At 46.2% G+C, this 119,616-nt stretch overlaps 9 protein-coding genes and 1 pseudogene across 11 annotated transcripts; 5 read left to right on the top strand and 5 right to left on the bottom strand.

Annotated features, from left to right (window-relative positions):
* The first annotated feature begins 15,864 nt into the window (after positions 1–15,864).
* ATP5MF (ATP synthase membrane subunit f) lies at positions 15,865–17,698 on the top strand. Its single transcript, XM_032989018.2, has 4 exons — positions 15,865–15,953; positions 16,033–16,140; positions 17,050–17,166; positions 17,527–17,698. Exons 1-4 carry the CDS (start codon positions 15,938–15,940, stop codon positions 17,553–17,555), a joined length of 270 nt encoding a protein of 89 aa, XP_032844909.1. The 5' UTR covers positions 15,865–15,937; the 3' UTR covers positions 17,556–17,698.
* Positions 17,699–18,841: 1,143 nt separating this feature from the next.
* Positions 18,842–25,834, bottom strand: CPSF4 (cleavage and polyadenylation specific factor 4). Its single transcript, XM_032989016.2, has 8 exons — positions 25,572–25,834; positions 24,627–24,677; positions 23,955–24,107; positions 23,071–23,166; positions 22,825–22,918; positions 22,310–22,382; positions 21,350–21,442; positions 18,842–20,006 (listed from the first exon to the last, which is right to left on the bottom strand). Exons 1-8 carry the CDS (start codon positions 25,672–25,674, stop codon positions 19,938–19,940), a joined length of 732 nt encoding a protein of 243 aa, XP_032844907.1. The 5' UTR covers positions 25,675–25,834; the 3' UTR covers positions 18,842–19,937.
* A 141-nt stretch (positions 25,835–25,975) lies between these two features.
* On the top strand, positions 25,976–26,688 carry LOC122153966 (pentatricopeptide repeat-containing protein 1, mitochondrial-like). Its single transcript, XM_042798500.1, has 2 exons — positions 25,976–26,453; positions 26,550–26,688. Exons 1-2 carry the CDS (start codon positions 26,073–26,075, stop codon positions 26,568–26,570), a joined length of 402 nt encoding a protein of 133 aa, XP_042654434.1. The 5' UTR covers positions 25,976–26,072; the 3' UTR covers positions 26,571–26,688.
* Positions 26,689–26,732: 44 nt separating this feature from the next.
* On the top strand, positions 26,733–30,388 carry LOC104355679 (pentatricopeptide repeat-containing protein 1, mitochondrial). Its single transcript, XM_042798894.1, has 7 exons — positions 26,733–26,840; positions 27,034–27,252; positions 27,878–27,979; positions 28,349–29,113; positions 29,355–29,471; positions 29,811–29,993; positions 30,209–30,388. The coding sequence occupies exons 1-7, from the start codon at positions 26,733–26,735 to the stop codon at positions 30,386–30,388; spliced, it is 1,674 nt and encodes a 557-aa protein (XP_042654828.1).
* Positions 30,389–31,056: 668 nt separating this feature from the next.
* BUD31 (BUD31 homolog) lies at positions 31,057–33,494 on the bottom strand. The gene is made up of 5 exons (XM_042798499.1): positions 33,364–33,494; positions 32,732–32,912; positions 32,068–32,190; positions 31,665–31,831; positions 31,057–31,321 (listed from the first exon to the last, which is right to left on the bottom strand). The coding sequence occupies exons 2-5, from the start codon at positions 32,823–32,825 to the stop codon at positions 31,271–31,273; spliced, it is 435 nt and encodes a 144-aa protein (XP_042654433.1). The 5' UTR covers positions 32,826–32,912; positions 33,364–33,494; the 3' UTR covers positions 31,057–31,270.
* A 172-nt stretch (positions 33,495–33,666) lies between these two features.
* PDAP1 (PDGFA associated protein 1) lies at positions 33,667–42,809 on the top strand. Its single transcript, XM_032989019.2, has 6 exons — positions 33,667–33,754; positions 37,513–37,604; positions 39,567–39,674; positions 40,084–40,205; positions 41,119–41,270; positions 41,976–42,809. The coding sequence occupies exons 1-6, from the start codon at positions 33,742–33,744 to the stop codon at positions 42,032–42,034; spliced, it is 546 nt and encodes a 181-aa protein (XP_032844910.1). The 5' UTR covers positions 33,667–33,741; the 3' UTR covers positions 42,035–42,809.
* A 1,504-nt stretch (positions 42,810–44,313) lies between these two features.
* Positions 44,314–51,999, bottom strand: ARPC1B (actin related protein 2/3 complex subunit 1B). Its single transcript, XM_042798505.1, has 10 exons — positions 51,876–51,999; positions 49,339–49,412; positions 48,473–48,577; positions 47,647–47,869; positions 46,851–46,958; positions 46,289–46,495; positions 45,990–46,065; positions 45,705–45,901; positions 45,037–45,127; positions 44,314–44,597 (listed from the first exon to the last, which is right to left on the bottom strand). The coding sequence occupies exons 2-10, from the start codon at positions 49,400–49,402 to the stop codon at positions 44,559–44,561; spliced, it is 1,110 nt and encodes a 369-aa protein (XP_042654439.1). The 5' UTR covers positions 49,403–49,412; positions 51,876–51,999; the 3' UTR covers positions 44,314–44,558.
* A 137-nt stretch (positions 52,000–52,136) lies between these two features.
* Positions 52,137–55,776, top strand: LOC116960738. Of its 2 annotated transcripts, none has more exons than XR_006165834.1 (2): positions 52,137–53,439; positions 54,701–55,776. XR_006165834.1 is itself a non-coding variant. In XM_042798504.1 (2 exons), exons 1-2 carry the CDS (start codon positions 52,137–52,139, stop codon positions 53,247–53,249), a joined length of 951 nt encoding a protein of 316 aa, XP_042654438.1. In that variant the 3' UTR covers positions 53,250–54,181. The 2 variants fall into 2 exon arrangements, 1 of the variants encoding a protein (XP_042654438.1); XM_042798504.1 differs by lacking the exon at positions 54,701–55,776 and having other exon boundaries at positions 52,137–52,824; positions 52,987–54,181.
* Positions 55,777–55,883: 107 nt separating this feature from the next.
* Positions 55,884–71,534, bottom strand: ARPC1A (actin related protein 2/3 complex subunit 1A). Of its 2 annotated transcripts, none has more exons than XM_042798503.1 (10): positions 71,380–71,534; positions 68,133–68,237; positions 67,439–67,543; positions 64,957–65,179; positions 63,157–63,264; positions 59,561–59,773; positions 58,343–58,418; positions 57,950–58,143; positions 57,150–57,240; positions 55,884–56,268 (listed from the first exon to the last, which is right to left on the bottom strand). In XM_042798503.1, the coding sequence occupies exons 2-10, from the start codon at positions 68,194–68,196 to the stop codon at positions 56,230–56,232; spliced, it is 1,113 nt and encodes a 370-aa protein (XP_042654437.1). In that variant the 5' UTR covers positions 68,197–68,237; positions 71,380–71,534; the 3' UTR covers positions 55,884–56,229. The 2 variants fall into 2 exon arrangements, with proteins under 2 accessions (XP_042654437.1, XP_042654435.1); XM_042798501.1 differs by having other exon boundaries at positions 68,133–68,214; positions 71,380–71,533.
* Positions 71,535–78,969: 7,435 nt separating this feature from the next.
* Positions 78,970–110,481, bottom strand: LOC122153993 (annotated as a pseudogene).
* Between the last annotated feature and the right edge of the window lie 9,135 nt (positions 110,482–119,616).

Raw genomic sequence — 119,616 nt, forward strand, 5'->3', positions numbered from 1 at the left:
CCAGGTCACCCCGACATTTCCTACGGCTAGCTGGTACTTGGTTGTAGAAAGTGGAGCTAGTATACATGTAGGATCAGGAGACGGCACATTTCCCTCTGAAGAAATACTAAATATTGGATAAATATCTCAACACAGTGGTGGATGTCTGCTGAGTGATAGCAGATGTTCAGGGACAGGCAAGCCTGACCCTTGTGGAGGAGAAATCACTGATGTGGGTGTCAACACGATTCTGTGTGTACAGTGCTCAGTCACAGACCTCCATCCTTCCTGGTACAGCAGCAATCAGTGTGCCAAGCAATCTCTCTCCCAATGATCTCAACTCGGCATAATACACCCTTTCACTGGAGCTCTGGCTCAAGAACTGACTCTGTTCAGAGATGATGGGGCAAATCTCACAGTTTGCATAGATCCTCTGCCCTCTAACCTGGCCAAGCACAACTCAAATGGAAAAAGCTTTCTCAGATCTGAGCTTCAGGTCTAAACCAAGCTGGAAGAGCCCGGGGCAGCAGCCCCCAACTCCTGTAACTTGTCACTACAGGATGAGGGGACCCCATGCTGTTCTAGGTGCCATCTTGGAAGGGAGGCTCTCACCACATCTAAGCTAATGATCAGCCCTACTGTATCTTGTAAGAAACAGGAACTCTGAGAGTTGGCCAGTTCCCAAACTGAAGAACAATGTTCTGACAATCTAAACTGCTGTAGTTTTAACCCCAGAAGACATTGCTCACAGTTTCTCCTGATCAAGTGTGGAAGACAGGACTGTTTCTGCAGAAAGCACATCTACAAGTGCCGGGTGAATAATCTCAACAGGCATGTGATATGCCTCTCAAAAGAAAGGATGTCCTTGACTAATGGTTTTGCTATGGTGTTCTTGTGATTCCTTCTTCTGAGACTTTCAGGCCAGCAAGCCACCACTTTCTAAATACTCTTGGCCAGAAACTCACTCAAATGCATGGACAGCTGCAAACAGTACGATGCACCACAGGCAGCATCAGAAGGGGTCTCTCTGTCACATATCTCCAAACCCCTGGAAACCAGGGGAACAAAAGAGGTTATCCCCAAATAATGATCCCTCAGCTAAGTGAAACCCATCTTTGGAGATCAGGGATGGCATATGAGCTTCTCTCTGCAGCCTCACCAACATTCTAACAGCCATCTGCATCTCTGGATTCAGTCCCGTCTTTGGCCAGCTCAGTTTAGAAAAGGTTTTGTTTTTCTTGGGCTGGTTTTGTTTACAGCTGCTTGACCGAGGCAGAGAGTTCACCAGCAGCCAAATACAACCCAGGCTCTCCCAAGTGTAAGCTCTCCAGTAAAACATCTGGTTACAAGGCAAGGTCAAACAGGCCTGAAATGGGAGAGGGCCACAGGCTCTCTCCACAGAGATGCAGCCAGCTGGGAAAAGAACAAGCTTTTCTGAGTATACTTGAGCATTTGGCTGGGAAAAGGAAAAAGAAAAAGAGACAAAGAAACAGATACTGCAAAAAAATCCAGGGATCAAGATGCTAGTTCTTTTATTGGTTAAAAATCAAGACCACCCTGGTTGCCACATGAATTGCTGAGTCTTATTTAGCAGGAATTCTAGTTATTCCCAAATAGACAGAAGGTCTCTTCAAGTCCTTCTTTTATACATATTTACCAGTGTATATATTTGAATTTCTCTGTTCCCCACTATCACACTATCTATTCCCCACTGGGACACCCACTATCCTGGAATTACCTCAGATACACATCCCAGGCAGAAGACCTTCTTCCCACTCTCTTCCTTCTATTGTCTGCTCACAATTGCACTAGAGCTTGAAGGATAAAGATGGACCTGACCTGCAGCACACTGCAAACCTTGATCTCATAAGTTCCTTAGGACAAATACCACCCAGTTGCTCTGTGTTTGTACAGCACCTAGCATCACTGGTGCACAAGTCAATGTCTGGTTGCAATAACAACACAAATAACAACATTGTTCATGAATGGCGCCGAGAGTTGCTGAGAACTAAAGGAACCATTCAGGAAGCCTAAAGAATTAATCTTTCCATGCAGCCCCAGGGAATGTTAGCAGCAATCTAACATTTAGGATTTCTTTGTTTTTAAAAACAGCCTCATTCCTCAGAACAAGAATCAGGAAAAACACCATGTGAACAGTATGACCAACCAAGCACACCGATCATCTACCAAGAGAGAAATCTTATCATGGAGACACAGTGGGAACTGTTTGGTGAACTGGGATTGATTCATGGAGTACCAAAAAATAGTGGAAAAGACTAAATTCATATTATGGCGTTTCTACGGCAGAAGCTGACCAGCTGCAATAACACTAATCTTTAGTACATGATTATCAGAGAGAAACAAGTGATGAATAATTGTCTGAGCATGGAAACAAACACTATGTCTAAGTTCTGATGCTTCCTCCTTCAGGAACCTTCACTAAATCTCTCAACCTTTTTGTGCTTGAGCATCCTTCCCTAAAAGGATAAGGACAATAGCAGTCACTCACCTACTTCACCGGGTAATGAATGATTCAGATAGCTCTCATCGACCTCTTCAAGTCCTATACACAATATCCAATGTGTCATGCAGCAGTTCACATCAGCCAGAAAGCTATCGTCTCTTAATGGGACTGAGTTCCAAGGGTGATGGACAGGGCAAAGCCTGTGGAAGGACCTGGCCTGTGAAACTTTTTCCTCTGGCATCTCTGTCCAAGCTGGGACTGGTTTGCAGAAGGATCCACTTTCCTGTGGAGGGAAGTACAGAGGGAGGGGGAACAGCTTGCACTGAGTGTGTGACTGTCATTGCACCTGGTTATGCTGGAATCCGGACGTCAGGGGCAGAAGCATCTTTTGAGGCACAGCACATCAGCTGCTGCCTTCATGCACCAGAAATAAAGGACTCCAAATCCAAACCTGGAAGACAACCAAAATACCAAAAGACCGTCATGGTTGGCATGTGCATAATCTGATGCCTAATTTGCATGCATCACTTGTGTATCTTAATCCCATCTTTCCAGAGGATGCTGTCCCACCCCTGATCCCATCAGCAGATGGACTACATCTGCCCAAATGAAAGCCAGAGTTTCACCCTACTCAGATTTTTCCCACCAGACTGCTAAATGCAGCTGTTACCCTGGCCCCTGCTTTATTGTAGTCTTTGGTCTGAAGGCAGAGATTTTCTTTCAGAAGCTCGTTAACATTTCAATCACCCTTCAGGATGCCTGGACATGAGCAAGCTCTGATCTGGAGTCACTGTGCTGCAGTGAACACAATCAGCACTTCTGAGCACACAGTACTGGCTAATGCTTGCTTGGCTTGGAGCACAGATCCTGTGCAAAAACCCACATAGACTAGCCAGTTTTTTAAAACAGTCTGTAAGGGGCACATCTGGATCTGGACTTTACTCAGACGTTTACGAATGCAAATGCAGGCCACTGCTCACTGGAATACAAACCTCACCTTCAAAAACTTCTTTGCAATCTTATTGCAACCATGTGGCTTTGCAACTTTCTGCACCCCTCATCCTGTAGGTAGGATCCAATGAAAAGAGATGTTTGCTCTGACCCTCTGGGTATCTGCAAATAGTACTGGAGGGATAAAATGGAACCTGGTTCCATGCTTTTCCCAGAAACTCTGGAGGACAACCCAAGACATATTCCATCCCCTGAAGAACAAGCAATAGCAAGAACACAAGAGTCCTGAATTAGTGTCTCCCAAAATGAAGACAGTGGCATTAGGAAAAGGTGTATTTGCAAACCCACAGACTTAGATTTGCTAGGATAAACTGAATAGTTTAAGGGTAGGTAAACCCAATTTAGAGCACTAAGTATGCAAATGTTAGAACCCATTGTAGAAACTGGGCTTGGGAACCACCACAGTAAAATGTTGATTCATCCTCATCCCTTTCCTTCTCTTCAGTCTTTTACCTCACAATAAGGAGAGTCTCTTTAGAAAATCTCATCTTGTGTCTTTCAGTTATGATAAAATAATCTTCCAGTTGCCTACTCCAAACTTATATGTGAGTGCATTAAGAATGGAGTTTTGTCATAACTTAAAGGGACAAATAGTTCCCCCCTCCCTCTACTTGGGAGGCGGATTCAGGTCATTCCCATCCTCTACAGGCAAAAGGGCTTATTGCTCGTTGAAGTTGTACCAAAGTAACCAGTAAAGTTTGGTGAGGCATCCCCTCTCTCTGTTGCCAAGAGGGAGTGAACCACACTGACAGAAACTGTCTAGGACTTGGGCATTTTTCTTCCTTTTTCTTCAAGCAGAAGAGTTTTGATTAAATTAGTAAAACTGTTCATTTTCTCTGGCACTCCTTAGCTTTATTTTTGTTACTTCTAGCCAGCTTGAAACATCCTTTCCTGGATAGCATTCACTACACTTGCTTCAGAAGTCAAACCTGCCGCCTCCCTGCACCCAAGACACAGAGACACTCCTGTGCAGCCGGATTTGGCATCGGCTGGCGAGCAGCAACAAACCCATCCATCCCCACTTCTCTGCAAAGAGCTCCTGCTGCCCTCTGGTCCTGGGAGGGGACGTCCTCCAGCACTGCATCCCAGCTGGGAAAGGTCCCTGCCCCACTCCCCGTGGCTCCCATCTAGGAAACACCATCTGTGAGCTGAGAACAGGGAGTCCTGCGGGTATACCTCCATCGCCTCCCCGTAGCAATGGTTTAAGGGTGCTGCCTGAAAGCATCCGCTGTGGCTGAGCAGCTGCCCAAGCACGTTGAATGCAAGCTCAGTTCCACTTCCACGGGCTAGGATCACACTCCTGGATCACCAACTCTGAGCTTGCACTGGGCAAAATCCTGAACCAGAGAAATGGTCCTTAATGCTTGTTCCCTCTCTAGTTATTCACAGCAGGGATAAGTGAGGCCTCATCTATAATCACCTAAAAACATCACATGATTCATGCTCTCACAGTACAACAGCTGAGCACGCTGCAGGATACACAGCAACATACATTGGTGATGCACCATTACACACTTTCCCATTGCAAGTCCTGTTCAAATGCTGCCATCAAATTATTTCAACTGATCAACGTAGGAAAAAAAATAGAATATTAAAGCCCCAGATAACAAATTAATAAGAATAAAAGCATGTAGGTGAGAATTAAGAAGGCATTAACATTCTGATGGCATCTGCTGCCTAAATTAAACTACAGGGAAAAAAATGAGTTCAGCTGACGCTCAGGATCAGGACAAATAGTTCTCAAATGGAAATTACAGTTTTGAAAATTATGCACCAAAAAAGGATCCAATTTAGGACATTTCTGATTTGTGAAGTTCTTTCTCCAGGTGGGGATCTCAGGCTTGACTGGAGGGCTGGCAACATGATTGGCAAGATGCTGGAGTTGCTTGGTTCCTGCATCCCACAGCAGGACCAAACTGGCCCATAGGCCAGCTGGGCCAGTGTCTTGTCACCTCTCCAGCCCTTCTGGGGCTCTGTCCCCTTTTGGAATTGCACCATATGGATATGGTGTGTAAAGTGTGTTTCATTCATGCAGACACCAACATGGAAAAGAAGGAGGAATTGGGCCTGGATTTTCAAAGGACCTCAGTGTTAAATTATGTGGATAACTGCATCTGTAATTTACATGAGCAGTTACTGTGACAACTAATAGTGAACGTCATAAGTAGCCAGCTGAGCATGTAATGACCTGAGTTATATGCACCATCATGTCTCTTTGGCACACCAAATTAGGTGTGCATACACATTTTGCATGCCCCAAAGGACTTCTACCTCAGCAAAGAGCCTTAATTTCACAGCACAAGCCTGATCTCAGCACCCTAGCACAGCACAGACAGTTTATGCCATGCAAAGAGCTGGCACAAACTCCATGGCCCGGGTCGGAATGGATCCTCAGACAGCTAATTAATTTTTACTGCTCCTTTGTGAACTGTAAATTACCCTTCATTTCCTAGATTTCTGTCCCATTTTTCGCCTGACTTTCTCTAGTGAAGCAGTAAAAAGGGAAAAGTGCCAATAATGGGTTCTCATTGTGATAAAAGCAGCCACGACACACTCACACTTTGAACAATGCTCTGCTTATGACCAGAATACAAAGGCAAATGGGTTTCAAGAAACTGTCCAGAGATAATGACTTCTCCTGGAGGTGGGAGGATACGAGGTATATTTTTTAAAAAGAGGGGCAGGGAGGAGTGTCTGGTTTTGCAGACAAACACAACCAAGTTCCTCTCTTACTGAAGGTTAAAAACAAGATAAATAATCTTCACTTAGAGACCAAGTTCATCAGTATTGCCTGCACAAGAGCAGAGGGAAACTGCTTACGACGCTGAACCGCTAACAGCCTCCCCTTCTCACTCAGACAGGAAAGAAGAGCCTCTCTCCGTGAAAGAGTGACCTTCAGACCACACACACACACCCCAGAGTGTTTAGAGAGCAGCCCCTGAGCAGATGGTGCTGGAGCAAAGATGGGCGGCTTTTTTTTCAATACTGCCACAACTCTGTTCAAAGATTAAAGCTGCTGATTCTGTTCGATCCAGATAGCAACACCCTGCCAAGGAAAGACCTACTAGCAGATACAAACCTGCCAAGGCACGGTTCCAGTGTATGTTCTTTGCTGATGCCACTGTTATCTAAACCTGTTACCTTCAGCCACACACCTATCAGAGGCAGAAGCAGCTGTAGGGAAGAGATCATATCACACCTGAGATGAACTTTGCACAGGCTCTGCTGAAATTCAGGACAGCTTCAGCATGGTGAGAATCACTTCACCCTTTTGTCAGGACACTAGTATTTGTATTAAATCTGCGAATAACAAAAAGGTATTACCGGAATTTTCGTGTGGTTGCATCCGCCAAATGCCCCTCGAAAGGCCATGGCCACAAGAACATATGGAAGATCTCCAGGTCCATGCTGTTGGGATGCTGCAGGAACGAGAACACAGCATTGCTGGGGTGCGTTTATGGGGCCTTCTGTATATTAGATACTTATATTGCAAAATACCACATTCCTCAGCTCTGACGGAGCCTCTTTTATCTCAGCTGCAGATTCCTGAGTCAAAATCGCTGCCAGATGACTGTGCACAGTGAGTTAATGGCCACAGAACCTGAGCTTCTCTTGCCTCAAGCCATTTACCCATAGCATCAATGACATTATCATGTTCAGCCCATATTTACTACAGCTACGAACTGATTCAGAGAAACCTGGAGTACAGGATTAATCATTACTCTTGGGATGTTGAAAATGGATACCAGAACGGACTTCCAAATTAGGTATCTAAAAGTCCTGCATCTCCCAGGAGAGCCCCATTACATCTCCCTGCTCGTTCTAATGGAATCTATAGTATGTGAGCATGGCTTTGCCTCCCACAAGCTCTCCCTGCATAATGAGCCCCGGCTCAGATTGCTGCTTTTTGTAATGGCTGGAGAACCACTTTCTTCAGGATACTGAGATATAAAGAGGAAATGTTTATTGCAAAATGCAAGTCAACCACAGCCAGTGGGTCTGGGCCATGGTGGAGGGATACAGAAATGGCTTCTTCTTCTTTTTTTTGCCTCAGAAATAGAACTCACTAAAAATAGCAGTTCCTCAGGAACAAGACTGCCTGAAAATAGCTGTTTCTCAGGAGCAGGGCTGGCTGCTTCTGAAAGAAGTAGCTATTAATGTATAATTGTCCCTGAGGCTGGTTTCTGAGAAAATGCTGTACATACAGGGGCTGTAAAGAGATATGTTCACAGGCAGGAAACATAGGCACCCCTCTCTTGTCAGAGGTCCTGTAAACTCCAACAGCTCATATAAGTGCATCTGATTCCCTAATCTTAAGCACAGTTAGATCCATCACAACACTGGGAAGTATTTTCCTCTGTACTGGTTAAAGCAGTGCTCTGGGATGCTAGATAGACAAGTAAATGACAAAGCCTCCATAAGCTCTAACCAAACCTACACTGGTTCTTTGCCCAGGACTAGAAAGCCATAAAAGCTAGAGCCAGCTTTGAAACTCCAGCACTCTCTTTCCACAGAAGGTCCAAGAACTTTGTTGAATTGCAGGTTGTGCAATCTACTTCCAATTTCCTGCTCTACTCAGCACTTAGTTTTCTCACGCAGATGTTCCAGGGCAATAAATCTTCTGAAGAATGGCCCTACATTTCTCCCACTATGGTGTTGCCTTATAATAAGGAAAGACAAATTGCTTGTGAGATCGGTTGATTGGTTGGTTATTCCCTAAAATGTCTCACTCATCCCTCTCATATCACCATGGGTTCAACAGCTCATTTCTTGTGCCTTATTTTTCCTTCCCAGCACAGTCAGCCAGTATCTATCTGCACAGAGGCCATTCTCCTCCTCTTCTTCTCCCCTTAAGGAAAACTCCAGCTGATCAAAAGAAGCAGAGATTATAAAAGGTCCAGAAAAGGCAAATTTTGCAAAGCAGCAGCTTTAAGGAAACAGTAGTGCAGATGAAGTACAAGGGGCTCTGACTGATTGCTGCCACCATTTCAGTCCCACACCACCAGTGCCAGAAACTACAGTAGCCTCTGCTGAGAGCATCCTTGGATCCCAGAGGCTGGGGTAGGACTGGGCTGTGTCATCTCTGGATGGAAATCTATAGACTGCTTCTTCCAGGCTCTGCTTTAAGTGCTTCTTTAAGTCATATCTCTCCTCTATTTACTGGTGATCTGACGCTTCAGCATTCCGGTAACAGCCGACGCATCTTTCTGGAGGAAGTGTAAGGCTGAAGTTCTAGCTACTGAGTAGCCCAAGGCAGGTCTTTTAACTCAAGATATTACTCTCTTTTTTCCTGACCGAATTCTAGCAAAAGAAATGGCACTCTGCGTGCAATTACAGCAGGCTGCAATTTTCGTTCTGGAAACTACCTTTAGCTCTGTGGGTAGGCTTACACTGCGGTGCACAACAAAGACAGACATCCTCAGACTTCCTTTTAACCTCTTTTGCTTAGGAGGGAATACCAGAGAAGCTGCAGCCAGGCTGATTTCACATACCCACAGCTGTGGGAAACTTGTAAACCACAAAACATATGGTGCTAGAACTCTGGTGCCTGGCATGGCCAGACAAACCTGGAGCAGGTATACATATCCCTGCCATATAGCCATGACACCTAGCCACACTGTTACATGATTTTTCCCTTCCCTATTGCTAAGTGGTATTGTTATGTAATCTAAACTGCATACATAAAGGGAAAAATCTATAAAATACAGATATATACATATACTCCTTGCCTTTTTATTTCATTAAAGTTTAAAAAAATGCCTTGGGACCTTCAAATCAAACAGCCCATGAAAGACAGAGTGCTTGGTGACATTTCTGTCTGATAGCAGCAGGGTTAGGATTTTTTTCAGCTCAGATCGGTTTGATTAAACAAGCATTTTGTTGCAGCCGTCATACAGTGCTCATTAAAAAATACTCTACATTTGTGTAGCATTTATCATCCAAGAATCTCATCGTGTTTTACAAAATTTAATTAATTAAACTTTACAGCTCCCCTCGGAGAGGGATAAGGAAAATGGAGAGTTGCCTTAATCCATCACCGAACTGCAGCAGACACTGGGTTCGAGGAAAGCAGCTGTTCAACAGCACGCAGCAGCACTACAAGAAGAAGAGAAGATCTCTGGGCAAAGTCACCCAGGGAATGTATCACACACCTCGTGTTTGCCTTAACTGTGCACTTCCACTATAGGTTAAATCCCTATTCTTGCAGGTAAGAGGGTGATTTTTCTCCCCTACCTCGCACCCCTGGTGTATAACTGAGACACCTGGCAGTACGATATCCCATCTATTGCATCCTCAGCAGTGCTAAAGACCAGGGGCAGCCACAACCCTGACCAGAACCGAGGGAAGCAGAAGATAGAAAGCCATACAGCCACAAATTGCATCTCACAGTGCTGGAATGCTGTGCAAGCTGGTGCTTAAAGTGGAGGGAGGGTAAAGTCCCCTTAATCCCTTGCTTACTTCCCTCTCCCTTCCCCATCTGTAAATCCACACCTGTTAAAGGTCACCCTGAAATGAAATACATGTGAATTCTTCCTGCTTCAGCTTGGCTCCCCTGTCCCAGTTCCCTGCAGTCCCCCCGGTTCACACTCCAGAGAGGAGAGGGAAGGGGGGTGCCCATGTGCCCTGTTTGCATGTCAGAGTCGCATGGCTGAAATCCCACCCGACTCTTAGCTGATCTTTAGAGAGGAATTTCTTTCTCACCCTGGCTTTAAGCTCCTTTCTTGCCGAGCACATAGGATAACATGGCCATGGGGCAAGCCTGATTAAACAGATCTGTTATGCCACTTTCACTAACTTGCAAAAAGCTAGAATTTGATCTGGTGCAAGTTGGGGAGGGGGTGCAAAGCATCACTCATTTGTGAGCGAAGCATGATAACAAAACCACAGAGGTAGGTGCAGGGGGGGAGAATGATGCAAAGCAACACGTGTGCATCCATGCTGCACCACAGAGAAGCACTGAGGAAAGGGAGAACAGATGGAAGAGCAGGTATCTTACCCACTCACCAACTAATCAAACCCAGCAGTGAATCCTGTACTGGTGACTGCATCTACTGATTGGAGAAAGAGGCATGGTCTAACTCTCTGCATGTGCAATCACTAACCTGGAAGGCCTGGGCCACATACATAGTGAAAGACAATTTGCTGGTGGGGGCTGAGCTGTGGCTCTCCCACTGCAGCTCTACAAATCTCCCAATGTCTTTGTGTCTTCTAAGAAGATGCTTAGCTCACCTAGTGGTGAAAAAATAACGGAGTCTAAATGAAGCAGTAGTGCTTCTTGGCTCCTAAGCACTTACTTCAATCTCATGTCTTCTTGTTATCACAGGTTAAGTGACTGCAGCCATCAGGAAGAAAGAAAAACCCTGGGATACAAGCCCTTCCAGAAGTGCTCAGTGGGGAGATGCACTGGGTTGAACTGGAGACTGGCTGTGGTCTGAGATCTGCAGGAAGCAACATCAACGGGCATCTCCACAGAGCTGTGGAAGCAATAATGTCCCAAACCCACCAGTGTCTTTTGTCTGAATAAGACTCACGTCAGCAGCTGAGCTTCTTCCAAGACACAAGGTAGCAGAGAGAGAATAGCCATCGACTGCTTCAGCTGGGAAGGTCAGAGAGACAATTTCCACGGAAAGCTATGAAAGCGCTGCGTATTTTCATCAGATGTAAATGTGGGAAGAGATGAAAAGTAAAAGGATTGTGCTGGAGGAACTGACATTGGATTCAAATATGGTAACAAGGTGATTTTTTTTAAGCCTCTGTCACACTAATTAGCCTCCAAATCTTCTCCCAGCAATATGAGGCCCATTTGTACAACCCTCCTGCTGGGCCACTCACACTTTGCCAGACACGGTGATAAGATGGGGTTCATCACACCAATCTTCCCCATGCTCATGAAGGCAGATCTGCTTCCACAGACAGAAAATGTGTTCAGCCCTGCCCTTCTGGATTGATACCACCATGGTTTTCCCAGTGGGTACATCTTTCTCATTTTTATCATGAAGAAACCGTTATTCACTAGTCCCTGGTTTTATTTTCATGTTTGTCTATGGGAAGCAAGCAGTCTCAGATACAGCTGTTGCTGCAGCAGGCTTATCTTAGTGAAAATTCCTGCTTTGGTTTTGCAAGTGTTTTAATTAACGTAAATTATTTTACTACACTTTACTACTGATAGCATGTAATTATCTCCCCACAGGTATATATTTAGCTAACCAGCAGGCTGATCAAAGACCTACAAAATAAGATACTTTTGCAACTGACACTAGATACAAGCAAAGGCCAGCAAGATGGAACCAAAGGAGGAGGGACGAACTCCCCCTCTGCAATCCTAAAAACAGGGTTCAAATTTCTCCACTTGAAAAGATAATCATAACATTAACTTACACGTTTTATCAGAGGAGCATGAAGATGCACCGATACTCAAGTGCTGTGAAGGAGGAAAGATCTATGTACATGCTAAACTATTAATCACTGTTAAGTGATCTCCTTTGTAAAGTGTTTTGAGGTTGACTAAGGAAAATGGCTCTGTAATAACACAGAACAAGCAATCCCCTTACAATCATAGGTTAATTCTCTCAGCTTCTTTTGCTGGGTCAATCCCTAGGTATTATTATCTATGCAAGGCAATCACCATTTTCCTGAGGAAGTCTGGCCATGGAAGAGATTCCAAACTCCACACCCTTTTCTCATCCCATTCAACGTGGGAGTCTGGTTTCCACTGTAAGCACAATTTTAGATGAATGAGGTTGAGACCTATGCTGAGCAGCTGCCCTGCCCAAACTGTTCATACAATTAAAAAATAACAGACTGGATCAAGCTACCTGGGACCACAACTTTTCTACAAATTACTGATTGATAAAACATGTGTCTCTCTATTGTGTCTCTCCTGAAAGTGCTGGTAGCCCATGATTTCTCTTTCCTCTTGATGGCTGCAGCCGCTTAATCTGTGCTGGTGGGAAGACATCAAACTGAAATAAGTGTTTAGGAGCCAAGAAGCATCCTATGGCAAACTGCATGTTTCGGAACCGTTATCTGTCCATTTGTGTAGGTTTGATCCTTTACTAAAAGCACTGAGTGCTTTGTCATCACTTTCAGTGGGCACAGGATCAGTTAGGTAAATCCTTGTCTCTTGACCTTGAAGGCCACTCTGTGCTACTTTACACACCTGTGGACACTGTGTCTGCATATTACTATAGTATCGCTGGCCACCAGGCCCAGGTGAGACCCTGAGTTTTCAAAGGGTGACACAGAGAACAGAAAAAACAATCTCAGCCTATAAGATCTTACAGTCTGAGGGGGGTTATGTTATGCTTTTTACTTCTCTTTTTCAGCAGCTTTAGTGAAAAGTGTTACTTAACTTTTCAGGCCACAACTGAATCTTTGGACTGAAAGCTGCAATAGTATGTGTTATGGTTGCTACCAGAAAGAGGAAACCTCTTTCGTATCTATTGACGTCCTTTGCAAAACACTCGGGGTTTTTTGAATTACGTACTCCCTATTATTTCTATGCCATTACTTATAAACTTCACAGCATTTTCTAGAAGGGTCTTCGGTAAGATGAAAACCTCAGGGCAACACTCCATTAGGCTTTTATTTTTATAGATTGGGTTAAACCTTCTTGAAACTGGTAGGTTTAACTGCGTTCCTTTATTTAGGGTAGCTGAAGGAGACATTAAGTCTATTTCCACCCACAATGCAAGATTGCTCAAGTACCTGAAGGCTCTGGGTGGACAGTTTTGGATAGGATACTAAAAGGAAAGAAGGTTATGTGTGGATGGACAATACAGTTTAGGTGGAGGCGGAGACAGAAAGACAGCAGATTGAAACAGGCAGGGAACGGAAACTTCAAAGAGCCTGAACAATCATTGATATAAAACCTGGACTGAATACAAGAAACAGAGGAATTTGGGGTTACATTGCTGCCTGGAGCATGTCTGAAGCAAGGAAACCGGCTCTCAATTGTGTGATTTCTTCTGTGTTCAGGAAAGAAGAGCTGTGAGCATTCCTGTAAGCAAACAGGAATACATCAGAAATACCTTTCTTCATCACTCCTCCTCCCATCTGGATCAAACAACAAGACCCTGAATTTTGGCCAGCACCATGGGTCAAAGGGAGGAAACGTGTGCTGCAAAACCTCCTGTATATCTGCACCATTTAATTCTTCCTGCTTGGTTTTAAGATGGCATAAAGACAAGAGCAGTATTCCTCTCTTACTCTACCAGAGCGGGCAGTTCAGGCCAAGGTTTAGATCACTGCTGTTCCTAATTGCACCAGAGATGTATCCTTGTTATGGACTTCCATTCCTACCTTAACAAACCAAATTTCCCCAGACCTTGCTCTAAGGAGTTTGAGCAACTCTATGCACTCTTCTGCTCTTCAGGGAACTTCTTAAAATGAGGCACCTGCTATTGTGGTTTTTTTTTTTTCCTGTAGGTGAATTAATGTGCCTTGCATGAGTAATCCTATTTAAAACAATAGGTTGCCTTGCAAGAATGAGGGAAGCAAGTATGAAGCATACTTTTATGCAAGAACTGTAAAAAGGCCACATAGTAGTTCATCAGGGGACACTTTGGCAATAAGATGACAGTTACCAGTAAAGTCCAATAATAAAATAAAGGATAATTTAATAAGGGGTCTTTTAACCCAGTTAACAGGGTCTAAATTTGGAACCCTTTCTTCAAGCAATCAGGCACAGTGTACTTTCCTAATCCTACTTTCTGTTAATAAGTAAAAGAAAAAATTAGGCAGTAATCTATTCCTTCTGCTTTTTATTTTATGGGAGAGCACTACTGGATGTAAATAAATTAATTTTAGTAAAATAGAGGCTGAAGCTAGACATGTAGACCAGCCTTTGAGTAAAATGAGTTATAGAGTACCACACCTCAACTCATCTAATACCAAGTAACACAAACCCTACAGACTATAACGCAAGGATCCTGCCATGGTAGGAGGGAGGCAAGTGAAATAAGACTCTGCAACCTAAGAGAAGTTAAAGCTGCAGAGATTAGTAGCTCAGTGTCTATGTGGGAGCCCTGTGGGCCCTCTTCAGTGTCCTTAATTTAGTCTTCATCATCTCTGATCCACTCCAACAGTCCTCTGTGGGATGGAGATTTAACATCTAGGAAATCCAGGGTCCGGGCTGACCTGTCAGAAACAGCAGTGGATGGCTGCTCCCTGTTCACTGCTGTATCGCTTTGCTTTTCAGATTCAGCACGATAAACAACAACAAAACCTGACACTATTTTATGAATCTGAATGATACCGATTTAAAGCCTCTAGAGGTCAGGCTCATGGAGAGCATCTTCCCGGTCGCTGCATTCTGCTAACTGCGAGTGACACCTGCTGGAGTCTTCTCCCTGCTAACCTACCCCTGTCCCACCACCGCCACCTCTGCATGTGCCTCACCTGCCCAGGGTGGACCTTCTGGGGGCCTGTTTGCACTAAATCCCCCAGAAAGACACTTGGGAACATGAAATGGCTCTTTCTTATTTGCAGGAAGGTGAAAGTTGTCTTTATCCGCACATTACCTCTTCCACCACTGGTTATGCAGATTTACTGCCACCTCATACCGAGGACAGGCCTCTCCTTTTGCCTTTGACATCTTTCCAGAGGAGCTGTAGTAAAATGCAGCATATTCCCACAGGGAAAAGTCCTGAGTGGGCACTGAAATGGAACCACACAATACATTATTAATCTGTCACCTAATCCCTGTGAAAAATACAGTCTAACATTTCTCCTCCTGCCTTGCAACCACCTAAGAAGACTGCAGGAGATGGTAGGTGACCCCTGGAAGGTGTCTGAGGAGCCCTCACTTCTTACATGACAACATATGAATCCAAATTTAAAGGTATGTCGCAGTATATACTATCTGTGAAGGCACATTTACAGTGTTAAGAGTTGCAACTTCCTCAGAACGCACTGAAAAAGGTTAATTTGTGGGACATAAGCAGCCCCCAAAAGACTGCTCATGAAGTCTTGTGACGATGCTGACGAAGACTTGTGAATTTTTCCCTCTCTGCTATTTTCTCACAATCTGCAGCGCTGGCGAGTGCTGGCACCCAACACCCCACAACGTTAAGGCGGGGGCAGTGGAAAGCGCTGGCCTGCCCTGGGGACACCCTGCACAGGGCCAACGTCCCCTGCAAAGGGACTCAGCCCCTGAGGGGATGTGCTGGAGCGAGACAAGGAGGGAAAACCCCTCAGGCTGTGCCCCCCGAACCGTGACAGGCCACCATGGTGGCAGGAGTGCGCACACCTCAATGCAGTGCCTGCGGTAACTGAGGCAGCGTGTGCAGAACCGTTGGGGACCCGAGCCCCCTAGGGTGAGGCGATGGGACGGGGACAAGGCGACACCCTCCTCGGCCGGACACGCCCAACATGGCGCCAGTTCTTCACCACCCGCCCCAACATCCGGGTTCCCGCCTGCCCTTCCTCCCATGAGCCTCAGCGGCCCGCCCCTTCCCGCCTCCCCACAGCAGCAGCGGCAAGATGGCGCAGCCGCCGGGTGAGTGCGACCAAGGTGACCGCGGCTCCCTCCCTCCCCCTCTTCCCCTCTGACCGGGCTGTCTCTCTCTGTGCCGCAGTTCCCCTCAAGGACATGAAGCTGCTGGACGTGAAGCTGGGCCAGCTGCCCACCTGGCTGGCCATGAGAGACTTCACCCCCGGGGGCATCTTGGGGGCCGTGCGAAGAGGTGAGGGGGGGGGGCCCGCGGCGGGGCTGCCCATCCTGCGCACACAGCTCCGCGCCCTTCTTGTCCGGCGAAGACCTGGAGGGTGCGAACCTCTGATCTGCACTGATCTGCCCGAATCTCCGGGAGGGAGCCGGGGCAGATCAGTGCATCAGCATCTCTGGCAGCTGCAGGGGATGTTGGCTGTGGCACGGGGGAGCCGGCACTGGAGGGGCGATTTTTGCTTACCCAAAACGGGACCTTCTATAGCGTCTCGTTCCCCCAGATGTAAATATTGCCTCACATGGGCTTTATCCACCAGAGGTTTGTTTTCAGTATTCCTTCTCGTATAAACAGGAAAAATGGTGACCTGACTCCTGAACCTAGTTGCTGAAAGTCTTGAGGTTTCCCAGCATCCCAAGTAAATTTAAAAAAACAAACAAACAAACAAACAAACAAACAAACAAAACAATTGATCCTTAAAGGTGGTAAGAAAGGATGAAGGGCTTGTATAGATCACTTGGCAAAAGTTTTGACTGATGCCCTTTGGTATAGATACAGATACGGCATTCAGGTAGATTCAAACACAAAATATCAAATGCAAGTGTCTACATCATGAATATATACTAGTATGAAAGAATCAGATAATTCCAAAGCACCTTGAGCTCATGAAAGAATAATGTTTAGGGAAAAATGATAAATGGGGGCGGGGGAGGGTGTTCCTTTTTTTTTTTTTTCCAAAAGCTTAGCGCTATTAACTTGAGTTCAACTTGCTTAGCTAACACACAGGTTGCCTTCTCTCCGACTTACTCAGAGACCCTCAGATGTTTCATCAGAAACAATTTCCTGAAGTTCTGTGAAACTGGGCTGCTGCTTCTGAGAGAAAAATACACAACTCATCTGGCTGCTATGAAAACTTTTTCTCCTACACAGGTTACGACAGATACTACAATAAATATATCAATGTCAAGAAAGGGGGGCTTGGTGGTGTCTCCATGCTGATTGCCAGTTACGTTGTTGTCAGCTACATCTGGAGCTACAGTCACCTGAGTAAGTAAAAGCAGTATGGCCGAGTGTCTATAGTGCAGCTTGGAAGATTGCATGGGGCAGTAAAAACAATCTGCTGCTGCTTTTAAAAATAAAGACTGCTAACCATTGCTGCTTGAGTCTGAGGCTGTGGGCAAGCAAACTTTTTAGCCACATAAAACTCAAATGTTTACTTAGCAAGTTATCAGATGGCTGATATTTTCTTGGCAGTGAAGAAAACTTAAATCTTGTTGCCTGTCTGACCTGACAATACTTAGAAACTACAAACTTGGATTTAAGAGCGCTTGCTTTCTTGTAATTTCAAGTGTGTTTTTTTTCTGGTGACTTCAGTAAAATTAACTTGCTTTACTTTCAATGGTACAGAGCATGACCGCCACAGGAAGTACCACTGAAATGTGTATTTCAGAAAGTGAAGGTACAGCTCTTGAAAAGACTTGGCTACTGGAACAGTTATCCTGACAGAAGACATCAAGACTACTCATATTAAAATCTGTACTATTATGACCAATAATAAAGTGCATACACTTTACACTTACTGAGCTGAAACTCTCATAACTGACTTGTTAATTGTACTCTGCGAGTTTGTTGTCTTAGAGTTTCACCCCTCAAGGATAAGTTCAGAGATTATTGGGAAAGCAGCTGCTACTTAGGTTGTACTACGAACTGGGGAAACTTACAACTAATTACTATTTAACTGATAAAAGTAAAAAGGATTGGATTGCTTCTTAATGGCTATTATGTGCACGTTGGACAATTAGCTGAAAGGACATATTTTGATTTAAAAGAACAGTATCTGAGCTGGAGGTAGCTGCTTGGTACCGCCACGTGTTTCTGATTCTCAGTCACACTCACCCGGGGACTGTAGTTATTTGGGCAGTTTTCCACCATCGCAAAGCATGGTCTGAGATGAGATCAGTGTAGCTATAAGGAGGTCTGCAACTCATTCTGTCACTGGGATTGTAATGCTTCTTGCCTCTGCTAACCCAGATTTTCTACCATTGAACATTCATTGCTAAAAGAAGCTGGAAGGTTATTCTGAATGGGTATAAGCTTAAAAGACCTTTCATGTAACATGAAGTTAAACTGAAGGAAAGCTTTGCTTCTTGACTCAAATGTTTAACAGGAGACAGTATGTGCACAAGTGCAGCTTAAAGGAGCATCTGTGGGTCTGGCCCCAGCCCATGACCTTCCTCACGCACCCCACTCAGCAAGTGCATCCCACTGTCACAACACGACCAGCAGCACTTGTAACCACAGCTGGGCACTGCAGGTAAATAGGATACCTGCGGTATCCTTTTCAGAACAGGAGGGAGAGTAAACACCACTTCTTAAGGGATATGAAGAATTCAGTGGTAACAGGAAGGCTTTCAGTTTTGGAAAACATCTGTTCAGGTAGCCAGACACCAAAGTATTTCAGTTCCCTTTCCATGTGCCTAGTCAGATGCAGATAGCACGTCTCACAGTTTGGCCCCTGCTCAGCCTCTGGAGGCACAATCTGTTAAAAAAGCGTCTGATGGCCTGTCATACCATCATCACTTAGACTTGAAACTTAGATTTTCACTGACTAACTCTCCACAGTAAAATAACAGCAGTCATTCAAACCAGCACAGGCTCTGGTCACTTCTCTTAATCTAGTCATATCACCTCGTTCTTAAAAAAAGGAAAATTCACAGCCAGCTTTTTCCATCAGTACATTTCAATAAAAACAGAAGTATAAAGGCAGTCAGCAAATGAAAGATGGGTTAGAATCAATAAGGCTCACATTGTAGGTGCAATTTTTTTTTTTTTAATTCACATTTTATCATTGGCCCTTTTGAAATAGTCTTCTCACAAAATGAATGGGAGGTTTGGCTTTCAAAAACTTTCAGAAGAATGCTCTACCACTTTTAAAAGCAGTGTTCCGTAAGAATATACATCTCCACTTCTTGGTCTTCTCTAGGCTATGGAAATACCTGCTCAGTGTGAGCTGGACGATGCGGGGGCTGAGACAAGGCTCTTCTATTCCTACTCTTCAGGCCGTGTTCATTTCCCTCCTAGCTTTTTGCAGATTGAAAATGAGCACAGATGCAGCTTTCCTACAATCGCTGTTCCTCATTGTTTGACTAACCACAGAGATGCCAATTTATTCTCCCCTTGATCGGTTCTCACCCAGAAGATTAATTTCTAACCTTCAGTTTAGCAAGAAGCACAGAAACAAAGCAAGTGGACGAGAGCTTTACAGCCTGGTGTATGTGACAGGTTAAGTCAGCCACCAGGACAAGCTTACCAACTACAACAGGCTGGACCTGGGAACAAGACTTTGCTTTTTAAGAGCTACAGGACAGCAGAATCCCTGCTCCCTCACTGAAGGGAAGGCATTTCAAGTATTAGTTTTCCCAGTCAGTCTTCCTGCTTCCACAGGGAGGGCTGAAATGCTGCAGGTTCTCCAAAGAGAGGTGGCAGAAGGAAAACACTTTAAAGAAACACTGGCGTAAAGATGTGTTTACGTAGAGTGCTGCACCGGTGAGGGGTTTGCATATCTACTGACTTTATGATCTACCTTTCACAGCAGGGCTCAATGAAAATAGGCAGAGGCCAAAATCTATTTTAAAAAGGTTAAAACATAAAAAAAGTTGTGGACAATTACAAAAATGTTGCTTAGCAGCAGCCAGCCTCTGACCAGTTCTTTCAGTAATGGCATTAAAAAACAACCTGATTAATAGTTCAAGACATAGTGCTAGGCAGAAACCTTTTCTCAGTGTTAATAGCTCCCTTGCACTCTTCGTTCTGCTCTTTCACTGCCCACTGAGAAAGGCCAGATGTCCTTTGGTGCATCTGTTGGCATAATGACCTTTTTCACCGCACTAAAAGAGAAAGAGAGAGCAGAATTATTACACAGTTACAGCTTTTCACCTCTAGCTGCCTTTATTGAGGTAGCCAGCAACTGTTCCGATTCGGAAGCTTTCCCGTGTATGGAAGATGCAGCATTCAGCAGATGAAGTGAAACACGGTGTCACGAAGGACACAATTTATGGACTGTTGCCACTCCTTGGAGCAAAAGCTGCTTCTGTGCTGGAAGCAACCTGATGCCATGTTATTATAACACACTACAAAGGAGAAGGCTCTCAGCACACAACTGTGAACACTGGAGGGCTGTAACACACAAGGAGAATTTCAACATTAGAGGCTCCCAAGACCACTCCATCTGATGTGCACTACCTCAGAGAGCTGTGGGGACCGTCCTGATGGGCTATCCTGAATTAGACCAAGAAAAGTGCAGCTGAACGAGAGATTCATGACTTTACACCTTGAAGATGTTCCAAAACCAGAGAGAAATGCCAGTATCTGGTGCAACAGCATACTCCAGATACAAGATTTACTTGCAGCTATTAAAGGTTTTCAGTGAAACGGGTTCAGCTACTTAATATCCCTGTCCAATCTCAGTAATTCTTATCCAAACAGGCACCTAAGGCACAGCAGCTGCCATGTACAGAGATTTAACTGTCCAAGCTGATGGGGGACAGGAATATTCTCTGCCCTTTTCGACTGGTTTTAGTTGGGGCTTTTGTGGAAAAATAAATGGAGATGGAAACACAATTGTGTCAAAGTTTTACTGGTGCTCCTCACTAAGCAATCAAAGTGAATAGCTTATTCCTTGGTTTGACAGCAACAGGGTGCTTTTGCAGCTGAAATACTGAACAGTTTTTGCCTATTCAATTCTGTTACTTGCAAGGACCTTCCAGGCTAACAGGGGAAAAGAAAATCTTTCTACAGTCGCAAAGTGTGGGCAAATGAACTCATGAGACAAAACTAATATTAACTCTTACTTTGAAAGGTACAGTTCGGCAGCCTCCTTTAACTGTCATTGTGAGGGTTTCCAGTTAATTACTGACAGGCAAAGTCTGTCTTAATTGTCACAGCAAGTCCATGAGCTAGCAAACCTAGAGGTCTCAGGACTCAATGCTAATTCCCACAGCTGTACCCACGCACCAAAACACAATGTATATTGAGCAGAGAGCACAATTCCTGAACCTGTGAAAAAAAACTTTTTGCAGGACCAACACCCCACATCACAACAATCTGCTGCTTTGCTTGTGACAAGCAACCAGCAGTAAAGCAGCATGATGTAACCCAGGTGATATGCACACTGTGCTTCTTAAATCTAGCACCCTCTGCCTTCCCTCCTCATCCCTCCCCTCTGAATTACCTTGTAGCAGGTGACCTGTTCCAATGGCCGGGGTCCTCTGTTCCCAGTGTTGTTATTTTGAGACTGCATGACTCCGATGACTTGGGGTGTCCTCTGTTGGTTAGGAGAAGAGTTCTGACTCGTTAAGTGCATCGAGGATAAAGACCTTTATGGTTGTTGGTTTGTTAAGAAGGAAAAAAGAGCACCCCATATACCAAATTATCAATTTTCCTCCAAATCTGGGGGGGGTGCTCTGCCAGATGGAGCACTAGAGAGAAGAAATCAAGCACTAAGGCTTACAAAGTCCAGAGATTCTGCTTTTCTCTAGAAAGCAGATTTAGAGAACAGGTTTAGGCTGCTAAAATGTAGTTGCCATCACTGAGAGACGTCACGCAGATTACAAAAACTGGCAGACTGCTGCACGACCACATATGATGTGCTTCTATGTAACGTGGAAGTGTTCTGTGACTAGGTCTCCAGGTGAAGTTGGAGGAACTGCAGGGCTTTCATCACTATGGTACTCAGGGTTCCTCACCCCTTCATAGCACCCTCCCTTCCGTGCAGCACCCCAGGCAACCAAACTGCCACTGCTGCCCTCCGAGCCGGAGGACAGTACGAACGACTGAGGGGGTTAACCAAGGCGAGGGGAGAGACAGAACAAAATAAAACACCAAGGTCCCAGGACAAAGGCAGCAGTCCGTTGTGATCAGATGGTGGACACTGGAGGGCTGGGAGGAGGGGAGAGAAGGGACAGCGCTTTGCTGTTTATTAGGGCTTGTCTCCAAGTTCTTAATTACAAAAGGATATCACACCCTGTTGTAAAATAGGAATGGTTTTCCCTCATTCATTCTCCAAGGCTTTCCACCAAGCCAGATATAAGAGCCCAGGTGTCCAGTTTTGACCAACAGTATACCCTCTTTTAAAGCCCTGCAGGAAATGCTTTGAGGGTGGGTGTGGAGGGGAGGCAGGGGAATTGTGTACCTTTTGCTGTGTTTGTGTTGGTTGAGGCAGTGGTGGTTGCTCTGTGGTTCCCATTGGCAGTTCAAAACGAGGGCTGGTTTGGATGGAAACAAGAAAATGGATTCTCAAATCATATGCCAACATTTTACCATCAGATCACTCGAGTAACTCCAAACATCTAAAGAAACAATCAGCCCATTAAATTTAGTTCATGGGAAATAGGTCTCCCCCTCCCCACTTCTCTTCGCATTCTGATGTTCAGCAATTACGTACACAAAAATGACAATCCAGTATGGAATATATCCCTCTACTTCTGAAGTCTTCTGGAATATAAACCCCATGTGATCCTGCTGCACCGATGGCATCTGATCACCACTCCAAAGTCTTATTGGCAACTCCCTGAAGAGACCCTGCCCCATATCCTCAAATGGGTACAACAAACTAAACACTGGGGAGCACTGGAGCACCCTCATTTGGCACACATCAGATTACAAGGGAAACACAAGATTACAGGACAAGCCTGGAAGCATACTTACTGCATGAATTTACAGGTAGGCCCCTCTGGACAGAATCCTACTAGGTAATTCACGCAAATGACTCTTCGAGTGTGTCGGTGTCTGCAGAGGGGACCTGCAACACAAAGCTCAGCAGTTCACATTCCACATATACATACCCCAGCACTCAGTAGTAGCAGGTACACAAGCAGATCATGCAAAGAAATGATAGCAACACCCTACCCTTGATTTATAGCCACAGAAGCAGTAACCATGCAACATACATACCATGTTTACAGAAGCCTCTGTCATACCAGGGACAGTCTTTGATCTTAGACTCCGGGTCAATGTGCAAGAACGGACATTCTTTGTTACTGCATTCCCCTGTACCAAAGGCAAACACACTTTTTAGTCAACTGTGCAGGTTCGAGATGAAACGATTCTCAAAATATTACCTGGATCATGTAGCTCCCACAAAGCTGTTACCAACATCTACAAGTTTGGGCAGAACAGTCTTGCTGCCTGCCTTAACCTAGATGAAGAACACCAAGGACTCACCCCTGGTGAGTCAAGTTCTATCAGACTGGAATATTCATGTGTGCTTTTAAAAAAAAAATGCGGAAACTAAATTTGAAAGAGCAGTCATGATAACAAAACCAAACATTTAGTGCACCAGAAGTGTGGAGAAACTACAAATTGCGCACTAACCTCAATCCAAGAAAACCTACAAGACTGTAGGTTTCTGACAGCAAGTTGCCTCATTATGTCCAGATCTCCAGAGCTGGAAAGCAAGTGCATAAAAGTTTTGCACCCCCATGCCCTCTGCTTCTCATCAACTCCCCAAAATAAGAGTCATGCAAAGACCAACTGCTCAGCCTACTCATCTCATACCCAAAATGAACATAAGGCATAAAACCCAGTAAAAACTTGAACTTCCCCCCTCTTCCCCTAAGGGACAAGCTCTTGAGAGAGAAGACATCTACAATATGTCACAAATTTAGGGGGATAAGATGAAGGACTAAGCAGATCTGAAAAATTACAATCTAACAACATCATCAGACGCAGAAGAACTGTAATGCTCCAAAGGTGGATCAGAGGGATGTACCAGGATCCTCTTCACCAGACTCCCACACCAGGAAGGAACTCTGAGTAGGAGCTACAACTTCCCTTACCAAATTTGGAGTAGAAGTAACACTCAGGCATCTTGGTCATGTCGTACTCATGCAGAAATTCGCATTGGTCTCCCTTTTTGCACAGTCCTCGTAGCCAGTGTTTGCAAACAACTGTCTTTTCCCCACTGATGTGTCGGAACGGGCACATACCACCTGCAGAAGGATGGGGCAAGGAGAAGGATAAAAAGAGCAATTAAAATATGCAGCACAAGAAGGCACAGGGCAACAGCAACACTTTGTTCCCCTCTGCAAGAAGTGTTTCAGAAGACATCGTTTTTTTTTTTTTAATGAATTTAGTCTTTAGTGGCAATAGGAAAACAGGGAGTTCCAGACAAGTCTTATGTTAGCCTCTAACGAGCTAAGCAATATAGTCTCCAGCTCTTAACCCTGGCAACCATGAACCACAGCAACTAAAACAGTCACATTCTCAGCAAGGTCTGTGGTAAGTTCAAGCTTTCTTTTACCAGTAGTTTTGCTTATTCACCCCCCAACTTCTTAAAAAAATACTATTTCACAATTGCTGCAGTTACTCCAACATCCTTCAGTTTTTATTCTTTATCTAGGTCATCCTCTCATCTCTACAAAAAATAAAGAGTACTGTAGACAGTGCTAGCAAATTTAGTTTTCCGCCTCCACCTCCATGAGTATAATTGTATTGGAACTATTACTTGCCTTTTCCACAGGCTGCTTTTAAAAAAAATTCACAGACAGCTGCTCCTGATTCTGTAAACAGAACAGAGAAACATAATCAACAAAGCTTCGTGACAACTTTTAAAATATTTCCCTTCCCAGAAAGACAACTTGGTCCTCAACATCAAAAGAAAAGCGGTGCTTTGGTTTGGGGAAATCACTACCCCACATAAGTTCCTTGTTCAAGTCTGGCCCTCACAAATACCAGTTTTCATCTTGGGGGACACCAAAGGGAATTTGCAGAGGTTTGGTGGTGCTTGTTTTGCTTTTCAGATATTTAGGTTTTATTGACTGGATTTTCCTCTGCTGTTACAACAATCATGTCAGCGAACCCTGTATTTTCAGTCCTGGCAACGACTTATATTTTTTTGACCAGAACAGCCTGAAACAACCCTTATTGTGTTATCCCTTGCTGATTCCGACCAACAGCAACCACGTTCAAGGGAGTTAAAACTCAAGTTTGAGAGCTCAGCCAGAATATTTCAGCAAACTACAAGTCTCCTAAGATTACTTGCATCTGAGGAAAAAGTTTAGAGACCAGGCCACAGATATACTGAAAGATGAAGTCTCCCTGCCATCTAAACAGCTCATCAATCAAAAGGGAATTAAAAAAAATAATAAAGTACCGTGCAGGAAGGTATGTTTATTCATGATGCTACCCCAACTTTCATTTTCCAGCCTGGCTGGGTACTAACTACAGCTTTCATTAAGTAGGAAAGAAAAACATCCAGATTAAGACAGAAACCTCGCAGGGAAAGCAGAAGTTGGGCGGGTAAGGCCTGAACGAGGCGCTCAAGCCTCCGGCAAACCACCCAAACACACTACACACCCTCCCCGACAGAGCCCCCCCAGCCCCACGGACAGGGGACGAGAGCAATCCCCGGGGGGGAGGAGAGATCCGCGCAGACGCCCGGTGCCCGCACGCACTGTCCATGCCGGGGAAAGGCAACGGCTGCGCCCCCAGCTGCTGCTCCACAGCCAGCTCCAGGTCGAACTTGATGTGGTCCACGCTGGCGATGAGCTCCTGCATGGTGGCGGCTGGGGGGCGGCGGCAGCGGGAGGGAAGCGGCGGTATGGTGGCGGTGGTGGAGGAAAAGGAGGAAGAGGATGAGGAGGAGGAGGGGAGGGGGGGGCCAGCGGGCGGCCGGGCCCGGGGTGGCCCGGCCCGGCCCGCTCCGCTCCGCGCCGGCAGCGCCTGAGGAGAGCGGAGGCGGCGGCGGCAGCTCCCGCCGCCCCGCGCCGCCCGCCCGCGGAATGCCGGGAGCCACCCCTCACCCCGGCCGCCCGGCCCGGCTCTGCCAATCACAGCGCGGCGGGCACGCCCCTTCCGCCCGCGCAGGCGCGCGGCTGAGGGGGGGGGGCCGTGACACACAGCACACACACCCCCCCCCTTTCACTGGTCCCGGTACCCTTCCCGGTAGCCACGGTATGAGATTCATGCGGCTCCTCGCCCCGCTGTGCCGCTGGGCAGCCCCCGGGAAGGCGCCCCGCCTGCTCCCGCCCCCGCAGCCGGGCTGGAGGCCGTCCCGCTCGTTCTGCAAGCTGCCCGCGAGCGACCCGGGGGAGGCCGGTGCTGGCAGCAGCGCTGAAGCTGTTGGTGAGGAGGACGAAGATGAAGGCGTGGAGTTCGGGACGCTGTCTAGTAAATTTTCTTCTAGAAAATACTATCACAAAACCACATCGCGCTTTCATAATTTGATGCTTCAAGAAGAGGGAAGGGAAGAACCAGAAAGAAAACCTCCACGTGGCCCTAAGAACACCCCGTACTGGTACTTCTTAAAATGCAAGGCCCTCATTAAAGATGACAAGGTTTGTTCCCAGCTCTTTGCTTATTTGTTTTATAATAGCATTGATGAAAGATGCAGCTCTGCAACTCTGTCCCATCTGTATTATCTTATCCCTTAGTATCTTTACAGAAAGAAGTAAGGTAAGAATCTGTGAGGAATCTTGTGCTCTGTAGGACTTCTACCACAACCTGCCCACAGCTGTATATATTCATATCCATTGTAAGTGATTCTCTTGCTGCTTCATCGTGGATTTTCCTCTTCGCTGTAGCTGGCAGAGGCTCTGGAGCTGTTTGAGGTGCAGATGCTGAAAGAAGAGCGTGTGCAGCCAGAAGAAAGCAATTATACTGTTCTAATTGGCGGCTGCGGCAGGGTTGGCTACGTGAAAAAGGCATTCAGGCTCTACAATGACGTAGGTTTACATTCTCCTCTCTCAAACCTTCGTTATGTTTTCTAAGCTAAAACTGTTTAAGCATTTGATCACATTACTTTGTCTCCAAAACACCTTTGAGTTAGTGTTTGCACCTTCTTAGCCTGAAGCACTTAAGAAGTTGTAGAAGTCCTTTCCTAAAAAGCCAGTTCAAATAATTCTTCTCTTCCCTTAGATGAAAAAACGAGGCTTAACTCCCACCGAGGCCACTTACACAGCCCTGTTCAATGCCTGTGCCGAATCGCCATGGAAAGACTCGGGCCTGCAGAGCGCTCTCAAATTACGACAGCAGCTCAAGAGCAAAAATGAGGAGCTGAACCTGATCACCTACCACGCGCTGCTGAAGGTTTGTGCCCTGTGCTCGGATCTCAGGATGTGCTTTGATGTACTGAAGGTAAATACCTGACTTTTCTCATATTAAGTGTAGTCTGCTCTGGTCGAAGCTTCTGGAAGTTGCCATGCTGCAATTCTGATTTCATGTCCAGCAGACATAGTTACAGATCGCATGTTTAGATTTCATTGATCCTTGGCTTCATAAAATGAAATCGTCTTGGTATGTACCAAACATTAAGCTTAAAGTACATAAAAGGAGACAGCTGCAGATGTTGGCTTTAAAACTGGTCAGGTGTGTTAAAGACTTCCTGAACAAAATATTTTGGTGTTCACTGGTACTATGTCTGTCTCCATTCCTTGTTTTGAAGAGCTACATGTTAATACCTAGCTCCTCCAAGAGCTCTTACTGCAGCTTTTCTCAGAAGGGCCAGTCTGGGACTAGCTAAAAGGGTTGCTGTTCCTGCCACCACATTTCCTGTAGCTCCCGTCATGGGGAAGCTAGGATCTATGCAGGTGTTTCAGGGCTCTCTTTCTCCTGGAGTGATCATTCTCCTCGCATCACTGGGATTTCATGCTATGCTTTGTTGCTGCTGGATCTCCAGAAGACAACAGCAATATCTGAGCTTCATAGCCAGCTGCTACTGTTTGGGTAACTGGGAAGTTTAATGTTCTCTCTGCTCTTTTAGGAAATTGTGCACAAGGGCCATGTTCTCACAGCAGAGACCTTCAGCTTCCTTCTCATGGGCTGCATAAAGGACAGTGAAAATGGCTTCCGATATGCCTTACAGGTTTGTCTTCATATTCTGAGTGGGGAGGAACAAGCACCTCTATAGTAACTCATCACTTGAATGCACAGAAGGCAGCACGTTGCTCAGAGCTGATGAAGTAGGAGTAGTTCAGCTCCTCCTAGGAGAAATTCTGTAAACTAGACTTCCATCAGGATGTCTTGTACCCTGGTGAACTGCCCTGGATGATCTCACAGGACTGTACTAGCTTGAGGTGGCTGTTCGCTGTCCAGTGGCATCTCACCTTGCAATGCTGTGAACTCCCTCCTTTTCTGCAAGCAGATACCATTAACAGATATGCTTACAATTCACTAGAAACACTCGCTGTTGTTTAATATCACGTATGTTTGGCATTTATCTTCCCCTCTCCAGGTTTGGAAACAAATGACTAAACTTGGAATAAAGGCTGACAGCCACGTTTACAATTTGATGCTGCGTGCTGCGAGAGACTGTGGAATAGGTGATCCAGCCGTGGCTTCTGAGCTCCTGCTCAGACCCACCAATGAGATCTCATCTCAGCTAAGGCTGGCACCTGGGAGGCAGAAGGAAAAGGTGAAGAAGCTGATGAAGAAGGGATCAGAGAGTGCAGCTGCTGTCCAGCTGGATGTGGAAGCTATGGAAAAGCAATTATTTTGGGAGAGTTCGGTGCAGCCTGAAGAACTGATCTGGAAACAGAATAAAGCTGTGGATCGGGCTGAAACAGAACAAGCTGATCTCGACAGCCCAAGCATAGCTCACAGCAGGACTGGAGCATTGATGAGGAGAGACCAGGAGGGGATGGAGCAGGAAGAAGCACACCTAAGCCAGAAGCAGCATTTCTACAACCTGCCCAACTTGCTGGATTCTGGGATGTCTGACAGAGCCTGGGGGACAGTTTCCCTGGGGAAAGTGGCCTCACCGTCTGATCGACTGGCTTTGATGGGGGACGTGGAAGGCTTCTTGAATAAAATGAAGGAGGACAATGCAGAACCCAGCATTAAAACGTTTACATTACTGGCTGAGCTGGTAGAACCCCAAAGCCCCTCGGAGACCTCTTTGCTGGCACTCCTAGATGAGCATAAAGTGAAAGTAGATGTGACCTTCTTTAACACTTTAATAAGGAAGAAAAGTAAACAGAGAGACCTGCAAGGAGCAATGGTGAGAAAAAACTCAGAACCATCCCTGTCACCACCTCCATGTTTCAGGCCTCCAGTGTTACCTGTGTTTTGCTGTGAGACCTGTTTCTCCACAAAACTGGGGATCTCCCACTGTTTTCCACAAGCCAGTGCTTCTGTTAATTTTTAAGTATTTATGGATTCTGTTTTAGCACATTCTGCTCTCTGCCTGGAAGGCTACGGTGAGACTTTTTGGAAATTGATGTCAAAATTGTCTTTTGCAGAGCATACTGCCAGCTCTAGTGAAGAGGGGGCTGTCGCCTAACCTCCAGACCTTTTGTAACTTGGCAATCGCTTGCCACCAAGCGAAGGATGGACTGCAGTTACTCTCAGATTTGAAGGTAATGAACTCTGCTGCTTGGGGTTTGAGCTGTAGGAAGAGGCGGAGTGAAGCATTAATGCTTCTAAAAAGACGTGCTGAGGTTTCTGTGGCGAGTTGTTGTGTCCTCACTCCAAAAACATACAACTCTAAAGTAGGTGCCAGCTCAGGTGGCCTGTCCTATACCTGGGATAGGAGAGGGCTCACGGGAAGGTGTGCTGACACCGTAGAAGCTGCTACACACGTCCCAGAGTGACAGCTTTGTCCTTTGTCTGAGAAGTGCCTGCATGCCTCTTCCTTCTAGGAGTCCTGTGCTAGTCAGCAGATAAACAAGTTTAACTGCAGCTTTTGTTGTTTCCAGAGGTCTGGAGTAACTCCCAACAAGTATATCTACAGCACCCTCATTACTGCTGCTGTGAGGCAGCTGGATTACACTTACCTCACAGCGATCCTGCAAGACATGAGGAAAAACCAGGTGCCTCCCAATGAAGTTATCATACGCCAGCTGGAGTTCGCAGCACAGTACCCTCCGAAATTTGACAGGGTAAGTAGCCACGACCGGTCACAGTGTGAAGGCATCAGGACACCAAAAAAGGAGGGGAAACATATGTCTGCCTACGCCTTTTTTCCTTTGGGTCTATCTCTTCTGGCTGACAGTTGATAGCTGTTTCTCTAGTAGCAGCTCGTAGCTATTGCATGCTGGTATTGAAGTGAGCTCTCTTCTAATAGAAACTTGTTTTGTTGGGTTTCTGTTTGCAGTATAAGTCAAAGAACCCATACCTGGAGAAAATTGATGGTTTCCGCGGCTACTACTATCGGTGGTTAAAAGTAATGGCAGGAGAGGAGACCCCCCACCCCTGGGAAAAATACAGAACAGTGAAACGTGCGGTAGAGGACAATAAGGACAAGGCTGTGCAGGAGCAGCCAGAGCAGAAGTAGCAGTGAGCAGGATACTGAAGTCCTGCATCTTCCTGGTGTTGTAAGAACTTGCTCCCATAAAATGTCCTGTGCTAAAGCTGCTTTGTATTCCCATGAACCCAAGTTCTCACAGTAACTACATAATAAAACGCTTGTTCTTTGTTTTGAGGAGAAGCAAATACATTTTCAGGGCATTTTCTTAAACGCAGAGGATGAGATTGGCTGTAGTTTAACAAGCCCTGTGCTAAATAAGGAAGAACCACACTCAGCTTTGACAGTGGTGGAACTCTGCTGGTTTTGTCTCCTTCCTATGTTCTGTGCATAACTGGGCACTTAACGTGTGACCTGTAAGTCTGTATAGGCTGCTGCCATCCCTGAATTGATTTATGTACAAATTCCAGGTTACAAACCTTAGCAGGGAGTTGCAGTGAAATTTAGATTCCTTCTGCACAAGATCAGGGGAGAGCTTGAATCAGACTGGATGTTTGAGATCTGTATTATTTCCTTTCCACGCAGCCTTTTAAATTCAGTTAGTTAAGAAGGAGGGATAAGAGTTGGTTGAAAAACAGCTTGCATTTAGAACTCCTCACAGTATATAGAACAACCTTCAAACAGACAAACAAACCAAAACATATTTAAGAGGAGAAGAGGCGCACAGAAGGGTTTTGCCAGAAGATCGTACCACACTCTCAGGAGGCAGACTTTATTTTAAAATAGATGGCTACACAGCAACGTACTCCAAAACAACCACCATTGTATATATTATCCAGAAGAATATGTTGCCATTTTAATTGCTATACAGAAATATCCAATCACACAGAAGGTGGCTAGAACTGCACTAATAGTCCATTGTGTAGGATAATATCCCTCAGAGTTCAGAAAGCAGTCTTATGGCTAAAGGCTTCATCCAGAACAGCCTCTGCATCCGCAGTGAGTGCATTCAATGATTCTTCCCTGGAAAAGAAACACAAGGAGGGTATTTCAGCCAAGCTACGTGAGCAGACAGACCAGCAGGCTCGGGCCTCAAGGCACAGAACGGGTCTGTGTGAGCAGGGTTTCTACCAGACCATTTTCTGTTGTTTTCCATACTTTAATGACTTTAAATGACTGCATGCCAAAGCTGAAAGTAACTTTAGAACCCGCTAGATACCAACTCTGCCAGCAAAGACAGAAAACGTTAGAACTAGAGGAAATTATCAGGAGGAGCAGCACTGCCTCCTCTGCAGTCCCTGACCTGGGAGAAGTTGACCGAGTGCTGCAAGGGTCCAGACACACAGAGGAAGCTGAAACCTCTTACCACTTCCAGCTTGCTTTTGGGGACCCTGCAGATGCAGTTGGTTCCAAAGTTGGTGTCCCGTGTCTGGATACACCGCAGGCAGCAGAGGTTCTCGTAACCCTGTTTCTTCCACTTTGCAATCAGGTTTTTGTCAGCGTATCCTTCCTTGATGCAGTACTCGTAGAGCTCTGTAGAGGAGCAGACACCATCACAAGTAGCTCCCAGGAAGTGTTAGAAGACTCACTACCAGGAATTACTAGCTGTAGTAACTAGCAGTTAAAGCCAGGCAGCTGCCAGCCTCCACTCCATCCTCCCTCCCCAGAAACCTGATCCCACCAGTGCCCCAGTTCAGACACATCCATGGGTGGATGTTTTGCTCTGTTCTGTTTTCCCCTGCCCAGGGTAAAGCATTTGCATTCCTCACCTCTGCTGATAGCTTTTCTTTTATAAAAGAGATCAAAGATGTAACGTGTTTTCTGGTGATGAATTCTAAAGATAGGCCAAAGGGATTCCACTTTCCTCTTCCCTTCATGAGGCTCAGTCTCCGCTGGGAGGGAACACAAACACCAGGTTTCAAGTGGCCAACTTCTTTCCTTACTTTGCAATAAACCAATCCCAGAACGTTCATAACTTTAATACCTTACAGAGATAAGACTGAGTTTAATGGGGAAGATACAAAGGAAAGGGACCTGACCTGAAACAGCTCCTTTATGAAATAAAACCAGAACGAGAGCGGGGATGACATGACCCGCACTGGGATGGCGGGTGACTTCATAGCTGCCGTGGCTCATCAGACCAGAGCAACAGCATGGACAAGAACTACCAGTCCTTCCACGCACACCAGTGAGCTTCAGCTGGGGCTCGGCCACGGCGTGCCCTAAAACAACTGCACGCCAAACCTCTGTGGCCTGTGGACACCCAGAAAAAAGCGACCAGTACTGGCCCAGTCACACTGTGGTACCACTGTGAGGCTGAGCTATAAAAAAGGTCGATCTGTATTTGGGGAGGAAGCAGTGCTTCCTGAAGCGGTGAAGAATGTCCATGTTTTGGGGGTCAAATCCCTGAGAACACCCGGCTCTGCCTCTTACCTTCTCTCATTTTCTGATCCAGCTCATCCAGCGTCGGCTCTATCAGCTCCCAGCCATCCGGGGGAGGCTTCCTGCTCCTCTTCACCTTGGGCATCGCCGCAGAAACAAGAGAGGCAAAAGGCAAGGGGACAAGTGCTTGCCAGCACTCAGATGTGCAGCTGCTTCAAGGCCCTGAAAACCACTGGGGAAGAATTAAAAAAAAAAAAAAAAAAAAAAAGGGAAACAGTTGTTAGAAATACTCCTCTTAAGATTTCGGTGCCCCTTTGCCATTTAGCACTCCCGAAGATGAAAATAAGCTTTCTGGAGCGTGTGAAGGAGGTGGAATCTCGCCCAGTGTGGCACTGGGGGACACCAACAGGCGCTGCAGTGAGCGCTGACATCTACCTCACCACAATAAATCGGTTTTTTGGGTTTTTTTTTGTTTCCTTTTTCCTCCTCTCAGCAAAGCGAGACGGCTGCCGCCCCTCCCCCCACCCCGGGCAGCTACCCTGAAGCAACAACTCCCGCCAGCTCCTACTGACACCGCGGGCGAGGCCCCCAGGCGCAGCCCCGCCGCCCCCAGCGCGACCCGCGGAGCTGGTGCCGTGTCGGTACCGGGGGGGGGGGGGGGTGCGACCCCCGGTGCCGCTCACCCGCCGAGGGCCACAGCTTCCGCGCCGCCACCGCCCGCGGGGGCCTCCCGTGGACACGCCCCTTTGGGCTGCCCGCCGCGGTGCCTGAAGAAAACACCGCCGTGCGCACCCCCACCCCCCCACACTCCGCCTTAACCGGAGCAGGGCTGAGAGCGCGGTCGATCGGTTGGAGAAGCAGCCCCGCTCTCCGGGGGGAGGAAATACACACACACACGGAGGGGTGGCGGGAGCGGCGGCGTTACGGGCAGCCCCGCGGCGGGAGCGGGCGGGGGGGGGGGAGCACCGGGAGGGGAGGGGGGACGGTTTCCGGTTCCGGGTCGCCGCTCGGGGCCGCGGGGGGGCCTCGCTGCAGCTGCCGCAGCCGCCATCGCCGCCGCGATGCCGAAAGGAGGTGGGGGCCGGGCCGGGGGGATTCGCCCCGGCCAGAAGCACCGGGGGTGGCAGAGGAAGGAGGAGGGGGCTGGGGGGGTGTAGGCCCCTCAGGCACAGGATGAGGCGCGGGATGAGGCCCCGGTTTGGGGGTTCGGGGCGGGTGTGGGGGTGTGTGTGTCGTTTCCCGCCCTCACGTCTGAGGGGGTGGTCTCCTTCCCCGCTCTCCCCGGCATTGCGGAGCTTGGGAAGGGGAAAATGGTTCTTTTCCCGCTTATCTTGGAGTGTGAGGGGGGGTCAGCCCGGGGACGGCGGCAGCGGGGAGGGTCTCGGTTGTTTCCCTCAGACCGCTCGTCGAGGGCTTCGGGGGGAGCCGCGCTCCCCTCCCCGCAGAGACGATACATTCTCCACGTTTCTCGCAGAGCTGGCGCTCCCCTGTTGTGCCCACCCCCCCAAATAAGTGCCGTGGGGTCGCAGCAGCCCCTGGGGGTGCCGTGGGGTTCCAGGCCCCCCCCTCCCACACACACACTGTGGGACTGGGAGCGAACTGGGCCCCATGTGCTCCCCGCTGGGTTGGAAACTGCAACCGGTTCCCCCAGGGCAGAGCTTGGGGTACCCGGACACCCCGGGAGGAGCTACACGGGGTGTTTTGGGGAGGGGGCACCGGCGGTGTGCAGGGGCTGATGGCTTTCCCATCCCAGTGGGTCAATGGTGGGGACCCTCGGGGCTGGGAATGGGGAATCCGAGAGGCCGGGGGTGGGGTGCCCGGCCCTGGGGGGGTTATGGAGGTTGTCGTTGGTTCAGGGGCTTCAAACGCGGCCCCTTTGATGTGGCTCCAGCAGCTCCACATCTGGGCATTACCGAGCGGGTACTGACTTGCTTGTGTGAATAAGGAGAAGTAATGAGGGACTGACAGAGTGTCAGGACTGAGCTGGATCCACCCAGAACCTTCTCCAGATGCACCATCTGCATAATTGGCTCTTGTGCGAGCGTCTGTGCAACCCCAGTCATATACATTAATGTAAACCAGCCTTCGTCATTCATCTTTGTAGTTTGCTCCAGTTTATTTCATCAGCATTTCCCAAGCTTTAGTACCAAATCTGCTTCCCTAGTTAGACTTTCTTTAAGCATTTTATTTCGTGTCCATTTGCACAATGTTAGTAGATAGGGCTGAAACTTTTGAATATTTTTTTGTGAAGGCAAAGAGCTGTGGTGGGTTATAACCCCGGTGGCCTTATTTAAATGCCCCGCAACTCAGGATTTCCTGCTCTGTATTTCACTGTACAGTTTTAAATGTTGGTTTCAAACCTTTTGCTTCTTGGGAAAAGAGGGATCCTTGCTCACCTCCCCCCACCCTAAGTCAGTAGGAGTTATTGTATTGTTAGCAGAAGAGTGGATTTTTGCACTCAGTGTTTAATATAAAACGTGGGGGGTTAACTACCCAATAAATTTTGTTACAGGATTATTTTTTGAATACTTTGATTTAAAAAAAAAGTGATTCCTTCAATATTCTTCCATTCTCTTTGATTCAGATTCCTTAACTGTGCTGTTTAAAGCCGAAAACAAATGTATTTGAAAGTGTGCCTGCCTCAGGTGCCCGTGGTCTCTGCTGCAGGTGAAATCTGCAGGTTGAATATATTTTACAAGTGCTTCACAGAGGATGAGAATCGTTATCCCTGCTTTACAGATGGGGAAACTGAGGCATGGAGCTGAAGGGAATCGTGCAGTAGGTTGGTGGCAGGAGTGAGACCCGCACCCCGCTCGTTGGATGTGCGGTTTGAGCTCCCGCAGTCCCTCCAGCTGCTGAGCCGCTGCTCCCACTCAAAGGGGCCTTACCCCTCTCTGTGCGGGCTCGAATATAAACGGGATTGGTTCACTCTTCCATTTGCTCCTTCATTAGGCATTTCATGTAAGATCATTTCTCTGGAGTTGCTCTGCCCCGTTATTACTGCTGTTAATTTGCAGTAATGAGGCTTTTGTGTTCTTCAGTTCTGAGCCTGGTGTAAAATTCTGAGTCCAGCCGGACAAGAAGGCTGCCTGGCCTCGGCTAAGCTTGTAGCACAGCGTTGGTTTGATTTATTTAGGTTTTCCTGCTGTTACATAGCATGTCAGGGATATTACTGTTGTTCCATTCAGAGTGATGACATTTGCTGGGCAGTGAGGTAATGTCTCCTGGGGTAGCATTGCTCCCACGGCAGATCTCGTTCCCAAAGGGGGTCAGTGTTACCATGTGGTTGGGAACAGACAAACATAAAACACACATCTTTGAGTACAGCAAAGCTTTTGGTTGTGCTTATGCTTGGAGTGCCCACGGGCTTCCTCAGGCTGAGCGGAGAGAGAAGAATCTGGTCTCTGCGCTTCTTTATTTCACGTGAGAAAAACATCTTAGGAGTTTTGGTAAGGTTTCACATTGAGGTTTTGGAGATAATTTATTCCACAGCTTGGCTCTTATTGAGCTAAAACCTATGAGAGTTTGTCTCTGCTGAGCCAGGAGGACTGGTCAGAAAATACTGAATGTCTAAAGCTCACAGCCCACAGAGGCTGCCTGCACGGGTGCTCCCTGTCCCTCCAGGTTCCCCCAGTGCAGCCCAGCACGGCAGTGACAGATCTCTGCCGTGCATCCTGCGTGGTCCCAACAAAGGAGGGACAATCCCCTCAGCCCTCCCTGCCACCGTAAGGTTTCTGTTGTCCTCAGCAGGTGAAACGGGGAGGGAAAAAGAGACAGTGAGGATTTCCTGCTCCTTCTGTTGGACTTCAAAGACTCCTGCAGTAGCAGAGAGCTCCTTTGCTTTTTGCAAATCTTGTGTACCGGTTGTACCTTGAGCTCTGTAGCTCAGGGCTAGAGACTGGCTATTCATTTTGCTTTTCCAACAGTTCTTTGAGCTGTAAGAATAGAAATGGAGCCGTCACTTGCAGGAAGTGTTAATGGCTTCAGCAATTCATTAATCAACAGAATTTTGAACTTGAGAGCAGATCTTAGCCAGGCAATCCAGACAGCTAAGCCGACTCTCTCCTCTTGCTGGTTCCTAGAGTTTGTTTTTATTTTTCCTTATATAACAGTAAAACATGGAGGATCCTTTTAGTAGTTTTTCAGCTCTCGTAATAATTCCCAAAGCTTTTGTCCAATTAGCTTCCTATTTTCTCTTGGCACAGCCTTAGTGTAGGGGAGGGGTTAAGGAGGCAAGCTTGTCAGAGAGCTGGTTGTGACCGTGGCTGCTGCAGGAACATGCTGTGATTCCTCCTGTGCAGGAAACGCTGTGGGACTGAGCCAGCCCGGGAAGTGAATCAGAGAGGCCACGAGCGTAGGCATGGGTGGGCGAGGAAGGGTGGCGTCACCAAGAGCTGAGGGGGCACTTGGAAGCTTGCTGCCTGATAACTGGTGTCACGGCTCTGCGATAGTAGAGGGATGGGGGTACCTTCCTGGCTCCCTCTCTGTAGAATAATCCTGTGGTTCATTTGGAAAACACTTTGCAGCTGATCGGCTGCTCTCAGTTCTGGTGTCCCCCAAAACAGCCCAAGGGGAAAGAAAGAACTGATTCTTGGAGTACCTTTCTGTGGATTAATAATCCCAAGTCTCCCTGTAACTTACCCAAAATTCTTGGAGTGTTTCACTGAGAGTGGCAAGTTCAATGTGTCCTTTTTTTGTTAGATTCTATCAGAGGAGCTATTTCGGTTTATCCTACCTGCACTGAAAATCCAGACAGAGTGCTGCAGGAGGAGTAGACCCTTCTGGAAGCTTATCACTAAGCCGTTTATTAATTTATATATTTTTTTGTACAGGTAGAAAAGGAGGCCACAAAGGCCGAGCAAGACAGTACACAAGTCCTGAAGAGATTGATGCCCAGCTCCAAGCAGAAAAGCAAAAGGCAAGGGTAGGTGTTTGCCTGCATGATGTCCCTACTGCCATAAGTCCGGGCTTAACTTTTCAGTTTATGAGAAACAGCAGCTTAGTCAAGTGTTGCAGATCATTCTGTCAGTGATCACAATATGAATATCTCTGGCTGGGGAGACTGCAAGGTGTGATCCAGTCTGGTTCCTCACAGAAATGAGGCCAGGTAGACCATCTAGTTCACAATTTGAAGGTTAAAGGATAGGGAAGATGATTACACAGCAGCTCTAGACACCTTTTCCCCGAGTATTTCATCATTCATCAACATTCCAGTGTCAGCTAATTTTTTTATCCATCCTCTGCAGCTTGGCTATGGAGAAAAAGAGCTTGCATGTTCATGTCTTATTTTATATGGAAATTACTATATTTGCCCTGTTTCTCTTCTGGACTTAAAAGGCCAAACTCCTTTGACTTCTTCCTGTACATATGATTTTCTTGTTTGCCTCTGACTTGTAGGGAGAGATAACAGAGGTTTTTGGCACGAGTCCTTTTTTGGACATGTTTCTATGCCCCAGCATAGGATTGTAACAACTCCCTCCACTTCCACAGCTACCTGACTTGCATTATAAAAGCACAGCTACTTTTCGCAGTACTTGCTCTCTTGTATCCCCAAATTATCACAGCTACCATGACACACTCACTGCTATTTTTCTGTGACTTTCTGAAAGTGCTGCCTAAGCCCAAATACACTATTCCAGCTGAAGCCTCACAGCACTGACTCCAGTAGGATAATTATACCCCATATAGGAAATACTGATGAATAACTCTGAGAAGAAGGTTACTCTTTCAAGCAGTTATGAGCCATATTGTTGACTCTTTTTAATGTTTTGACCAGCTGTAACTCAAGATGATTGTGTGGTTTGCTGCTTAGCCACATATTCCGACTTTGTGTTGGATTTCTTCTTCTGAAGTCTAACTCCTCTTGGTTCATCTTCTGATTCCACCTTCTTGGTTTCATGCCATCTTTCCAAATTCTGAAACCACTTACGGGTCTGATCTGTTTTCCAAAATGATTCCAACTCCTACCAGTGCGATGTCATTCACAAACTTTCTAAGCGTTCGCTACTTCTGAGATGTTAATAAAAATACCAACTGGAAACAGAACAGAACAAGCACAGCGCCACTTGAAATGTCTGGCTTGTTTCAAAACAAACCAGAGAACTGCTCTTTGAGAAGGGTTTCTCTTGTTTTTTGGTGATAATCTGTACCACATAGTGATGATTGCATCTAACGCTGTTTTGTTAGGGAAAGCTTAAAAAAAGCCTCAACAATTATCAGAATTACTGCTCTTGCTGCCCATAGCTCATCCACTGTTGCCAGTTGCTGTGGTGAGAGAAATTTGGCAATGGTAAAGCAAGCTATTCACACCCATGTTGGTTCTTCTAATCTTATCTTCTATGATTCACAGATTAGTTCCTGGGCTTCTGACTGCTAAAAGCTGTGCTAAACAGGCTGTAATTTCTTGGATAATAATGTTCTGTTTGATGGGTGTCAATTTGCTCTTCTCCAGGATTTTTTTTTTTTTTTTTTTTTTTATCTAGATCTAGGATGGGATCCAGCTCTACACTACATCTGTGTAGTTTCCAGTCCCTGAGATATTGTGCACTGGAAACCTGTGCCAAAATGTCTCCTGCAGATCTTTCATTTGGGGAAAGTAAAGTGCCAGCTCTGTCTTTTACAATCATTTTCCTGGCCTGTTAAACAGAGAAAACAGCAGAATTGTTTAAAGGTGATCTGTTGGGGCAAGTGATGCACCCTTAAGTGTTGAGAATGAGCTCTTGTCTTGTAACAGCCAGGCACTCTTGGTGTCATAAGGGCCACGTCAGGAACACTAATGCTCCCAGAGCTGTCTCTCATCCCTCCAGAGTGAGCTAATTCAAGAGCCACTGTTGGATTTGGGATTTTTATTGACATGCGTTTTCTCTACTTTCCTGTGATTTTGTAGGAAGAAGAGGAGCAAGAAGAAGGAGGTGAAGGAGCAACAGGAGACCCCAAAAAGGAGAAGAAATCTTTAGATTCAGATGAGAGTGATGAAGATGATGAGGATTATCAGGTACTGTCATTCTCAGGGCACTTAATGCATTTGCACCACCCAGATTCTTGGGGCAGGAGAGAAATGCATGCTCTTGACTCTGAGTTCTCTTTGACAGCTACCTATAGTACATTTTTTACGGAAGACCTATTTTTAGAAGCCCAAAAAAACCTTACATCACAGCATTTTGTCCTCAGAATGAAAACTTGTGTATTTGTATAAGTGAAATGCAAAGGCAAGAAGATTTCAAAAAAGGCTGAAGGGGACTGGTAGTATAAATCTTGGTTCATAAATGGCTTTGTTGTCTGGTAGTAAAAACATCTTGAATCCTGCTTTTGGGGGGTGTTGCAGTGTGTTTGATGAGCTCTGATACAACACAGCGTTGGGTGTGAGGGAGCTTCTTAACCGTCCTCTTGTTCTTGAACCTTAGCAAAAGCGCAAAGGAGTGGAAGGGTTGATAGACATAGAGAATCCCAATCGTGTAATTCAGACAACCAAAAAAGTAACTCAGCTGGACCTGGATGGACCTAAGGAACTCTCACGACGAGAGCGGTGAGTCTCTCCTGCTGCCTCAGCAGGAGCTAGCGTGTTCCTGGAATTTCATCCTTGCTGGTGGCAGCAGCTTAACACTGGGAGGTGCTTCCCTGCTGTGTTTGCGTTGGTGTTTCAGGGAAGCCCTTTAAATGTGTTGCTGTCTAAAGCAGACACTGAACAGCAGCAAACTGTCAAGCAGGACTCACTGTGGCTCAAAATGTCTTTCCTTCCAAACTTTACAGAAGTTGTCTGTCCTCTGGGAGTAGCTGTGGCCATCCTGGAGCCAAGCAGCTTGGCCAGGTGCTCTAAGAGAGGGAAATTTGTTGCTTTGAAGTGGATGTAGGCCATTCCTTTCCTGAAGCTTTATGCTGAAAATCAGACATAACTGAAATCCATTAACCAGAGGTCACCTTGGGGTCCACTTTAATCTTGCTGCAGAAGGTGCCCTAGTGACAGGTAGCGGTTTCCCAGATTGCAGGCATCATGGTGAAATCTTTGTCTGAGCAGATGAATAAGATGAGAACCAAAGTTTAATCTTTGAGTTTCATTTAGCAGTGAAGAGTTTCTGAGTGAAAGATTTAAGCTTGCTTATTTGGGATAGATTGCTTCAGCAGAAGTACACCTTTGAGGGTGAGGCTGGGAAAAACATGTCATGGTGCTGTGCAGTCTGGGGCTGATTTGTTTGACCTCATTGTGTGTTGGTGTCCTTACTCAGCTGAATGAAGGTAGAAATAATATCTCTCATCATCCCTGTCCAAACCCCGCAGTAACTATAACCTGTGCTTGAAAACTGGTGACGGGGCCCCCCAGGCTCTGTAGGCAACCCATCTCTGCCCTCCCTGTCCTTCCCAGTCAGAAAGCCTCCCCCTCTCTGCCTGTACCCGTGTGCTTGCTTGGACACTCTGGTGACTGATGTGTTTCCCTCAAACAGAGAGGAAATAGAGAAACAAAAGGCAAAAGAAAGATACATGAAAATGCACCTAGCTGGCAAAACAGAACAAGCAAAGGCAGATCTCGCCCGACTAGCCATCATTCGGAAGCAAAGGGAAGAAGCTGCCAGAAAGAAAGAAGAAGAAAGAAAAGGTTAGAGAGTAATTAATCTTCTCCTCTTACTTGCCTTTGCAACGGCTGTACTGCCAAGAGGCATGATTTCTCATATCCCACGTAGTAATCCCTCATCTCCTGAGGCTGTGTGGTGTTGCTGAGTGTCATCACAGCTCCTCTCATCAAAACCAGGTTCAGCTGTTTCATTCCTGTAAAGCTCTTGCTTTATAAAGCTCTAGGACATCTGAATGGGGAGCAGGGAAAGAGAGAAGGGAACTGCCCTTGGTAACCATCGCGTCCTCAGCCTCCCAGGCAAAGCTTGCTCCAATTTGCGGGTTCCTTGTGCTGGTTGTGATTTATCTGCTTTGGGTGCTGGGGATCCAAACTGCCCAGGGAATTTGCCACACTCCCCCCTGCCTGGGCTTTCTTTTTGGCTCTGATAGGTGCGAACCAGAAGTCTGGTGAGCGTGTCTTCTCAGTGGCTTCCACTGAGAAATTGGTGCATCAGCATCAGGGTAATTTGTGGATGCCTGAAGAGGGGCCAAGGACAGAAGGGAACATGCAGGAGGGGCTGCTCCTCTTGACTCTGGAGGGGATCTGCCAGGGATTGGCAGGAAGGGTCGGGTTTTCCCCCATTCCTCACTGTACATGACTAGCAGGATTTGTCTCTGGGGCTGTCAAGCCACCACCAGTCCCTGATAGATGCTGTGAAGTGACGAAACTTCTGTTCTTTTCTTCCCCCAGCAAAAGACGAAGCGGCTATGGCAGGTAAAAGACTGCAGTCACTATCCCTTAACAAGTAAGCACAGGACATGCAAGAGGAGGAAGCTCCAGGGAACTGTGCCTGGTGCCTGCCAGGAACTCTGTCGTGTTGCATACCATAGATGCCACGTAGGGTGTACTGCGGCATCGAAGTCACCTTCACCTCCAAGAGACACTGACGATGTGTTTGTCCTCATCCTGGCACAGATTTCCATTTGGGGTTAGGGGCAGCTGCTATCTTCGGTGCAGAACTGTGCTGAACAGCAATTCTCTGTAACAGTTTGGAAACGTGAATGTTTTTGCTGTTTTTAGGATTAAGAACTCATAGGCAGGGGGCAGGGTGGGAGGGGAGATGCTTCAAATATTAGATTGCAAGAAAATAGATTGTGGGGTCATTGTGGGTGGGGGCATGGGGTGGGGAACTTTGACTTGCTAGTGAAAGCCTGAAGGATAATGTATCTAAGGAATCCTTTGGGGGAAATGGCCCATCAAATTTTGCTGCAGGGTGTTGCAGTATAAGCTGGGAGCCTGACTTCATGGACATCTGGAGTGCCGTTCCTTCCCGGTTTCATCCCTCCTTTCTTGCAGCCGGTCTCCCCTTTTCCCTCCTCTTCATTTTTTTCATTTTTTTTTTTTTCTCCTCTTTATTAGGGATAGTGCCAGTTTTTAACCACATCATCCTTTGTTTAAAGGAAAAAAAAACAAACAACATTAATTGTATCAGACCCAGATGGAAAAAAAAAAACTTGAGAAAGTCTAAAAACCAACAACAACAGAACTTGTATATTTGGCTGATTAAAATGTAAGTTATCATAACTGCTCCGTCCTCGTCTTGCATGTGTGTAGATGAACACAAGTGTACAGGCTGGTGCTGAGAGGCGAGGGGCACTAGCAGTGTGGTGGGGTGACTCCTGCAGCTGCTGCTTTGTTCTTTCTGAGTGTGGAATTTGGCTGGAGGTTCAGGAGCTCCATCGGCAGATGCGGCCTGAAGGCAAAAAGCTTTTTCTTGCTGTCTCTGAGGGACGTCTTGCACAGTCTGGTTACCACAGTGGAGAAAACGGTTACCCCTCAGGCTGCTGTCTGGTCCAGTTGCTGTGTCAGAAGGCCAGTCCCCAAACTGTCCCCCCTGTCAGTTGTCTCCTGGGGGCAATGTCACTGTGAGATGCCTGCTCACGCTGCAGCGGGGAACCTGCTTTCCTGGTGCAGGAATGCCTGGTCACTTCTGCACCGGGGTAAAGGCGTAAGCCCTAGAGCTGTTCCTCCAGCCTGTGCTTTTGTGCCCCGGGGCACGATTTGAGACAGGAACTGTCTTCAGGGAGCTACGCAAGAGGAGTGGTCCCAGGAGGGGTGCTCTTGCTGTCAGCTCCAAGAGGGAAGAACGACTTGAATGGTGGGGGCAGACGTGACAGCTGGGGCAGGGGGTGGGAAGCAGGGGGCTGATGCCTGGGGTGGGGTTTAACCCGAGCTGTCGCAGTGAGGTCTGATCCCGGGAGCAGTGACCACGTTGCGGTGTACAGGTTCCTTTTGGTGAGCAAGGTGGGATTTCCCTTGCAGAGATGCTCAGTTTAAGACACCAACGCTGGAGGAGTGGCTGGGCATCTTGCCTGCCCTGACACACCTGCCCGGGTACCGATTGTTCTTCTGTCTTTGCCAAAGCCCTTAACAACCCCTTCATCGTGATTTCATACCCTCCATGAAATGTGTGACCCTGCCTGTTGTTTACCACATGCAATTAAACCCAGCTCTGAAACATGGAAAGATTTATCTGCTTTCTTACAGCTCCTTCACAGGCTCCTCAGGACTCCTGGGAGCAGCTTTGTCCTCCCGGTTTGGCTGTGAGATGGGTCTGCTCGTGCCTCTAGTTGAGGGTGAGGAAGGTGGAAGTCGGAGGTGCTCTGATCAAAATTGCCTGAGATAACGGGCTGGAAAGGGGCGGGATTGGTTCAGCAGCCCAAGGTTTTGGAGCTGGCTCCCAGGGTGTGAAATTGCACACCTGATGGGATTTGACTGGTGTCCAGGAGGAGCTTGGTGCTGGGAGCAAGCTGGGAAGCCTGCCATGTCAGGCCACGCCACCTCCGTCCTCACCACTACCTTTTCTCTAGTACCAATCCTGTTTCGAAATCGTGGTGAATTGGGGAATGGGGAGGTGACATTCCCCTTGTGCGCACGGTCCCCATTCATCCTCAGAGCTTGTGGCAGAACAGATGTGACCACCCGTGGGGAGATAAGGCACAGCGGCCGTGATATGCTCCGACCACACACATGTTCATGTTGAATTTGATTTTTAAAAAAAAAAAAGGCCAAAAAAAAAAAAAAAGAATTTATACAGGAACATCCTTACTTTATTTTTTATTTCTTTAAGCGATGTATGACCAGCATCGGGTAGAATGGTAACAAAAATAGTAAAAAAAAATTGTCAGAGCAGCCGCCGGGGCTGGCTGGCAGCCGGGGAAGCGCACGGGTGGCATCGTGGCCGGCTCGCGCGGCGCGGGGGCTGGCGGGGGAAAGCAGGCAGCACCGGGGGGGCAGGCTGGCATCCCGGGACGCCCTTCCCGGGTGGCTCCTTCATTTGATCTTGAGATCCTTCAGAGCCGACTCCAGGCTCTAAAACGAAACGGGAGGTCACTCGTCATCAGCTTTTTGCTTTCCAAGGCGACTGGAGGCGGTTGGGGAGCGGAGAGGGGGGGCACAGCTCAGCGGGGAAGCTGGGCCCTGGGGTGCCAACCCATCCCCACGGGGAGGAGATCCCAACTTTGGCTGGTTTTGACTCATTTTTCAAGCCACGCGGATAAAGCCGAAGCCAGGAGAGGGTGCTGGCTCCCTGCGCAAGGCCGGCATCAACCCCCCCTCCGCTCCGAGGGTGAGCTGTGAAAGTGCCACCCAGGGGGGGTGTCCCCCACCCAGGACCGTGGGACCCCCGTGGGCAGGCTGGGCCCTGGCACCGCCGCAAAGAGCTGCGCAGCAGCAGGTTGAGGGATTGCAATTAGAGCTGTTGGTTAATGAGGGTTCTTCAGGGGACCACGGCACCGTGGGGACACCTTACCTTGACGTCCCAGATGCTCATGCCGCCGTCCATCCCCGTGGTGCAGAACTGAGAGCAGTTGGCCTTCCCGCCCGCCAGCACCGAGATCTGGCTGCGGGGAGCAAAGAGGCCGGCGGGGGAGTCAGCTCCAAATCCCTGCCGAGCCCTTGGGGCTGCCCGGTAGCCGGTGAGTGGGAGTGGGGCTGGGTCCCTTTGGCTCCTCCACCCACATTCTGGGATGCTCAGAGATGCTCCAGGGCTGTGGCAGCTCCCGGGGCTGGACCGCTCCGTCTCTCCCACCCAGGTTCAGGGATGCTCTAGGGATGCTCCAGCTCCTGAAGCTGGACCCCTCCATCTCCACTCCCCACCCCCCCATCCCCCCAACATGTAGAGATGTCCCAGGGGTGCTCCGGGGCTGTGCCAGCTCCCAGAGCTGGACCTCTCCATCTCCCCCCCCCCCCCCCCCACCTGCAGGGATGCTCAGAGATACCCAGGGATGCCCCAGCTCCTGACGCTGGACCCCTCCATCTCCCCCCTACCCACATTCAGGGATGCCCAGGGACGCTCCAGGGCTGTCCCAGCTCCCAGGCCAGACACAGCCAGGTGATTCTCAGTGACCAGCCCCCCCGGGGTGACCCAGCGAAGCCTGTCCCTCCCTCCACCCCCTCGCCCAGCTCCCCAGTACACGCCTGATGCTGTTCTTGTGCAGGGTGTCCAGCGTGGCGTTGGCAGTGTCCGAGCTCGCTTTCTTATCCAGGTTCTGGAAGCGCTCACGGGCGGTGAGGCCGCGCTGGGAGCTCTGCTTGGGGACGTCCAGCTTCCCCCCGAAGGTCAGCGCGCCCTGGCTCTCCTCGTAGGTGAACAGCATCGGGTAGCAGTCGTGGCCCTGCAGAACCAGGCCACCCCTGCTCAGCACCTTCCCGCCGGCTCCCAGCGCGGTGCCCACCCACCCTGCGTCCCCAGCCCGGACTCACCGCGGCCACCAGACTGTTTTCGGTGATGAAGGTGACGGCCAGGAGGGGCAGGGTCTCGGTGCAGAGGGAGGCGACCCTACGGGGGAGGGCAGGGCGTCAGCAGCGAGCTGAGCTCCAGCCTCTCTGCGCTGAGACTGGCACCGCTCGTGACATAGGTGGAAGCCGCAAGACTGCGAGGCGAAGACACGCCGCCTGTGTTTGGCCCAACCCAACCCCGGTGTCTCCAGCCCTGGGGCGGTTTTGGGGTCAAACACACACACACACACCCCCCTCCAGCCCCTCTCCCCAGCCCTGCTTACGCCATCTTCTTGTTGGCATCGGCGAGGCAGAGGGTGCTGTCGTGGCTCACCCAGGCTACGCGGGCGCCGCTGGCCGAGAAGCAGATGCTGTGAACCCACCCGCAGCTGCTGCTCGACTCGAACATCAGCTCCCCGAAGGGCATCTTGGAGCCCCACGGCGTGGGGCTGGGCCGCTCCTCCACCTCCTTGATGTAAGCTGAGAAGATCCTGGGAGGAAGGAAGGAACCCTGCCACGTGTCCCCAGACAGAGCACTGGCGCTGCCTCCAATCCCTGCCCCCTTGCGTGCCTCAGTTTCCCTGCCAGAGCCCATGGGGTGCCCTGCTGGGTGTTGCAATGCTGGGATGAGCCTCAGGGCACCCCCCAGCCCTCCCCACATCGCCCCTGCACCCTGTCTCCAGCTCCCAGCAGCAACTGGTGGGGTGAAACCTGTCCCAGTGGCAAGCCAAGCCACTGGGCTGCCCCATATATCTCTCTGCTGCACCAAGGTGGCACCCAAACCCATCCTTGGGGGGTCCCCCCACCTCAGGCCTCCCCAGTTGTCCACCCCCCTCAGATCCTCACCGGCACTTGAAGTCGCAGGAGCCTGCAGCCAGGAGGACGTTGTTGGGGTGCCAGTCGAGGCTGAGCACCGTGGAGCGGATGGGCTTCTTGATGTGCTTGCAAACCCACCTGCGCGGAGAGCGGTTGGCGTCAGTGGGGGAGCATCCCCACCCCTGGGAGCCCTGCTGAGCTTTTGGGGGGGGGCGCTGGCTGAGGGTGGTCAGAGCTCCAAGCACCTCAGGAGCTGCCCTGTGCCCCCCCAACCCACAGTAGCAGCTTGGGCATGGGGAGTACCTCCCTCCATCTCCCCATCTGTCCCCACCTCCTCCTCCAGCTCCTCTGTCTCCCACATCTCCTCCTATCTCACCTCCAACTCGTCCGGTCTCCTATCTCCCAATCCATCTCCCTTCCATCTCCCCATCCATCCACCCACCCACCCACCCACCCACCCACCCACCCACCCATCCACCCATCCACCCACCCACCCACCCATCCATCCATCCACCCATCCATCCATCCACCCATCCATCCATCCATCCATCCATCCATCCATCCATCCATCCATCCATCCATCCATCCATCCATCCACCCACCCATCCATCCATCCACCCATCCACCCACCCATCCATCCACCCATTCATCCACCCATCCATCCATCCATCCATCCATCCATCCATCCATCCATCCATCCATCCATCCATCCATCCATCCATCCATCCATCCATCCATCCATCCATCCATCCATCCATCTCTTCTCTACCTCCCCTCCATCTTTCTCCCCTCCATCACCCCCAGGACAGACCCAGCAGAGCCTCACCAGTCGTTCTCCTGCTCGAAATAGCAGATGGAGATGAGTCGGGAGCCGCTGCCCACGGCGAACTTGTTCTCCTTGGGGGACCACTTGACGCAGCGGGCAGCCCGGTTGATCCGTAGGATGACCAGGGTGGGTTTCCAGACGTTGCCCTTCAGGGTCCAGACGTAGGCGTTGCGGTCGGTCCCGCACGTCACCAGGCGGTTGCTCTCAGGGGCCCAGTCGATGCCTGGAAAGCAGAAGGGGGTGATGGTGGCCCAGGGAGCCGTGGGGACGGCTCACTCAGGACTGGAGGCCATTTGAAGGCAGAGCTTTTCTGGGTGGTCTCTGCTCCAGAGTCCCTCTTTGCCCTACTCCCACATCCATCCCAAATCATCCCATCCCAAACCATCCACACCATCTCACCTCATCCCTTCCCGTCCCTCCCACCCCATCCCACTCCATCCAAACCCATCTCACCCCATCTCTCCATCCCTTCCCATCCATCCATCCAATCCATCCATCCATCCATTCATCCATCCATCCATCCATCCATCCATCCATCCATCCATCCCATCTCACCCCTCCTCCCCAACCCATCCCTCTCACCTGACCCCATCCCATTCCTCCCCACCCCTCTCCATCTCTCCCATCCCATCCATCCCACTCCTGGGTGCCTTCTGACTTGCTAGATTAGGGCCAGGAGACAGACACACAACCTGTTCCCTCTCCTCCACCCACTGCCCAACCCTTGTCCAGAAGCTGCCAGTGCCACCAAATGAGGCTGGGACCCGTTGTGGGGCAGGGCCACCCCACAGCCATGTCCCCGTCCTCTCCATCAGCCAGGACTCACCCGTCACCTGCCCGTTGTGTTCCTTCAGCTCGTGGACTTTGCTCCACTTGGCCCCGTCCTTGCGGTAGATGTGGACCTCGTGGTTGTTGGGGCAGAGAGCGATCTCTGCGGGGTGAGAGCAGCCAGGGCAAAGCCCTCCTGTGGGTCATGGGCTCTGCCGGGGGGGAGCGGAGCCAGCCAGCATCCACTTGCCCCTTCCTGTGCTCCAGGCTCAGTGGGGCACGGTGGGACCCCACTGAGCCCCATCTGCAGGGTGCAGTCCCACCAAGCCCCCCAGCCCCACGCTGCCCCGAAGCTGGTCCGGCTCTTGCAAACTGAAAAAGGGAAAACCTCCCCCCCCAGACCCGACAGCCCAGCATCCTCCCTTCCCCAGCGTGTGGTCCCGTGGGGCTGGTGGGATGGGCCGGGCCGGGACGGCTGCGGGTGCTCAGCTCCCATCCAGCTCCATCCTGCCCCGCCTGCCTGGCACGCCGGCTGCAGCAGAGAAAGCACTTTTTGTTCTCTCCCACATCCCCCGCGCCGGGGCCGGGAAATGCCATCGGCCGTGAATCACCCTGCTCTGCTCTGCTCTCCTCTCCTCCCTGCCCTTCATCCGTCCCTCCCCGCACCGGCTGCCGTGGTGCCTGGGGGGCTGGATGCTGTGCTGGCACCTCCTGCACTGGGCTCTGCCAAGGGGATGCAGGGGACATGCGCTATCCCGGCCCCAAAATCTGTCCGTGGCAGGGCTTGCGGCCCCAAACCCGGCCCCAAGCCAGCTCTGCCCCGTCCAGGGGAGCATCACCCACTGCAGGGATGTTCAGTCGGCACAGCCGGTGCTTCAGGCCGTCCCTGGGGATTTGGGGAGGGGGTGTCCCAGCTGTACTTACGGGTCCGGTCCTTGTTCCAAGCGTGGCAGCTGATGGGCTCCAGGAGGAAGCTGTGGTAGGCCATGGCTTGCGAGCTGGGGACGGGGTGAGACCCCCCCACAGCCGTGAGGAGATGCTGACCCCACAGCGACAAGCCCACAGTGGGACCCCCAGCTCCCAGCCCCACCAAACGATCCCTCCCACTGGGATCAGCCCCACGTTGCGGCCCACAGCATCCCCCCTCCACTGAGGAGGGGGTTTCCCTGAGGATTTCCAAGCTCAGAGGCTGCTCAAGCTTGGGGGCAGGGGGGTGAGGGAGAGCCCAGACGGAGCTGGAGGAGACGTTCCCCACGGTGCTGCCCCACAGCTGGGCACCCTACGCCCAGTGTCCCGTGGCTGGGTGCCAGTTGAGTGCCCATGGCCAAGATGCCCACAGGTGGGTGCCCCGTGGCCAGGCACCCCATAGCAAGGGGCCACATGGGTGTCCCATGGCCAGGTGGGAAGCAGGGACCGCTTCCAGGGACTTCCAAACCGTACCTCCATCCTGCCCTGGCTGGCTGGAATTCGGTGGGCAGGAGCTGGACAGACAGACAGGGACCCGGGTGCCAGCACCACCAGCCTCACATGCATCTGTGGGGCAGCATCCCCTCCCTTCGGTGGCTCCCACCAGCCCCACGGGGCTGGATCCATTTGCTCCTTCCCCACCTCTCATTTAGGAAGAGCCAAAGCCCCATGGGTGTACTCCCATCCCCAGTGAGCCAGTGACTAATCCCTTTCCCTGGCTGAGCTCCCAATTCTCCCACCAGTGCCCACCGGCCGCTCCGGTGCCAGGGGACAAACCCCCTCCGGGTGCCGTGGGACCAGGAAGGGCTCGGAGCAGCGGTGCAGCCCCTCAGCCATCCGACCGAGAGAACGCACGGATATAGGGAAACACCTCGCCAGGGCGTGACAGACTGGGATTACTCACAGTTTGCCTCTCAGCTATTTTGGGAACTCCCTGAACACTGCCCGTTTTCTTTGGCAGCTAAAAACGGTACAGGGGGAAGGAAAAAAAGTCCCTCCTAGCAAACCTCTGCCTCTGGGCTGGTGAAGAGAAAAAAAATCTGTGGAGCTCCATCACCTGCCTTTTGCACGCAAAGAAATCCCAACGCCGATGCACGGCACAAACCCTGCTGTCACGCACCCCACGGCCGAGCCCCTGCCGAAACACCCGATCCCACGGGCCAGGGACACGGGTATGGCTGAGCAGGAGGCTGCCCAGCCCCAGCCGCACCGATCCTGCCGGGGTTCAGCACGGGGTGGCCCACGGGAGGGCACAAAACCGCTGCCGCTTGGCCACCGTGCCGGGGAGCGGAAGCAGTCCCCCACGGGCTGCTCGGCCGTTGGGGCTCCGGTTGCTCCCTGCAGCGGTTTATGTTCCGTTTCCCCCAGCAGCTGGTTTATGGCCAGTTCCCTGCTGATGCCCCAGGGGCTGAGCTGTGCTCCCACCCTGAGGATGAAACATGGGGTGACCCATGGGCAGCTCGACAGACCCTTGCCCAGCACCGAAGAGCATCAAAGGGGCCGTGGCCACCCGCCTGCTCAACACAGAGGGTCTCGAGGGAGGGAAATGGGCATTTTCAGAAGGCCGGACAGGGTGGGATTGGGCAGCTCTGTTATCTCCCCCGCCAGCCCCGAGCGGTTCGGAAACATCCTTGGAGGAGATAACCAAACCTTGGCAGGAGCCGAGCGCTGGGGGCTCCTCCCGGTCCCGGGGAGGAAGCCACGTGCCAGAGGAGCTGTATTTTCGTTTTTGCTGAGTTTGGTGGGGCAGCAGGACGAGGGTTTGCAGCCGCTGCTGCCGGGACGCGGTGACGGTCCCACCGGGAGCCGTGTGGGACCCCCCATGAAGTTGTCCCCGGCCACCACCGTGGTGGCCTGGTCCCCCTGCACCATCGAGCCCCCGGCACCCCCTCTGCTCCCCAGGGCAGCTGCAGGGTGTCAGCCCCCTCTGCTCCTGCCAGCCAGGTTGGGGGACCCCCATCCTTGGTCCCCCAGTGTGGGTGTGGGGTACCCCAGGAGCCAGCCTGGCCCTGGGGGGGACAGGACACATGTTGCTGCCCCAGTGCAGACGGAGGGCAGCTCTGACCCTCCTCTTCCTCGCACCGGGCAAAGCCCGAGGCAGTTGATGCCCGAGGAGGAGAGGCAGGCAGATTACAGACAGCTCTGGCTCTGCCAACACCAACACCCCCCCCCCGGGGGACCCTTTCCAGCACCCCAGAGCTGCCAGGCCTCCGGCAAGAGAATAAAACTCAAACTTGCTGCCAAATCTTGAAGGGGGTGGGAGGAGAGAGTGGGGGGGGGGAGGGAAAGCCTGAAATGCAGCGAGAAGAAAACCAACGAGCGGCAAAGCGCTGCCTGCACCCCCCTCGGACCCCAAAGCAGCCCCGGCCAGGGGGTCCCCACCTCCCCTCCAGCTGGGTGTGAGCAGGGGGAAGAGGTGATGGCCGCAGCCCCCCCACCTCGGGACAGATCCAGCTCCTCGCTGGGGTGGCGGAGCTGCCTCCCACGCTCCTTACCTTGCCGGGCAGCGCAGGCCGGGGTTAGTTCATGGACTCTGGGCAGTCGACACGAACCGCAGCCCCGAGCGAGCGGCGGGAGCTGCTGGCTGCCCCGCCGAGGCAGCCCGACTTCCCTTTTCCTCTCTGAGAAATGCAACCACTTCCTTACGTGGGCGTTGGGGGAGCGCAAAGCAGCTCGGCGGCCGCCCTGCCCCTGCCTCGCCCGTCGAGCCAGGCCTCTCCGCCATCGCCACGCGTGGACGGGCCACCGGCCCCGGGATGCTCCCGGCAGCCCCCGCTGCTCGGTGGGACGTGGGCAACTCGCCCCCCCGGGGAAGGATGGAGCTGGGGGGAGCGGAGAGGAAGGATCCCTGCTCCTCTCCTCTCCCTCCGGCAGCAGGAGGGTTGCGCTCCGCTCGCCCCTCCGGTCCCCGCTGTGTTTGGGGGGGGGGGGGTTGGGTTTGGGTGGGTGGGTGGGTGCAGCAGGGGGGCCCCGCAACAGGCAGCAGCTGCGCTCGGAGCCCACCCAGGGCGAGACACGCAGGGGCATCGCCTCCCACGGCTGGGGGGGGGGGATCCACAGCTCAGCAGGACCCTGGATCCAGCCGCCCTGAACAGTTCCTGCAGCCCACTGGGGCCAAAAGTCCAAGCAGGCTGCTGTGGGTGTGTACTCCCACCTACCCTCTGGTTTTGGGATTTTTTTTTTTTTTTTTTTTTTTTCCCCCTCCTGCTTCAGAGCAACTAATTTTCATCCCGTTCCCAGCCAGGCTGGGTAACTCCAATCAGCTCAACTCCCCCTGGAAGCACCGGGAAGGAAAGCTGGGCTTCAGCTTCTCGCTCCCCTGCTGCAAGGTGGCTGCAGAGTCACGCGTGGAGGAAGGCACTCACCCCTGCCCTCCCCCACGGAAGCTGGACAGCAGCTCATCAGGGAGGACAGAGCCCCGAGGGGACTTCTCAGCTGCAGGATGTGGGTATAATAAGCTTGTATTTGTTGAGCCGCAGCAAAAATCCCCGCGTGAGGGGTCAGCTGTGGATCGAGGCTCTGCAGGGTGGCGTGGGGGGGGGGGGGGGGGGGTTGGCTCACGGCTCCCTCGGTCCTCAAGTGCATCAGCCACGCTTCCCTTCACAGGCGTTGCCGTGATCCCAGCAGCCACGCAGAGATCCCAAGGTGTCCCCCGAGGGTGGCGAGTCTCTGTGACTTCGGTCAGGAGTGAATCCCCACGGTGGGAAAAGGCCCACTCGGGAGCAGCGAGATTTTGCCGTTGCAGCGTCCGGCCTCACCCTCAAATGCAGCCAAAGGGACATCAGCTCACCACACAGCTGAAAGCTGCAGGGTTGTTTTTTTTTTTTTTTTTTTTGAAGTTTTTCCTGCTGCCTGCCTATTTTCTCTAGTTCTCCTTTGGCTACGAGATTCTCTGCCTCCGCTCTTCACCAGGGGGGCTCAGGCTTTCCAGGTGTCCCCCCCCCAACCGCCTCCTGCACCAAGACGCGCAGCTCTCATCCGTGTGGGACAGGAGGAACGCGGGACAGACCATCCCTCCGCAGCAGATCCCTCCCAGGCGGGGATGTGGACGAAGGACAGGTCAGTTTAAATTCTGCAGCAGGACTCGGGGTCTGTCCTTAAGGGTCGGGAGAGGAGAGCGTCGCCCCAGCGCTGCCTGCAGAGCGGCTCCGCAGCGCCCGTCGCGTTGCCGCAGCGCTTCTGGTCTCTTGCCAGATCCAAGGCAAGGTTTGGCTAAATCCTTTCACCTGCTTTTGCTGCCGTTTTCTGAAGCGGAAAGATCCTCCCGCATCTATGCCAGCACGTCTCGCAAGGCTCAGGAACTATCCCACGGGACACCGGGACGGTTTTTTGCGGGGCTTTTCCTCGGAGGTGGGGCAGAGGGGATGCGAAGCGGCAGTGATCCTGCAGCTTCTTTCCCTTTAGAGCCTGGGGAGTTTTTCAGGCAGGATCCAGGGAACAGCCCCCAGCACCCCTGCTTGCTCAGAGCCCCATTTCTCGCCCCCCCCCCCCCAACATCCCGTGAGCCGGTACCATCGAGCACAGCCAGCCAAGGGGTCCCGTCATTCAGGCTGCAGCCATGAGCTTCAGCGCAAGCATCGCTCCCCAGGGCACGTGCTGGGAGCCCGGCTCTAAACACACTCGTGAATTGTCACCCACGCTGGACACACGGGCCCCCGCTGCCGGGTGGTGACCGAGGCGCAGGGCTCCCCCCGCACCCGGGGCCGGCTGAAATTGAATTATGCCTTGAGCGATGGTTGTTTATATCGCCCTTGTTCAGTCCTTTTCTATTATAAATATCTCCAATCTGGTTTTAATCTCAGATTTTTCAGCGTACGTATTTCTCTCAGGACAGTGACCTACAGCAGTTTCCTCAAACCTCAGTTTGTTGGCTTTTTGGAGCAGATGGGCTCATTTTACTTTCTCCAGCTTTTTCACACAGAAAAAGGCAGCATAAACATTTAGAAATCCATTTTCTCCGCTCTCTCATTAGATGATTTTTTTTCCCATCCTTGGACCGTGTATTTTATAATCCTTTTTTTTTTTTTTTTTTTTAAATTCTTTTTGGAAATAAACCACCACACTTTCCAAAGTGACTCCAGAAACAAAATCATTACTGTCTGTTAGATACATGCAAATAACAGTATGGAGGTGGACAAAGCCAAACCCATGCTCCCCTGCCCATCCGCCAAAGCTGGCGGGGTCACTTCAATCCAGAAGACACTTAACTCCTTCAGCATTGTATTCCAGCTAATAAACCCGACCCCACCACAAGTCATGGTACACATCAGGTCACTAGACTGCAAGAATTCCAGTTAAACAGGCATTATTTTATGTTTAGAAGGGAGAGGAAATTGCAAAGCCACACTTGACTGCCACCAGGGGAGGAAGGTGGGAGACACAAGAAAACCTGAAGGAACTGGAAAACCAGTTCAGTCTCTGCACACAACCAACGTCGCACCTGAAAATGACCCAGCTCAGCGATGGACACAGTTCACTTGCAGCAGAACAGCAGCAGTTGTCAGCTTTGTGAGCTTATCCTCCACCCTCCCTTTTCAGTCACTCAGAGCTAGAAATGAGCTGTGTATGAAGCAACCCTGGTTCCAGAGGAAGTGGTAAATTTAGTCATTGGGGTTTTTTTAAAGGCAACTTCTGCATTTTCAACAGAAATGACAGTCTTAAACCTTGTAAAGCAATGCTGCGAGCCAGATAACCCCCTCCAGAGCACAGCCTGCCTTGGCCTCAAGGCAGCAATACAGTTAAGAGTAACTAGACCACATGAATAAAGGAAGTTACGTGCAAATGCCTCCGCGAGTTACCGAGGCTCAGAACTGAACTTCCAAAGGTACAGTCGTCTGGAGAAAAAAGATCTGCACAGAAGCCAGACCCCGCTGGTAGCTCTCATAACTGTGCTTCATTTCTCCACCAGTCGTCATAAACACAGAATTTTATAGGCTGAGCACTCGGCTCTAACACAACACGCAGGCCTGGGTAGCCTCATGCACTCAGAAAGTGATTTGCTTTTCATTTGTCCTCCTCAAATCTGGCTCAGCAGATTTTTGCCTCACTTTCCGCACGCAGCCTTTCACCCCGTATCCTAGGTACTGCGCTCTGAGAAGCCTTTGTATGAATCCTAAAAGGTAACTACAAATAATTCTGGTCATTCACCTTTGCAAAACTATGAGCCACTAAACAGACAATAAGAGACATTCATGTTAATTTGCTGCTATTACTGGATTAAATACTAGGCTGACGGAATTAAGAGTAGTAGGACAAAATCATTCACCCTCTAAAATCATCGCCTCAAAGGGACAATTCCCCTGAAGGAAGCCCAGCTGAATCTTCACATTGAGATCATCAGAAGTCCAGGTCTTCATCTACTAACTTTAAGAAACCTTCTGTTAAGATGAACTTTTCCTGTTTTAAAGCCATAAAATACCAGGACTGGGTTTTCCCACTCTCTCAGAGTGAATTCCCTTAACATCCCTTTTCTAATCCCTGCTAATGAGCATCAAAACAAAGACTCAGTTTTTCTTTGTTTTTATTATTATTATTTCTAGCAGACAATTTACATAAAATTCCCCTTTTAAGTTAGTGATTCATAACTTCCTGCAATAAACTACTTAAGGAGCAGCTTTGGTAAAGAATGGAATGAAACAACCAACCAAAAAAAAAATAAAAAAGAACAATCACAGCTGATTTTCAAACCAACACAATTCACCAAATTTAGATTCAAAAGAAAATCTGCCAAGCTGTATTTTCTCAGTGTTTCCAAATATTCCACCTTCCTCCTCCCTTTTGGGGTTTGTGCAGATGTGGGAGCTGCATTCTGTCAAGCAGTTTGTCCTGCTAGATGATGGAAATCCATCTTTACATGATTCGTAGACCTTGAATAGAAGACTCTAAGGTCTTGAAAGAGAGAGAATCTTAATCACAATATGCTACAGCATCCTGTGTTAAATACCTCCGTGTAAATGCTGATGCTAAGAAAAATGAGTAAACCATCCTGAAAACTTGAGATCAGACTCTCATTCAAGGGTCAGAGACCACTCTGGCCACGTCATTTCATGCATATCTAGACCAATGATTCCACCCCTTCCCCTGAAATTGCATTAAAACAACTTATATATCACCTGGATTTTTTTATTTGGCTCCTGTCCCCACCAGAGCTTTCTGGCATTACAGAACACAAACTAGTCTTTTCCTAAAAGGCAGTGCACAGCTCTCAGCAGCCTGGGGAGGCCAGCAGAGACCTCTGTTGGCCAGTCCCCAGCAAAGCAAGCGCTTGCATTATTACATCCTTTCAGGGTTTGCAATACAGTGCTTACTCTATTTTCTGTTTGGGGTAAGTTCTTACTACTTTGGGAAGTTAATTATGAGAAGGCAGGGCCATGTTCTGCAGAAAGACAGTGAGCAGAGTCCAAGGGGATGGGAGCAAGAAGAGGCAGTGGGCCATGTCACACCAATGATCATTCCAGCCTGATTGTGGCTGAGGTAGAAGTCAGAGAAGGAAAAAATTAGTGGGATTCATCCCTACAGGGATATCAAGCGATTCCATTAAAAAACTAAGTCTGGATTAGCACCATCTGCTAAACAAAGTATATCTGCATTTACGCTGAATCTTGGATCTGTCTTCCTTACGGAGTTCACCAATAGTCTTGAATATTGCAGTCTGGATTTCCTACTGCTAGTGAAACCTGTGTTAGGGCTGAGCCCCAGAAGTTGATGCTAGAGATCAAAAAACCCCACCACCGCACCCAGCTCACATAAACATGGTAGTAAAAGCATACCTTGAAATCCCAGATGGTCATTGCTCCATCAATGCCGGTGGTGCAGAATTTACGACAATCTCGTTTGTCTATCTCATAAATAGACACTTGGCTGAAAACAGAGTGATAGCTGTAACACAGACACCCATTCCAGAGAGCCAAAAAGCTGGGGAATTTGGGCTGAATTCAACTCCTACTCTCTCAAAGGGAGACATGAGTATAGCAGAGCTTATGCTAGATTTTTGGTACAATGCTTCAGAAAAATAAGCAAAGAAAAAGGATGTTGAAAGCTCTTTTATCGCTTGGTGACTGTAGCCTAAACATTTTCCTTGAATAAAGACAAATTGCTTCAGAAATGTTATCATCCTCTGCGCTCATATACTTTTTTACATGCAAGGATATTTTACTTGATTAATCTGAATCAATCCTTTTGATGATTAAATACACATGGAAATAACATCTGAAATAGGAAGCTGGTATGTGAATTCCTGTTTCAGGTGAAGTTTGCTGACTAGATTTTGCACAGTCTTGTGAACCATCTACATATTTGATAAGATAAACTGTGTTCAAATTACAGAACACATTAGACATGAGCAAACAGCAGTAGCACGCATGCCATGTTAATGATTAGCTTTACCAGCTTCCAAGTAAGTCCCAGAATTAAGACAGCTGTTAGTGACAGACTAAAATGAAAATGAGATACCAGCTAAACCCATCTGATCTAGCAAATCTGAGCTCTCACAGGTTTGCAGTACACCCTGGGAAACTCAAGTGACGAGGAGAATGTTCCTTCCCCTCATATTGGCAGTCAAGACACTCACGTTATACTGTTTTGGTGCAGTGTCTCCAGGGTAGTGTTACGATCTTCTGTAGTGGCTCTTTTATCCATGTTTCGGAAGCGTTCCATAGCAGAAATATTGCGTTGGATGCTCTGTTTTGGAATGTCTAGTTTGGAAACGAAGGTCAGCAAGCCACGGTCATCACAGTTAAAAAGCATCGGGCAGCAGTCATGGCCCTGCAACCAAACATCATGAAAACATGTCAGGAAACATAAGCAACGTAATCACCGTTTTGTTTTTCTGTCGCTGTTAACTGCAGAAATGTAAAGACTGACACTATGAAGAGCTTGCTTATCATTAACTTTGTAATGTATGCTGGTTTTCCCTCTCCAAAACACTACAACACTCTACAAGGAGAAAATAATAGACACTTACAGCTGCCACCACACTGTTCTCAGAGACAAACGACACACTCAGGAGTGGGAGGAACTCTGTTTTCAGCTGCGAAACCCTGAACACAAGAACATTTGTTAGAGGACTTAATTGAAACCTCTCATCTTTGGCTCCAACAAAAAATAGAGACCGATCCCACACAAGGATTATTGGAAAAGAAGTCAGTGTAGCTCAGTTGTCCTGAGGTGATACCAGAAGGTTTTAATTTGGAATAAAAAGTTTTAACCTAATGAGAGCGTCCTGGAAGATCTATAACAAACATGAAGTATTCCAGGTGAAAGGCTGAAATTATCCAGTATTGTGTGTAAGCAGTGGCAAGCGTTTAAAAAGAATACCCCCAGAAAAGGGGTATTAAATTGATGAAGCTATTAATTTCATTTGCATATAAGAAACACTTGAAGTTTTAGTGCTTGACATCATTTTTTTCAGGAGGAAAAAGCCTGTATGTTAAATTAAGTCAACTTTTGTGATTTTATAATAAATAAGAAATGAATATTAGAACACTTGATACTTAATGATATCCCCAGCCAGGTACTTATACAGCTGTAGCCATAAGAACCATAATTCAAAATGAAGCACAGCAATGCCTGGATGATCCACCAGAGATCTCTGTATCAAAACATATGGGGAATCTCTTCCTCCTTGGCTAGAAAGCCATGGACAAAGAAAAGTTTCAGATCAAAATGAGGAGCAGAAGGAGGAACTGTTAATAAAATATTTTGTTGGATTGGAAGGTGTAAGTTGAAACCTTGCAGCAGCAGTGTCTTGAGGATAGTGGTTGGAATTAACATTTCATTAAACGAACAACTTCTTTTACAAATCCTCGTTGAACATAGGGTCTTAGTAGTTACAGAGTGAGCACGTTTCTGGATTCTCTTGAATTCATTTACAAGGAAATATTGTTTCCCCAATCACTAGAGTGGAACTTTTTTTCTTTTTTTTTCAAATGCCTTCTTCCCCACCCCAAAGTAAATTGACTATACCCTCACTGAAGAATTCTTATAAGAAATTTAAATGATATAATCTAAAATTCTAAGAATCTACCTTATTTGTATAGACCTCAAAGACTCCTGGAATCTACGGTAAAATCATCAGAACTGGAAACAGCAGTCACAGCTCTCATTGTTGCAAGCACAATATTCCACATACTGCTTCCTTCTCTGTCAAAAAGCTAAGAACTAACAGAAAGAGCATACTTACATCATATTTTTTGAGGCATCAGCAACTGACACAGTACTGTCATGACTGACCCAGGCTAGGCGGTTACCGCTGGCAGAAAAACTGACACTGTGCACCCATCCGCCACTTCCAGCACCCCCAAATTCTGACATCAGCTGCCCAAAAGGCATTTTCGAGCCCCATGGTGTACTGGCTGGTTTTTCATCCACTTCCTTAATGTAAGCAGAAAACACCCTGCAAGTAAAAGATTCCAGCATGAACAAAGACGGAAAAAACCTCCTGGGAGCTGCACGTACATTTCACATTGGAAGCAAATAGATGCATCCCAGTTCTACCAAAATAAAATACTACGGTATCTTTAAAGAAGCAGCCACCAGTGGCTGGGAAGCTTCAGTATACCGAGGAAAAGCAATAGTACAAAGGGTGTAATGCATATAGGTTTCCCATAAATGCTGTCCTTGTAACTCCTTTTTTTCTTCCTAGAAGATGGCACAAAAGCATACACTGTCACTGCATTTTCCACTGTGCTAAGATTTCCCTTTCATCCTTTTGCAGTGCTAATAACTCTGAGAGTCAATTCTTCAGTTAGAGAAAAAATACAAATTGCACTGTATAATTAGAAGCTAATACATACACCTACAAAATTACCCACTTTTTAAGAATTTGCCTTTTAGCAGGATTTCAAAGAAAGAAAACTGATGTTCAAATGCCAGCAAAGGGGCTCTGAGCCACCTTATTCTGGCTTATTACTGAAAGAATGCCTTGAAAACCTGAAATACCACAATGTTTTTATAGGTTTTTTTCCCAGCACTACAATTTTCAAGATATGTTTAAATAGAAAGCCTCCCCCTTTCATCAAATTCCTTCTGCATGATTCAGACATGCCACAATATGGTGTTCTTGACTGTTACCATGGAAGTTACTGGGACGTCACAAACATAGGATTAGAGTCCACTGAACGGGAGGAGCAAGCGAGCTACACCACACTACTACCAAAGAAGCATTTCCGTATAAATGAAAAACCGTGATCAAATATTCATGGTTGCAGTCAAACACAAAAAGGAATTATTTTATAGTGAGTTTAAGGAAACATTGCTCCCTGATCTCAGTTTTTAAAATCCTTTACATGTGTGGGGTATGCACTTCAAATGGTGCCTATGTTCAGCTTATTCAAATAAAGCTTATCATTTGGAACAAGAAGGATTTAACTGCAGCTATATTAGGTACAGATTTTCAGAGAATTAAGTATGAATTTACATTTGGCTCTATCAGTTGAAATATAATCTAATGATAATCCTTCAACAAACTTAATTTTACAGAGGCATCTAAAAGAATGGTTCTTTTAATGTATGGAAATAGGACAAGATGTTTAAAGCAGCAGACTTTGACACAAGTCAGAAAAATCATTTCCAAGTGGTAAGTAAAAGACCTTGAAGGTAACTTTAAAAAAAAAAAAAAAAAGTATTTTCCCCTTACTAAAGTCTTCCTCTCTTTTAAAACCAAAATCATCTCAGCTTGAAGGCCCCAGCCTTCAAAGAACATTGGGAAATGACTTTCATTCCCATAGCAATATTGTTCCAGCAAGAATATAAAATTCACACCTATGCACTGCTGTTAGCTATATATATATTTCTAAAGACAAACGTAAAGAGGAGCTCATCTAGGCCAGCCACCAAAAAACCCTCTGCTGAATACCTATCAACCTGGAGCCTCTTCTGCCCTCCATTCTTTTTCCAAAATGTCTCCCACTTTGCTGCTTATTAGTTGGCAGTGGCTCTGGTAGATCCGTTTCATAATTTCTTCAGAACCACCTACCAGAACAGATGCCTACTTCAGGCCCAGATATCGTTATTATCTTTAATATGTAACTGAACATTCCCTTGAATTGGCATTCTAGAGATCTGCATTCATCATTTACCAAAGAGATTATTCTTTCATGGGTTTGGGGAAGAAATAGAAACATAAACTCAGTACCAATCTCCACTATTTTTCCTTTATTTAATGTTTCTATATGGAGATTTCTATGATAAAAGCAGCAAAATCATTAAAATTATTCATCCTGAAGTACAATGTTAAGGAAGAACAGAAAGTTTCCCAAATGTTTTAAACCAAGATTTATTTTTTTTTAAATGTTCTCCATTTTCAGAGAGGTAAGATGCAGGACAGGAGTTTTCTGATGGGAAACAAAAGACTAAGCAAGTCTTCTGGAGAATGCTCCTAGGAATTGACTGAGCCACACCTTGACTTTTGTCCAAAATTAAAAAAAAAAAAAAAAAAAAAAAAAATCACTCTGAACAGAAAATTATGCAAATTAACTTTTCAACCAAAACAGGAAAGAGGAGATAACCAGGGTTGCAACGTGCATAGCAAGCACTGAACAAAGCCTGGAGACAAAAGAGCCCAAGTCCAAAGTGACAGATATATAGACAGGTAGATCAGCTGACCTCATGCCAAGATGCTTTATGAACACACATGAAAAAATTTCCACATGTGAAAAGCATCTGGTTCTGGAAAATGAATGAGCATGTTTCACATCACATTTTTTGTGAAAGGAAGTGAACATGTATAGTTTATCTAATTAAAACTGGAGATAAGGTAGGAAAGCGAGACAACTCTCCTCTTCTTCCCAGCTTCCATTTAATGTCTCTCCTTACATAAAAAGGTATCAAAGGATAGAATTTAGATGCATGGGTTTCATTCTGAAATAAGGAATGTAATAGTCGGTTGCACTTCCCCCTCCCACTCCTTCTTAGTCATTTTTAGTACACACTTTGAAGCTTAAAAATTGCCCTATTACATAAAGAATTTAAGAAAAGAAGCTTTCATTATTATTCAAGGTACAAGTGATTAAGTAAAATATGAATTAAAGTCAACCACTCTGCAGATAGTTCCCCATGGAGACTTCACTGCAGTGACCCCAATCACTCAGCACAGAGCAACGTGCAGGACCCTATCCCTCATGATGTAATTTCACAACCAGTTTTAAAGACTACGCCATCCATCTCACATGCCAACCTGGTTTTACCAGCCTTTTTTTAATGCTCTTCAAAAATGTGTTGTGTTGCATTGGGATGGAGGTGGATCAACTCCTTGACCCTGCTCACCACAGGGCTGCAAAAACATTAAAGCTAGCACAGGCAAAGGGGAGAGAACAAGTGACTCAGGGAAGAAAAAGATGAGATACCGCCTTTGGAAGTGCCAAGTTACTCTGAATTTTGGAACTGCACCATTAGGATATTGCTTTTTAAATTCTAACTAGCAGTGTTGGTGTTCTACAAGATAGCACCTGCTAGTCTAATTTCAGCCTAACAACTAGAGCTTAGCACTCAGTGAATGCATAGTAGTACTACTTCTGTGTACTGCTAGTAAAGAAACCCACCACTTCATTAAATTCAGGCATGAAAACCTCAACAGATGCATGTTAATAGTCCAAAGTCTGCATGCAGTAGCAGCAAAGCCAAAGTTTCTCAAGCTGGATATTTTATTTTGGTAACAACAACAGTATGCAATGAGCCATCTTCTATTCTAATCGCAAATACATGATCAACATGCCCATGCTACTGACGAACTTGAACCAGTAATCCAAATAGATTTACAGATGCTTTATTTTCTCTCACCGGCACTTGAAGTCACAGGATCCTGCAGCCAGCAAAACATTGTTGGGGTGCCAGTCCAGGCTAAGGACAGTGGAACGAATGGGCTTTTTAATGTGTTTGCTCACCCACCTAAATTAAAAAAAAAAAAAAAAAATTTAAAAAAAAATTTACATGAAAATGTGTTACCAGACTCCCCCAAATCCATTAAATATTCCTCAAAAAGATCGCCTCTTGCCAAAGAGTAAACACATCACTTTTGCAAAACACGCATTATGCCAAAATCTTTCATATTCCCTTGTACAGTCTGTGAGCTTTATATGGTTATCTTCATTAAAATTTTAAATACTACAAGCAAACTAATTTTAAATATGTGTCTCTTCACCCGAGTCCTAGTCCCTTTCTAACTAATTTTTATAATGTATCAGACAGAACTCCTTAATGTGAATTTTGCCTGGTCCCTGACATCCTAGGAATAACAGCTCAGTTTTGACTGTGATCTTGAGCTAAGAAGCACTATTTTCTTAGATCACTAAGTACAAATCCTCTCCAGCTCCCTCCAATGAGCTTTACAGTCATCTCTCTTGTCTACTGACTTTTCTACTGTTTAATAATACAGTAACTATAAAACGCAACAAGTAAATGGATGAACTGCCATTGATATGACCAGTTCATACATCTCAATTATTTGAAGTACAGTGTAAAGTGGTCCTGATGTGGAATGCATCAATATTAGCATATATGTCTCAGCAGTTTTAGTTTGTTTGAACTATTTAGAAAATAGTAATGAAATCTATTATTCACTTGATGGCCTTTGGGATGATGGTGCTTTTTCTGTGAATTTACTTCCATCAGGCACAAGCAGTTTTAAGGATCGTATTATTTACTTGTCTTCAACATATGAAGTTCTGATTCTTCTGCAGACAAGCGAGGCAGAGAAAATGTTAACAACTGAGTATGCTGGAAAGCACAAAGGTCCAAAACAATCTTTAAAATGTATTTTGTAGATGGTATCATTTACCATCTCCACATGGAAGACTGCATACAGCACAGCAGGCACAGACTCTTGTGTTTTTATCCACGTTTATGCAATCCAAAATAACAGATACTCAATATACTGATTTCACCTACAGGTGATACGGTAAATGTAGCTCCAACATGTGCAGCTACAAATGCAGATCCATTAAAGATCAGAAGCACTAAGTTTAGATACCAAAGAAAAAAGTTAATGGTTGAAATATTTGTAATAGTCCTGTCTGAAAAATATAAACTATGATAAAAATACATGACAGAATACAGAACAGGTAGGTAACAAGCTCGAACATCTTCTAATAGACCACCCTGGAGATAAGTGACAGACTCGAATTCTTTAATGACAAGAAATGGCCCAAAATAACCTATACAGAAGTAAGAATCAAGTCAAGGTTTCTTCATTCATTCCAGAAAGAGATGGGGAAACGTATCTCTTTTTTCAAATATACAGTTGTGGTAAAGAAATTTTTACCCTGTAGAAATTCTTGCACTTTTGGAAAAGCAACATATGTTTATGGCAGTCAGCTAGAACACATCCACACCAACATGTATAAATTGAAAATAGGCTAAGTCCGAGGCCTTTAGGTGCTACGCCGGAGTAAAGTAGTAAAAGAGGGAACCTTCTCCCTAAGATGTGAAAAGTCCATGAAGGAACTGATGAGGCCTATCCCTCTACATCTCCTGAAGATTTTAGGAATTGAGAAAATAGAAACCTAGTTACCACCATTAAAGTCCAGGCTTTAGCTTTCCTGTGCAGATGCTAAAGGTATAAATGGAAATTAAACAGCTCACCAGTCATTTTCAGATTCAAAGTAGCACACAGATATAAGTCGAGCTCCACTTCCCACAGCAAATTTATTCTCCAAGGGAGACCATTTCACAAAGGTGGCTGCACGATTAATTCTCAGGATCACAAGGGTTGGTTTCCACACGCCGTCTTTCTGACTCCAGACATAGGCATTACGGTCTGCACCGCAAGTTACAATGCGATCGCTTTTGGGAGCCCAGTCGATACCTGCAATTTAGAGTTCACATTAATAAACTTTCCCTTTATACACTGTTTGCTTTACAGTAAGCCAAACCAGAGCCAATCTCACAGCCTTCTACCACAGAGACAGTTATTACTGTTGTTTGTATTCCCCTTGTTCGCTTATTCTCCAGGCACCACTGTAAACTGTTAAGGATATCAGTTTGTCCCTCTAGCTTTCATCAAAATTGCAGATCCCAAATTCCCAGGTTCCACAGGGAGTCTGCTGGCTATGGAAGCCTGCTCTGATGGCTGCCCAACAGGCGGAGCTCTGCAGACCGCCCAAGGCCTGTCTGCCCGCACACTTCAAACCGACTTCTGCAAGACCCATTTCAACAGCTGAAACCCAGCAATTCCAGAACTGTGCACAAGCCTCTAACATTGCTGTCTGCTCGCTGCCAGACCACAGTCACGATCTAAAAGTTTAGATAGCAGGGTTGGGTTTTTTTTTTTTTTTGTTAGAAGTTATCAATCTTTATGTACCAATACAACCCTTGCATTTTTTTCCACGCCTATTTAAACTCAGAAAGGAACATTTACCAAGCAAAAATAACACATTCAAAGAACAAAACGAAGCCTCCAATAAGCCTGACATTGCTTCTTTCCCCTCCTATGCAGCAAAGGATGTTCTCAACTGAAAGGTCTTACTGAAACATTATTTTTCATCTTTCCTTTAGCATCCTTCTTTGAGACACAGAGTACAATCCTGAACTTGCCTGCCACAAAATCGTATTTCAATGGTTTTTCATAACTGTGTTCAGTATTACATTCCTTAAGCACACAAACTAAAAAAAGGATAAAGATATGGTAAGAATTTGTACTAATTTTACCGTATTATTCATATATGGTCTATTTCAAAATATACTTATGCTTAAAAAGTTCAATTTTGAAGAGGCTGGTAGTCTGAAACCATAGTTAACACAAGTCAACCTAGCACTGCTTTTGAAAGGGGGATCATCCTACCTCTCTTCACTTCTTTTGCCCACCACCTCCCTTACACCAGCACTGGCATTCTTCTGAGTCAGAGCAACTTCAGCTTTTTAGCTTAGGAGAAAACTAAGCCAGCAAAAGGAGAGAATAATGCTCTTCCTGTAAGTGAACAGAAGCGGCTCACCACAAACCTCTGAGTCAAGACGAGGGACCTTGTCCCTTGTGATCAGAAGCTGGAGTGGCAGCAGTTGAACCACTCCCATTAGAGACCACAAGTGGTTTGATCAGTCCATCTCCTGTGTCTAACCTCAGTTTAAGTCTACTCTTCACAAAAACAACCGCAGCATTTAGTATTCCAAAGGTATACGCTATGCAGGAAAGCAGGGAGAGCTCTTTTCCCAAGTCATGAATATTTGGCTTCTAACACTAACAAGTAAAATGCACAGAGATGTCTTTGGGGAACAGCATGCCATTTGTAAAATCAGCCCAAGCGACTCTTCACATAAGAGCATGTACAGTTGTGTTCTCTGACAGCAAGAATCAGATAAATTGAATAAAGTTCCTGCAAAATGCTGTTGGGCAGATATTTCTGCCCATTAGTGAGCTGAGATCAGAATAAAGGATATTGCTGTTTTGGGCAAGTGCTTGTATTAATTACTTTCATTTCCTTGGAGAAAAAAGTCCTTATAAAAATATCACCATGAAAAAAAAAATAGAAATATAAAAAGACTACCACAGGACAATCACATTTTAAAAATAACACCTTGTGACTCATCGTGGCAGCTCTTCTTACATTTTTGTTGTGGATCTACAGATACTCTGGGCCTGCAGTAAAAGGTGCTCACTGATGGTCTGTCATAAATCCAGGACTGACCACTTCAGGTCTTTATACAGTCCCTAAAAAAGGATATTTATTGCTGTCGGAAACCACAAACCAACGCAGCAGTCATGTACTTGATGGAGTTTTAATACTAGCACTTGAAAAGGAGCAGCATGTATCACCAGGAGAGTTTGTGACACAACCGAATTACTTCAGTAGACTGAAAATTTATTCTCATTATGTCATTACACATGAAAAAATAAGCAATAGATAAGAAAGGCTCAGTTACTCTACCAAAATGTCTGAAAATTAAATAGGGATCTTCTTCCTAACATTCACTGCATGCAGAAAAATGCTGCAAAGCTCTGTAAGTGGGAATGCCAACCTATAGAAAGATCTATTTACTCAACACTTGCAGATTTCCTGTTTAGATTCTCAACTGGGGAAAAGAGGGGGCAAGCAAACTTAACGTCTAGCACAGCACAATCCCCTCTTACCTGTAATGTGTCCATTGTGTTCCTTTAGCTCATGAGCCTTTACCCACTGGTTCCCACTCTTCTTGTAGATGTGAACTTCATGATTATTAGGGCTAATGGCAATCTCTTGAAGAAGAAATAAAGCAATCCAATAGTACAGAAGGCTTTTCAATACCAAATGCTTTACTTGGAAAGATTTGCCAATCTAAAACCTGTGTTCTCAAATTTCAGAGCATTACATGGGTTTTGTGAACAAAGGGCCAACATCCCTGGATAATCTTGAATAATTACAATCATAACACGGTCATGAGTATACTACACCAAAAGACAATGCATTTGGAACATAGCAGTCCACATTAGAGCAGAAAACTAGGCTATTAAAAAGAAAGGGCTGGTTTGGGGAGGGTCAAAGAAGGTAAGGGCCAGGTCATTCTCACAAGTTGCAGACCAAGAGGCGAAGTTTTATGGAGCACCAGTAAGACTAGATTTACTCATATGCCAGCGTTTAGAAAAGTTATGGGTTTAGAAAAGTTCAGATTTAGAAGATGCATGCTTTTTGGATCATAAGTGGAAGATTTAACATGTAGCACTATGTATTTGACCATACTTTCCCTAAACGTGATTCAGAACATTACAAGATCACAAACTGACAGCAAAGCAAAAGTAGGAATTGAAAAAAAAAAAATCAAAAATTAAAACTAAACATATTACTTACGAGTACGGTCTCTGTTCCATGCATGGCAGGTGATTGGCTCTAGTAAAAACTGATGTAGAGACATTCCGAGTTAAAGATATTCCTATGTTGTAAAAAATGAAAAAGCTGAAAGGTGTAAAATTGAAAACAAAACACTTCAAAATTTGATAATTATTAAAATAAAATCAGCCTTCAACATTTACCAAGGTTGTTTCAGTCCAGTATTACAACTTACAGAAGATCACAAGTACTCAGTAAATAAGGCCACTAAAGAGCTGCCCTTGCCATACGCTCTGATATCTTCAGTAGGACGATGAATTTTAACTGTCCTGCTTACTATAGCTAATTGCAATTGCCCTAAAAGCTGTATACGCTTGCTTCTTAGTGTACCCTCACAGATGAGAGCAGGCTCTTAGGAAATCTAACAAACCTGATAATTTTACTATGGAAATACCTGGAAAAAAAAATTTAAAAATTGAGGGACATGGCTCAGGGAATTGATTTGAAATCCTGACATGTATAAAGGCTCCTGGGCAGCACTACAATAAAATCTTTATATTGTCTTTTTCAAGAAGTTTAAACTGGTGCGTCCAGAACACTGATATGTAACTGTAATCTGCTGATGTATGATCTGACAAAGCCATTTATACATATCCTAGGGAAAAAGCTATTAAGATTAGTAATTAACTAATTACTAATTTCTTCAATTTAATTCTAACACTAAACTGGTTTATAGTTGGGCTCTTGCCCCCATGACATTCAAACATTAAAAGAACAAGCTGAATCATTCTAGTTGCAACTACTTTGTTTTAAAAAGCTAGATACTGAGCCTTTCCTGTAACTTATGACTGCTACAAGAGACAGTGCTGAACATCTGCAATTGGAGGCACACTCACCAGCAATTACAAAATTGTCTAAAATACTTATCGTATTGTATATCCTGTATCAAAGGCAGCATAAACGGATGGAAGATAACATCGTAAAAACTCAGAGTCACCTGTAATAACTAAAATGTGAATAACTCAATATATACAACTGGGATTCGCCGATTCCTGCCATATATTCCACTTATTTTCATAGCAATTTATCCTTGGCTGATGGATCAAAGTCTTTTTACCCCTACATATACATCTAAAAAGAAGTATCTCTGTGATGTCATTCCAAGACATCCACACCCATTAGAGCCTGAAATTACAACATACCCAAGTATGGCCATGTTAGCAGAGGGTGGAGACTCCAGGACAAGGTAGGAATTTGGAAGCAAACAGGAAATGAATGGCAGGCCAACAGAAACTCAGGAGTGAATGAAAGATGAGTACACTCTTACGGAGCTTAGCGATTACTATCACACCACTAGTTTAACAAATATGCTGAAAGTGCTGAATCTTGGAACAGAGATGATATAGTGATACACAAGTAACTGGAGAGCCTTTTTCTTTTCTCCCTTTTTTTTTTTTTTTTTTTTTTGAGAAATCAAGCACTGCTATTTTAAAGAAATACAAGTTACGGTTACATTTCAAATGTACTTCAAATACAGCTTTGTTCCAGTTCATCATTTTAACCAGCACTATTTTCATGGTTCTTCTGATAATCATATTCTACCAAAGGAAGCTATTAAATATGGGCAGTCCTAAGCAAAATAATTAATTACTTTTTATTAATGTGAAAAAGTTGACATAAGCCAAGTTACCTTTGACCTTGGACAGCCATGATTTGAGATTCCATGTGTTAATATAAGCAAAACACAACTGCAAATTGCTTTTCCACGATCTTGCTTTAGTACATGCCAACATTCAGTAGCAGTACATTTCCATATACAGGAAAAGTTGAAGAATTGTTCTACCAAAAAGGAATGCTCAGCCTTTTCTACTCTTTCTGAAATAAAATGTAAAAGTATCCAACTTCCCCCTCTCAAGGAATGCAGCTATTTTGAAACACTTGCTAATACAACCCTGGTACTTTCTTTACAGATTGTCACTGCATATAAACGATATGGTCCCATCCTGACTTCTGGTTCTGTGATTTTTACACACTGTTCCCAAAGACAGTCTAGACAAGCAATATGATCCATTCCTTCTCATTGATTGAGCTTCTTGAGCACCGTAACTTGGAGCAAGCGACTGTTCTCCATTTTAGTTTGGTAACAAACTCAAAGATGATAATCTCAAAAAGCACTACTATTTCTGTCATCTGATAGTTGCAGTGCTATTTTCTTCAGGAAGATAAATCTTAAAGAAGTATTCCAGTTATATATATTCTTTACCAATACACAGACAAAATCAAACTCACATTTCACTAGAGAAAACGCAAGTGGTTCTATGATTCTTGATATAATTCATGTGTAGTAAACCCCTCAATGCCTTCCTGTAAGCCAACCTCTGAATCTCACACAAGAAAGATACTGTTATGATAACTTTGGTAGCCAAGCGCTTAACAGAGCTACCTCTGATCTCTTTTTCAAATGCAAAGTAACTATTGCTGTTTCAGTAATTTTTTTTTAAAAAGGAATTAAAAAAAAAAAAAGGAAATCTTGCATCTTTGTACAGCTGGAGTTCTTTCAGTATGGAGACCTAAAAGATCAAGGTTAGGAAGTACAGGACACAGCTGCTGTCATCTCTCAATGGGGTGAGAAATATGTGGTGTAAGGCAACTAGCAAGGACGCAGACTCAGATGTGGAGATAACATGTGTGTGTGTGAGAAAGAGATCTTTTAAATCCTTGCCTATTTTCAGAGCACCTACATCACTTTCAAACATCTGGAAAAGAAGTGTCTATAATTAAGGGCTGCCTCCTACTACTGTCAGTCCCTTCCAAGTCACTCAGCGCAGCCTTCCCAGGAGGGCAACTCCTCACTGGCAAACCTACCGACACAGGACACCATTAGCATTATAAAGCCGACCGGTTTGCGATGGACTGTGGGCTGCGGCCCTGTCCCGCGCTGTCACCACAGGTGCCCAGCGCTGCTGGGGGGGCCGCCCCGCCGAAACCCGCCCGGCCGCGTCCCTCCAGGGCGACGGGGTTGAGGGGTCCCCCCATGGCCTCGCCCTCACGAAGGGTGTCCGCAGCCCCCCGCTCCGTGCAGCGGCAGGGCCGGGCAGAGCCCCCGACCCTCGGGGCGGGGCGGGCCGGGACTCCCCCCCCCCGCCCCCCAATCCCCTCAGGACCGGCGGGCCTGCAGGCTCCCCCCATCCCTCTCGGGGCGACAGGAGGCCGGCCCAGCGGCGCCGCCAACAGACACCCCCGGCGGCGGGGGACACACCGGACTCACCTGAGGCGGCGGGAGCGGAGCGGGACTCGCGGACTCTGGTCAGTCAACGCGGCTCCGCTCCGGGGGGAGGGGGGGGGGGGGGCAGCGAGCCCCGGCACTGACAAGGGAGCCAGGAAACGCGCTCTGCGCCTGCGCGCCGCCCCGCGGGCTGCGCCTGCGCCGCAGGGGCGGGGGAAGCCGGGGCGCGCCGGGGAGCCCCTCTGCGCCTGCGCATCGGGAGGGGTGGGTGGTAGCGTGCCCGCGCCTCACACAAAGGCTGTGGGGAGCGCGCATGCGCAGTGAGGCCTTTGTGCCCCTCAGGGAAGGCGGCGGCGGGGTGGGAGGGAAGGTGTTAATATATTCTAGGAAAGGGTTTGTTTTTTTTTTCATTCGCCTCAGGTGCCTTGTAATCTTTTGAGGGGAAGGAGGCCGTGGCTGTTGGGTAGGAGCTAGGTGTCTGGGGAGGCCTGGAGCAGCAGGTTTGTGTGAGGGTCTCCTGAGTTGGGGATTGTTAAGGGAGAGCTGGAGGCTTGGGGGGAGGAGGTCATGAGGAGTTCAAGGGAGATCATTTGGGCTTCTTCGATGTAAGTTGACTTCCAGAGAGTTGGAGAGCTACCATGCTATGGGTCTTTGTGACCTTCCCCATGAAGGCTGAAGGATGGAAGGAAAGTGCTCTCCACTGCAGGGTTTAACAATCCTATCCAAACTCATTCAGATGCTGTAGAGCCTTCCCTCCTATCTGTCTGAAAATGCACTTCGATATTCCGATACTTTGCCCTATTCTTAATCCACTTGAGGAGCTGCTTGGGGTTTTATGGTTTGGCTCCAATAAATCTTCAAACTCCATTTCCTGTAAGGTTTTGTGAGCTCAAGTACAACAACAAAAACAAGGCGAGTCTGGGGGAATGGGGAGAGATTAGTGACTCCCAGGTATACAGAGCAATGGAGTACTGAGTTTAATTTTGAGTCTGAGAGAAAATAAACAATTTATAAGCATTTAGAAAGAAACAAGAAGGTGAATGCTAGCCAGCATGGCTTTGTCATGAATGAATTGAGCCAATCTAATTTCCTTTTCTGGCATCATAACAAGGCTTGCAGATAAGGGAGAAGCAGTATATGTCATATATCTTGACTTTTAGTAGAGCTTCTGACACTGGCTTGCAGGATATTCTAATAATAAACTGGAAAACCAGTCTAGATGATACTGTGCTGAGGGAGTTGCAAAACTGGTTGAGGAAAAATGTACTTGATAGCGGTGCTTATACAGGGAATTACCCCGAGTCTATTACTCATCCATGATGAAATAAAGAATGCAATTACTGCATTTGAAGATGAGATTAAGTTTGAAGGCAGAATAAATGCAGTCATAGAACTTGGATTCAAAGTGGGAACTCTATGGAAAATACAGGATGCAGTTCAGTAGCAGGTGCACTGCTGTATGTTTTAACGCAACCAAGTACAGAACTGCAAGACTGTGAAGAATTGGGCAGCTGGCAGTGCTGCAGGAAAGGATGGAGGGGATGCCAAGGGTTGTGAGCTGAATAGAGGTTCCTAATGTCTTGCTGTTGCAGAAGAGGCAAATGGCGTGCAGGTCCATATAGGTAAGAAAGTGCTAGTAACACACAGGAATCCTGCACTGTAAGAGTATGTCAAGTCCTGGGGTCCACGCATGAGAAATATGGGTGATTTGGAGAAATAAGTGGCAATAATGATCAGAGTCTTTGAACATGTGACTTTTGCTGAGCCTGTTGAGAGGATGGAAAACTGAGGAAAGATGTGATAAGCCTTCAAATAGATAAAAGGCTGCTGCTATGAGAAAAGGAACAATTTGTTCTTTTATGTCCACTGGGGGCAGGGTGAGAAGTCATAAGCTAAGATAACGGCAAGGCAGATCTAGGTTACAGTGAAAAAAATGACCAGTGATTCCTTTGAAGTAGTCAAGCCCTGTGTTGGACTGACTTGGCAGGATGTAGGGCTCTTAACGGTTTTTAAGAATGGATCAGACAAATACTTGTCAGAATGGCAAAAGTGCAATACAAGATCTTGCATAAATCAGTGTTACTATGGCTCTGTAACTGTGAGATATGTAACCATTGCAGCCCTTATTGGCTTAACGATAAAACTAGATCATCTGTACAGATTAAAGATACACAACTAGGCCAAGTAAAATTACATAACAGGAATGACATTATGTGTAAGTATTGTTTTATGTTCACAAAATGATTTTCATCAGATGGAGTCAAAGTATCTAAACGAAGAACTCTGCAGAACTTTTAAGCATTAATGGCTAAAGCCCTGTCTCCAGAAAAGCTTTCCGGAGAATTTTCCACCATGGTTCCTGCTGTATTGCTGATAACAGTTATTCTGTGCTAATCCAGAAAGGATGCCAATGTTTTTGAGGTTAAGGCCTCAGAAGCAAGGCTTGAACTGATCTTGGTGAAAGTAGATTAGATGCCGTCTGACCTTAAGATATATATGAAAAAAATTCAAGCTGGGACATCCTCATGCAGCAAATGCATGTAGATGGGTAGCAGCTGGTCAAAAAGAGGTTTTTTGGAAGCAGGCGGTTACATATACAAACAGGTAGTTGCAGATGAAAGTACTTGCCTTGAGAGGCATTGCAGATGTGCATTGCTCGCCCCAGTATTTGAAAATTACAGTGTCACGTCATGCTTGATATTTAAAAGGAAGGTGCAACAAATGTAATTTTTTCCCCTAATTGTACTCCTTGTTTCTCTAGAACTAGAGAAACATCTAGATCAGAGTAATTTGTCAAAATCGCTTTTCATCAGTAATATTCTTGAATTATCAAGAATATTGACTTCAGATTAGATAAAGTCACTGATGAACTAAATAACTGCAAACTTGGGATTTTTAAGCCTGGAAAGATGATGTATCCCAATGTCCTGCTCCTTTGCTACTTAATACTGTGTCTGTCTCCCTTGCCAACTCCTGTTTTAACTTTGTGGAATGTGTGCAATAGTCACAATACAGAATGAGAAAGAAGGAAGACTGCTCCTACTGTGTGCAGCTTGACCAGGCTTTTACTGTGCAGTCTTTTTGCATACTGGCTTTCTAGGGAATGATGGGCTTGATACAACCTGCTTCTTCCCCGCTGCCAGAGAAGGTCTGTGGTGAAGCAGGTAGGAGTGTGCATGCTGAGGCTGGCAGGCCCTCAGGCTCTAAATGACCACCTTCAGAGCAAAGCGTAAAGTGTGTGACATCTGGCAGCATCTGTGCTCTGTTAGCCCGCTTTTCAAAGCATGTATGCCTAAATGCATTTGTTCCAGTTGTCCAAGCAGGGCTTGGTGAACAGCAGCAGGGTGTTTGGATGGCCGAAGTGCTTTACTCTGATTCCTACAGAAGATGATCACTAGAGAAGAAACAGCAGCAGTGCTTACAACTTTTGCTTTGTTTTTTTTTGTTTTGGTTTTGGGGTTTTGGTTTGGTTTTGTTTGTTTGTTTTTTTTTTACATTATGGCAGCAAAATTGTACACTGGCATTTTCATTTTTAACATTGGCTGGTTGAAGGTATCCCCTGAGGGTCATCCTTCCTAGTCCTGGAGTAATTCTTCCACAACCAACAGAGTCTCATGTTCTGAAGACTGTACCTCACCGTGCCACCACAGGAGCTAGTTTTGCCTCTCAGCTTGTTTGAATTTTCTCTTTCTGTGCTACTCTACGCTCCTGTTGCAGCACCCCGCTATGTCTAGCATCCTAGATTTGAGCAGCAACCCAGAACACTATGTTCTGCTGTCTTGCTGTGAACAAATTCAAGTTTTTCCCCATACAATAGGCTTTATTAAGACTATGAATGGAGACTGTTGATGAAATTAATTACTTGCCACAGATTGCCCAGATTGTACTTTCTATCCTTGACTTCTTGATATCTCAGACCGGTAATTTTAATCAATACTATGGCAATTTTTCAGTGGGCAGCTGGGTACCAAGAGTACTGGGACACAGTACTCTGGAAGAAAAGAGGAGACTTAAGCTGTGTTGCTGTAGCATCTTATTTACCTTCCAAAACCTTGCTAAGAAAGAACGTAGAAATGCTATAATGTCTAGGCATGTTTGACAAGCAATGATGTGCAACCTTTTGGTTTTAGGCCAGTGGAAGGAGGAGAAGGAATCGCGTGGTACTTGCTTTGTATAGTTCTGTTCCCTGTCTTCCCTACTAGACTGCTGGAGTGCACAGAAATGTCCTGGAGTACCGTGCCAAGATGAGGTGGGCTTTTTTCTGAGAGGTCCTTGCTGAGCAATTTTGATGCCCTTGAGAAAAGATTTAGCACTTAATGTGCATCCCTTCTGGAAGTAGAAGGATGCTGCTCTTTTCCCCTTTCTCTTTTACCATTAATGAAAACACGTCTGTACTAACCATTAGCCATTTCAGAACTTACGTCTGTACCTAGAGACTTGTGGAATGTCTCTGTTCCCTTTTGTAGGAACTGTGTGAGTCAGCTGGTGTTGAGAACACACCTATGCTTTCCTCATTCTCCATCCCACACCCTTTTCTGCTCTAATAAATTCATAGCAGGTGGGTTCAAACATACGAGGTCCAGCACCGGTGCCTATTCCCAAGCTGCTGACACAGAGGAAGAGGATTGAGGCACTTAGATAACCTCCCCAGAAAGTGACCCTTTTGCTTGCTGAGACACAGTGCCTGGTGTGCAGTTTGTTTCGAGCTCATTCAGCCATCCCATCTCCCTCTCTACATCATCCAGCTCATGTATGATCTTCCTTTACGTGCCCAGGCTCTGGTTAGCCTCCCATTCCAATACCACAAAGTTTTATTTAACAAGAGAAATCTTTGCACTAGAAAAACTAACCTGGAATATGTCCCATATCTGTGCATAATGACATCAAGGTGAAGAGTACAGTCATGACCCTAAAGAATGGTAGTTAATAGATAATTTTTTAAATTGTGTGTTCATGTCTGTGCACATATTAGAGACTGTATTTGAGGACAGGAATTGGCTGCAAAGCAGGGAGAAGAGAAGAATCCTTTGTAGACAAAGGATTCCGCTTTCGGGTGACTCTCTCAAAAGGTGCATGCAAGTCTACAGTGGGCCACATGTCTAGGGATGCTGTCAGTATAAACTGAATGTGTGCTTCCTGCTGTATGTGTTTTAGAGAGGCAAAATGCCCCAGTGTGCATAAGGTGCAATTGTGTGATGATAGAATATCTCAGGTTGGAAGGGATCCCTAAGGATCGAGTCCAACTACCAAGTGATGAAACAGTGAGCTGGAGCAGAGAATGCATGCTGCCTCCTCCATTTGCCTCTTCTAAGTTTACAGTTTGTTCTGCATCTTTTCCAGGTGCTCGCTGGGTTTTTAGCCATCTTTTGTGGAAGACCATCTCCTTTAGAGGCCTCTTGTTCTTGTGCGGAATTTTCAATCCCCACACAGTGTTTTTGTTTGGAATCTAGCTCTATTTCCAATTCCTTAATTGGAAAAAGAGCAGAAGGGTAATGGATGTGCAGTTACGAGGATCAGAAAAAGAAATAGAAAGATGGTATCTACCCGAGGAATTCAAAGCTACTCATGCTCTAGAGTTTTGTTGCAGTTGAAAACTAATCGGCAAGTCATGCTGCTGATGGCAGTATACCTTGCAGATTCTCCTGTGTGGGTGTGGATCAGCTGCTGACACGAGTGGCTTGTTATTGCTGTACTCAAGCACCATAATGATTCTGATCGATGAGTTGTGCACAGGGTGCAAAGTGCTGCAGTTCTCTTGCGCTCCAGTGGGTTGAGAGTGTCCTACATGCATCTTTTCTGCCTAGTCTAGTTATTTCCTTAAATTAGCGCGTTCCCTTTGGGGCATGTTGGTTGTTAAATGAAAATGTTCCTTTTCAGGTATTTGTGCTGAATGTGGAAGCTCAGGTGCAGGAAAAAATTTCATAGCTGCTCTGTTGGAATGGTCTTTCTAATGTATTTGTACATGCTTTTCTTACCCTGGTGTTTCATGATGTTGCCATTTTTCTCCTTCCAGGGCTAACTGCTCAGCCTATTCCATCTTGACTTACGGGTCTTTTATTGCAATTTAATAGTTGTTCTTAATCTTTTCCAGGTGCATGTAATGATCCTGCTCCTGACACAGATCTTTTGCCACACAGGAAGCCTGTGTGGAAGGTATGAAACAGATTGACAACACAGCTATTTATACAGATCATTGAAAGCTAGGATATGTAGACCTGATATAACCTGATATGTTACCTTCTGAGAAATTTTGCCATCTCTTTAATTTTTCTGTGTATCATAGGCTGCCTTTCTAAAGACTGGATCCACAATTCACGGAAATCAATGGAAGTAATCCCAGCTGTCTTGGACAACTCTAGACTGGACCATAAACCAAGTGGTGGTATGCTCGCTTAGTACCACTGGACAAGTTAAAGGTATTATCCCCACCTATTAATAAGTCAATAGCTTTAGTTCTAATGACGCTTTGGGGGGTTTTTTCCTACCCTTCAGTGGAAAGAGGGTGGCTGAGAGTGTGCTGTAGATGGAAAGTGAAGATATTGTCTGAACATGCAGCAGCTGAAAGCACAAAGGTGGCAGAAGGCTCAGCCTCGCTCTGGGAGGAAATGCTATGCATTAAATCCACAGCTAGCTATGATATTTCTGAAGTGCCAGTTGTCAGCACAGTGCCAAAGGAGCAATCTGCTCAGTGCTGGCAACTTTTCTCCCCTCTGTGCCAATTACGAATGCCATTGACTAGCTCGAGGGGGAAGCCAGCCTACTCTTTGTTGGAGGCCTGATAGGTGTGATGAGTGGAGTTGTGTAATAAGGGAAAGAAAGGACAAATTGAGAGGAAATGGAGGAATTCCTCAGGGTGCCATCTGTGATGTAGATTACCAGGGAGGCAGAGAGGAAGTAGATTTCTTCTTTTGTGGATTAATTTTGCCAGGCTGCAATCAGTGAGCTAACATGCATTCTGCTTTTCAGGATCATAAAAAGCAATGCAAGTGCTAACATGTATATTAACACTGTGCTTTCAAATCAGCACCAGTGAGAAATAATGGAATATATACCTTAAGGTTTCCAGCTACCAGTCTAAAGGGCAGAAAGGTGGAGAGGTGACTTACATCAGGCACAACTTGCTTTGCTCTCTCATCAGCTGCTTAGTACTCACTGGTGATTTCCTCATGTTCATTAGTAATGTGTTGAAGGTCAGGCTTCAGCTTTTGTTTAACAGTAAGCAGACCTAGAACATCTTATCTGCTCAGCTCTGTCATTTGGCTCTCAAAGAGATGATTTGTGCATTACAGTTTTCTGTAGAGTTTGTTTTTTCACTATAAAATTGTGCACTGTTAAGCTAAGTGGAGTTCATCCCCACTGGATCTGCATTACGGAACATTAGGACCTGTGTATTTACTTGCACGCTAAACGAGAGCTAAAATGATGATATACCTCTGAGGCAGAAATAGACCCTGTTGTTTATGAAGGTCTTGAGTCTGAGTCTGTTTTCCTGAATTTCTATGTGTATGGATTTGAGTTTATATACCAACGTTATTTATTCCAAAGTTATGCTGCAATAGCAGCAGCTGGCTTTAGACCCAACTGAAACTGTATTTGATTGCATTCTCTACAAACATAGTCTCTACCCTACAGTTTGCAATATGTATGTGTCTTTTTATCTTGTGGAAAATATGAGCCCCAAAGCTCATTTAGTGCTTACTGTTTAGTGATATGAATCGTTGGAGGACTGTTGTTGTTGCTGCTGTAAAAATAATAAATAAGAAAACCCCAAAACCTCTAAGGGAGGAGAACTACAAAGGCTTTAATGGAAAAAGTGCATTCTAGCAACACAAGCTGCTCTTCAACAAAACAACATTGTGTAAATGTTCCATTGTGTACCAGAATGCTGCACAAGTTCTGTGCTGTGTAGGTTTTGTATAACCAAGTAAGATTAAAACCCCAGATTTGGTATGGAGATAGAAATTCACCTGCTAAAAATGTATCCTTTTGTTAACAGTCAGTTGGAAGTGAATGTATTGGTTGCCTTTTTTAACCTATTTGAATAAAAACCACATTTAAGACTCAGGTTTTATAATGGATGTCCCATAATTGCAGCTGAGAAATGCCTCTTGTATTATCAGTCCTTTCCAGAAGTTACACTCTTCTCCTTGGAAATGTTCGCATGTGTGGTCTATATGGAAAAGAACTGCAGACTGTAATGGTGAATGTTAAAGTAGCTTTTTAAATCTATGCACAAAATTAAATGGCAGGTATGTTATTTCATACTGCAATCTGTAATGCAAGGATGCTTTAACAAAAATGGATCTCACTGTGGGCTACAGTCTATGGAAGAAATCTGAGCACCATGGAAACAACTAGTAAAACTAGTTTCAATGGAGGCAGAATTTTACACTGTCCCTTTTATGGTGGGTTTTTCAAAAGTGCTCAGCACCATCTTAACTCTTCCACCAAATTTGTTAATTGTATTTTTATAGGCTTTGGTAGGAGCAAAGCTGGGCCAAGATGGTGCTTTTTTAAAAATCCTGCTGTCAATGTAATATCTCTAAAGACTGAGCTCTTGATGCTCCATAGAGTTACCAGACCTATCTTCTAGACCACTGTTATATTTATCCATTATTGGCCTAATCCTGTACTTCTTACCCAGAGTTAAGTTTTAATGTTAAACCACATGCACATAAACTCTCTGACAAAATAGATGTTGCACGAATAGTTCTGTTTTCTCTGTACATGGACACTGAGTTCATTATGTCTCTCCATGACCTCTCCCTCTCCTGGAGCTTGCTCACTGCCCTCCAGGCCGGTCTGCGCTTCTTCCAACTCCATCTGTAGCAGGCAGGTGCTGCTCCTGCAGCTCCTTGTGCTGGTGAGCATCCTCGTTCGTTTGGATCTGAAGGTTCTGAAAGCAGATGAAAGATTAATGTAAATAATGAAGGAAGAGGAAGCTGAAAGATATAGGAGGTCTCTCTGGAAAGCTGTTCTTTAAGGTGATGCCAGATTAAAAAAAAAAAAAAAAAAAAAACAAACAAACCCAACCCTGCAAAAATAACCCCAGCACTGGATTGGAGTATCATGTGTGCCTGTCTTGTATCATTGTAGCCACACTGCCTTTAGGAGAATTACTTCTGACTGAGACTGATGTAACTGAGGTCAAGTTAGGTTTGATTGTGTGTCCTGTATACAGAGAAAGAATCCTTGTTGTTACTGTTTAGTTACTAAAATTGGATTTTTGCAGCAGTTATATCACTTTATTCCAACAAAGAGACTAGTTTTTTACTAATTTACTTAGTTTTATTTTAGAAATAAAGAGCCAAAGGAAACTCCTTACTTTTACATCCCTGCTAGTTTCTAGACCATTTCTTTGCTATCCTGTTCAAACAGCAATTACAACTTCTCTTAAAAGCAGAAGTTTTTAGTTTTAATTACATATGAATAGTTCTTTGGGTTTCTAGTTTGACAAAAGCTGATAGTAATGCTTGTCTTGTATAAGGTTTGTTGGAACTATTGCAGATTGAAATTGGTATGAGTGGGAGAGCCAGGGCTTTTGAATATAAATTCTCAATTTGTTCAAGATGTCTGTCTAAACAAGAGTACATCATCTACCGCTTTGCTGCTTAAGCTATAAAATAGAACTGGTATGCTTTTCCATCCAGGGACCTGCTTCCAGCCTCCCCAGTTTACCTTGATAGGCTTTGCAGTTTATTCAGTCTCCTGACAAGCTCACTGTTGTTCCTGTTGGCACAATCCGGTTGCATTTCCATGCTGGTCAGGTCAGTGTCCATCATCTTAAGCCTGAGAGCTTCAGCACTCCCCTTCGCTGCAGCCTCCAGACTCGCCTGCAGAGACTCAATTGCATGCTGGTGGTTATTTCTGCAGAGTCCAGTGAAACATATGGTACAATGTTCTGTTATGTTGGGTCTGATCCAGCCTTTGTATCAAATTATTGCCCACCAAGTAATAAAAATACAGTAATTTTTCAAACCTTTTTAAAACTGAGATACGAGGCATTTGCACCAAGCCATTCATAAGTACCTTCTTTTAAAACATAGGGCTAGGAGAGCTTTCAGGAGGTCATCTTAAAAAAAGTCTACTGCCTAAAATCTAGATCACCTCCTGCTAAACCAGTCCACTAGCCAGCGTGTCACCAGACTGCACTTAACTTCCAGTAATGGAGACTACATCCTCCAGCCAATCTGGTCCAAGGAGTAATTCCCCTTAATGATTATAAAACTCTCATAGTGTCTAACTTAAATCCTCCATGCTGCATCCTTTGCCTGTGGCTTAATATCCTATCATCACTATACCTGGTCATTTCAAATTCCTCCTTTCCCTCTTTTCCTGTCAATGCCAGCTTTAACCTGAGCCACTTTGAGCTGAATGTAAATCATTTTACTTTCTTCAGCTTGCAAGGAGGGGTGCAACAGATGAATAAATGCCCTTTGTGGGGTTATACATACAAAATCCATCCAACAGAATGTAGGCAGCAGGCACAAGGCTGGCATGCAGCTCTCACATCTGTAGCGTTGGTACCTCCAGGGAAGACTCTGCTTCCTCCAGTGCCACCTGCAGTTCATCCTTCTCAATCTCCACTCTCTATCTTTTGCAGTTCATGAATGCTCTTCCCTCCCTCCCCCAGCTGACTGATTAGATCCTTAATTTCCTCTAGGGAAGAAAACGGATATTTCATGTGATAGGTTTATTTCAGGACTGTGAACTTTACCAAGTGCACCAGACAGATTCTTTGAATGGAAATGGCATGAAATGGTTCCAGTCACTTTATATCAGCTGCCCTTTTGTTGCTGAATATTATCCTGGATTTCTGACTGAGCCCTGCTAGCTGCATGTGTTCATGGCAGTGGAAGAATGAAGCCCATTAAATAAAGAGAAATTTTTTCCAGTTTTTATCCAGCCTTTCCCTCTCCCACTTTCAGATGATTGCTCTTACAAAATGAAAACAGGACACCACATCGTCTCTCTACAGCAGAATGGGGCGCTCTGCCAGCTGATGTAGGCCGGAGCAAAGGGTTGGGGGAGATAGCCCAGAAAACACTGAGTCTCTGCCAGAGAGTCCATCACTGTTTTCTGTTGGCCACAAGGGCAGCAGATTGTAGCGTCTTCTAAATATTTACAGTGTCATCTTCCAGCCTGCTGTAAGAGATCAATTTTTGCAATTTACTGAAGTGTTTTTTAAAAAAAGAAAAAAAAAATGGAGCCAAGGCAGCTGGTCTCCCTGTACAGCCAGGGGAGGAGAATTGATGCCAAGAGAAAGACTCTGAGCAGGAGCTTAACTGACTTGCTCTGAACTGAGTCCTGGAGATGCCCAATCCTCCTCCCTGATGTTAGAGGGAACGTTGTCTTTCCAGGGTAAAGCTGGCCATTGTTAATAGTCCCTTAAGTGAATTGCTCAGAATTAGAGAGAGTGCTGGTAGCCAGAACTGGGACTGCAGCCTGTGTCTTATTTAAGCCTACTGTTGTAACCAGTCCATTACTCCCTTATGTGGAGCTCTAGTGATGATACATGGCCCAGCCTGGAGTGGTGACCTCCTGATATAAAAGTGAGTACAACCAAGCTTCTATTGTGATCATGTTTTGAGGGTTCAGAAAGGACATTGATCCTGAATGTTATCCCCGGAGTTGGTTCCCTGGAAGCAGTACAATGGTGCTAGTCATGGGTGATCCAACAGGGGTGACGTGTGAGTACAGACTCTGACCCAACAGCTGAATCTAACCTGTGACTTTAACTGCATCAAACGTATATCCTCAGAGAGTGAAAGCACTGCTAGAAATAGGAAAAGTGGAACTGGTGCTGGAAGACACCACAAGACATCAGTCAGTAGGAACAAGGGCCTTATGATTTGCAGTTTTTTAACTGCAAACCAGTACTTACGCTGAAGGGCCTTGTTCTCCTTCTGCATAGATTCCAGGTGCTCCAAGGATTCTTAATAGGCAGTCTTAAGCTCAAATTTTTCATTTCTATACATTCCTTCTGAGAGCTATCCACTTCCACCTGCAGCTCTTTGCATTTTTTGTTGCCGTTCTGCTAACATCTTACCAAAGGCTCTCTGCTTGTTGTCCAGGGCAGCACAAGCAGCACTGGCCTGCAAAGACAAAGCCAAGCATTCACCGGACACAAGTTTTCTTTACACTTCACTTCTCTGCTTGTCCTGCCAGCTAGTCACAGTTAAATTGGCAGCCACTCTAATGACTGGCAGAGTTTCTTTTGGTCACTCTGAATGGATGATTAAAATGTTTATGAGGCTTGCTTTCCTCACCATTAGGAATTTAACAAGATCACCCAGTTCCCATCAGTGTGATAGTCTTCCTTGCTCCTGCAGTTATAATGATGCTGCTGTGGAGCAAATGTTTTCCACTTCAGATATTCCTTGTGCAGATGCGCTGTTAGTAATTGCCTGGGTTGATTAGTGTGACTCTTTTTATTTCAAAGACGATTCAGTTACAAACAAGATGTTATTCAAGACTGTGTTTAACTGCTTGTCATGAAGGGAAGGAATAAAGGTACATTTTTTCTTTCCTAGGAGCTTTTAATCACAAATATTCTACATATCCTTATGATCTGCACATGCGTTCAGATACCATGGTGACAAGCACACCACAGGAACCATAGAATAAAGAACTGCTTCATTAAAGAAAGTGATGGTGAGATTTTTTTTTCAGCACAGTAATGTAATGCTGTATGTGGGATTTTCAGCTCTTGAGACCTGTTCTAAAGCCGACTGCAGTCATTGGCAGATACCCAAGGACTTCAGTGGATTTGGAGCAGCCTTTGTGCCTATTTTAAGTAACATTTTTATTCAGATTTCCCACAGTTGCACTACTATTCATGCTCTTACACTAACACTAGCAAGAGTAGAAATACTAATTTAATGAAGGAGCATTCATTGTTAGTGTTTAAACTACATGTTGTTTAGATCTGCTTTGAGTATGGTAGTTAATAACCAGTGGCCAACCCACTGGTACTGCAACACTGAAAAGTTCAAAGTAGGATATCATTATCCTTAAAAAGAAGATGAATACCTTGCCTTGCAGTAGAGAAGGGCTTTTTCTTTAGCTGTACTCTTGTTTCTGGAAGTCAGTTAATGAGCTTACAAGAAGCATGCTGTGTGCTCCTAGGAATTAGCTGCGGCTCTCATCTGGGTTTTCTCTTGATGTGATAAATCTTAGCCTTGCTTCTCATGACCATACAGATTACTTGACGTTTAACAGAGAGATCTTAAAACATTAAGAAATAAGTGATCAGTCCATAGCTGACATGAGTTAACAGAAAGACTTCCAGAGCTTCCAGTACCAGGTCTTAGATCTTGCTGGTCAGGCTTGTGCTGGATGCACTCTTGAATGGCTGGATTTCTTGCCTTCTCAGGTCAACAATGAGGTCCTCTACTTCATTCTGAAGCCTCTGCTTAGTTTTCTCTGTTGGCAAACCAGACTTGGACAGATTCAGCTGTCTCCTCTGCTTCTTGGAGCCCCACAGCCAGCTTTGTCCTGAGGGAGGGAGGGAGGGCAGAAATATCCTGGTGAGTAGTTCATGGAGTGAGGAGTGATAGGAGTCAGCAGCCCTCATCTAGAGCACCATCACTGTTTTCAGCTGTGAAAAGGTGAAATCTTGGCATCAGTCTCAGAAAAGGGACTGTAAAACCATCACTAGGATGTGGCTGGTTCTTCCTCTCCACTGGTAGATATGACATACTGGGCTGCAGCTCAGGTCTTTATTGTTGGACTGTTAGTCCTGGTGATAGACACTTCCACCTTCCATTCTGGTAAGATATCATCAAAGAGCAAAGTAGCCTCCCTGGGTCTCAGTTCAAAGCCATGCAGAGATGTAGTGTCTTATTCCATTTGTCTCAACTTTTTCAGTGGAACCCTCCAGATGCCTTAACTTTTGTTGCTATTGCGTGAAAGCACCTTTATGTTAGCTCTGTTAGTGACTGCTACAAAGATTGACTCAACTTCTAGTGTGTAATAGCAAATCTCAAGAACCAGATTCTAAGGGGTTTAACATGGTTTGGTGCTTGCTTTATTCTTAGGAAATGCTAGTGGTTTTTGTAGGGCTGCTGGAAAAGTGAAGTCCTTGTTGGAATGAAGAAAGGCTATCCAAATTCAAGCCTGTATCAGAAAGGATCAGTGTTTGTTTTCTCTTGTCAGTATACAAGTGTTAGGTCTCAATAGTCTCTGTTTATTATTGCAAGTATTAGTTTCTTTTGGCTGGAGCCTTTTGCTTTCTCTCTGTCTTACAAAATTGAGTCCTAACAGATCACATCTATAAACTGTGACTCAGCAGCCAAACTAAATAATGAGACTGTCATAAGACCCATCCCAGACTCCCCAAAAGCTGAGTACTCACTTGGTTTCTTCCAGCTCTTTGGTTCTTTCAATAGCATCAGTCCTGTAGTTAGTCCTCCAGACTGTGACTTCAGTATTGAGTTTAGAGACCAGGCACTGCAGTTCAGCTTTGCTCTCCTCCTCTTTCTCCAACTACTCTTTCACTGGGTCCAAATCATGCCTGGTGTTGGCCAGGCTCACTACAGCAGCAGTGTAGGACTAGAGACAGCACAGCCATTGCTATTTGTCTGTCCTATTGGAAGTATGAATGCACTGACCTCACTCCCCAGAGTTGGAGTGCTCCACTCGAACAACTCAGTTCTGAACCAGCTAGAATCATCTCAGGCTTCAAAATATCTTCCTGGTCAGGAGCCAAGTTTCTGTTCTTCTTACCTGTTTTTTTGTTGGGTTTTTTTTTCTGTACTGCAGCAAATTGAATTGAGCTCATGCAACTGAAAACAGAATTTGGCTTGTCATCATCACTGTTTTCTCTCAAACAGTGTTTCAAAAGAATTATGGCAGTAAACCCATTTGGTGATTGTTCTGAACACAGAGACAATTCTTGCCAGACTTTTGATATACAGGTGCAGCACTAGAATTACTCTTTGGAGATAAGCAGAAATTTCTAAGACAGATGTCTCAGAGACCTGAAATACTGGTGTATTTTGAGCCAAACTTGTGTGATCTATGCAAATAAACTGCTGTATGATCCACTGAATGGACAGTGGACTGAGAATCAAGAGGTGTGTGTTCTGGTCTTGGCTGCTGACTCATGGGAGATTCCGTATCTTATTTTCATAACCATACAAGGCTCATGCCCCCCACACTGCCTCCCAGATTGGCTGGTAACAAGCCCAGAGATTAATTTGGATAAGAAAGTCTTCCTTTGTGAGAGCTAACACAAAAGGTTTGTTACTCTGAAGTGGACAGTGTCCAAAAGAGGAGGCACTGCATGTCCCATGACAGCAACAACCTCTGTAGGCAGTTGGTGGTCCCCAGTACTTTTGAGTGTTCATCCAGCTGCCTCTTGAAGTCATCTGCTTGCAAGGTGAGAGATGTCTTCATGTGGACAATCTGGTTGATCCTGCTCTGAGCTTCCTTGTGCTCTTGACTCAGCTAGCTGTTTTTGGCTGTGGGAAAACAATGTAAAGAAGCAGGAGAGGAACTAATTCAACCTAGCTGGAGAGAGAGAGAGAATTGAAGGCTAGAAGGATTGGGCAGATTTTCTAGAGGAAACAGGGCAGGGCTGCCAGAGCTGGATGAAGTGTAGGGGAGGAGGAGGATGAGAGGGAGGTAACACTGCACAAAGCTGTCAAGGCATTTGCTTTGGAACCTGATTGCATTAATTTCAGCTTAGCTCTTCTCCACCTCAGCCAGCTGGGAATTGGCTTCAGACAGGTTATCTTCCAGCTTGTGAACATGGGTATCTGAGTTCAGCTGTAAGAGAGAAGTCAGTCATGTGATGCTGAGTAAAGCTTGAAGGGACAAAATATCCTCCCTCTCTTGCAAACTCAGTTTATTCCAGTTGGTTGTAATTACAGTGGGATGCCTGTAATAGCCAGGGGGAGTGCAGAGTGTCGTGATCTTTAACGAGGGGGATGCGCACTCCATCAGCCAGGACAAGCAGTGTTCAGCACCACCTGCAACCAGCTGCTTTCTGGTATCAGTTAGCTCCCACTGCAGAGGGCTGAATTCTGCCTTGCACTGATGGCTGCACCCATGGCTGCATTGGTGGTTTGTTGAGGAATTCCCTGCTGGCCTCTCACCTTGGATTTCTGCAGAGACTCCATGTTTGCACTGAGGTCATCCATCTTTGCTTTTGTGACCTGTTTGTCCGTCTCCAGCTTCAGTTTTATTCTGGGGCTTCTCCATGAGCTCTGCCTTCTCAGCCATGGCAACTGAGTGCTTTTTCCCACACAGGGTAGAGCCCATGGCCTCGCTCTGCAGGGCTGCCTGCTCCAGCTCAAGGAGCAGCTTCAGCAGCCCAGCTTCCTACTTGCAATTCTGTTAGATCTGAGAAGGGGCCAAGTACTTGTTGTAAGCTGGGATCTGGCAGCCCTGGAATCTCAGTAAGGCCCTTGGGAATGCTTTATAAGAAAGTCTTCTGGAAGCCTTTTGTTTAGCTTTAATAGCCTCTTTATTTGGGACATATCCCATCTTTGGTATTAATCCACTAGAAGATCAGTGGCTGGTATCTTCCAGAAAGATTAGCCATCTCTAGGCCTCCTTGATAAAGCTCAGAGTAATTCTCTGGACTGCATGCTGTATATTTTTCTTGCAAAACAATAGAAAATACACCTTATAGTTCTGCCTCCTTTTTACTGTGTGCTCCTGAATTAGCCACTTTCTAATGAATCTCTGATTACCTTCCACTCCAGATCTGTAGGGATAACAAAACTTACAGTGAATTTAATAGACCTTGGTGCTTTATTGCTTCCAGGGTCCACAGTGTGAGGGGAAGGGTGGGTAAGGTCTGCAGGATCTGGCCCGCTTACAAGCTCCAAGAAGCTGCTGAAGAAGCTGCTGCTTTGGAGAGTCCAAGTGACATTCCTCATCCTCTGAGGAAAGAGAGAAGATGCTCAGATGCTGGGAAGCTGTCTGACCTGAGCAGTTGTTGCAACACAAGCTTCATCCAGGTAATCTTTCTTGTTTCTCCACCTGGTGGGAAAGAAGGGAAGAAATTCTTATTTTGTGCCGAAGAGCCTGTGTATACTCAGAAGCATAACCATTTTGGAAACAATGGCAGCAAGTGTGAGGCATAATCAGAGAGGGAACAGGAATTCCCAAATGCTCTGCTTTAACTGACACTGCTGCCTGTTGTGCCACTGGACAATTTCTTTTACCTCTGTTTTCCCACCTGTGCAGGGTGTCTAACTACACTGACTTATCTGCTGATACGGTTGAGAATTAATAAGCTAGCATTTCTAAAGTGAATTGAAGTGGAAATGTTACTTATTATTGATGCTATCAATTTGTATTAGCCATCAGAATGTGTTCAGAGCATTATTAAAATATAACCTTTTGGTGACTAAATTGTCTTCAGGCTTTTCCATTGTTAATCAATCTGATTATGTAATTAACAACCACATCCTGACAATTTACATAAGATTTATTAGAGTAGATCCATCCATCACTACAGAACTGTAAAAAGTGGGTGGAGTGATTTGATAGCTGAAGCACAGGACAGAGCAATACTCATTTTCTCTCACCTGCTTCTCTCGCTCTGTGGAGGCCTGCCCCATCAGTAACTGGCTTCTTCAGAGGTTTCTGTGAAACAAGTAGCGTGTGCAATTTATAACAGTGAGTTTGCATAGGCTAAAACGAGAGTTCAAGATTGTTGTCCATCTTATTACTATTTCATGAGGAATTTTGTTTTTTAATTAGTAGTTTAATGTCGTCAGGTCTTTTCAGAGGCATAATCACTCTCTTGAGGAGTTTTTTACTCCTTAGATACTGCTACCTGTGTTCAGCTTCCACGTCTTCTTCCAACTCTTAACATATGGGCCTGGAGAGTACACACAAGCACAGCAGTGTCAATGAGCAAGAGATGTGAGAGAAATTTGTGGAAATACAAACACAATCTTAATTTCTTCACTCCCTTTTCTGTGTTTGTCAGCTCTACTGGATTTTCTTTCTGGGGAAAGATCTACAGCTGGGAATACTGAGCCAACAAAGCAGGAAAGACCTGGCCAGGTGTCTCAGTAGACAACTGATGTTATCTGCAGCTAGCTTCCTGTATCATGTTGGCATTTGGCCTTCAGGAATATAATCAAGCTGATTTGGTTACTTGAGGGAAATAGAGGCTTGTTTGTAGAAGTAGCTGCAATCTAGGCTTGTGGGTCATGTTTTTGTTGAAATGCTGGGGTTTTAGTTAAATATTTGGGCACTGAAATACATTGGATGGAAGAAATATTTGAATTCAGAATGGTAACACTGTATATCCTGTGAGCTGTGGCCTCATTTGTGGTTTTATTTACCACCTTTCCATCCACAGTGAGAGGTGAGTGCCTTGCAGGAGCCTTTGGCATTAATGTGGATGAAAAAGTGTATCAGCCGTCTTTGCTGGCTGCCTTCAAGCAGAAGAGGAGGTCCCCACAGCAGATCACCTTTTCTCTGGCCCTAGCAGCATGGCAGGAGATCTGCAGTGAGCATACAGTTCCCCAGACTTCAAAAAAAAAGTTTAGAGTGAGTGGATAATATACGAGGCAAGCTGGATCTCAGAGCTGGCTGAACTATTGATTCACTGGAAGATAAAAAGGCGAATGTTTTCAAGCTGAAGAGTTTCACAAGCTCGTAGAGGAGGAGTCAGAATCTGCTGTAGAAAAAAAGTCAAAATCTACCTGCAGAAAAATAAATACTAGATTTCAGCTGGTTCTGTTATTTAAGGGTTTAATGAATGATAGGCTCCAGACTCCATTTCAACAGGGTAGGTTTAAAAGGTCTGTATTAATCTTTTATGCTGACTCAGTTTTATCGAAAAGAAAGCTGTGCAAGCAGGCTACTGTGGGGTACAAAAAGGTAGGATGTTACAGCAAATGAGTCAAGCCAAATAAGTGTTTCTGCTCTGTAGTGAACAGGTTAATCTTTATTGAAGTTGAGTTGACATCTAGTGTCCTGTCTCTCTGGTGGGACTGGCAGGGCACTTAAGTCCTTTTTTCCTTTGTTGAAGCTCCTCCTTACCCCATCATTAATTCATCTAAAAGTAAAGGCACAAGCACGCCGGGAAGTGGAGTCGTCTGTTTGCAGCTCTGAAAGACTAACAACAGCACTTAATTTTTCTTCTGTCACTTAAGCATCCCAGTGGTCTTGCTCTGAAGCACAAGTATCTTGTACTCCCTATGGAGAGCTGTGTTTGAATTAGCAAAGCTTGCCAGTATTTATTAATGATTGTACACATTGCCTTAACTACTTAGCTCTTTAACTAGGTAAATTAGTGGTTTGGATAATATAGAGTTGGATATTTGTATTCTGGGTAGTTAATTTCTAAGGGGAGGTTTGTCAGAGAAGTGCTGGCAGACCCATCACTAAAGTAGTCACTAGAGATACTAAAATAAAGTTCTAATTTGTGATAATATTTTGCATTTCTAAACCGGTTTTTATCTGAAGATCATAAGGCCTTACATAAACATGAATCATTTAAGCCTTATAACTTCCCAGTGATAATACACATTTTCTATGTGGGTGAGTGTGGAATATGAATAACAAATACCAGACAATGAGTCAGAGAAAGACTTAGGAAACAAAATCCTGTATTTCTGATTTTGCTCGCCTGAACCACTGAACTATACTTCTGCTTGTCGCTAAGTTAATACTGAAGAGATCAGGGTATGACTCTGTTTTTGCCCAGTGGCTTTGTGATCAAGTGACTTTTCAGGTGTAGCTAATGCTGTCACAGCTATGATGAAGCACAACTGCACCCAGTAGGATCCTGTACCCTGGGAGATTCTGTTACAACTGACACTTACTTCCTTAGAACATCTCCAGGTTTGGCTTATTTCATCTCACCAAGGTTAGCAATTGTCATTTTGAGGTCATTCTGCTTTATGATGTCTTTTCCACCTTGCCATGGATCTTCTTTTCTTGTACTCAGTTGTTATCCAGCCAGCTGAAAAAAGTGGAATCATTGTGAAAAAACTTTGTAACAAGCATATAAGTGGTGTTTATCAGAAGGGCCTAAGATGTCAAAACCAGACCAAAGAGGGCCGTCTAAAATATAGACCATAGCAACTGCACCTCACCTCATGCATGTGAGTGGTAGGTTTGCTGTTGGTTTTGATCCAGGTGGGTCACCTTATTCTCCTCACCTTGCAGTTTTCTGGGAAGGGAGAGACGAAGACTAGTGTACAGAGTTGGGTGAGAAACTAACTACCCTGCCTTGGCAGCAGACTGAAAACCCAAAGAATAGATTCATCTGAGATGCTTCCTGAAAGCAGTATGTGTTTTGTGTGTGCATTTTCAATAGGCCCACAGGAACTCAGTCCAGCATTGACTCTTACAGAAGAATCCTGCTCGCCCTCAGCAATTCACATCGCTTCTTTGGACAGTGGCACAAATTGGCAACACTTCACTGTGCTGCCATGAGTTAATACCTAGAAAAACACAGCCGCCTTCCTGTTTATGCAGCACACTAGTCTTGCAGTATGTAAGCAAGCAGACAATGTTTTTTTTTTTCCTTTCCCCTGACTGGGAGAATGAGAATGGGAGAGAGTAAAAAAAAATGGAGCAGTTATTTCTGCCTGATAAACTTCCTCCAAAGCCCTCTTCTTTTGGAATTCAGTGACTGAGTCATTCGGAGCAGAGAGATCTGAAGTCAGAGTTCGAATTCTGTGGTCTAATGCCTGCAGACAGAAAAGGGAATGTCACGTAGGTCTTGTGGATCACACAAGCCATTAGCAGCATCAGGACAAAATATCACTGAAAACTTGTATTTCTTTAGAAGGAATCTGAGATTCAGTTAATAAATTCTGAGACATATGAGGCATCTGTGAGTTTAACATCCTGTGGATGTTAACACTGACTTCAGAAGAAGCAGCAGACAGCCACATGGCTGCTACAGTACAGATTTAAAACTCTTCCAATTACATTAAATAAAAACCAGTTCAGGTGCAGCAGAGGGAGAAGTATTTCCCAAGGCTAGGTGGAAAGGAGTTACGTGGTTGTGCAGGGGGGCATTTTATAAGTAAAGACCTACCAGCATTGCCATGTAAAAGTGGGTATGATTAATAAAGAATGTAGAGGAGATGCAGATGTCTTTAGGTAGAGGGATCCCTAGAAATTGCTGTGAAATGACTGTTACTATGGGGTAGAAGGGTGAAGTGTAGAATTAAATCTATCTCAGTCTATATAAGCTGCTGGAAGACAATATAGGAAACTGGGGGACATCAGCTGAGTGAATCTGAACATTCCAGAGGGTGCTCTGACTGGAGAAGCTGTAATGGTTGTTGGGGTTCATTTCCCTGAAGAATGAAGCAGAAGAAAGCCTATCATGCTTCATACTAGCTTTTCCTTCTGTTTTAACCAAGGTGGTCTCCAGCCCTTCCAAGTCACGTTTCAAATCGCTGAGCTAATCCTGCAGCATCTGCTTGCTGGCACTTGTGACAGCTCCTTCACATCCAGGATCTGGCTCAGTAGCTCCATCTTTCATTTCATCATTTGGGCCAGGCATTCCTCAACATCCAACGAGTTCTCTTGGTCCTGGTAAAGGGGTGGGAATCCAGTGTTCATCATCCCGTGAAAGGCTGCTACAACTCCTGCCTCTTAGGCAGCAAGCTTCCATTTGCAAGAAATGCAAGATTTTGCTTCTTATGAAGAGTTTATTAAGATTCCTTTAGCATACCTGTTGAGCTGAATCTCCATGACTCAGGCCATGGCTACTTAAAGTTAAGCATCAAAAAATCTGTTTGTTTGTACACATACAGATCTTTAAAGAAGAGTTTGAATTTTAAAAAGATGCCACCCTGACTTGCTGTAGATCATGCTGAGCATCAGTGGTTGACCAGGAAGAGAACTCGGGGCTTGTGACAACAGCTCCTTTGCTTTAACTGTGAGGCCTCTCAGTCTCCTCTGTTTTCTAAGGACTTAACTTTATCTAAGATGCAGTCAGGCTGTCTGTGAATCCCATGCATCATCCCCATATGCTCTTTATTCATTCCATATTCTGAAAAGGAGCCTCTTCTGACTCATTTGAGATAGCTGATGCCCTGCCTAAATGAATACTTAGCCTTTCACCATCCTCTATTGATAACGCTCAAGTTTGCAGTTGGATGGGGAGGTCATTCTTCTCCTGGCTAGGGGTGGCTATCTGCTCCTCTGCTCTTTTTTGTGTTCCATGAGCTCCCGAGTCTTTGACACGATGCTTCTCAGCTCCAGTTTCTTCAGTTACATTTCCTCTTCATTTTGGGCTACACTGAGCAACAGCTTCACCTGGAAGTAAGGAGTTCAAGCAATGAGGTTCACGAAACAAGCCTTTTCTATTATAATGGTCCCTGAAAGCCCTGAGGTGGTCATTTTATTAACAGATCCTAGTATTTTTTGCATACCAGTGGGAGGCCTGGTGTTTCCTGAAATGCCTGTTTAGTGCAGAGGGTTTCATATCTATAGTGTGAGTAATACAACTTGTAGAAAAGGTTGTTATGGTGCCAGCACAGAAATCAGGACTAGATTCCAGATTCTGAACTGATATACTTGCAGAATGATTGTTATAATGATCTAGATTCGTTTCAGTCCAAACAGGACCAAAACCCTTTGAAAGCTCTTTCTTCCAAAGGCTATGGAGGTTCATTTGGTTTCCACTGGAGTTGGGAAGGTGTGTCCCCAGCTAAAAAGGCAGATTTTGTTTCACCTGTATGTGGAAAATTGACTTTAACATAGTTTTGTTTCACTTAAACTTGAGTATCTTGTTTCCTGTCTTACCAGGAAACCAACTGAATTATCCATCCTGGGACTGAGTGAAGAGAGTCTGAGCTGGAGCTGCCCCTTCATGATGACAATGTGGTCCTGCTTAAGAGAATTGAACCAAGCAGCTTTGTTTAATCTTTTAAATGTTAATGAATAGTGAAATCTTGTATTCCCGTGCTCATAACCTCAACCACTTCTCTCTATGCTGTTTTGAGAAGTGGGAAGTCCAGGTCTTGAATTTCTAAAGACACTTTCTTCCCACTCCCTGGAGGTTGCAGGCTTAGACTCAGATTTCAGGCCTTTCTCTGTTGCTAACTTTTCCGGCATTGATTTGGAAAGAAATCATTCAGGCCCCTTGCCCTATTAATAATTAACAAGAAAGTCACTAGCTTTCTCAGTGTCTTTACTTAAGTGAGCACGGCTGTTATTTTTCTCCTAGCCCTTATCTTCCCTGCACAGACATCCCAAGATTCTCGGTGCCTGTAATTGCCACTGTTTAATTCTGCAGAACAGGACAATCCTCAGAGTATGTTACTCACCATAATGTATAATTTCCACCTCCCCAGAAAAGCAGCTGCAGAAACTTCTGGACATTCTTCTGAATTGCCATCAGGCCTAGCCTGTAGTAAACAGAACATGTGGGGTTTAGAAACAACTCTGTTTCCAGGAAATGTATGTAGGGGTACTCAAAGTGTACCTGCTCATACGCAGCAGAATTCTGAAGTCAGTATGTAGTCTCAGTCAAATGGGGTAGGCCTCAATGCCCCACATTTTTTGTCATGCAAGAAGAGTCATAGAAGTTTGCTGACACAGGAAAAAGGACAACAGAATTGAATTTGTTTTAAAAATGCTACTGTTGATGTAGAAATTTAAGCTTTCATGCATTAGAAGAAACAAATACTGCTGGAAATATACAATTAAAAATATACAAAGAAACTGGAAGCTAATTGAAAGGCTGTTTTCTTCCTGTCTGTCTTTCCCCTCCTCTATCCTGCAGCCACAGATACCATAGGCAGTGACAGAAACAGTGCACAGATCGAAACCAAAATCTTGTGACTCATAAATGTATGTATTGTGGTTGAGTTCCAGGAGACTCACAGCATTACCATGTGAGTTAGGGCTGCTTAACAGGGTTAATGCTCACTACCAAATTAGAGAGATCCTCCAGCTGTTGGTCCTTGGAGTGGATGTACAGGAGGTAACGAAGCTACCCAGCTGTCTAGCTGCAGCATTGTTTTACTGCATGGAACCATGTGGAAGAAGCAGAAAAGCTTCATTGCTTTGCTGTGTATTGGGATGCAGAACTTGGAAGTCCCAGTTTCATTTCATGGTTCTTGCTAGTAAATGAATTATATTAGTGGTTGGTTTCTAATGCCACTTTGGATTCACAGAATAGTTTCTAGTTTTTTTCCCCAAGAATACCTGCTTTCCAGCATATTTTTGTACTCAGTCCTCATCAGGAAGCCATGAGCACGACATTGCAGCATAGTCATTATCTTTGCCAGAGGTTCATCTCTCATGTCTCTCAGTGTGGCCAGGATCCCAGCACAGAAAAATATGTTGGAAGACAGGAAACTGTGAGAACCTGGTGTTCTAGGTCACCTTCAGGACTATGAAACTCTGGACATGCCGTGTATTAGCACTCAGAAATTAGGATATTTTACTTACTTGGTTTTTACATGTCAGTTTTATCCCATTGTGATCTTGTCTGGTTCTCTGCTTACATGTACAAAAAGGATAAAGTTTGGAGAGGTTGTGGGAATGGAAGACTAATATTTAGGAATTGGACTCCATTCACATTTAACATGGATTTACCCAGAGTTCTTTAGCATTTTCTGTGTCCAAGGTGTCTAGCTATAAAAAATAAATCAGGATCATCATAAGATCTAGCAAAGTGGCATATAGTAAAGCAGGGATGGAAGTCTTTTCCTTGATGAAACCCAAATATACCTTGTGCGCTTCTGTGACAGAAAATGCACTAAGCAGTTTTAGTAACAATGAAAAAATAATAGCAGTAATCTTGCGGCTGTTACTTTAAAACTAAGATTGGGGCAGTGTCTGGCCCACTTCCATCCATCAGTTGAAATTTAAGGATAGAATAGGCTGGAGGAGAGCTGAATACTGTGTAATTATTATAGAAGTTGGGAAATGCAGTTTTCAGGTTCATGCAAAGAACAGAATGCTCCATTTTGCGTGGCTGTTACAATAGCTACTTTCACTATGTTATAACAAAAACATGTGCAAAATTAATGATATATGCTGCTAATATTAGACAGCTACAACAGTCGCTCTCCATTTTCCTTTCCAGTCTTAAATTGGATAAATGATCAGTTAGTAGGATTTTTGCCTGACTAAGGAATAGTAAAGAGCAAGTGAGATTTATTGCATAGCTGAAGGTGCACTTCATTTGCATTATATTAACTGTACTGTCTGATTAAAAGTCAGTTTTGGGAGCATGTGTAACAGAGAACGTTATATGCATGAGGAAGCGGGTTGCTGTAGAAACTCTTAACTCTGCAGCTATATCTACACCAAAGGCATGCTGAGTCATAACTGCCATCAATTTATTTAGCTCAATTTGGTAGGAGTAAACAGTACCTTGTTATATCCAATTCTGTACTCCTTTTCCCAGTAGAGCCAAGCAGCAATTCTGATGTGCCGCCTTATTGTCCACAAACCCTGGGGGCATTATGCTGGGATTCAGGCTTTGATATCTAAAATGAGAAAGACAGGTATAATGTTATAAAAGGTACAGTTAGCGGCAGTGCAGAAGGGCTGATCACTGCTTAAGATCTTCTCTGGTGTAGTCCCATGGGCATGGCACTGAAATACTGGTGGTAAGGAAGCTTGTGGACATTTCTACCTGCCTGTGCAAAGTGGAAGTTCTTGGTGGGGGCTGCAGAAACATTAGAAGTAGGCATTCATACCCACTCCCTCTCTGATTTCTCATGGACGGGATCACTGCACAGGGTGCACACCTCCGTCACCTGAAAGTGGAAGATGTGCATTCAGTAACAGCGTTGGAATTGAAACAACGGGAGTAACTGCCTGTTCATAGCAGATTTGTTTGCTCTTCACTGCTTTCCATTACTTGCCCTTGCACTTTATTACATATCATAGGTGAAAACTTAAGTTGCTCTTTCCCTCTGCAACTCACTGTTTCTGTGGTTGTTTCTGAAAAAAAAAAAAAAAAAAAAATTGCAGGAGGCAATGCAGCCTAGTAAATAATGATGCCAATTTGTCTAGTTCCAGGTCGTGTATTTCCTAAATTTTTGTGATCGTCTCATGAAATAGAGAGGTTTATTAGACATCCTGTCTCTAGCCCTGGCGCTTGGAAACGTCTCTCAGACTAACATTCCCTTGAAGGGGTACAAGGTAGTCTGTGAAGTGATGACCCAACTTCTTTCATTCCTGAATAAAGATCTGCTGTTCAGGCAGCCACAGCTCCTGACGAAGGCACTGTGTGGCTTTGCCTGAGGATTGCTTTCCCAGACTGTTGGAATTCATTTGGAACAATGCAGTGGATGAAATGCAGGGATGTGCTGTGCAAAGCGGTCATCAGCTAGTTCAGCTGCTCCTGGAATGAGGCAAAGAGGAGTGGAGTGAAAAAACTAGCAGGAGTTACCAAGGCTGGAGAGGGAAGACCTTCTGGTTTATGAAGTCATTTGTGTTTCACAGCTGGAAACAAAAAGTACCCCACACAACAAGGTAGGAAGTGAGCCTGGTCCTATATGGCCCAGGGGAAGAAGCTTACATGCATGAAAGCAACCTTCGGCATGGTGTGAACCTGAAACAATTTTAGGTAATTTTTTTTTTTTTTTTTTTTTTTTAATTTTTTTGTGATTCTGGCTTGTAGTGTTATATAACTATTACTTTGGGGATTACCCTCATGAAGAGTTAACAATGGAAGTCCTACTCTCCACCAGCAAGCCCAGAGGAATAGGTCTGTGAACTGATAACAGAAATTGGCTTTTATTTGCTGGGTGGACCAGTCCCTAGAGACAGAAGCGTGCTACAGAGGATGGGCGGCACACAGGAACCTCATTTAGGTTTACGTGAGAACTCCTGCATGGCTGTCAGGGATCAAGAGTGGGTGAAATGGCGGCACGGTGCATAATAAAAGCAAACAAGGATGTCTGAAAGGACTAGATTGAACTCATCCATAACTGTATCAGCTGGAATTCAGCTTTGGATACCACAGAAATAGTAACACAGGACTTTCCCCATAATGTATTTCTCCTCTTCATTTGTGACTTTCAAGCCAAAATACTAACAGGCTTTTTTAAACCTCTTTTCTCCTGTTTCTAGCACTCCTGATAGCTAATATAAGTACTGTGACACCAGCCTCAGAAATGCCACATCCTCAGGGTGCTGGCCTGCATCCCAAGAGACTGGGATGTAATTCTCTGCTCTGACATATTCTTCCCGTGTGACCCTGCAAGTCCTTAGAGGGGTTTTGGTTGCCTAAACATAGTGACATTTTAGATGCATTCATGTATCACCAGCCACTGCTCCAGAAGAGCACAGGTCTCCTCTCAGCCCTGTGTTGTATCTTTTTGCCCCTTGCGGATGTCCTAGATAGATACCCAAAGGCATTTTAAATGACACCAGCAACACTAGATACCAAAGTTTCTGTAACTGAATACCACCCTTCTGTCTTTTACTTCTGCACTGGTAAAATCAGGGTAACAACATTAGCAAGCCTTAGGCAGAGTTGAAGATAAGCTGGGGAGGCTGAGCTGCTGCTGGAATACAGAGGCATAGATGGCAGTTTAAATACAAAGGCATGGATGATTGCTTACCCTGTAGAAGCTAGAGGCAGTTGCAAAAGAGGACCCTCTTTCCTGCCTCATGCTGCCACTAGCTAAAATCAATATTATTGTGCAGAATACGTGAGAGATGATTTTGAATAGGAGTCACACTGAAGTAGTATACTGTAGCCTCCAACATAAATCTGTCTTAACTGACTTAAGTTAGCAGTTCAGTGCTGACTGGATAAACTATTAACCAAATAAAAATATGTATAATTTTACCTGCGTTCTGCCTTGGTTTGGAGGTTGTTCTTTCATTGTTTACTACTCTAAAGAAATCCTCAAACCAGAAGTGAGTCCTTTCCTCCTTGGAAAAGAAGAGAAGCTGCATTCACAATATGTGGGCATACATGATTTTTTGCACTGTTAAGTCAGTCTCCTCTCTCTTACACTGGTGCTGTTTTACCAGTTTAGCATAGGCTGAGATGGAGTTGCACATACAGGAAACAGAAATAAGGCCTGACCCTGTCTATTCGATAGCCTGAAATCTGAAAAGCAGTTTCCTAAACTGTTTCCCATTCACCTTTCAACTGCAGAGTCCTGGGCTGGGCTGATGACAATCCTAGTAGGCAGCAAGTTTTTCTGGTTGATAGAAACCTGGCATTTGCCTGGGCAGCAGAAGGCCACCGACTGCCAGGAGGGGATTATGTAGCCTGTCATGAAACTGGGACTGCACTCACACTTCCATCTGTGCAAGCATGTTTCTGCAGCAGTGGTTGGGTAGTGCCTTCACCGAGCAACATAAACGCGGTGTGTACTGTCTGCCTCTCAGTGCTGGGGGGGCAGAATTTTCAAGGACAGAGCTAGATTGTCTTTCAGCACAGAAGAGAAGTATGCAGAGGCAGACACAGGCTGTTACCTGGATGAAGAGTGTGGTAGAATGACAGGATTAATTCTTTCCACAGAAGAGTGATGGGGAAGCACTGGGCACCAGAACCCCTGACATTTGCTTGCCGACACATTGAACTGACATTATTGATTGTGCCGCATAATGTTCACTCCACCTGCAGCCTCCTCCTCTTTAAAGAGGACCCAGAGCAGGGGCATGCTGGATGTCTGGAGCAAGCCCACCACTGCTTCATTGAGGGGATCCCCGTTCTTCCATAGCCACCCTGTGATACCGTGTCACACCTGAAAAGGAGCAGGGGAGAAAAGGCGTGACCCGTGCAGACACAGTGAGAGAATAGCTCAGGAGCAGTGCATGAGAAAGCAGATTTCTGATTGTTAACCTGAGTAGAGAGGGAGAAATGCTCTGTGGGTATAGGGAAAGGAAGCGATTTAATGCTGACATGGGAATAGCATTAATGCACTCCCTGGAGTCTCAGCCCTTACCATGGAAAGCCCATTTGCCCTGAATAAATGATTCTGCAGGACTGCCAAAGGGAAGGATGTTGTGGAGAGATTATATTTTTACCTTTTAAGCTCGTGCTTTGATACGCTGACAGAGGGGACAATGTGGCTTATAGACTGGTATAACCAAGCACAATCAGAACATATTTTGGCACAGTCAAATGTCACTTTCAAAAACCTGCTTGGTAGCAAAGAAAGGAAATAGTTGCTGAGCGTAAAAAAGATAGAGCAAAGGGCCTGTGATTCATGCTCTGATCATGTTCTGTCAGTATGTCTGTGCAGTGGAGTATATGAATAACTGGTGGAGTTTGATAATATGCTTAAATACTGTTCCTGCTGCTAAGCATTAGCATGGCTGTGTGACAACACAGCAGAGAGGCAAGTCACATACACCAGGAAAGGCTAGACAAACTGCAGCGAACTGCAGGATCTGGCTTTTCCACCAACACGTAAGCAACAGAAGCGAAATGAATTTAATCCTTTGGCTGATGTGCCTTTTGGGTAGCTTTCCTACAGCTTTGAGTTACTAGAAACAAGCCTTGGCTTGAGTTTTTGGGGTTTTGTTCCTTTTCAGAATATCTGTAAGGATTATATTTTTAATCAAGGCCAGTGGCAACATGTTGAAGAGTCATGAAACAGCTTTGCTGTTCTTTGTACGTTAAAAAGCTCGACTGTTGCGTCACTGGTCAGACATTTTCACAATCAGTGTTTTCAATTAATTGTTACTGGGAAGGATTTCTGAGATGCGCATTTCTGTGGGGCAGAGCCAATCTCTGACTGCAGTACTTTTTTAAGGCAACAGAGACACATTCATTTGCACCAGCAAGGTACTTTCCCCAGTGTTGCTGTATGTTAAAACCTGTGGAAGTCGGATGTGTTCTGTTCACGCAGAAGGATTGGCCTCTACATCTTGGCCTCATGTCTGACCTCGCTAAGTGCATGTTCCAGCTTACTCAGGGTTAGAGATGGGTATGGCAGAAACAGCACTGGTCTGCACTTACTGTGCCAGTGGAATGCACCACCCTGCTCAAAGTGAGCTTCTTTGCCTTTGCCTCCCGTGGGCTTGAGGAAGTTGGGTGATTCGCCCAGATGGTTGTTATAACAGCAGCCTTCAATGGCCATCAGTGGCCTTGGGGAAAATGTGTGTGCTGGCCAAATCTCTAGTTCTGGCACTATAGTGCGAAGAGGGCGTCCTTCTGCTCCAGCTTGCTCCCTGCTTTCACCCTGGGCCTGGTGATGCTTCCTCTGGATCTTTCCAGACTTCAGACCCATGAGCTTTGTCAGCCACTACTGGAGGGAAGATTAACATGTTACAGGAAGAAAATCACCCATTGTCCCCATCCCCTTGCTGCATGCTCAGGAAAACGGTTACGGGCTCTGCTTTCAGGGGCAGGCAAGCTCTCCAGCCCTGCTGGGAACTCACTGGGAAGGACAGAAAGGTTTGAGCTCTGTCCCTTCACACACACACCGTTCAGAAGACCTTGCTGCATGGAGCAGAAGCAGTAATATACGCCTCAAACAAGGTGTCTGGGCTCCCATATGCTCTGGGAGGTGTGTGCCTGTTTGGTCCACCGTGGCTCCAAAACCACCTGCAAAGTAGGGCTGTTCAACAAAGAAGGATCAAGCCCTTAGCTGACAGCTCAGCCATCTGGCTAGGCCTGCTGCCCTGTGGCAGCTGTGAATGCCAGCTCTGACTCTCAATAGCACATCTGTTCATTTAAAAAAAAAAAAAAAATCAGTGTGTTGTTTAAGGTCATTTTATATTCCCTGGAAACAAGAGTCTGGTTTTATCAGCTTTTTCAATCTTAACGAACTGTCTGTGCTCTTAGCATGATGGTTTTGTCCTGGTTTGCTGTCACCAACCGTAAGATCTCAACCCACCTCCATGTTCTCCACCTCTGCCTGCTCCTCTCTTGGCTTCTGCTTGAACTTCATACTGCCCAGGTGCATGATACACCTAGTCAGTTTGTAAACACAGATCCTCTCTTCTGGACTGGAGCCCAGGACATCAAAGACCACCTGGCAGAAAGGGGACAGACCCACACAAGGGAATTCTCAATCTGCATCATAAGCTGGAAGCCAGCCCATAGTGCTAAACACCTAAAATAATTTTCCAACCCACTGAAATTTGAGCAGCCAGGTCCCTTCAGACTAGCATGGGACAGAGTAGCTCAATGTTGCTGTAAACCAGCACTCTGCTTTTCTTTCATATACTGATTTATGCTACCTAAGAACCACGCGCTTTGACAGCAGTTGTGTTCTGTTTCTGATACCATGAGCAAAATGCAATGTATCATCTGGAATATCAGCTCATTCCACTCTTCACCGTACTTTTTAAAACCAGCAGTACATGAGCAGCAACATCCCTTTATAGCAATTATCCCAGATCTCAGCTAGCAGAGATAGGGAGGAAGCATGGCTCTGCTGAGAACACGGTGCTTTGCTCTCACAGCACGCCCGGAGAAGGGAGAGCGGACAACTCTGAGCATGTCAGAGAATTGTGCAGTGTGTTACTCATGAGCCACGATTTGGGACTGCCTGTCTTAGCAGCTATGAAAATCATATCTGCTTTGTACAAAAGGCTTGTTTGCAATGTACAAATCCTGGAAGCTGTAAAATACCAACAGCTGCTAGAAAGGGCACTGTAAGTTCAGCAGCTGGAGACTGTTTGATCTCTCTGTAGCTCAAGTCCTGCTTATAATAATAGTCTCAGGAGCCAGAAGATATTCCCAATAAGCTCTTTTCAGTAACAGATACTCTTCAAAATGATATTAAAAAGGAAAATGTGAGTCAAAACTAGACAAAGGGTCAAGTCTTCCTCTTACAAAAGCTGCTCCTTGAGATTACATATATATGCAAGATGAGCAGGTTTTAACCCATGGTCTCTGCCACAGTTTTCAGATCTGTCAGTTTTCAGGCTTCAAACAAACCCTGTAACTAGCTCATTTGAAGTCCTGCAAACCCCAGGCCATTGAATGTTAACCAGAAACTCCTACGTCAAGCTCACTTGCTCTGGAGCAGATTTTTTACATTCAGGCTTCAGCTCACAGACAATTGAACAAATCTTTAGGCTATCCCTAGCTGCTCTTTCAGTAGCTTATTTATCCTCAGGTTGAAGAAGATGAGTTTTATACCTAGAGGATGCTTAGGCTGGAGGGGCAGCATCCTGTTTGCTGTATTTTCAATTTCACTGATGTTTCTCCAGACTCACATTAGTGAGAAGTGGCTCTTCCCCATCATCTGTGTTGTCCGCTGTGATCACACTTTGATGCACCCAGTGATAATGGTTAGGATTGGGCACAGGAAGCAGCTTCTGCAGCAAGAGACAGACCAAGAGGTGATTACAGCAGTTGCCATCAGTACAATCAAGGCATAACATGAGCTTTTTGACTGGAGACTGAGGGTTCTTCTAGGTTTCCATTCCTGAGCACCTTTTGAGTGTATCACTTAAGAAAAAAGCCTTTTGTGGGATGAGTTGCTTAGGCTACCTAGGAGATTTTGACATAGCAGCCACGTCAAAGTAAGTGGGATTGAACACCCAAACCTTTTCAGCGGTATTGAAAAACTTGTCCTGGCTGTCTTTCCTGTCCTGAGGAGACGTAAGCAATTGACAGGAGGCAGCTCAACACTTCAGTTTGAAAATTATCATTTTTACCTAAGTGACAGCCTTGCCAGGTCAAGCAGGACCTCACTATGCATTGATCAAAATAAGGAAAGACAGCTTTCTTTTCTCACTCTGGCCTGCTTAAGGAAAAGTCACTTGCAATCCTCTTCTTCCTGGATAATTAATAACAACTCCCCATTGCAGAGAGCCTGTTTCAATCTTTAGCCAAGTACAGTTCTGGCTAGTAGGTTTCTTATTCTAGAAACAGAGGATCAAGCCAGAAATGTGTGCATTAAAGGGAGTGAATAAACAAAGTGCCATACCAATAAGTTCAAGTTTCTTCTTGGAGATAATCTTATGGAAGATACGGTAATATCTCTTAGCTACTTCCTGGGAAATGACACATGACTTCTCCAGACCTGGAACACAGAGAAAAGCACATCCAGGTGTAGGTAGTGGCCAGAGATTGACAAATCATGGCCCTGTGGATGTCAGTGAGAATTTTGCTTTTGATATCAGTGAAACTAGCATTTCCAATGTCCTTGGAAGTCCTGTGAGCGCAGCAAGAACCATAGTATTCTTCGGTGATGCTCTCAGAGCGTGCTTTTAAGCTTCACAGCATTCCCACTGGCACAAGTTTTAGTACAGCTGTTTTGGCAGCTAGTGAAATGGAGGCAAAAGATGCCATCGCTTGTCCAGTTATGTCATTGCTGGGTTCAGGAACTGATCTCCAGACTAACTCATCCTACTTCTAAGCATCTTCTGAATTGCCAGTGCATGGTTTGTAAGATTGACCTGTGAAATGTGTCCTTATACTACCCTTTCTTTCTGAGATCTGAAAGAGATGTTTTGTACCCTATAATCACTCTGTCCATACATTCTGTCAGACACTAACATGCTTAGTTTGTCTTCTGATCTCCACAAAAAAATCCTCTGCTAGACCTCGCTGTATCAATTAATTCAGCTGTACCAAATCACCAGACCTTGCTGGCAGTCCTGGCTGGGCATTTTTCATCCTTGCCTCTCAGCTGAAGTCTCCTGTCCGTATAGCTCTGCTGGTGTATGGCATCATGTAAGTTCTTAAGACAAATTTGAGTTGACTCAAACCACCTTTATTGTCAATTTTAGTTAGTCCAAGTGACTTCAGGGAGCATTCATACAATCCCATCTGCCAGCAGAGCTCCAGTGAGGGCTGCAGAAGGACCTTGTGCCACTGCTGCTGCTTGCACAGTGAAGCTCTGTCCATGTCCTTACTCTCCAGGCCAGGCTGGAAGAAGCTGCAACCTGCCAATAAACAACCTGAACTTGCCTTGGGCCACTGTCCAAAAAGGCAAATCCAACATATGGTCTCTGGGTGTGATGCAAATCTGGGATGAGTTGAAAGTAGGAGGGATGCAGACAATCCCACATTAAAGAATAACCGGTCCATATGTTTCCTCTTTCCTTTTTCTGCATGCTGAAATGCTTTAGTCAGGAAACATGGTGGGGTCTTTTTACCTTGAGAGCTGGGATTTGTGGTTCTCAATTTAGTCTTGGATGCACGTGTGAAAACAAAGAACAATGCACCTTCCCTGGATAGTTATTTTTAGGGTCTTGGTCGCTAGACAATTATAGTGTTATGCTGATGAATGTGAGTAATGGTTGCAATATAATTGTAGAATTAAAAGTATGCAGCTTTTGGGGGAGGCATTGTGCCATTTATGTGTTCACAGAATCTCACAGGCAACTAAAGAAAGAAAAAATAAATTTGTCATCATCTAAAGCACGTAACTTTACTGTGGAAGTAGGGGCAGATTTTGGTTTCATTTACAGCAGTGCAGATCCCTCAACTTAACAGAATTCATTTAGGATTTGCACGTGTCTGATGTAATCAGAACAGTGGCTATTCAACACAAGAAAAAATCCAAAGCAAAATTAATATAAAGAATTATGTGCTTACTTACAACTCTCAGTGTTAACCCCAGGCAGCTTGCCTGTGCTACCAGAGTGAATTCAAATAAATTTGCCCTAGATGAGAAAATAAAAGATGAGTCTGTTAATCAAGATTGCAATATCTGTAGGAAAACAGAAAGTAGCTGAGAGGTTCTGAGCATTCATCAGGGACAGACAGCATTGCCTGTAGGGGCAAATTTGCAAGTCAGTGAGAGGAAATTTAATCTTTTCAAAGATCAGATCTATAAAAAACCTCTTTCTTCTTGGATTCTGTATTAGAGCTTAAAGAAATCCTCCTTTCTCTGCAGCATATGGCAGAAGTATGTAGCACACAGAAACAGAGGAATGAGACTTCAGTTGAAAACCCCAATGTTTTACATTTTCACTGACAATTTCAAAATTAAAAATAATACGCAAAAAAATGAAAGCATTTTGAATCTTTGCAGAAGTGAACAGTTGAAAGGGCATTGATTTGGGGTTGATCAAAACTATTTTTTTCTTTTGACATGTAAAAATATGAAGTCAAAATCGACTAACAAACTTAGTTAAAGAAAATGGGAACCAATAATGCCTCATGTGAAATGCTAGTAAATATAAACTAGCTTTAGTCCTTGAGAAAGCATTTAAAAATAATTTTGGTTTTTATTTCTGCTGAGGGAACATCTTTGTATGACCTACCAGTGACCTGTCAGTGAAGGGCTGGTACTTACAAAATGGGAGGAATTGTTCCTCACAGTTTTAGCATTATCAGGGGTCTCCAGAACAAGATTTACCTGGATGATTTGATCTTCCAGGGATTCCTACAAAAAGAAGATGAAAGTCAGCATGAGCGGGATGCTCAGCACTGAAGACGTAGGCTTTGAGCACAACTGCTCCTCATCATCCAAAGCAACCCAGTAAATATATTTTCTGTCAGTCAGCTCCCACTGAAAGCTGAGTTACTGCTGTGAGTGGTAATTCCTTTTCAGGTTCATCCCTACCAAAGGCTCTCCACAGAGCTCTAGCCTTGTGGATTTGGGGCAGGGAGGAATCTGGCTAATCTCCTCAATTCCAAGAAGGAACACGAAATGCAAAGTGTGATGCAGTTTTCAGTGCTTAGTACTTCAGACTTACAGAAAAGAGGTTTTGGGACGTGCCAGGATTGAGAGACCTGCAGCGTAATGGTAGGGCAACACTGGGATCCACAGGCAGAAAGCTAGGAAGAGGAGTGAGGTTTGTTGCTTGTGGGAAGAGGAAGGTTATTCCAAGGATAGAGGGCAGCATAAGACAGGCTAGGAAAGTGTGTAGGGTAGGGACAGCCTTGGGGGGAGAAGTTGTGGAGGAGGAAACAGGCACAGAGGTACAAGCTGGGACATGACAATCGGGAGCTCTGGTGGTGAGGAAGCTGGAAGGAGAAATAGGAAGCCACTGAAGGAATCCCACAAGGCTAGAATAACAGGATTTTTGCTGCAAGGCCAAATGTAGCTGCTATTTATGTCTTTAAATTCTGAATTGTTTTACAGGCCCCAGTAGTAGAGTCAGAAGGGGGAGGAAACGAAAAGAAAAAGAAAAGGAAAGTGAAAAAGGGAAAAGGGAAAGAAAAAATAAATAGGAAGAGAAAAAAAAAAGAAAAAGAAAAAGAGAAAAAATAAAAGAAAAGGAGAAAAAATAAAAGAAAAGAAAGGAGAAGAGGAGGAGAGGGAAGGGAAGGGAAGGGAAGGGAAGGGAAGGGAAGGGAAGGGAAGGGAAGGGAAGGGAAGGGAAGGGAAGGGAAGGGAAGGGAAGGGAAGGGAAGGGAAGGGAAGGGAAGGGAAGGGAAGGGAAGGGAAGGGAAGGGAAGGGAAGGGAAGGGAAGGGAAGGGAAGGGAAGGGAAGGGAAGGGAAGGGAAGGGAAGGGAAGGGAAGGGAAGGGAAGGGAAGGGAAGGGAAGGGAAGGGAAGAAGGGAAGGGAAGGGAAGGGAAGGGAAGGGAAGGGAAGGGAAGGGAAGAAGGGAAGGGAAGGGAAGGGAAGGGAAGGGAAGGGAAGGGAAGGGAAGGGAAGGGAAGGGAAGGGAAGGGAAGGGAAGGGAAGGGAAGGGAAGGGAAGGGAAGGGAAGGGAAGGGAAGGGAAGGGAAGGGAAGGGAAGGGAAGGGAAGGGAAGGGAAGGGAAGGGAAGGGAAGGGAAGGGAAGGGAAGGGAAGGGAAGGGAAGGGAAGGGAAGGGAAGGGAAGGGAAGGGAAGGGAAGGGAAGGGAAGGGAAGGGAAGGGAAGGGAAGGGAAGGGAAGGGAAGGGAAGGGAAGGGAAGGGAAGGGAAGGGAAGGGAAGGGAAGGGAAGAAACCACTGCTCTCAGCCATAGAAGCTGCAATGCCTCTGCATGCTGAAGCAGCCATTAGCATGGAGGGCTTCTTTCTCTTTGATACTAAACAACATATTTCATTGCTATCATAAGAAAAAAGACCAGGTCTCACTCCTTGATTATTGGTGCTTATGTCTCTTCACAATGTTCTACCCAGATAAAACACTTTTTACTATGTTTTGGTTTTGCAGGTGGCAGGAAATAAAGTGCTGGGAAATCCCACCTGGCCGAGGATCCCTGAGGCTGCTGTACAGCCCTGTTCTCTCAAGAATCTCCATGCTCTCTGCAAACACTGTGATTATTCCTCCCACTGCTATTTATTGCTGTTTCCAGACCACCTGCAAGCCCCCAGAGCTCTGTGTGAGTGTAGATTCATTGCAGCCACAGATCAATATCACCTTCTGTTTTATGAATGGGAAAAAAAGAAATGCAGGGAATGGATTTGAAGACAGGGAAGATCAAAGCAGAGAACTCAAATATCCTGGTGCTTTGCCTTTTGCTTTTAACAAGTGACAGACAGTCAGGGAAAAGGGGCTTGGATATGAGCTGACATTGGAAGATTTAAGTCACACACACACACACACACACACAATTTACAGCGGCGCAGGCTGGCCCTCTGAGTCAGGGCTGGTTCCTGTTCTGCCATTACCCCATGCTGCTTTGCCATTCCCCTCTGCCCTTTCAAATCATAGATCCTCATGTGGGTGTAGTGCTGACATAGGTTGTCCAGGACACTGGCCTCATTCAGGAAGGTCATGTTTGCCATGTCATCGATCTGGTTGAACTTGGACGGGTTCATCATCCACCACTCCATCCATCTGCTGGACATTCTTCACCATGATGGTCTGCAGTGTCGGGGAACAGGAAGTAGGTGATGTTATCCCAGATAAGGGCTCCATGGACCACATGGGAAGTTGGTCTCTCTTGGACATGCTTCCACTTCAAATCTTGTTCTAGCTGCCACTGCCTCTGGCTGGTGGCCTCAGGAAAGAAGTCCCACAAATCAGCTGGCCCACAGAGCAAAATAGGTCTGGACTCAGAAGTGGTTGCACGTCCTCTGAGGTCACTAGGCTACTGCTTTCCTCTTGAACACATAAAGTAGAGCTTAGCTGGTTGATTACCATCTTCACCATGACTGCCATCCTCTTCAGACTGGATCTCCCCAGCAAGGAAACCCACTTTCTCATTCCTCACCCAGCAGATGTCTTGATGTCATAGGGCTTGTTCATGGCCTCAGTTTTCTCTTTCTCAGGAGGAGTTGGGAAATGCACAGGGTCAGCATCATCCACATACTCTTCCTTATAACCATCAGAAATCTTGATTTGTCTTTCAGGAAGAAGGTAAAACTAGAAGGAAAGGAGAAGGGATACAGTGCTTCCCACATTGCTGAGAAAGCAGATTGAAGAAGCCTGGAATTTCCTGTAGGGCTGTTTTGTTCACACCAACAATACCTTCCAGTTCAATAGGAAACCTGCAGCAGAAGGAACAGGCAAGTCAACATCCCAAACCTGGGTGGTAGTTCCTAAAAGGGGCCAGAAAGCGTGAGATTAGCTGGGGAGAAATAGGGAGAATATTCCCACTTTCCCTTCAGCTTTCCTTATTGTCCAGTGCCGGGCTCCTGGGAACCTGCCTATGGCTGAGAAGGGGGGATTTTTCTCCCATCTCTTGTTCCTGAACACTGTAAGGCCCTGAGGCCCAATTCTGGTGGAGGCAGTTCTTGGGTGGGGCGTGCCGGTGGGATTTCAGAAGTACTGAAGGTGGTGGTGGTTTTCTATGGTCTCCAGAGAGACCCATGAAGTAGCAGTAAGTCAGAGCAACCATGGAGCTTCCCACTCCCTCCCTCAGGTCAGGCAACCCCTGTGCAGTATGATCATAAACCCTCTTTGTATGAAAGGCTACAGTAGTGCACAAAATAGCACAAATGCAGGCACAGCTGTAAAACAGGTTCAGGAGAACATGAAAGAGAGGACTCAGCTCATCAACTCCTGTCCTCAGCCATCAAAAACCACCAGGGTCATCCAGGAGAGTCCACGGCACATCCACTTCATGTGCCCCTTGGTGGTTTTCACCCTTGTCACAACCTGAGACCATACCTGTGGCAAAGCCACAGGAGGGAGCAGGGATGTTCAAGGACATGACTCATGTCCCAAGGCTTTGCATTTTTTGAGACCTGTTCCATGTTGGGAGCAGACTATGTCCCACACTCCAGGCAGTCTTCCTTCCCCCACCCACACATCTGAACTAGCTTTAATGTTGTCAAGGCAACAGTCAAACTGCTGGTGGTGAGTAGTCTTTGTCAGCGTCCAGCTACCTAAAGATGTGCCTCCTGGGGACCTACAATACCTGCTCAACTTGTTACTCTCAGCAGAGGCAAAGCTCATTTCATCACCACTATGCATTACCTAGATTAAAGGGAACACGGGCTATGCTGTGGCTTTGTTTCGAAGTGGGGACACACTGCCCAGGCCAAGGGCTGCTCTCCATTCCACCCCTGAAGCCCCCCCCGCCCCGTGATGACAGCCCCGAGCAATGCTTCAGCCAGCCCAGTGAGTCACAGCTGGCTGCACAAGAGTTAGTCTGGGGTAAGTGGGAGAAGCCCCAGCGATGGGTGGGGGACTCTTTGCCAGCAGGGTCTGGTTTTAGAGGCTACTGCTTGGAGTGAAGTCAGAGTAGCTGAGCACTGGTTAGAGACAATGACAGCGCTGGCCCTTCTGGTGATCTCATTTTCCCCACCATCCTCCTGAAAACCTTGGTGGTCTAAAAATACGTGTGCAAGGATTTTAAGGCAGCAGCACTGCACCTTTGGAAACTGGTTTCAGGACTCAAGACAGTCCCGGTGTAACACTGTCAATTGAAATCTGCTGCTCTGGGATGAATTTCACTCATAAAGCAGGAAGGAGAAACTTTCCTCTGTCCATTTCCACTTCTCATCAGGCAGAGATAAGAAACGATGACAGCTCAGCAGTCATTTCCCCTCTCAATCTATACAGTTAAATCTGTAGACTTGCTGGTTTTAGATGCCCAGATTGGTAACGTATATTTGAGACTTAACTCAGGCCTACACTTTCTCTGTTGCCTTTCTGAAATACCTGGACTTGTGTGGTCTCTGAAACAGAGCAATGAAATGTTAAACCAAACACCTACAGAAGATGAATGCATGTGACTGAAAATAGTTCGTACTTGCATCAAACAGAGTTTCTTGGGTCAGGTCTCAGACCTTTATGGAACTTTAAATTCTTTATCTCACACAATTCTTTTACAGATGGGGAAACTGAGGCACACCATGACCATAACTTAAATCTTCAGAGTTATCCATCCATTTTCAGTCCAGTCTGTGGCAGACTAAGTACTTATAAAAAGTCTATTTAATTCTGGTCTTTCAGTCTGAAGTCAGTAGGAGCGGCTGGCGCTTAACTTCTCTAAAGGCAGCCCTCAACTGTGTTGTTTAGGTACCGAAAGACAATATATGTTTTTAAAAGCTTAGGCAGAAATGTGGTCCCAAAAGCCATAGGTCGAGGAAGGGACGTGGTAAGGCCATGCCAACAATTAGCAGTGAGTTCAAATTATGAAATGTCATTTCCCCAAGATCACATAGAATTTAATAAATTTACGGTTAAAATACCTGTGAGTTCAAGTCTGGCTGTTACAAGTCACAGTGACTATAGATCCAGGCAAGCTTCATGTACACCTGCAGGCACCGTGCTTTTCTCTTTCTGCCTCTGCTTGCAGTTTCTGCCACATGATCCTTCCTGCTCTCCACCCCACACCTCTTCCCAGCCATCATACACAGCAAGTACCTACCAGGCCAAACCCGTGATGCTGGAAGATGGGTGTTTACAAGGGCTGGCCAGACTCTTTCATAGCTGTCCAAAGGGCCTGAGCCAGCACTTGGGTTTTAAAAGAGACAAGACATTCCTTATCCATAAGTTCAGCGGACGGTAGCACTGGGAGCCTGATCAGGAAAGCTTTAGTCCCTCAGGAGAGATCAGATAATGCTTTGTTTCATGGTGATTTCTCCTTCTCTTTCCTTTCCTTATAGGGTGTTTTATGAACTCAGCTGCTGGAGTATAGGGTCAAGAGGCTGAAATAGAAAGCCCATCTTAAGAAGCCTTCATTCAAAGTCACATCTTTGGCTGTGCCCTTCTTGCCAAGGTGGACTGGCAGATTTCATCCGTGAGAGGAGCTGATCTTTGGCAGACAAACCTCAGACAGAATCCTTGGCAGGAGCAGCCACGTTGGTGATGGAATTAAAGTTTCATTTTAGAATCATTTCTGGGCCTCGAGTTTATGATGAATAAATTCTGTGTGTTTGCTAGAAGCAGAGAAGATAAAGGCTGTTGTTGTGTTACAGCCTTGCTTGTTTCAGTTCCTCAGTGGATGTGAACTGCCCTGAAAGACAACTGCTTCTTTATCAGCTTCAAGTATATTTGTTGCTATATTTGCCTCAGCTGGAGTGTCAGGGATGTGGTTACACTGCAAGTATTGCCATTGTGGGTGTTTTGCGTGAATACATTTGGAATAGAGTTTCCAAGCAGAAAGACTCAGATAAACAGCCACTTTGAGGTGAAAATTGGAGAGTTCATGTTACACCCACCTCTTGAATTTGTAACTGACTATTCACCCTGAAAATCTGATTCTAAGGACTCAGCATGTCCTGTCAGGAGCAGAATAGTACCACAGAAACGGTGGCCAGCCTGAGTCTTGAATATTGAGAGTTGTGATTAACGTCTCAGGAATGCATCCAGAACAAGTCATAGTTTCTGCGCTTTTTAAAGTAATTCTTTCAAACTTTGAATCTTTTCAGATTTGCAAACGGTTCTCAGACATCTTGGAGAAATACATGAAATGCATCACATAAATAATGGGTTCTGACCTGTTCACTCATGTGTAACATGCATAAATATCTGCTCTGACTGCGTATGAGGAATGAGCTGCAAAGGGAGCAACTGGATCTCTCCACGAAGTGATACAGGTCAAAATGGCAAACCTTAAATAGCTGCAAGCTCGCTCAGCCCATGGACAGATCAGCAACAGCTAGAACTCAGCCAAATTGCTTCCTGAGTAACTAGGATGCCTCTTCCTGAGTTTAGTGAAATGACATTACAGTTTCCCCAGCACAGGCCCCATCCTGCATCGTCCCTGGCCATGCTGTTCTCCAGCACCTCACTGCACTCCGTAAATCCTGCTGCAACAGCCCAGGTTGGGCTGCAGCTGGTTCATCCAGCCACATCCTGTTACAACAATTATATTGTCTGGTGAGGAGGTTTTTGAAGATTCTCTTGGAAAATGAAGGAGACATTGTGCAGCGATGTGTCCTGGTAGCACTGCACAGTGAGCTCTGCAGACAGTGGATGACAGGGAGGGAGTTGTCTGCTGAGCAGGGTGTTTGCCTTCAGTGTGGGCTCGGTTTCTTGCCCTGACACAGATTTCTTCATCATGTTAAAGTGAGACTAGAAGTCCAGCCTTGTTGCCTGAAGGAATGGGGAGCATATATATGTTTCAGATTGGAAAATGGTCTTCAGATAAGGGGCAAATCAATCCATATAGTACAGACCTTGTGGAAGAAAAGCTCTGGTCTCTCCCTGTTAGTGCTGCAAGGGATCCCAGACTAAACACAGTACCCCAGGTGTCCACAGTGACATTCCCGGTTACAAAGAAGGAGATTGTAGATGGAGGAGGGCAAGGTGAGGAACAGGGACTACAAAACTACTTTTGACAGCTTGCTGTGGAGCCTCAGCCTTTGTGCTGTAGTGACAAGCCTTGGAGTAACAAGGAACTTGGTTCATATGCTGCCTTTCAGGGTTGCATTTTGGTAGCAGCAGCAGCAGCAAATTCATCTCTGGTGGTTAGGGGAGGAACAGTATCCGGATCAGAAAGCCCTCCTGAAGGATCACAGGGTTATATAAAGATCTGGCCCAGGAGACTGCAAGATGTTTTCGCATTTATTAGTCATTTGAAAAATAATGCTGGTTCTGAAATGAAAGCTGTATCCTCATTCTCAGCTGTTGTCTGTTGCTTGCTTGGGGAGGATCAGTGTATTCCTGTGAGGGCTGGAGGGGTACACAACCAGTCTCTAACCGAACAAGGGCAGATCGCTGCTCGTGAGGGTCTGATGGGGACAGTGCCAAGTACTTTTAAATCCCACTAGGTGCTCAGTGAGTCATGGGTCCTGCAGAAGACAGTCTGTGCAGTTATATGATCAAAAACCCTGCAGGGAAGTGTATGCACATGAAAGAAAAGTTCGAATCTGCCTTTCTGGTATCTAACTTTCCAGTGCTCAGCTTTTCAATTGTAGCACTCTTCTAACGCAAGGAATTATGGAGGCAAAACAAACAGCCCCAAAACTTCTGAAGATTTTTTTTTTTGAAGGAAGAAGAGGGGGGAAAAAATTCCCCTGAAACCTCAGGCATGTGGCATCAAATTGACCCCACACAGACCGTTGGCAAGGTTGGAAATTTTTAATCCATAGCACAGACTTTGGCCACTTGAGCTCATGGAGAGACACAGAGCTCTGCTGAGTGTCTCTGCCCTAGGTGGACCAGCTGTACAGAGGGCTAAGCCAACTGTTCCACCAGGGTTTAGCTGTGTCTGCCAACAGCAGAGGAGTGTTGACAGCCACAAAACAGGTCTCTGCCTAGATCTGGAAGGGAGTGGGGACTAACAGCTAGCGCATCTGCCCATCCCTTCCTGACTGTCCTACATTAGTTCTCCAAATGTATCGGACACGGGGGTCAGGGATAGCCAAAACCCTAAGAGCCCACCCTGTCAGCCCTCCCCTAGCCCCAGACACCAGCCTCAGGGCTCTACGTCTAGTTCTGCCCAAGGACCACCACCAGCCAAATCCTTGTGCTTAGCCGGAGACCGTCGGGAGCCACAACCTCATCCTGGACAGGCACCATCTCCCAGCCCCCAGCAGTGAGACTGGGCCAGCCCCAACCCCCAAGAGGGCCCCGAATCCCAGCCCTGCCCTGGGACTGTCCCCGGGTCAGTCCCTTCCAGCACAGCCCTGGACGAGGACACCAATAAAACCACAGCCGTAGTTCTCACCACGGGCTGCGGTCGCCAGGGTCTCAACATCAGCAGCTTCACTAGTTCCACAGGGCCCTTCACCAGGAGGGTTTGGGAGGTGACCTGCTGGAACGCTCCTCTCCTGCTGCTGGCACTTTACCCTGTCTGTAACAAGAGCAGAACAGACAAGGCGGCTTTTTCCCAGGGAGTTGTGTACCTCAGCCTCAGAAAAAATGGACCACGCCAATAACCTGCCCGCTCGGAGTGACACGCAGAATTTGAGTACGTATTTTTACACATTTAATCCCCGAATACAAACTGCCCCGGTTAAAACCAACCTGCTTGGAGGATCACGGTGCTGCCCAGGGGCTGTGCCGGTGTGGAGGGAGCTGCTCCCACCCACCGGCTTGTCCAGGACAGACCTCGGAGCAGTGGAATGGCACAAAGGAGATTCACAATGAGATGTAGTTACTGCGCCCCCCCCTCCCCCCAAAGCTTATTACCAAATCAGCAAATCAGTGTAAGCGTATGAGATGTGAAGCAGTTGAAACAGAGAGGAATACGGACCCTGGGGCTTAGCAAAAATTGTCTCCCAGGATCAGGTGGGATATGCATGTTGAATCCTCTATTTAGCATTTCCTAAGCATGGCTTTCAAACAAAGGCCCCTAAATACACATTTTAAACAAAGATACTAATTTCTGTTGAAATGCTGTCCTCAGCCGTGATAATCAGAGGCGTCAGAGCAAGGTGAGGAGCCTCTGGCAGCCCTCCCCCGCCGAGGAAGCCACAGGAAGAGCAAGGAGAACGGGAAAGCTCATCTCCTTGTCTAATTAAGCTGCACATGGACTCCCTGACAGCAAAGTGGCATCCAGAGGCCCTAGATCCCATGATCTATGCGGGGTTTCTGCTGCTTTCCTCAGGTTTCTCTCCCCTACATGATTTACAAAGTACTCTACTCTTTCTCCTGCTAGGTGCCATGGAGGAAGGTCTCACATGATTTGTACAAAATTATGTGTTTTTTCAGTAATTCCAAGGTTTCTCCATCACTCCATTGTGTCTTGTCCTCAAATTCACTGGAGATTTCTTTGTTTCAATTCCTTGAGTTACAGATTCAGGACTACAGGAATAATTATTACTGGGCCCTGTTAGGGAAAAAAAAAAAAAAAAAAAAAAAAGATTTTTGGCCATAGGTGATTATAGTTTCTGAAGCTGAATAAATCAGTGTCCCATAACTGCCAGTGGATAATGGATTTAATAAATAACTATGATTAAGTCTGATGTTATTTTTAAATAATTTCAAAAACTGTTACTCTAATCCCTCCGTGGCTGGCAGAGAGGATGCTGCTTAGAAGTTAAAATTAGTTCCTTAACGTTCAGCCTGGTGTGGAGTTACAGGCGCTCCAGGGCTGTGCTGGTTTTCTGGGGCATCCGCTTACACCGGCTGCCTAATGAACTTCAGCAGCTGCGTCTGGCGAGTGGGAAAGGGCCCCCACGGCCCCACGCTGGTTCTGCTCTCCCTCCCCAGCCTCACTGGGCTCAGCGGCAGCTCCCACCGACTCCAGCCCCGCTGATGGGATCCTCGCTTGGTGTTGCTCTTCACTGTGTTACCCACTTTACAAGCTGTCTTCCCGCATGGCAATTCCTTTAATTCCTAGGGAATTGCCAGCTCTGCCAGGCCTCTATCAATAGATGTAGATCTCTTCTATATAATAGCAATGTGACATTTTTTGTTGGTTTGTTTGTTTTTTTTTTTTTTCAGCACCTACGTTTCTGAGTGAATGATCCAATTTCCTGGCACCAAAGAACACTTTGACTTGAAAAGAACTATGCAGAGGGACAAGTTTTCTGGTCCATGTAACCTCATAGAAATGTTAGGTGTGAAGTTTGCTCAACCAAATAAAGACTCCTAGCAAACCTGAACTAGGATTGAGGGAACGGAGATGTCCCACAGTGCAGCAGGTGACCATGGCAAAGTTGGTATTTATCAAACCCACTTTAATGAGCCAAATTCCCAGGTATTTGGGAGAAAATTAAGCTGCCTTTAAGACAAGCTTCCCTCCTCTTGGTGCCACCCCATCGCAGAGTGCTGGTGTGTTCCTGTACCAACCACAGGGATGAGGCACCGGGCTGGGAACCAGTTTGCCCTGGCCTGCGATACTGGCAATGCAAGATGCGATGCTGCGCTGCCACCCGCCCCCTCGGGGACACCTCTCCTCCTTGTCTGCCAGCTCTGATGATCCCCTGGCCACAGCAGGAGCTGTTTCAACCAAACTGATGGAAAACCATACTTCTTTCTCTATTTTCATGGGTTGTTTTCCCTTTGAATGCGCTGTCTGATCTGACGCATCCCAACGGCTCCGCAGCTGCAGAGGAGCTGGGGGAGAAAAGCAGGGGAGTGGGAGAAAACCAGGATCACTTTTTTGAGGCTGCTACACTAAATTAGGGGAAACAACAAGCTGCACCTTGAGCCTTGGAAAATCCAACTGTGGTGCTTGGCTTCACCTCTGGCTCAGCAGTAAGACAGGAATAACAGTAAATCCCTTCTCCCACCTTCTGCATGTCCTGATTAGATAGACTGGAACGGACGGGGGCTGTCACTTATTATGTGCCTGTTTAGTGCCTGGCACAATGCAGCTCTGATCTCAACTCAAACCCGTGGCTGCTGCACGAACAATAGGACTGAAATGAATCTAATGGCTGGCGGTGGGGAGGTCACCGGCTGCCTGCCCGGGAGGAACCGGTGCAGGCTGCGAAGTTAGTGCTACCTCCCACCGGGATCGTGTGCTGGGAGGATGAATCCAACCAAAAAAGGAGGAATTTCCAGGCTCCATCCCAGCCACGCTTGGGAATTGCCCCACATCCACCAGCAGTTATTTTGGCAGCTGGTTCAGGAACCCACACGGATATTTCCTTGGTGCTACTGCAACTAATAAGTAAGATTAATTTGTTGATGTTAACTTAATGGGCTACATTAGAGCTGACGGAGAAAATATGCTGTCTGAGAGCAAACGTTCAGGGGGTTGGCAGGAATCCCTACCTTTGCTCGCTCTCTGCCAGGTGAGGTTTTCCTCTCTCAGAAACGTTGCTCTGACCAGCTGCTGTGGCCATGCAACCTCCCACGATGGAGCCCGGGCTGCTTCTGCCTCATCTAACCTGGCTGCAGAGATGCCACGTGCTGACATCTTTCCCGACCAGCACCTTTCCCCACATGCAGTGAGAGTAAACCTATTAAAGAACCACAAAAAAAAAAAAAAAAAAAAAAAAAAAAACAGAGGAGGGAAATACCAGTGCTTTTATCTCAGGGCTTAAAACTGATGTTTTCAAACCTGCCAGCAGTCACGGTCTAAACTAACCTGCAGCACCCTGCTGGGAGCGCGGGGTGAAGGGTGCCAGGGTGGGAGAGAGCAGCCACCATGAAAACCTTTAAACTGGAACCGCAGCTTTTCATACCTGTCACGATGAGGATTTTCAGCTTGAGCACACAAGGCTGAGCTCAGGGGATACTGTCATGTAGATTTAAGGTTTTATCTCCTTTCCCCTCCATTAACTGTGATACCCTCTTATTATGCTGAAAACCTCCAGCGGTTGTTCCCTTTCCCTTTGGGCAAATATCGATCTGCCCACATCCTCGGCACAGGTTGAAATCGGCCCTGCTCATCCTCCGCCTGCTCGTGGGGCCGAGCGCTCGGCGGTGCCACCTCTCATGCCACCGCTCGCTGAAGTGAAACCCGCAGAGGGGGGGTTGCTAGTCAATTCGCACGCGTTTTTCCCTCCCCATCCTCTCCCTCCCTGCTCTGGCGGTGACAGAGCGACGGAACAGGATGGGTCTGGTTGCGCTTGGTGGGTGGAGAGGGAATGGAAAGAGCAGAGAGGGAAAGAGCAGCCCAGGATAATGATAAACTTCTCGCAGCCTTGTTGCGCATCCGTATCCTGCAGCACCTTGGGCGAGAGCGCTCTCCAGGCAGAGGAGCAAATCCTGGGGGGCTGGCCTATGCAGGAGGCTGCCCCCACTTATCTTGGGGCGTGATTTTAAGCCAATTTAATTAAACTGCTTGGCAAGGTTGCGAGGACTCATCTATTTCAGCTTGAGCCAGGCCTGTTTTGATTTAGTGTTGGCTGATTAGGAATTAGCTGAAACAAACCACTCAGAAAACAAAATTAGAGGGCGCACACTAACTTTTGCACCAGATTAAGTTGAATTAAAAAGCAAATGAAATGTAATTTTCCTGTGTCAAGCAGCCAAGAAACAAGATAATGCAACTGGTGGCACTTGAAGCTTAAAAATACCGCATCTAGGATTAGCACAACTGGCTTTTTAATGCCCACAAACAACAGATTTATCTGAAGGTCTGCTCTCAAGCCTCCCCCATCACCTTCCACACAAAGCTTCCTACAGCTTGTTTCATTTGCCTTGAAAGGGAGAATTGGTATGACACCGGGACTGGAATCCGTGATTTAAAGTAGCCTGGGCATTGCGCAGAGTATTCCCGTGGGTATCCATACTGGAAACAGCCGCACGCTGAAC

This window comes from Tyto alba, unplaced genomic scaffold (assembly GCF_018691265.1).
Source record: "Tyto alba isolate M040663 unplaced genomic scaffold, T.alba_DEE_v4.0 Super-Scaffold_28, whole genome shotgun sequence".
Classification (NCBI taxonomy): domain Eukaryota; kingdom Metazoa; phylum Chordata; class Aves; order Strigiformes; family Tytonidae; genus Tyto; species Tyto alba.

Bases quoted from the DNA above. Each gene is read 5' to 3' on its own strand.
- ATP5MF (XM_032989018.2), top strand. The intron at 16,141-17,049 runs GTGAGGGGGGGG...TCTCCTACACAG, and splicing joins CTTGGGGGCCGTGCGAAGAG to GTTACGACAGATACTACAAT. The intron at 17,167-17,526 runs GTAAGTAAAAGC...TCAATGGTACAG, and splicing joins CTGGAGCTACAGTCACCTGA to AGCATGACCGCCACAGGAAG.
- CPSF4 (XM_032989016.2), bottom strand. From the start codon at position 25,674: ATGCAGGAGCTCATCGCCAGCGTGGACCACATCAAGTTCGACCTGGAG. The intron at 23,167-23,954 runs GTAAGGGAAGTT...CCTTTGGTACAG, and splicing joins TTACTTCTACTCCAAATTTG to GGGAATGCAGTAACAAAGAA. The intron at 22,919-23,070 runs GTATGTATGTTG...TTTGTGTTGCAG, and splicing joins CAGAGGCTTCTGTAAACATG to GTCCCCTCTGCAGACACCGA.
- LOC122153966 (XM_042798500.1), top strand. From the start codon at position 26,073: ATGAGATTCATGCGGCTCCTCGCCCCGCTGTGCCGCTGGGCAGCCCCC. The intron at 26,454-26,549 runs GTTTGTTCCCAG...CTTATCCCTTAG, and splicing joins CCCTCATTAAAGATGACAAG to TATCTTTACAGAAAGAAGTA.
- LOC104355679 (XM_042798894.1), top strand. From the start codon at position 26,733: ATGCTGAAAGAAGAGCGTGTGCAGCCAGAAGAAAGCAATTATACTGTT. The intron at 29,114-29,354 runs GTGAGAAAAAAC...TGTCTTTTGCAG, and splicing joins GAGACCTGCAAGGAGCAATG to AGCATACTGCCAGCTCTAGT. The intron at 29,994-30,208 runs GTAAGTAGCCAC...TTCTGTTTGCAG, and splicing joins ACCCTCCGAAATTTGACAGG to TATAAGTCAAAGAACCCATA.
- BUD31 (XM_042798499.1), bottom strand. From the start codon at position 32,825: ATGCCCAAGGTGAAGAGGAGCAGGAAGCCTCCCCCGGATGGCTGGGAG. The intron at 32,191-32,731 runs GTAAGAGGCAGA...GTTCCCTCCCAG, and splicing joins GGATCAGAAAATGAGAGAAG to CGGAGACTGAGCCTCATGAA. The intron at 31,322-31,664 runs GTAAGAGGTTTC...TTTCTTTTCCAG, and splicing joins CCAAAAGCAAGCTGGAAGTG to GGAAGAATCATTGAATGCAC.
- PDAP1 (XM_032989019.2), top strand. The intron at 39,675-40,083 runs GTACTGTCATTC...CTTGAACCTTAG, and splicing joins AAGATGATGAGGATTATCAG to CAAAAGCGCAAAGGAGTGGA. The intron at 40,206-41,118 runs GTGAGTCTCTCC...TCCCTCAAACAG, and splicing joins GAACTCTCACGACGAGAGCG to AGAGGAAATAGAGAAACAAA.
- ARPC1B (XM_042798505.1), bottom strand. From the start codon at position 49,402: ATGGCCTACCACAGCTTCCTCCTGGAGCCCATCAGCTGCCACGCTTGG. The intron at 48,578-49,338 runs GTAAGTACAGCT...CTCACCCCGCAG, and splicing joins TTGGAACAAGGACCGGACCC to AGATCGCTCTCTGCCCCAAC. The intron at 46,496-46,850 runs GTGAGGATCTGA...CCTTCCTCCCAG, and splicing joins TCCTGCGACTTCAAGTGCCG to GATCTTCTCAGCTTACATCA.
- LOC116960738 (XM_042798504.1), top strand. From the start codon at position 52,137: ATGCTCCCGGCAGCCCCCGCTGCTCGGTGGGACGTGGGCAACTCGCCC. The intron at 52,825-52,986 runs GTGGGTATAATA...TTCCCTTCACAG, and splicing joins GGACTTCTCAGCTGCAGGAT to GCGTTGCCGTGATCCCAGCA.
- ARPC1A (XM_042798503.1), bottom strand. From the start codon at position 68,196: ATGTCTCTACATCAGTTTTTACTAGAGCCAATCACCTGCCATGCATGG. The intron at 58,144-58,342 runs GTAAGTGTCTAT...GTTTGGTTGCAG, and splicing joins AGAACAGTGTGGTGGCAGCT to GGCCATGACTGCTGCCCGAT. The intron at 56,269-57,149 runs GTATGCTTTTAC...CTCTCTTTCAAG, and splicing joins TGACCATCTGGGATTTCAAG to ACCTTAGAGTCTTCTATTCA.